Below are 120216 nucleotides of genomic sequence, written 5' to 3' on the forward strand. Positions count from 1 at the left end.
CAACAGGAAAGGCACTCACCGCCCCCAGAACCTGCGTGACGACTTCAGAGCCACCAAGCGTGTCATCAGGGAGTCACGTCCGAGTCCCAGGCAAGAAGGATGCGGCGGGCACCTCTCCCTTGGCCACAGTGGGAGCCCCTTCCTGGGACCAAAGGGACACTCGGCTGCCACCCCGGGCTGGCACCTGCCACTGCTGAGCCATCACAGCCCAGCCCGGGGCTACCTGGCATGGTCACTGAGGACAAGGGGCTCGCCAGCCTGCACCCTCACAATGGGGCCCACCCCTCTCTGCTCCCTGCCCCTACCCACTTCCCAGCTGCATGGTGGGAGGCTGGCGGGGTGGGGAGGGGAGCGGGGAGAGGAGGGCCTGCACCTATGGGCACAGAGAGGCCACCCCAGCAAGGTAGCTGCCCCCACCCCCACCCCACTGAGAAGGAGAAGGGGTGGGGACCTTGGAGGTCGGAGAGCACTGGGGCCCAGGCCTGGGTGAGCACTTGCATGGCCCTGGCAGTGGATGGGCTGCTGTGATGAGAAAGCGCTTCCGGCCCCCGTGCCTACGGCAGCGCAACTAGCCGGGACTCCCACCAGGGCTGCAAACTGCTGGGCAGAGGGCACGCACTGCTGGCTTTGTGGGCCACGCTGGGGTCCTGTCACATGTTCTTTCTTTCCTCTGGCTTTTTTTAAAAATTTTTTTAAAAATTTTATTTATTTTTGGCTGTGGTGGGTCTACGTCGCTGTGCGTGGGCTTTCTCTACTTGCGGTGCGCGGGCTTCCGATTGCGGTGGCTTCTCTCGTTGCAGAACACGGGCTCTAGGTGCGCAGGCTTCACTAGTTCAGGCTCGCGGGCTCAGTAGTTGTGGGTCCTGGGCTCAGTAGTTGTGGGTCGTGGACTCAAGAGCGCAGGCTCAGTAGTTGTGGCGCATGGGATTCGCTGCTCCGCGGCACGTGGGATCTTCCTGGACCAGGCTCGAACCCGTGTCCCCTGCATTGGCAGGCAGATTCTTAACCACTGCGCCACCAGGGAAGTCCCTCTTTCTCTGGCTTTTTGTGTGTTTTGTCTGCAACTGTTTAAAGGTGAAAAGCCACTCTGCCCTTACAAACACAGCCCTGCCTATCTCGGTCCTGGGCAGGAGCCTGTCACCCCCCGCTCAGACAAAGGACGCATTCCCAAGGGGCCTGTGCGGACCAGGAGTCCCGCCCCCAGATTCAGGAGTGAGGACACTCCTTGGAGCCTTCCCATCCACCATGAATGCGAACAAGCTACGCCCTAGCGGGTACCGTCCCCTCCTCCACTGTTCCTGGGTTGACCCGTGTGAGCCATAAAAATACAGCAGAGGTGAGGGTTGTCACTTCGAGGTGAAGTTCTTAGAGAAACACTGCGGCCTTGATCTCGGGGCTGCTCTGTCCTAGGTCATGGGCTCTGGTGAAGCCCCTCCCTGAGCGGCCCTAGGGACAGGCCTGGTGGGGAGGCCCGAGGCCCCACCACAGCCAGGAGCCATGTTGGAAGCAGAGCTGCCCCCGCCCATCCCCACACCCTAGGCAGACCAGGGGGCTGTGGCCCCAGCGGAGGCCTCGACTGCAGCCTGTGATGGACCCCAACCCAGAAGCCCCCAGACAAGCCTTCTAGAATCCTGTCCTTCACACATGCAGGAGATTACGACGGTTGGCTGCGTTAAGGTGCTACGATTGGGGTAATCTGTTATGCAGCAACGGGTAACTAAATACACGATGATTTTAAATGGAGAACACCACTCCAAGTCAGTCTGAAGCAAACAAACCGGCGAGCATCCCCAGAAGCCATTAGGAGAAGCCTGGAAAGTCTGATGACACAAACCTTAAAATTGTATGCCTGGCCAAACACAAAGCCCAAACCACAAAGTCAAGACACAAGTGACAAAGCGGGGCAAAAAAACAGTAGCAAGACGTGAGTGACCCAGGGCTCATACCGTTAACGCATAGAGAGCTTGAACCTGTCAACAAGGAAAAAAGCCCAACGACGCAAGGGAAAAGGGGGTGCAGGAGGGGACCGCGGAAAATGCAGGCCAAAGGTTACCACCCCCCCCCATCTGATCCCACAGCCAGAACGTGCTCGGGTGTTGGGGTCCCAGAGCTGCTGGTTCCGGGCACACATGGTGGCTGGTGACTGGCACTGCATTTGCTCTGCGGCTCCAACTAGAAGGCGGGCCGTCCTGGAGCCGAACCAAGACCAGCCACCGCAAAGACTGGCCAAAACGGTGGGTGGTGGCGCTGGGAGTTGAGCCGGTCTGGGCAGCATCACCCAGGAACTGGGAGACCCTCTTGGTGAGGAACGTTTGGCAGGAAAGGCGGCGGCGGCGGCTGGAGAGGGCTGGCCACGCCCACAGACCAGACAACTGTCAGGGCAGTTCCCCGGGCAGACAACCCCCTTTCTGGCCTCCACGCTCCCCCAAATCCACACTCTTGGTCTCAGGGCCCGTGCTCCTTTCCCACCTCTGAGCTCGGCGGTCAGGTCTTTTTCCTCTGCCTCATCAGAGAGTTCTTCCCATCCCCACGCCCAGGCCTCCGCCCCTCCCTCCTAAGTGTCCAGATGTTATCAGCCCCAGTCGGGGAACTGCTGAGCACCTGTACAAACCTGACAGCTGATCCTGCCGGGGGCGCGGGGGGCGCGGGGCGGGGCGCTGTGGACTACATCCTCAGGCAGGGAAGGGTGAAGGCTGCTCAACGGGAAGCCCCAGATCTCGCGAGAGACAGCACCCTCCGGGCGCTTCCCAGGCCCGTGGGGACCCTGCAGAGGAGCCAGTCTGGGGTAGGGCAGGGGGCACACACCTAGGAGTCTCAGCCCTCTAGAGCAGTGCTTCTCACAGTGGGGTCCCTGGCCAGCAGCGGCATCGCCCAGGATTGCCGGACTAGCAAATTCGCAGGCCCCGCCCCAGGTGTGCAAGATCAGAGCCTCTGGGGTGGGGCCCTGCAACCCAGGTTTGAACGCGCCCTCCAGGTGTTCTTACGCGCCTCTCAGCGTGAGAACCACCACCGGGATGGACGGTTCCTGATCGCACCCTCTTCTAGAGAAGCCGTGTGCTTTCTCTCTCTGCGGGGCTCACCTTGACCTCCCAGGTGAGAGGCAGGCAGGCAGGCACCCACAGGTTGTCCTGTTGAACAGCCATGCTTGGGCAGGACTCCTTCCCAGCAGGCAACACGTGTCAAGTGACATGGGGAAGACTTTGTTACTTCGTGCCGTCCCCCGCCTCCAGCAGCATGGACAGACACCCCTGGCCGACACCAAGTTTCCGCACACGGCCGCAGCTCTGCCCACCTCTCCCTGGATACCACGTGTGTGTGGAGGGGGGCGGATCCGTGCTTCACAGGGAACCGTCCGAATCACACTCAGGGGCGCTGCAACACAGTGGGCCAGGCAAGGGGTGGGGTGGCGGGAGGGTGGAAGTTCCCAGGATCGCGGAGCCAAGGCCGCCCTCAGAGGCCAGGACTGGGGGGAGGGGCCGCAGACGGAGTGACCGTGCCCTTTGCCATCCCGGTGGGGTCACCGCCCTCCCTTCCCCCCCACCAGGCCCCTGGGGACCCCCAATACACTGTCCCTGGCCATCTCGAGCGCCAGACGCCCTCAGGACAGTGCGGGGAATCCTGGCGGGAGGGGCGCCCGACGGAGCCCCCGAGGTCTCCAGGGGCCTGGACTCGGTGGAGGCCTCTCCTCGGCCTCTCCCCGGGAGAGGGCGTAGGTCCCCGGGGACTGTGGGAACGGGGACTCTGGCCAGGCCCAGGACCCAGAGGGGCGGGGGACGGAGTCCGGGGAAGGTGGGCGGTGACCACAGGCCGGGGCGTTGTCCCGGCGCGTCGAGCCCCGCCCTGACCGCCCCCGCACCGGTCTCCTCACTTCTCCTCAGCGCGCCCACCGTAAGCCGCGGAGCACCGCCTCTCTGCCCACCCCTTCCAGCTGGCTCCGCCAGTCACCAAGCTTGACTCGTGACGAGACCCGCCCCCAGGATGCCCGGTCCGTCTTGTGTGACGGGCACCTCCGTTGCCCAATCAAAACAAGCCGAACCCCTGCGCGCCCCTCTCGGATCTGCCCCGCAGCGGTGTTTCCTCAGGCGCCGATCGTGTCGGCTGCGGGTCTCTAGGTGTCCCTGCCGGGAGAGTAGGGACTCTCCGTGCAGAGTCGCGCGAGTGGTCCGATGTGTACACGCTAAGCCCTGCTTGTGTGCTTTTGGTGTGAACTTGTATTCTGAAGGAATTAAGTTCACAGGAAGTTACACGGAAACGTCCAAGAAGCCGGAGCACCTCCCGCAGTTCCCCCAGCGTCAGCCTGTTGCACAGCTAGTGGGACCGCACACCAGGAAAGGGCATTGGTGCCAGCGGAGAGCTGCTCCGGGTTTTATCCCCGTGTGTGTGTGTGGACTCAGGTGACCACCACTGCCATCAGTATCCAGCCCGTCCCCTCACAAGGACCCCTCCTGTAGACCTTTCGTAGCCACAGCCCCTTCCCTCCTGCTCCCAACCCATGGCAACCGGATTGTATTCTCAGCTCTGTAATTTTGTCATTTGAAGACATTACATAAGGACTTCCCTGGCGGTCCAGTGGTTAGGAGTCCCCACTCTCACTGCCAAGGGCGGAGGTTCCATCCCTGCTCCGGGCCGGAGCTAGGATCCCGCGAGCCACCCAGGGCTTTTTTTCACTCACACACTGCTCTGGAGATCCATCCATCGGAATGGTTGCAGGTATCAATAGTTAGTTCTTCCTTTGTATTGCCAGCTGTCGTCCTTGGTGTGGATCAGCCACAGTTTGTTCAGGCCTTCACCCACTGAGGGACATGTTGCCGATTCCCACTTTTAGGCTTCCACAAATAAATCTGCTATGAATATTCGTGTACAGGCTTTCCTGTGGTCAGAAGTTTCCATTTCTTTGGCATGCCTGCCCAACAGTGCAACTGCTGGGTTCTAAGGAGGTGGAAGTTTAGCCTTGGAAGGAACTGCCAATTTGCATTCCACGGTGGCTGGACCATTTTACACGTTAGCAACCCACATATATTTAAAGCACATAACTGAAAATGTTTACAAAACATTATCTTAAGCAAGACTGTTAACAGTTCTGTTTCTCACTTCTAACTATGTTCTTGTATGCAATCACCAACATGGTTATACTCACACAGTTTTAAAAAACACAAACCCTGTACATTCAATTGTGAGTTTCTTTTAACTAGCAATAATATAGCTTCGAAATTCTTCCATGTCAGTACAGAAACATCTAGCTCATTTCTTCTCTGGCCACTCGGTATTTGATAGAGTACACGTCCTATAATTTACATAACAAATCCCCAACTGATAAACTTTTACCTTTTCCCTTCTTCTTCTTCTTCTTCTCCTTTTTCTTTGTTTTTGCTACCTGCTCTGAACATGTGTCAATGTCACCCTAGAATAATTACCTCTAGGTGGACCTGCCAGGTCAAAGCCTATGGGCATTTACAGTTTTAATGGACACTACATAATTGCCTCCCCAAAAGACCCTGCTTGTCATACACTAGGGCTGTTAGTCCTTTGTTCCATGTGTTGTAAATATTTTCCCTCAGTCTGTCTCTTGTCCTGAAAGACTAGGCTGGCTGGTTTGGGCTGTCAAGAAGTGATACAATTTTATATGACCAAATTTATTAAACTCTCAGTTGATGATTTCTGGGTTATGTATCTTGGGCACAAAGGCCTCCTCCCATGTGTGAGGAGAGTGATGCGACTGCCGGGGGTTGGGGGGGGATTTCTGAGTCCCTACGGCAAATTCCTCATTGACCCTGGCTGGCAGGTCGGCCTGCTGGCCAATCACTCTGGGGGGGGGTGGGGTATGCGCGCGCGCGCGCGGGGACAAATTGGGGGGAGGTGGTGTTTGTCACATGACCCCACGCTGTGTAGACCGGGATTGGGGACAGTGCCTCTCAGACACCCAGCCCCTGCCCTCCAGGGGTGCCATTCCACTTGGGGAGAAGACAAGGAAATGTGTAACAAGAAGAGTTTAGCTGTATTATTTAAATGCATAGGTGGCCCGCAGGGGAGCGAGGGAGATCCGTGGGGGAAACCGCAAATGGAACCAGTGGGGTGGCTGGGGCCGAGGCTGGGGCTGCAAGAGGAGCTGCGGGCGGGCTTTCCGAGGGACTCAGAGTTAATGGGCCTCAGAAGGTGAGACAGCAGAACTGAGAATCCGCCTGAAACCAGCGCTCCTGAAAGGTCACCTGCGCAGTGACAAGGAAGGACAGGGCTGTAAGACGCAGTGGGTCCATCCCAGCACGGGTCTGAGTGAGCAGGAGAGGAGCCCCCTGCCCCCATCATCCACAAGCTGGGGCTGCCTCCCCTTCCCCCGCCGCAGACAGAGGGGCTTCAGAGAACCGCAGGCTGAGAGAGAGGACGCCCACCGCCCCCCATCGTGGTAGTACTGCTGGGCTCCCCGAAGAGCAGCCGCTCCCTGGAAGGGGACACCTCACCCCCGGCTTCCCCCTCGGGACTCCCAGAGGCCCAGCCGAAGATGGGTCTGCCATCTCAAATTGAAGACACCGCCCACCCTCATGAAACATCGGACGACTGGCCCTGTCAACGTCCTGTCCCCAGGGCATCCCTGTCAGAGGCCAGGTAATATAGTTTTCGGTGAGGGCTGCGAGTGTCGGCTCCGTGCCTGGACTCGTCCATCCCACCCTCGCGGTGGCCCTAGGAAGTTGGGAGCGTGTCATCCCCATTCTCCAGATGAGCAAATGAGGACAACACGACACAGAAGGGTTGAGTAGCTCGTTCTGAATCACTAGCTAGCAGGTGGCCGAGGCGAGGTGTGGATCAAGGACACTGGCCTCTAAGCCTGACCTCCTTTTGCGGGCTAGGTGCTACATCTGGATCGCTCCCTCGCAGGGAGGCTCCTGGGCCCTGGTGCGTGTGGCACATCAGCTTGTCCTGAAGGCATCAGAGGTGAGTCCTGGTGACTATCCCCGCCCTGGCCTTGGGCCAGCCCATAAAGGGAGGAGGGTGGGAAAGAGAAACCCCTTCTACTCTTGTGCTTAATGCGGGGGGGGGGGGGCTTTGAAACACAGACTGACATTAGCTTTGGATTCTCCTGAGATCAGAGAGCAGTTCTCATGGGTATTTACAAGTCGTTTGCATTATTGTGCTAGAAGGCTACTCCAACTCCCCAAATCTTCAGCAGCCTCCAAGACACAAAACAAAGATACCAAGGAAGGAATCACAAAGATAAGACTAATTTTAAAAGCCCAGGCCGATTTGAAAAAGAACTTTAGAAGTTAAAAACAAAGCCACAGTCCTTGAAATAAAAATCTCAACAGATGAATCAAACCACAGATCGGATGCCACCGAAGAAGGAACCAGTGACCTGGGAGATAGGTGGTGCCTCGGAAATCACCTCCTGCCCCTCCTGCCCCGTTCCCCCTCTTAGCCGATGCTGTTGCTTTCTCCTTCCCTGAGAAACTGCAGCAGCCCCTCCTCAGAGATCCAGCCTCTGTTCTTCAAGGCCCCTTATCCTGGCTTCTAGGCTTCAGATGACGTCAACGCCCTCCCTTTTTCCCAGGCTCTGGGGGTGGGGGGCAGCTTCTTCCTGTACCATCTCTGTTCCTCCAGCCCTCCGATCCCTCAGTAACCAAGTGGGGCTCGAGGCACCCGTGACCTGCGGGGGCCTCACTACTCATCAAGCTCTCCCCTGCGGTTGACTGGGATGAAGGGCCAAGTGCAGCAAGTGCCCGGGGGAGCCGCAGCGGCTGCTGCCCTGAACTGTCATGGAGGGGACGCTGGGGATCAAGGCTGTGCTGTGGGGTGACTCCAGAGTGTCCCCGGGAGTGCACAGAGAAAAAACTGACAAGGTCAGATTCCTTACCTCTCAGCTCAAGGCACAGTACACAGCCAGAGCACTTCCATGGCAGCCCTAAAAATTCTCTTCCTCCTGTACCTGCAGGGCTGACGGTGCTGGAAATCAAACACTACAAACACAAACAAAACCTGCATCATTGTGCGGGTTGCAGAATCCCAAAGTCACCTGAATTCCCAGCCTCTCCATGTTTCTCGTGTGAAAGGTACGGCACTGGCTGGAGGGGCGGGACCCTGAAGCCTAGAATCGGGGCATCTGGCTGCCCTCGGTAGAGGCTGACAATGGGGAAGCCCCGGTCCCCTAGAACCTCCCTTGCGGGTGGAGGTAGCCTGCCCTCCCATCTCTGGCAGGCAGCTGTTCTCTCCCTTGAGGACTGTGTCATCACCTCACCTGGCACAGATGCCTTGCAAGGGGACACCCACTGTCCTCCACACCCTCTGCCACCACACCCTGTTGCCATCAGACCCATAACTGAGGCCCAATCACAGCATGATCCGGGGGGACAGACCAAAGCCTGACCCTATAGGAAACAGCTCATACGTCAATAAATATTTTCCATAAGGATATTAAAAAAATATTTTCCAGACTTCACTGATATCTACCAAGTGAACTGTATTTGAACATTTGTGGTAGTAGGTTCTCAGGGTGTGCGACTCAGTAGGTGAGGTGGGCCACTCGATGGGGTGGATTAACTGATAGTGTATTTACTAGAGGTTCCAGATTAAAAGTATTAGGACAGGGACTTCCCTGGTGGCACAGTGGTTAAGAATCTGCCTGCCTAGGGACTTCCCTGGTGGCGCAGTGGTTAAGAGTCCACCTGCCAATGCAGGGGACACGGGTTCGAGCCCCGGTCCGGGAAGATCCCACAGGCCACGGAGCAACTAAGCCCGTGCGCCACAACTACTGAGCCTGAACTCTAGAGCCCGCGAGCCTGCGCTCTAGAGCCCGCAAACCACAACTACTGAAGCCCGCATGCCTAGAGCCCGTGCTGCGCAACAAGAGAAGCCACCGCAATGAGAGGCCCGTGCACCGCAATGAAGAGTAGCCCCCGCTCGCCGCAACTAGAGAAAGGCCGCGCGCAGCAACGAAGACCCAATGCAGCCAAAAATAAATAAATAAATAAATTTAAAAATAAAAAAGTATTAGGACATACAGCTGGTGTGTAGTCTAGCACCTCACATGCTTGGCTTGGACCTACTACTGACCTGCATTTCACGGGTTTTGATGCCAGAAATGCCCTGACAGGAGGTGCAGGACAGAATCCATAAGCTTAGGGAGAGAGGAATTTGAGAGTAGATTCATCATATCTAGCCTGAACACTCCATCCCCCAACTGTGTTCCAGGGATCGGTCCAGAAGCAGCTCTTTTCAGCGAGGCGCTGAGAGAGCCATTAGAGCAGGAACACTAGCGTAAGGACTAAGGACCAGCAAAAGCGAAGGCCCCGACCCAAGGAGCAGTCTGGCACGTTCCAGGAAAAGCAAGAATGGTGGGCTGGAGCCAAGTGAGCAAGGCGCAGAAAACGAGCCTCTAGGAGGGAAATCGTTGGGCAGCCTGCTACAGGACTGCTTCATGCGTATAACCCTAAATCCTCTAGTTCTGGGAGCAAAAACCTGACTTGAGTTGCCCCCGTGGAGAGTCACACCTTCTCACCCAGTTTGCAGACCCAGAGCCCCCTGATGGAAGGGGAGGCCGTGTTCCCTGGGAAGGACCTTGTTGCAGCATTGCTGGAAGTGCACACCGCAGATCTTCCCAAGCCTTCCTAAAGGACCCATTCACTAAAGTGAAAGGTCGTCCTGGAGAAGAACAGGTGTGTCACACCTGTCAAGTGACATGGGGAAGACTTTGTTACCTTCTTGCTCTCCCCACCTCTAGAAGCGTGGGCACCTCGGGCGGATACGTAGATCCCTGGTGGTATGGGTACTAGCTCTGGACACTTCTCTGGATGCTATTCTCGGGCGGGCAGGGGAAGGATCCGTGCTTTATCTTAGAACATCTCAGAGACACACTCAGGAGGCCTGGAATTGAGTGGGCGGGGAAAGAACTGTGTGCGGGGGTGGGTGCCACACTCTGGGCCCTGGGAGGGTGGAAGCTCCCAGGAGTACAGATCAAGGCAGCTCTCAGAGGCCAGGACTGGGGCCCAGCCGGACAAGGAGTGACAGTGCTCGTTTGCCCTCTGGGTGGGGTCGCCACCTTCCTCTTCCCCTTCTCCAAGTCACCCTGGGGAGCACAACGTCTCTTTTCTCTGCCGGGTCAGGGTGGGCCCAACGGTGCTCACGGGATCTCCTGAGCCCTGGATCTTGGGGGCGGCTTTTTCTTGGCCTTTCTTGCGGGAGGGCGCAGACCGCCTGGGGCCGATGCAGGCCCCAGGTCTCCAGGAAAGGAGGACTTCGCGTACAGCTCGCAAACAAGAGGGCTCAGGACTCTAAAGTTACGGCCGGGGGGCTGCGGAGGCGGGACGAGGGCGGGCCTCCCGCTGTGGCCTCCCCGTCGACAAATGAACGCGGGCGGAGCCTCCAGCAGGGCGCTTCCCTGCAGGGCTCTGGAGCGCAGGGGAAGGTACAGAGGGCTTGTCCCGGGCTCCGCCATGCCCAGGAACACGCGCGCGGCCGCCGTAAGCCCCATTCGGCATTTTCCTTCTTTCAACTCTAGGAACATACGTCTTTCATAGTTACGGCAAAGCCTCGGGCAAGAGTTCTACGCCCAAAATGGCCAGCCGGAAACCGGCTTCTCTCGCCGATGTGGCGAAGCCCCATTCGCCAGCTGGCCGCCTGCGGTAGGGGACCCAGCCGCCTCCCCACTCTGCGCTTGTGCCCAGCCACTCTTGTACGCAGACACAGAGCGTCGCTGCTACTACGGTCCGGAAGTGTGACTATCTGCCCTCACCCGGACTCTATGGTTCCTACGCATGAAGATAGATGGCCTATATAAGGTCTGTGCAGGCGTAAGAGCATCTCTTTCCCTTCGGCGCGGTGAGTAGTCGGTGCTTGCGGCTCCTGCGGTGCCCTTGCCATTTCTGTCTCCTAGTTCGAGGCCTGTCTTCGATTGCTCTTCCGATCTTGTATGTTTTGTTGCAGCCACTGAAGATCTTGGTGTCGCCATGGGCCGCCGCCCCGCCCGCTGGTGAGTGTCTGTTTCGCTGCTGGGGAAAGGGGGGGGAGAATTGCATTTGGCTGCTAAAAGCAATCGTGGGGTGGGGTCTCCCCAGTGCGGCTTTCCTGTCTTGGGAGCGGACCCCGCGTATTCCCCAAGAACTTGCAGATCGCTTTAGGTCTTTGTTTGTACCATTTGGTTTTATAAATTCATGCTGGTGTTTACCGCTTCCCCCTTTTTGTTGGAGTGGCCGGTTGACCCAGGTCTGCATCTGTTAGCCCCAGTTTAGGGCTACAAGCGACGTCCGCCTTGCATCCTGCCTTCAGAGCTGAAAAGTCTTGCTTTTTAGGTTCGGCGCCCTCAGGGCCTTTGTGTGCCATCCCCGTCTTATTTCCAGGCGATGTGCCGTGTGGGCTGCTTGGACACCAAGGGCAGTCCCAGAAAAGCGTGTTCAGCCGCCTCGTGTGCCCCGCAGGGGGCGCCCTTCACGAGACTTGGAGGCCAACTTAATGCCACGTGCCCAAAGGACTTTAGGTGGATGGCTTGAAGTGTGTTACTCTTCACGGTATTTAAATTGAGAAAGTCCGTTTCAGGATGTTAGCCTTATAGGAAGTTGAAAACACAACAGGGCATATAGGGTGGTATTTTTTTTTTTACTTTTATAATCTAGCATAGGTGTCCTAATTTCTGGCCACATCTTGCTTTAGCACCAATTTCCAGGAATGAAGACCAAGCTTAGAGATGACATGTGTCATCTCCCCCTCTCCCAACGCCCCTTTGGTTGTAGATTGAGGAAGCACTCAAAGTGCCTATTGTGGAGTTCACCTGTGAATCCCTGCTAACTTGGGTTCCTCCCCTTCCCCGCAGTTACCGGTATTGTAAGAACAAGCCATACCCAAAGTCTCGCTTCTGCCGAGGTGTCCCTGGTAAGTGGTGCGAAAGCTCCCAAACTGGTTTGGCTGCACTGACCCAGTTGCTATGGCACAGCCACACAATAACCAGATTTTTTTTAGATGCTAAGATCCGCATCTTTGACCTGGGGCGGAAGAAGGCAAAAGTGGATGAGTTCCCACTCTGTGGCCACATGGTGTCGGATGAGTATGAGCAGCTCTCCTCTGAAGGTGAGGCAGGTTTCCTTGTTCACCATTCCTGGTCCCTTGTATGTGCTCCCCCAGCCAGACCTAGAGCTCACTGCACTGGAATTATCAGGTCATTAATCACGAGCACCCAATCATGAGCCTCTTTACTAAGCTCACCCAGCCAATACAGATGTTCCCAGAGAGCCATGGTAAGTGCTGCTGTGCCATTTTGTCTCACTCTGCTGCCTCCCCCACCCCAATAGCCCTGGAGGCTGCCCGTATTTGTGCCAACAAGTACATGGTGAAAAGCTGTGGCAAAGATGGTTTTCACATCCGAGTGCGGCTCCACCCCTTCCACGTCATCCGCATCAACAAGATGTTGTCCTGTGCTGGAGCTGATAGGTGAGCTGGGTCCTGAGACTCCTGGCCTTTTCAGATGTTCTCCCATATCTTAAAGCCTGGGCTTGATTAGTTTTTTCATCAGTTAGGGCAAAGAGGTGGCCTCACAAAGACTCAACCACCCATAGCAAAGCCACACCAAAGGGCTAGCAAGTGGACTTCAGTGGACAACCCAGAGTCCCAGAGACAAACACAAAAGGCACCATGGCTCTGGGAACAGGTACAGGGAGGGGCTTCTGTCGGAGTAGCTCCGCTTTGAGCCTAATGACATAACCTGCAGGCAGGCAGGTTGCTGGCGTGGTCACAGGTTGGATAGCTTTCAGATGAGCCCAATAGCGCCTTGCAGGGATTCTAGCTAGTCTGTTTTGGGGTTCTCTGTTCTTTGCAGCCAGTTAAGCCGACTGTGCTCTTTTCCCCATGGGGGCCCAGTGTGCAATGGCTGCAAACAGCAGCCTCCTCGGTAGTGTATGCAGCCTGTTGCCTGTATGGGTTGCCCTAAGGGACCTTGGAGACAGCCCTTTCCAGTGGATATTAATGACTGGCATGCTGTCCCCAATCTAGGCTCCAGACAGGTATGCGTGGTGCCTTTGGAAAGCCCCAGGGCACAGTGGCCAGGGTCCACATTGGCCAGGTCATAATGTCCATCCGCACCAAGCTGCAGAACAAGGAGCATGTGATTGAGGCCCTCCGCAGGGCCAAGTTCAAGTTCCCTGGCCGCCAGAAGGTATGTAGTGCTGCAGCCTTGGTCTCACCTTTCCCTGCTCTTGTCCCCAGGCCTCCTGACTCAGCTGTTTGTCTCTCTCTAGATCCATATCTCCAAGAAGTGGGGATTTACTAAGTTTAATGCAGATGAATTTGAAAACATGGTGGCAGAAAAGCGGCTCATTCCAGATGGCTGTGGGGTCAAGTACATCCCTAATCGTGGCCCCCTGGACAAGTGGCGGGCCCTGCACTCGTGAGAGCCTTGGCGCTGCCCCCTCCCTGCCCACGCCCACCAATAAACTCTACTTTCTTTTCCCTGTCTTTGCATCTGGATTCATGGGGGTGGGGAGCCTCTGGGAGTCCTAGGGTTGCTGTCCCTTCTCTTCAGAAAAAGGCTGACAACTAAGGTGGCCAGTTGGCACTTAGCAGGGCCAGCACTAGGACTAGCACTTGGACCTGCCTTAGATCCCAGGCGGTAAACAGTAAAAGTAAACATTTGTCCTGGGCCTGACCACATTTCCCTGTCTACAGAGTTGAGAAATGTCATCACCCCACCCCATCCTAAGCCTAACCCACTACCCCTTACAGGGCCTCACTCCCAGGGCCCTTTACTCCTGATATCAAGCTCCTATGGCTGAGATAGGGCTTGGAGACAAGAGACCTTTGGGCAAATAGTGTGCAGTGCCCTCTTTGGCCCAGGGGATCCTGGTGTGCTATCTGACACCAACTGCCAGGGCCACCCTGCTGTAAGACCAGCTGAGTCCCAGAGCTCTGCTAGGTGGGGTGGCCTGAGGCTGCGAGCCCAGGAGAAGAGGACCCTAAAGGGATTCGGTTCCAGAGCCCAGCATAGTAGCCGGAGAGCCTTGCTGCAGTCTGGCTGTGACTGCATGCAGCACTCGGCCCCTGAGAGGCCTCTGGCATTTTGTAATCCTTAGCAACTGCCATTTCTAAAGTTTAAAACTACCTTTTAACCTAAAGTTGATGCTTCTAAATCATAAAAACATAACTTGCACTTAAACGGCTCTGATGTCCTAGCCGTCTGACGGCATCCTGGGCGGTGGGGGCCAGACTGCATGGTGGTTCTGTACATGGACTTGACCAGAGGTGCCAGGGCAGCTAGCTGGGTTACAATGAACTTAAAACATTTCCTGTTGACGTGTGTGTGTGTGTGTGTGTGTGTGTGTGTGTGTGTGTGTGTGTGTGTGTGTGTGTGTGTGAACTGCTTATCTCCGTCCTTGTATCTAGTGGGGTCTTGGTTCATATGAGTCCCACATATGATAAAGACCCTTTGCCATGTCTGCTACACATGTGTAATATCCCTGCAATCTAGCTTTCTGTTCTCAGCATGTATGGTCTTGTCATACAATAAAAATTTATTTGGCTGCATCGGGGTCTTAGTTGTGACATGTGGGATCTTCCCTGTGGCATGGGGGATTCCCCGACCCCTCCCCCAGCCCCACAGCCTGCTTTTTGTCCTCACTTCTTACACTTGCTGGGGGAAGAGTGGCATGGTTCCAGCCTCAGGGCCCCTGCCTTCCTCTTCCACATTCTAACGCCAAGCACAGGCCCAACCAAAGAACACGAGCCAAAGCAAAGGCACGTAGAGGAGTGGCGGGCAGGACAGAAGGGGGGTGGGGGTTTGAGTCCAGAAAATAGCATAGTCCTCGCATCTGTGGGCAGCTGGTATGCAGTGGCTTCAGGACACCAGGCCCAGCTGGGGGGACAGGAGCAGCAGCAGTGACAGTAACAGAGTGGCCAGGCTGAGGGGCTGGGCCCCGTGCACCGCACAGCTCAGCTCCACCTCCACAGGGTAGTGATCGCTGATGTTGAGGGCCTGGGGGTGGGCAGCGGAACAAAGCATCAGTCTCGGGGCCTAGGGGCTTCCCCGTGAGCCCGTTCCTGCCTCACCCCTTTACCTCCTCCTCGGTGAGCCCAAAGCTCCGGGGGAAGTTGAAGGCTGCTGCGCCGCGCAGCAGGCTCTGGAGATGCTCCCCGTGTAGCACTATGCGGTCGTAGGCGCAGTGGGTGCTGGCCCGCACCGTGGTGTCCACGCCATCAGGGATGGCCCAGTGGAAGCCAGCCTGAGTCCGAAGGACTAGGTCATCCAGGTGCTTTTTGGTCAGCGAAGCACAGTCAGCATTGAAGTCCCCAAGCAGGATCACGTCCTGGAGAGGGAAGCAGCAGTCGGGCCTAGCCACCTGGCCGTCCTGTCGCCCTCCCTCCCATACAATTGGCCCGGCCCTACCTCGCTCTGCCAGCGCTGGGAGGCGTCCAGAAACACATGGTACAGGGCGTTCAGCTCCATCTCTACGGCCTTCGGCGTGGTGTGCAGTGGGACCAGCGCCAGGCTGGGAAGGACTGCAAGGCCCCAGGGACAGAGGGCTCCCAGCCACTCCTGGCCCTCCTCTGCCCAGTCCCCCCCAAGGCCCCGCAGAACCCACCAGACCCCATTCCTGCTCCCTCATAGCGGGCCACCCTTCATCCCTACCTACCCTTGCTGGGCAGAGAGAACCGGCACACAAAGGGCTCCCGGGCAAAGAGGTCATCCTGATCGTCGTACACGTAGGAATCCAGGACCTGCGTCTTGTGTGACCTGGTGGACCACTGGTTTCGGTTTGCAAGTGCCCACATTAGACCTGGCACTCAGGGAGGGGGCCCTCCACCAGCAGCTCCATTTCATGTAAGCACAGCCTGCCTAGCCTTTCTTTCTAGAACTTCTTTTAGATTGAGATATAATTTGCACATCGTAAAACTCACCTGTTTAAAATGCACAATTCAGTGGCGTTCAGTACATTCACAAGGTTGTGCAACCATCACCACAATCCATTTTAGAACATTCTTATAGCCCCAGAGAAACCTCGCCCATGAGCAGTTCCCGTTCCCCTCCCCGCCAGCCCCTGGCAGCCCCTGATCTGTCTTCTGTCTCTGTACATTCGCCTCTGCTGGACATTTCATGTGAATGGAATCCAATAATACAGTCTTCTGTGTCTGGTTCTTTCCCTTAGCACATGTTTCAGGTTCATCCAGGCTGCAGCCTGGCTCAGACTTCCTTCCTTCTTAGGCTGAATGATATTCCACTACGTGGAGAGACGGCCTTTTGTTTATCTGTTCATCAGCTGACGGACACTCGGATCATTTCCACTTTGAGATTGTTATGAGCGGTACTGCTGTATGGGCGTGTCTCTGTTCCCCCATCATTTTGGAGTGAATTCTAGACATTATGTAATTTCATCTATATATAGGAACAGGTCTCCTTCCCTGACTGCCACCCTTGCCCTCTCAATCCTGACCCCCGCCCCCCAGGCTATCCTCCCAGGGACTTAGGGCTGTTTCTGGAAACTGGGTCTGCCCAGGACCCACGACAGGCCCCTGGTGAGCCTCTTCCCAGAAGCTGCAACCAGTCACTCCCAAAGAGGGAGCCAGCCTCACCCCGAGCCCCTGTGGCTTCCACAGGAGAGAGGCGGGGGCCCCCACATCTGTACTTGCAGAAGGAAGGCCACCTGCTGGAGGGACATATGGGCAGTAAAGCTGTCCGGGGTAGAGGACAAGAAGACCCCAGGGTAAAACCACTGACAAGAAAAAGTGTGATGCGGAGGTGAGGGCCACCCTTGGGGCTATTGTGCCACCGCACACGGGGCCAAGTGTCCAGACCGCCCTGGTCACCATCTGCACTCACCGGTAGATATACACGTATTTCTCCTTGTACGTGCCACGCCCCAGCAGGAGGCTGCTCAGGAAGCTGTAGGGCCCAGAGTCATCAAATCTGCCAGGAAAGGGGAACCTCGGGTCAGCAGCCCTGAGGCTCTGTGGGGCCCCCAGTTTAGACCCACAGAGCCCTCCTCACCGATTGAGTTCTCGAAGCAGGAGCGGGATGGCACTGCCAGTAGAGTCCACTACCTCCTGCAGCACTGTGATGTCACAGCGAGCCAGGATCTGCAGGACACCAGGAAGGCCAGCCCCACTCAGTGCCAGCCACCCTGGGAGAGGGGTGGTATCCCTGGGGACCTGGCACCAGCGCGGCCAAGAGTGGCATGACACGCTGGCTGCAGGCCCAACAGAGCAGCGAGGCTAGAAGGGACCCGGGAGAAGACTGAACGCCATCTCCACCACCACCACACCCACTTTACGGAGGAGGAGACTGAGGCCAGCGACAGGGAAGGAAGGTGCTCCATGTCTCCACACCGTGTCTCCTGATGTCCCCTCTTCTCTGGCACATGCCCCTGGTCAGGTAGGGCTAGGGGCTTTGGGCCATGGTCCTTGGGGGCACAGCTTCTCTGCAGTGATGAACCTACCCGAACTAAGGTGTCCAGCACAGGCTCCCTGGCCACCTTGTTGAGTGTCAGCCGCTGGGTGTTAAAAGCACAGATGTGAAAGGTCTCAGCCCCACCAGCCAGGAGGAGGAGCAGGAGCAGTGCATGGCCGTGTATGGGCTTCTGGAACCCTCCAGAGGAATCCAGGTTGCTCCAGGTTCAGGTCCCAGTTGGGCTCAATTCTGGTTCCAGAAGGACATGGTAATATGCGACAGAGAAAGTGATGCCATCCTGCTGCTGCCCAGCACCAGCCTCCCAGAGCTGCCAGCATCACACATTTCCTGCCTTTCTTCCTTGTGGACACCTTCCAACATCAGCATGTATGGTTCAATCTCGTTCTTTTTAATTGCGGTCAAATACACATAGCATCACATTCACCATCTTAACCATCTTTAAGTTCAGTGGCATGAAGCCCCTTCACATTGTTGTGCAACCATCCCCACCATCCATCCCCAGAACTTTTCCATCTTCCCAGACTGAAACTCTGCCCCCATTAGACACTAATCCCCACCCCTCCTCCCCCAGCCCGTGCCCCCCCCACCCTACTTTCTGTCTCTAGGAATCTGACTGACTCTAAGCAGCTCATACAAGTGGAGTCACACGGTATCTGTCTGTCTGTGACCGTTTGATTTCACTGATCATAATGTGCTCATTTCATCCATGTCAGAATGTCCTTCCCTTTAAATTCTAAATAACATTCCACTGTATGGATGGACCACATTTTGTTCATCTATTCACCTATCCATGGACACTGGGTTGCTTCCACTTTTTGGCTACTGTCAATAGTGCTACTGTGAACATGAGTGTACAAATATCTCTTCAAGTTCCTGCTTTCAATCCTTTTGGTTAGATACCTAGAAGTGAAATTGCTGGAACATATGGTAATCCTAAATTTAATTTCTTTGAGGAATTGCCATACTATTTTCCACAGTGGCTGCCCCATCTTACATTCCCACCAGCAGTTCACAAGGGTTCAACCTTAGAGTGAATTCCAACTTTTCACCGCCATTAGCAACTAGAAGGACCATCTTCGTACATCTCTGTCTCCTCATTTGGTAGACATTATGCTTAAGACAAACTCCCAGTAGTATAATTGTTGGATTCAAGGGCGTATGCATTTAGAATGATCTCGGATACACCAACTCACCACACTGCAGTGTGTGATGGAGCCCCTCTCCCCATCCCCTCCACTACTGGTGAGCCCTACTTGTTCATCTTACCAGCTGGAGCCCCCCTCTTCCTGAGTGTCTTTCTCAGTTTATCTTTCTCTCAGGCTCCCAGGCTTTGCCCTGTCTTTTGGGCTCAGGCCTTTGCTCAACTCCCTGTTGGTGTTGCCCTCATACAGCGACGTAAGTCCCTCTACTTCTGTCTGCCTGCTTTTCTCTGTTGCCTTGTCACCTTCCCCCTTGGTTTCACTTTCTGCCTGCCTGGGCTCCATGCCTGTTTCTCCCTAGCCACCTGCTCTGTCATTCATGCTACTTTGGGTCCCCTGCCCTGGTATCTATTCTGGGATGTATGTAGGCCTTTAGGCAGCCCTGGGCTGGCAAGGGCAGGCTTGGAGGCTCTGGGGCCAGGGGCTCCCAGGTGGGCGGAGGAAAAGAACTAGAGACTTCCTGGCCTCAGCCCAAAGTCGGTCCGGGCTCCCAACACCAGCCCTTAGCCCCAGCCCTGGGATTCCCTTCCCCTCTCGCCTTCCCTCACAGGCTGGGGGCAACTTCCTCCTTCCCTCTGGCCAGAGGGCTCCCATACCTGCGCAGACCGGGTCGTCTCCACACCACCTTCCTGTGCTGTGAGCGGATCGCGACTCCCCACGGAATCACAGGGTCTGCCTAGGCAGAGACCACAGACGAAAAAAGAGGAACAGGCTCTCAACTCTCCCCACCCGTCCAGGCTGGTTTGGCAGCCCCACCCTTCCAGGTGGGCGGGTCCGGCCCTGGCTCCGCCCCGGAGGCCGCAGGGAGGTTGGACAGCTGGCCTGGCGCGGACCTGGCCGCCCACTTTCCCGCCAGACCCCGCCTTCCCCGCCCGGGTGGGACAGGGCGATAGCGGAGGCGAAGGCGGGGGAGGGTTTGAGCAGATGACCGAGCTGTGAGTCAGAGTTTTTCCAGTGCCCAGGGCGCGCGGCGAGGAGCTGCGGGCGCCCGAGCGCAGACTCTGTTCTGCGCTCTCCCAGGCCCGGCGCTCAGCCCCTGTCCCCGGCCGCCTGCAGGAAGGATACGGTGGGGAAGACTCCAGAGCTGGAGCGCGTGCCCGAAAAAGGGAAGCCCCACGGCGAGCCTGGGCACCCCCGAGGACAAGAGCCTTCTCTCCAAGTCCTCGGGCCGGGCCCGGTGTGGCTGCGCACTCCTGAGCGTTCTGAATACCCAAAGCGAGCGACAGTCGGCGCAGGAACTGGCCACGGCGGTGGAAGCCGAGGGCGGACTAAAAAACTGTACCTGAGAGATTAGAGCGCTGGCAGCTCAGTGCCCCGTGGGGGTCCTGCACTGTCGCTGCTGGGACAAGTGGGGGACTCAGGCGGTGTCTGCGGGCGGGCGATGGGTCCTTACTGGATGGTTGTAGTGCGGTCTTCGGGGCATTGTCCCCATTGGCAGGACCTACGTGCTAATGGATTGGGGGTGGTGATGAGCCGAAGATTGGGAATTTTTTTTTTCCGCGTCTTGCTGGATCTTAGTTCCGGACCAGGGATTGAACCCAGGCCCTCGGCAGTGAGAGCACCGAGTCCTAACCACTGGACCGCCGGGGAATTCCCGGGAAAAATATTTTTAATCAATAAAATTATACTTTGCTTTAAAAATAAAAAATAGACTGCTTAACGACTACAGGGCTTTCTTTTTGGGGTGATGAACATGTTTGGACCTAGTTAGAGGTGGTGGTTGACAACACTGCGGGTGTACTAAACGATATAAAATACTGTAATATATATAGTATTTCCTATTGTATGTTATATGCTGCTATATATTACATATTGCATCACATGTTACATTATATTACATACATACATTCGTATAGTACAATTCTGTAATATTGTGATTATATAAAGTTGTAGGGCTTCCCTGATGGTACAGCGGTTAAGAATCGCCTGCCAATGCAGGGGACATGGGTCCGAGCCCTGTTCCGGGAAGATCTCACATGCCGCGGAGCAACTAAGCCCGTGCTGCACAACTACTGAGCCTGCGCTCTAGAGCCCGCGAGCCACAACTACTGAAGCTTGCGTGCCACAATTACTGAAGCCCTAGTGCCTAGAGCCCGCGCTCCGCAACGAAAGAAGCCACCGCAGTGAGAAGCCCGCGCACTGCAACGGAAGAGTAACTCCCGCTCCATGCAACTAGAGAAAGCCCACGCGCAGCAACGAAGATCCAATGCAGCCAAAAATAAATTAATTAATTTTAAAAATTAAATAAGGGCTTCCCTGGTGGCGCAGTGGTTGAGAGTCCGCCTGCCGATGCAGGGGACACGGGCTCGTGCCCCGGTCTGGGAAGATCCCACGTGCTGCGGAGCGGCTAGGCCCGTGAGCCATGGCCGCTGAGTCTGCGCGTCCGGAGCCTGTGCTCCGCAACGGGAGAGGCCGCAACAGTGAGAGGCCCGCGTACTGCAAAATAAATAAATAAATAAATAAATAAATAAATAAATAAATAAATAAAATTGCATGTAGCTAATTATGTAAAATTACATAATGTAACATATACAATGCATAACATATAACATTACATATGTTACATACATAAAATAATGTATGTAATATAAAATGCTATAAAATACTGTAAAATGGTTAATTCCATGTTATATGAAATTAATGAAAACAAAGGGGGAAAAAACTAAAGTAAAAGTGCTCCGCCAGCCCCGATCTTTCTTAAAAAATAAATTTATTTTATTTATTTATTTTTGGCTGCATTGGGTCTTCGTTGCTGCGCGCAGTGCACGGTTCTCTCATTGCAGTGGCTTCTGTTGTTGCGGAGCCCGGGCTCTAGGCACGCGGGCTTCAATAGTTGTAGCACGTGGGCTTAGCTGCTCCGCGGCGTGTGGGGTCTTCCCTGACCAGGGCTAAAACCCGTATCCCCTGCATTGGCAAGCAGACTCTTAACCACTGCACCACCAGGGAAGCCAGCCCCGATTTCGCGTGGTGTCAGGTAATCGTGCTGCGCAGCCCATGTTACTCACGGAGACTTCACCGGGGAGGAACTAATGAGACAAAACGTACCTGCAGCCGGCGGGCGGCCTCAAATCCGGGCTGCTCCGCGGTGCTTTGTGACCACCTAGAGGGGTGGGATAGGCAGGGTGGGAGGGAGGAAGACGCAAGAGGGAAGAGATATGGGAACATATGTATATGTATAACTGATTCACTTTGTTATAAAGCAGAAACTAACACACCATTGTAAAGCAATTATATGCCAATAAAGATGTTAAAAAAAAAAAAATCCAGGCTGCTCCGGAGCGGGGCGGGGCCGTGCGGCCCGCGGGCCCGCCCCCGCTGCCGTCAAGCGGCCCGAGCGCGTTTTGCGACAGACGGCCGTAGAGCCCGGCGCCGTCGCAGGCTCGCTTTCCGGCGGGTGCGGGGGCCTCGCGGCTGCTTCCCCCGTCCGCGCTAGTTCCTCAGTGCGCACCCCGTCTCCTGGGTCCAGGGCGGCTAGTGTGTGGCCAGAGATCGGGGACGGGCCCGGTTCTGGCCTGACCCACTAGGTGACCTTGGTCGAGTCCCCTGTCGCGGCGAGCCGCGGCGCCCGTCTGTGGCGCCGGCCTGTTAGGGACCCATCCCCCGAGCGGTTGAGGATACAGACCTAGATTAGCCCCACAGCCTGCCCCAGGGCAGGGGGAGCGCCGGGCCGCCGGGGGGCGGTGGGGGAAGCTCGGTCGGGGGGGAGATGCCCCTACATGTGAAATGGCCGTTCCCCGCCGTGCCGCCGCTCACCTGGACCCTGGCCAGCAGCGTCGTCATGGGCTTGGTGGGCACCTACAGCTGCTTCTGGACCAGTGAGTGGACCCAAAGCCGAGGCAGGGTTGGCCACGGGTCTCCACGCCCAACCAGAGTTGGGGTTCGGGGTTGGGGGTGCTGGCAGGGGCTGGCTTGGCCGGGGGGCGGAGCCCTGGGCTCCCCGGAAAGGAGGCCAAGATCCCGACCCTTCCGCTCTCCCGCCAGAGTATATGAACCACCTCACCGTCCACAACAAGGAGGTGCTGTACGAGCTCATCGAGAACCGAGGCCCAGCCACGCCCCTCATCACGGTGTCCAATCACCAGTCCTGCATGGATGACCCTCACCTCTGGGGTACACGGGCCAGTGTGCTGGGTTTGGGGAAGCAAGGAGGGAACCTGGGACAGGGCCAAACACAAGCAGAACAAACTCACTCCTCACGGGCTGCTTTGCATAGCTCTGGCACTCCTGCCTCTGGGATGTCCTGCTCCAGGGGTGAAAGTTTGATTTGCAGCCCCTTCAGCATCCTCCTAGGGAGTGTAATTTTGGAGAGGGCCTCAGATATTTGGACGGAGTGGCCGCAGGGCAAGGTCTGACAGCTTCTTTACTCTGATGTATCAGGCCCAATGTGTCAGACCCTCCATTCTCTAAACTGTTGACGGTTCCAAAGAGCCTTGGGAACAAATCTGAGGACCACAGAGTGTCCTGTCAAGGAAACTCTGGGCTAGGGGCTGGAAGACCTGTGTCCTGTTTCCAGGTTTGCCCCAGGCTGGGTTTGTAGCCTTCCACCAGCCTCGTTTGGGAGCCCGCTTCTCCACCTAGAAGTTCCTGCTCTGCTGACTTCACAGGGAGTGGCTTGGCTCCAGTAACCCAGATGGCTGGGTACAGGGGTGCCCGGGGCTCCCACTGTTGAGCTCAGGAGGTTATAGACTAGGAGGTAGAGCTCGTGGGGAGCCATTTGGTCAAATCAGAGCCTTTCTTAGGTCACCCTTGCTGCCGGGCAGAGCACGGCCTGCAGGGTGCCACAGGCAGATTCCAGGAGACCAGAAAGGAGGCTCTAGAGCCATCCAGTAACCTGGACCAGGGTGGTGGCCGTGACAGTGGGGGAATGGGTAGAAGAATAGGCAGCGTCAGAATGTATCGGGGAGGTAGGCAGACCAGCTGTGGTGACTAATAAGACACAGGGGGTGGGAGAGAGGGAGGGGCCAGGGAGAACTTGGGGGTCCAGCCCAAGCATCGGGAAGATGCCACTTTGGGCCATAGGGAAATGGTAGTGCTGCTGTCCATGCCCCTCATTCCCCGAAACAGGATGACAGAAATCGGCGCCCCCTAGGCACAGGGTAAGTTGGGGCATGGAGTCTTTCCTCTCCTTCTCCAGGGATCCTGAAACTCCGCCACATCTGGAACCTGAAGCTGATGCGCTGGTGAGGAGCAGTGGGCCCTGTGGGGGCCGCAGGCTTCACCCACCTCTGCCCAGGTCTGCCCTCCCCCTACTGTGGCCAGGAGGAGCCTCCAGCAGTTCAGGCGGGGCACGGGGTGGGGCCCCGCAGGCCCTCCTGTGCCTCCATTCTGCACTGCCCACGATGTCAGGCCTCATGCTGGGGGCAGGGCAGAGAAGCAGGGTGCAGGGGAGGCCGCAGTGACCGTGTCTGTCCCCGCTCCAGGACCCCCGCGGCCGCAGACATCTGCTTCACCAAGGAGCTGCACTCCCACTTCTTCAGCTTGGGCAAGTGCGTGCCCGTGTGCCGAGGTGAGGTGCTTCTGGGGACTTCTCTGGCCTCCCTTGGGGCTGGGAGACTGGTGGCCCATGCCTCTGGCTTGGCAGTGCTGGGAGTAGAGAGGGACCCTGGTGGGACAGGCAGCCAGGGAGCCGGGGGCCGCTGCCTCACCTGCGTGAGGCCCAGCTTCATCCTGCGGCAGGAGGGGTGGCGGTGGCTTCCTGCAGAACACTCCATTCCTTGCGACTGCCTGAGAATTGTGTGCCTCCGGCTCCGCTGTTAGAAGTGGCCGAGGCCTTATCCACGGTTCCTTCCCTTGAGGACGTTGCTGAGAGAGACTCAGTGACGGCAGTGTGGTGTCATCAGCGTGTGATGGTGGTGGCCTGTGCTGTAGGGCGAGGGGTGTGACGTTGAGTGATGACTCAGCACCTCTCGAGAGCCTCCGGAGGTGGGGCCCATGTTCATCCCCCTTCTCCAGAGAAAGGGGCTCAGAGGGATAAAGGTGCTGGCCCAAGGTCACAGGGCAAGAGGTGGCAAAGCCAGGATGCAAATCCAGGTTGCTTTTTCCTCTGGGGAAGCAGGATTTTTCCAGGGAGAGTATGAAAGGAAAGGCATCCTAGACACGGGAAGCATGTAGCAGACACTGGAGAGGTACGTGATGAAGGTAGAAAATGTGCATTGCAGGCTGAAAGTGAAGGTTCTGGAACAATCATGTGAAGAATTTGGGCTCTGCTTTCTCATCTGGGTAGTGACGGGGCTTTCGAGTGTGGTTAGAGAGAGAGCCCCTGGCTGCAGTGTGCCTGGAGGGCAGAAGCGGGGTCGAGGATTGTAGCTGGGCCTCTGGGGGTCACCACGGAGGGCAGAGACGAGACGGCTTTGGGATACGCTCTGGAGGCGGAGTGGACAGGACTTGATAGGTTGGGTTTAGGAGGGGGCGAGGAAAAGAAAGCGCCAAGATGCCACTAGGTGATGTCTGGTAACGATGAGCCACTGGGAGGATGGGACTAGGGGGAGGCAGCATGGTGGTTGAGGGGAGCCTGTCACCTGAGGGGGGAACGGTCCAGAGACAGTGAGATGCTCAGCTCTGGAACTCAAAAGAACGCTTGGGAATAAAGATACCGGGAACTCAACCGCAAACAAAGTCACAAACACAGAAGTGAGGTGGTAGACGGGGAGAACACGGAGAGAGCGGGGGCAGCACCTCAGCACAGAGGGAGACACGAGCCACCAAGACAGCAGAGGGCAGTGGCCAGAGAGGAGAGAAGCAAAGCAGGGCCCCTCGGTACTGTGGAAGCCTCCAGGGACCCTGGAGAAGCCATTTCTCTGGCCTGACAGCCACAGGAGCTTCGGGGCAGGGCATGGGGTAGACAGCGGGGTGGCCACTCCCCCCAGAGGTTGGGTTGTGAAGAGGAAGTAACCAAAGGGCGTTGGAGCTCAGGGAAATCTTATTTCTAGTAGATGGAAGTAAAACATGGTAAAATCCAATAGAGTAACCTCAAATAACAAACTACATTCTTTAATGAAAAGCTGCAGCGCCCACCCTCCAGATCCGCAGACCTAGTTACTCCCCAGAGATAGCCACCTGGAACACTTTCTCTTTTTGCTGCTTTTGGAGGTGGCTTCCTTTCACTAAAACACAAGCAGAGGCTACAGTGTCATGGCAGGTGACCGTGGCATTGTCTATCATGCACTGCTCTGAGAGATGGCGACTCTGCTCATGTACCCCATCCCTGAGTCTCAGTTCTTCCTTTCTGCAACCTCAGAGGCCTTCCATGTCCACTTCTAGTCTCAGTCTTCTTTTTGACCCGCATCTAAGTTTTATTGCACAATAAAAGCAGCAAGTGAAATCTTAATCCTAAGCACCTTCTGGTGAGAGAAAGTGGGCAGGGACAAGCTGTTTCTCAAATGCATTTGATGTGCAGCAAAGATCTAACAACACGTATCAAAGCAAAGGAAGTATCTGGCATATGTTGCTTCTGTGTTCCAGAAAATCCCCCTTTCCCCCCAAGCATAGGCCTTGTGATAGGACGTGAAGTGTCAGAGTGATCTTGCACAAGCTATACAAGTGAGTAGAAGTAGCATTTGCAAAAGCTAAACATTAGGAAGTGTTGCTCCCAAAGCACGGTATTTGTAAATTTTGATTCCAAGCTGGACGGCTCGGTTGCACCAGTGGGTTTTTGTAGAGCAGGAGCCTGCGCCCCTGCAGCCCACCCCTACCGGCTAATGCGAGCCCAGGTAGGGAAACTGCTGCTCTCAGCCGCGACGCCCTGAGAAACTGCAGTGGGTGACTGCTCCCCAGCTCCAGCCCCTAAGGGAGCTGCCGGGCCGGGTTCCCATTTGGGTTGGGTTGAGACTCCTGGATCCCTATCTAGCACCTTCCAAAGACTCCACCTTGCAGAGAACAGGTTGAAAGTCCATTTCTTTTGTTTTTTGCGGTACGCGGGCCTCTCACTGTTGTGGCCTCTCCCGTTGCGGAGCATAGGCTCCGACGCGCAGGCTCAGCAGCCATGGCTCACGGGCCCAGCCGCTCCGCGGCATGTGGGATCTTCCCGGATTGGGGCACGAACCCGTGTCCCCTGCATTGGCAGGCGGATGAAAGTCCATTTCTTAGTGCATTGGCCCAGATAGTCCTGGTGTCCATCTGTCTGTATCTCTCCCTCTTTGTGATGCAGCTCTCTATTCCTTACTTGATAACATAAGGATATTTACCCCGCTTCTTCAACCTCCCCCCCTTCTCTGTCTCTGTCCACTCTACGGACAAGGTTGACGAGTGAGGCTCTTAACTGCGCTTGGGTACAGATTGCCCCCATGTGCCTCCAAGTCAAGAGCCAGCACGCGGCATTAGGCATTCATGTCTGTGTTGTTGCTGACCGCTGGGCCACCTGGGTCCAGTGTCGTGGTCTCAGGGCAACTCCAAGGCGAGTGTTGCTCGCATTGGGGGCAGTTCAACCCTGCTGTTTTCCATGTAGCAGGTTTGAGTTTTCCCCAACTCTCAGTGACACTGTGTTCCGTCAAATGTTCTCCCGTTCCCCAGAGGCCTAGCCGAGGGTGAGTCTAGTTTTCACGGGGAGCCCTTCAAGGAAGGGGCCAGCAGGAGGCAGGGCCAGCAGAGGCTGAGGGCTCAGGAAGGGCTGGGGGGCCTGTGAGGAGTGGCTGCGGGAACTGGCCTGGCAGAGACCCCGGGGAAGGGCCGCTGTCCAGAATCTGGGGCCCAAGTGAGGCTGGAAATCACGAACAGACTGGGCCAGAGGCAGCAAATGGTAGGCTCGCCCCAGGGTGGCTCATCCTAAAGCTCCAAGAGCCCAATCAGGGAGGCAGCTGAGCAGGCCCGAGAGGGACCGGCCTTGGAAGGTGATCGTGTGGGACGCCCGCGGGGGGCTGGGGAGCTGCTGCTTCGCGCCCAGGGACGGTGGAGGAGGGGCCCTGGAGGATGGAGACTGAAGGGAGGGACTGTCTCTTGGCAGGAGATGGCGTCTACCAGAAGGGAATGGATTTCATTTTGGAGAAGCTCAACCACGGGGACTGGGTGCACATCTTCCCAGAAGGTCAGTGGGGCTGGCAGGGTCGTGACCCTCTCAAGAATATGGGTGGGACTGCGCCCCTGCCGCCGCCCGGCAGCCCCCAAGCCTCACCTCCGTCCTGCCTCTCAACAGGGAAAGTGAACATGAGCTCCGAGTTCCTGCGCTTCAAGTGGGGTAAGAGCCACTGGCCATCTCCGTTTGGGTTGGACTGTGGCAGGCGGGGCAGAGGAGCGTGTTGGGAGCAGCAGGAAGGGCAGGTGCCGGCCCAGGGCAGCTGCTCTTGACTGGGGGCGGGCAAGAGTGGCCCTGGCCGTAGGCTGGCACCGAAGCTCCACTCATGCCACCATTTCTGCCTCTCCCTGGGGTAGGAATCGGACGCCTGATCGCCGAATGTCATCTCAATCCTGTCATTCTGCCGCTGTGGCATGTCGGTGAGTCAAGGCTGCGGCCCAGGGAAAGGGGCTTCGCTCGGTGGTATTGGTGGGTGGGTCTCCTCTGGGTGGCAGAGAGGGGGTGCCCGGGCTGCCCTGCTCCACCCCACACCTGCTTCCCAGCCTTCTGTCTGCTGTGCTACAGGAATGAACGACGTCCTTCCTAACAGCCCGCCGTACTTCCCCCGCTTTGGACAGGTGGGTAAGGCTGCTGACCTTGTCTGTCTGTCTGTCTGTCTGCCATCTGCCCCGTGGCTCCCACTCAGCACCACTGAGGCCAGATTCAGGAGGCTGCAGCAGGGGGAACGGAGTGAAGCGGGGCGGGGGGGGCCTCCTGGCACCAAGGCCGGGGCAGGGGCAGGGGCAGGCCTTGGGATTGGGACAGGACAGGATGGGATGACTAGGGCATGGACCCCGGGACTGGGATGGACCTTGGATGTCACTGAGCCCAACCACCTCGTTTTAAAGAGGTTAGAGTGGACCCGAGGGAGTACTCAGCAAGGTGGGGACAGGATTTGGCCTCTGGCTCCCCAGGGTGCTGGGGCTGTGGGCATCCCCCGCTCCTGTCACCCACCGGTGGCCCGTCTCCACACAGAAAATCACCGTGCTGATTGGGAAGCCCTTCAGTGCCCTGCCTGTGCTCCAGCGGCTCCGGGCAGAGAACAAGTCAGCTGTGAGTTTCTCCCCCAGGCCATCCCAGCGCTGTCCTAGCCCATCCCAGCGCCCTTGGCCTCCCAGGGACCCTGGGCGAAGCTCCCTGAGGGCTGCAGGCCAGCCCCAGTCCTTCCCCTCAGGTGGAGATTCGCAAAGCCCTGACAGACTTCATCCAGGAGGAATTCCAGCGCCTGAAGAGCCAGGCCGAGCAGCTCCACAACCACCTGCAGGCCGGGAGATAGGCGCCACCCCGCCCAGACCCCGCCCAGACCCTGTCCCGGCTTCCTCTTGGACTGGGGCGGGGGCGGGGAGGGGCTGCGAGGCCTGGGACAGAGGCAGCTCTGGGACCCGAGTCCCAGCTGCCAGGCGATCGGTGCCGCCTTTGGGTTCTGGCCCTGCACAGAGCTGGGCTGGGGAATAGACTGATGCTTTGAGCTCAGATACGGTTTTTTAGACAGATTTGTTCAGAACCCTTAACGGGTGCCCTCTCCTAGTTGGTGAACGTTCCAGCTCCTCTGTGGTTTTTCAGCTGAAAGAAGGGTCTCAGCTGCTCCTCCCATTTAGGCAGGGGCCTCCTTCCTGCTTGCCTTCAAGGTGTTCTCTCCCAGGGCCGGGCACTGGAGGGAGGGTAGTTGAAGCGGGGCGTGGCCAGGCCTGGCTTCTACCCGCCTGCCCTGATCCAGGAGCTGCTCACCACTTCCTCAGGGATGGCCGTCAGCCACGTCTTCCTTCTGCCCGTGCTCCCCACAGGCGTGGGACCCTCGGGCAGGGCCCAGCCCTGGGCTGCAGGTGGAAGAGCTGCCCTTTTCCAGAAGTGGAGCCCAGCCAAATGGAGCCTGCAGCAAGGGCCCAAGACCCGGCCCCTTTGCCCTCATGCTGGGGCCTACCGACTTCTCCGTCCTTTCCGCCTCCCTGGCATCACTTGAATCCCCTGGGGCCTGGGTTTTCATGTTTTATAAACAATAAAGCATATGTGTTGTGCTCTTTTATATCTGGCCTCTCTGTAGGGGTGGGGGTGGGGGTGGGAGGTGACCCTCTGGACAGGAAGGCTGGACCTTAGAGCTCTGGGCACATCAAGAGTACTTGACCAGATGGGCTCTCAGTCTGTACCAGTCACCTAAGACTTCCGTCATTGTCTATAATCCCCATACAACCTTGCAAAAATAGGGATTAATCTCATTCTGCAAAGGACGCAGAGCAAGGTTAATGGACTTGCTTCAAAACCCAAAGATTCGTAATACACGTAACTAACGCACGGCTCACACCCAGAATAAATAAAGAACTCCTATAAATCAGTAAAAGGATAAACAATCGGATAGAAAAATGGGAAGACTGATGTGAGCAGGCATTTCATACAAGAGGAAACACAATGGCAGAGCTGAAAATACATGTACTGTATGAGTTTGCTGTAACTGCAGTAACGAAGCACCCTAAACTGATAGGGTTAAAACAACAAAAGATTTATTCTCTCACAATTCTGGAGGTCAGAAGTCCAAGGTCAAGGTAACTGGGCAGCAGAGTTGGCTCCCTCTGGGGACTCTGAGGAGGGATCTGCCCCTCTCCTAGCTTCCAGTGGTGGCCAGCAGTCCTTGGTGTTCCTTGGCTTGAAGACACAAGTTCACTCCAATCTCTGCTTCCAGCTTCGTATGGCCTCTTCTCTGTGTCTGTGTGTCTCTTTTTCTCTTATAAGGACACCATTCGCTGGATTAGGGCTCGCTACTCCACTATGACCTCATCTTAACTAATTATACTCACAAAGATCCTTTTTCCAAATAAAGTCACATTCGGAGGTTCCAGGTGGACATGAATTTGCGGGGACACTATTCAACCCAGTACATATACTCTATGACCTGATATATATACCCATTGAAATGCACGTATACGTGCACCACATACACAAGTATTGGCAGCACCACTAGCCGTGCTGGCTAAAGTGGGAAACCACTCAAATGTCTCTCAACACTAGAAGGGCTCAATGACTGGCAGAATATCTATCTAGGGGAATAGCAGTCATGTCACTGTTATGCAATGACTCACATTAACCTCCCAATTTTTTTTTAATGTTTATTTTGGCCGTGCCGGGTCTTAGTTGCAGCACGCAGGATCTTCGTTGCGGCATGCGGACTTCTTAGTTGTTGCTTGTGGGATCTAGTTTCCCGACCAGGGATCAAACCCGGGCCCCCTGCACTGGGAACGCAGAGTCTTACCCACTGGGCCGCCAGGGAAGTCCCTAACCTCCCAATTTTGAGCACAGAATCTAGACACAAAATGTAATACTGGATAATTCCATTTATATAAAGTCCGAAAACAGACAAAACAAAATCCTCATATTGAGGGATGCCTGCTTATCTCATGCGATGGCCTGGATGTTTGTGTCCCCCCACAAATTCACTGAAACCTAATCCCCTAATGGTATTAGGAGATGGGGCCTGTGGGAGGTGCTTAGGTCATGAGGTCATGGGGGTGAGGTCCTCATGATGGGATTAGTGCCCTTATAAAAGAAGCTCCAGAGAGTTCCCTCACCCCTTCCACCAGTGAGGATACAATAAGTCTGCAACCTGGAAGAGGGCCTTCCCCCACCCTGATGGTACCCTAATTTCTGACTTCCAGCCTTGGGAACTGTGAGCAATAAATTTCTGCTGTTTATAAACGCCACAGTCTGTGGTACTTTGTCATAGCATCCTGGACAGACTGACACAATTGGTAAAATTATAAAAACCAAAGAGATTACCACAAAAGTCAGGTTTGTGGTCACTTTGGTGGAAGGGAGAAGGAAGTGATGGGAGGGGGATGAGGGGGTTTGGGGAGGTAGACATTTGAGTTCTTGACTTCGATGATGCCAAGGGAGTGTTTGCTCTGTTAAGTCATTGCGCTGTACACCTGGATTTTGCAACTTTTCTTTTTTTGGCCAGCGTAGGGGTGGGGGGCAAGGAGTGTGGGGGGAAGGCAAGCCTGGGAGGGCTGAGCGGTGGTCTGGGTGAGCAGGCTCAGGGTGTGGACTCCACCTTGCCTGGGGACACACTTCAGATGATGTGGGATGCAGGGGTGAGGCGGTGGCGCCCTTCCCACCCCTTCACCTGTCTCACACCCAGCACAGTATGGAGTTCAGTGTTTCAGCAGCAACGTTCCAGTGCCTAGTCACTTGCTGTGCGGGTGTTGTAACACTCCCACAGGGCCCCTGTTGGTCTCCTGATCCCCGGATCCCAGCTACGGTGGGGTGCCCTGGAACCTGTCTCTTCCAGTGTGTCTCCTGCCTGGCAACGGGCAAGGAGGGGTGCTCCTAAGGGAAGGGGGAGACTGAATCACTGTGAACGACGGTGCCGTCTGCCACGGCCCCTGAGACATCTTGCGTTCGTAGGTCATGAAAAGCCTCCCGGCAAACAGGGATGGTAGGGAGCACTGGCATCTGCCAAGGGGAGAGTGAAACCAGGGGTCGCGGAAGGCTCACCACCAGACTGGCAAGGATGGCACGATGCTACCCGCGTCCCCTGCGTAGGACTACGAGCAGGACGATGCCATTTCGTCAAGCTCAAGTACGAGCAGACTGAGCAGTAGACTGTTTAGGGGGACATACTGAAGTGGTCAACCTGTAAGAGAAAAAAAGGGAGAATGATAAACAGCAAATTCAGGGTAGCCATTACTTCTGGGTGTGGGGCAGGAAAAAGGGATTGGGGGAGACAGATTCTTGCCCAGGAACTGGCAGCGCTCTGTGAAGTCCGGGGTGGGTGATGAGGGCTCCTTTTATTGTATATTTCACATACAATAACGTATCATGTGTAACGTGTGTAAGACACAGGCCACACGTGTCTACGTAACATATGTAATCTATGTAGCACACAGATATTACACATATTTTTGGATGTGTCCAATATTATATTAAAACAATTTAAGAAGACATGGAGGTGATGAGGGCCCAGAAGGGTTTTAATGAAGAAATGCTTTTACCCTAAAAATGAAGCACCGGACAGAAGGTGCTTGTGGGTGCTATCAACATTTAGTGAGTGACTCAGCTTAGATGTCACCTTGTGGTCAAAGCAGACTCAGGTGGTGCCCCTCTTTGCGCCTCCCTCCCAGCCCTGTGTCTCCCCCTTTTGAACATCCATCACCCTGGGTTGTGACCCACTATTCTGCATCTCCTCCAGATCAGATTGTGAACTTGAGGGGCAGGGTCCGAGTCTGACTCAGTGCCTGGCCCATAGCAACCGCTTCAGGAAGCCTTGAGGGTCACCACTCCAGGGACCTCCGGGAACTGAGGGAAGAAGAAAAGTAGCCACGGGACTTTCTCCCTTAAGGATCGTGAGCAAGAGACTGCTGGCCAGCAAGGTCACACTTTTGAGAAAGTCTTTGCCTTGAAACTTTATTTAAATGGTGCCCTTTGTGTTTCTAAGTCTGCCCATGGCCACTGGCTCTTCTTTTTTTAAAAAAGACTTATTTATTTGGCTGCATCAGGTCTTAGCTGTGGCATGTGGGATCTTTAGTTGCAGCATGTGGGGTCTTTAGTTGTGACCTGTGGGATCAAGTTCCCTGACCGGGGTCGAACCTGGGCCCCCTGCATTGGGAGCACAGAGCCTTAGCTACTGGACCACCACAGAAGTCCCATCGGCTCCTCTTGTCACCCTGTGTCACTGTTCTGATCCCTGGGGCCTCTGTCCCTTCCCTCGACAGCTTTCACTCCTGTGGCATCATTATAGAACTTTCCTCTCAAAACGTGTCCCTTGCCGGGTCTGTCCTGGGCCTGGAGGACTTTGACTTTACTGTGATGCCCCAATTGGGGGTCCTCATTTTTTCGCCCCCAGGCGCTGGGCTGAGCAAGATTTCTAGGACTTTGGTGAGTGATGGAATGACAGACCGAGGGGATGCAACTGACCCCCAGGGCAGCGAGTGAGAGCAAGAGCAAGCAAGGCCAGGGAAGAACTTGAGCACGAGGGGAGCTGGTTTCCCCACCCCCCGCTGGCTGCCCTGCCTTCGACCGCTCGCTGCAGATGCTCCTGGGGTCCTTGCCCCACCATCACGCCACCTGGTCGAACCTCAGTCCCGCACCAACACTGAGGCAGTGACCTCTGCATCTCTTGCCTTCCCTCTCTGCCCCTCCATTACCCTGGCCAGGCCCCCATCATCTTTCTCCCAGATGATGGCAACAGCCTCCTCCTGGTTTCTGCTGGCACTCCCATCCCTATCATCTGCTCTGCTCACACAGCCAGATCCGCCTTTTCAAATACAAATCAGATCGGGGCACTAGGACCTCCAACCTCTCCCAGGGCTCTGGGGACACAGCAAGCTCCAGCACAAACCTCTCCCCTCAGCTGGCCCAGACATGGCCAGTTGGGGGCCCCACAAACAACCCAAACTTAACTGTCCCCAACTGATCTCATCTCCCAGTCCCCAACTCAGAGACATCCAAGAGGCACCTTCAGCCACTATCCTCCCTGACCATGGCAAGCCCACCTCCTGTCTTCAGCTCAACTGCCACTGCCTTAGTCCAAGCCACATGTGTGACAAGCATGACTACAATCTCATAAGCGGTTTCTCAGACAAGTGCAGGTGATCAATGGTCTGTCAGCTCCGCGGGGCTGGGTGGGAGTCACTGTGTACACAGTGCGGTGGCTCCCAGCATCTAGTCCCCCTTCTCGTGTGCTTTCCTGTGCTGCGTTGAGGGTTCTGCACGCAGACTGAATCCTGCCAAGGAGATGGTGTTTGAGGGGCAGGGGCGGCAGCAGCAGTGGCGGGGCACAGTGTCCCAGTGTCTAGTCACAAGTGCCCACATCTTTGCAACTACAAATGGTGCTGCAATGGATCTCTTTGTATGCGCATCTTGTGCTTGGCTGAGTATTTCTGCTGAATGGATCCCTAAGAGGGAAACTGCTTGGTTAAAGGTCATACACATTTTAGTTTGTTAGATGCTGCCAAATTATCCTCCAAAAAAGTTCTACCAATTGATACTCTCACCACTGTGTAGGTAAGATTCTATTTCCTAACATCCTTGCCAGCAATGGGCCTGATCAAACTTTCATCTCTCTCTCTAATATATATATCTATTTAAATACATTTATTTATTTATTTATTTATTTATCTTTGGCTGCGTTGGGCCTTTGTTGCTGCATGCGGGCTTTCTCTAGTTGTGGTGAGCGGGGGCTACTCTTCGTTGCGGTGCGTGGGCTTCTCATTGCAGTGGTTTCTCTTGTTGTGGAGCACGGGCTCTAGGCGCATGGGCTTCAGTAGCTGTGGCACGTGGGCTCGGCAGTTGTGGCTTGTGGGCTCTAGAGCGCAGGCTCAGTAGTTGTGGCACACGGGCTTAGTTGCTCCGCGGCATGTAGGATCTTCCCGGACCAGGGCTCGAACCCGTGTCCCCTGCATTGGCAGGCGGATTCTTAACCACTGCGCCACCAGGGAAGTCCTTCCCTATATGTTTTATTATGAAAAATATCAAACATATAGTGTGTTAGTTTCTCAGGGCTGCCATAACAGATTACCACAAACTGGTAGGCTTAAACCAACAGAAATTTATTCTCTCCCAGTTCTGGAAGCTAGAAGTCCAAAGTCAACAGGGCTGTGCTCCCTCTGAAAGCTCTAGGGAAGAATCTTTCCTTGCCTCTTCCAGCTTCTGGTGGTTCCAGGAGTTCCTCAGTTGGCAGCTGCCAAAACTCTGTCTCCATCATCAATTGGCCTTCTTCCCTGTGTGTCTGTGTCTAAATTTCTCTCTTCTTATGAGGACAGTAGTCACTGGATTTAGGGCCCACCCTAATCCAGCATGACCTTATTTTGATCACATCTGCAAAGATCCTGTTTCCAAATAAAGTGATATTTACAAGTTCTGGATACACATGAATTTTAGGGGGATACTCTTCAACCCAGTACATGTACCAAGGTCAAAAAAAGCTTACAGTGAACGCCCATATACTCACCTGCTAGATTTCAATGGTCACTAATATGAGAAATAAAAAATGGCACAGATGGGGACTTCCCTGGTGGTGCAGTGGGTAAGACTCCTTGCTCCCAATGCAGGGGGCTGGGTTTCGATCCCTGGTCAGGGAACTAGATCCCACATGCATGCCGCAACTAAGAGTTCACATGCCACAGCTAAGGAGCACGCCTGCTGCAACTAAGGCCTGGCACAACTAAATAACTAAATAAATATATTTTTTTAATGGCACAGAAAAAGATGAAAGTCTCCCAATTTATTTGAGGTGGTGTCTCTCATCTTCTGACTCTAGCTGTCACTCTGTCTCTTTCCTCTCTTTAAGGCAAACTCCGAGAAAGGACAATCTATACCGTGTCTCCACTTCCTCACACTGACATCGCTCTCACCAAACTGGTGTTGCTAAGTACAAGAAAGTTTTCTGTCCTCATCTTACCTGCTTCCTGGCAGCAGTCGAGAATGACGTTGTTAACCATGGTGTGCTTGAAACTTCCCTGGGTTCTCCCCTCCTCTTTGATGCTCCTTCTCCGATCTCTCTTCTGGATCCTCCTCCTCCCTGCCTACAGTAAGTGCTGGTGTTCCTCTGGACGCTATCCTGGGCGTCCTCTTCTCTCCCTACCTGTATAAAGGAGGGTCCATCTGCAGGAAAAAGAAACCACTCTTGCTACTTTAAGCATTAAGAAGATTAAAACAGGGAAAGGGAAAGCTGTGCGTGTGGGAACAAGCGGAGCCCGCTCCGCCCTGTTCCTTCTGCAGGGTTGGAACCCGCGGCGTCCGCAGAGGGGCAGGAGGCTGTGGGAGCCGGCGGAGCTCGGTTCCGCCCCCTTTCCTACTTGGAGCGTGCGCGCCTGGAGACACGTACAGCCAACCAGTGAAAAGGAGAGGCTGTGAGTGGCATCCACTTCGTCCAATCACCTGAGGGTCTGGAAAGCGGTCTTGCTCCTGGGCCAATGGCGGCTCGAGGCGGAGCTCGGGCGGGGGCGACGGTCACCTGATCTGCGGCGGCCGCGGTGGGTCCAGGCAGTGGAGGCCGAGAGGTTTTCATGGCGGCGACCGCGGTGGATCGAGTGCGGGCGGGGATGCGGCGGGCCCCGGCGCTCTGGCAGATGCCATGGCTGCCGCTGGTGATGGTGGCGGCGGCGGCGGTGGCGTCGGAGCAGCAGGTGCCGCTGGTGCTGTGGTCGAGTGACCGGTGAGCGGGGCGGGCCGGGGCGGGCTGCGCTGCGCGCCGCGTCGGCTGAGGTGCCCTCGCCCGACTCCGGGGCTGTCCTTGGCGAGGGGCGGCGGGGCCCAGAGGGGTACTGTCCCTTGCTCGGCGGCTTCGTAGCGAGTGGGCTGGGCCTGAGTTCTGGGCCCCACGCATCAAGCTGGGAGCCCGTGGGTTTCCGATCTCAAGCCATGAGCCTCCGCTTGACAGCACCTTTTCTGTCCGCTGCCAGAGACCTCTGGGGTCCTGCGACCGACACCCACGAGGGCCATATCACCAGCGACATGCAGCTCTCTACCTACTTAGACCCCGCCCTGGAGCTGGGCCCCCGCAACGTGCTGCTTTTCCTTCAGGACAAGGTGCGCCTGCCACAGCCCTCTCTTCCTTGGTCATCAGGAGGCAGGCAGGCCCCCTCCCCCCCCCAGGACACTGAGGCCCATTCCTCAAGGGAAGCTTCAGTGACCTTGTCCCAACTCTAGGGAGGTGTGGTTCCTCCATTGGGAAGGCACGTAGGAGAACGTTCAGTGGGAATGGTGAGGGCCTTGAAATGGCACCCACCTGACTGGGGGAAATAAAGGGTCAGAGGCCAGATGCCCAGTGAGTGCCAGACCCTTATCTGATCTACTCTACATGGTGGGGATGATGAACCCTGTTTACAGATCAGAAGAGTGATGCCCATGGATGGCAAATGACTTGCCCAAGGTCACACAGCTAATGGGTGGCAGAGTCGTGATTCTAACTGTAATCATCGTAAGAGAGAGAATCGAAGAATGATCACTTACTGAGTGCTTCATTTGCACTATGCTGAGCTGATGTCATTATCTCAGTTTTACTGCCAAAGAAGGATTGGCTGAAGTTGTGTGGCTTGTGCAAGCCACAGCTGGTTCCAGCCTGAGTCTGTTGGACACCCCTCCACCCCAGGTTTGTGCTCATATCCAGCACACTGTTTACCCTCCCATCTGGGTCTTTCTGCTCCCAAAGCAGGCATGTAGACCACAAGAAGGTTCTAGGGCACTGTAGGATTGTCGTTTGGGAGGTTATCTAACTTCTGCTTGTCTGTTCCTCATTGGTGGCCTGTATGGCTCATTCCCCTTTTGGTCTTGCTCTGTTGTTCTATGGGCAGGTGGTGGTGGCTGTGCTGGCCTGTAGTCTTTCCAGGAGGTGGTAAATAATGTAGTCAGACTGGAACTCAGTTCTAGTTCTACTACTTACTGGCCTTTGGACACGTGAAATACTCTGCAAATGCCCCTTCCCGCATCTGTAAAATGAAGACACCACTGACATCAGAGGGCTGTGAGGAACATTTCTCACAGTCCATGTAAAACATGTAGCTGGCATCCCCACCCTGTCTTATGGCATTCCTTCAATTCATTCATTTGTCAAATATGGACTACCTACTGTGTACCAGGTATTAAGTGTTGGGGACACAGCAGTGAGCAGAATAACCCGAGCCCCTACCCTGGAGAAGCTGACATTCTCGTGAGGGTGACAGGTAAATGCTAAGTTGGTGTATGATATAATGTCAGTTCTGTAGTCCTTAGAGAAGAAGGAAGCAGACTAAGGGGACAGAGCGACTGGCAATGCTGTTTAAGATAAGGGTGACCAGGCAAGCGCTCGCTGTGGAAGTGATATATCTGAGCAGAGACCTAAGTGGAGGGAGGGATGGAGCTGTGTGGCTGGAGGGGAAGGGCATTCCTGACAGAGGTAACAGCAGGTGCAAAGGCCCTGGGCAAGGAGCGCTCCTGGTGAGCCCGTAGAAGAGCTGGTGTGGCTGGAGTATAGTGAGCGAGACAAAGGGGTAGGAGATGGTCAGCCAAGGAACCAGGAGACAAGGGGGGAAGACATTGGTTGCAGTTCTAAATGTGGCAGGAAGCCTTTGGTGATTTCGAGCAGGGAGTGCCATGAGGACACAGCGGTGGTTCCTGGGCTTTCAGAATGAGAGCTTAGGTGGCCAGACAGGGTCAACATTCCTGCCCAGAAGGGAGAGGAGGCCGGGCAAGTATGTATACTAAACAGAATGAGGTTAGGGAAGCTGATTGTGATCTCCTCTGGGCCTAACTGGGAAAAGCCAGAGGAAGCTGGGAGTTGGGATGGAGGGGCAGAAGTTGAAGGACATCTCTACGTTGCAGAGGAAAAGGGAGGGGGTTGGGGTTACTGTGGTCCAGAGAGCTCAGAAGACTTTAGTGCTTTCCCCAGCATGTTCTGAGATCCTCACCTCTCTCTCCCCTTCCACCAAAGCCAGGCAGGGAGGGCCACTTCTCCCCCTCCTTTGCAAATGGTTCCATCCAAACCAGACGGACGCGGCTCTACCTGTGGCAGCTGGCGCGCAGGCTCTCCTTGTCTCTGACTTCTGCCATGGGGGGCGTGCAGTCAGTGCTCCTGGCCACCCCCTGGCTCCTCCCACAGCTCCCCTCTTCCCTCCGCGGCTCCTCCCATCTGCTTGCGGGGGGCGGCTGACTCTTACTCCCGAGGTTACTGTGAATCAGCTGCCCACAGACTTCCTTCCAACCCCGTGACCACCTTCCTTGTTCCCTCACCCTGCCGAGAGGGTGCTGGAGAAAAGAGAACCTTCCACCGCCCCACCCCGCCCCTAAAATGCACCGTTGCTCACTCCTTGGACCAGATCAAATTTGACTCTAAGTGAGATTCTGCTGGCCGTGCCAATGCACAGGGAAGGTGTCTGCCCCCTGCCCTGGCCCTGGCCCAGCGTTCTGAGGCCGTCTCCCTGCTTCCCTACTAGCTGAGCGTCGAGGACTTCACAGCGTATGGTGGCGTGTTTGGAAACAAGCAGGACAGTGCCTTCTCTAACCTGGAGGTAAGGGTCCTCTCCCAGCTGCAGGCCCTGGAGGCCATCCTGCGCCCCCTCTCCCAGCACAGCAAGAACTGCCCTCAGGAGCCAGAGATGCTGGCTGAAGGTAGAAAGGCCTTAGTGTCGGGGCTAGGGGTGTGGGGTGTTTTCTTTGTCACCTGGAATGAGAGCCGGTGTGGGTGTGGGCATGGCTTTCCAGAGAGGTCTGGGAGGCTGGCCCGGGTCCACTGGCCCCTTGCTAACTCATCCTCTCGCCTGCCCCTCCGTCTCCAGAATGCCCTGGACCTGGCCCCCTCCTCTCTGGTGCTTCCTGCCGTCGACTGGTACGCGGTCAGCACTCTGACCACTTACCTGCAGGAGAAGCTCGGGGCCAGCCCCCTGAACGTGGACTTGGCCACCCTTCGGGAGCTGAAGCTCAACGCCAGCCTCCCGGCCCTGCTGCTCATCCGCCTGCCCTACACAGCCAGGTACGGCCCGGCCTCTAGCCTCAGGGCCTAGGCTCCGGTGGCGCAGCTCAGCCAAGGAGAACGGTCCTCCCGTTAGCACCTTGAGGCCCTCCCAGAAGGTGCCTGTGTGGCCAGAAGAGGCGGGAAGGACCTCAGCCTGTCGGGCCTCCTGAGACAAGGCAGACGTGGGCCTTGCTGGCGGGGAGCCGGCCCACCTAGCAGGGACCATATATGGAGCAGGTGGCAGGGACTTGAGCCGGACTCCGAAGCTGGGGGAGGAGGGCCGGGGGATTCCAGGCAGGGCTGTGAGGTGAGCAAAGGTACCGGTGGTGGGAGTGAGCCCCCAGCTCGAGCGTGCTAGGTGGCAGGGCTACCAGGCAAGGACGGCGGCCCAGGGCCGCGGAGGCCATTTGGATTTGGGCGTCTCTAATGTTCTGTCTCTTCCCCAGCTCGGGTCTGATGGCGCCGAAGGAAGTGCTCACAGGCAATGGTGAGTGGGGTCGGGGCGGTGCACGGTTTCTGTCCTCATCCCACCCTTGGCCGCAAGGAGCTGGCCCGCACTCCTCAGCCCCTCTGCCCTCCCAGGGTGGCCCCCCTGCTTCCTGGCAGCAACTGGCCAGCTGAGCAGGGCCCCGCCGGTCCCCAGACCTCGGCCCTCTCTGGCTGGGCCCAGCCTGGCAGAGCTGTTGGATGTCCAGGGGCCTTCTGCATGCAGCCTGGAGCCAGTTTCCACTCAGGCGGCCTGAATCCTAGGGTTTGGGCTTGAATATACCAGCAACATTTCAAAAAACAGTTCCAAGGACTGGTCTTCCTTTGGCTGTAAAGGAAAGTCATTCCTCCTGACAAGGTCACTGGACACTTTCCGGGGGTAGAGTTGGAGTTTTCTGTGTCTGTCTTTCCCTCTTCCACTGAGTTAGGATGTGGCATTAGGGACTCAGTGACTGGGGCCACGGTGGCCGGGGGGAGGCCAGGGCTGGGGGGGTGATGAGAAGCGTCTGCTGGAAACAGCGAACACTAGTGAAGGTTGCTGGGACCCGGCTCTGCGAGGGTGTCAGCGTTCCACCAGAGGACGTGCCGGTTGCTGGCGTATGCAGACTGCACAGGGCAGACATGCGGTGCTCCCCACCTCAGCACGGTGATCCCACTGAGCACCACCCAGAGAAGGCTCCAGGAGGGGGCATGGAAGGGCTCAGCCTTGCCCCTGCCGTGCGACAGTCAGACGGGTTCTCGGGCAGTGGGAAGCGTGGCCGTGAGTGGCTGCCTGTGACTTGCTTCTCTGCTCTCCGCGTTGCTCCTCAGATGAGGTCATCGGGCAGGTGCTGAGCATGCTCAAGTCAGAGGACGTTCCGTACACGGCGGCCCTCACGGCAGTCTACCCTCCTAGGGTACGTGCCCTTGCCCGGGGCTCCGGGAGGTGTGGCTGGGGGCCTGGAGGGGGGCCGGCTTCTCCTCTGGGCAGATGTCGGGGTGGGGGGCGTGGATGAGCCGTGAAGTCCTGCTTCCTCCTTCCAGGCGGCCGCTGCCCATCTCACCCCGACAGCCTTACTGGCTGGCGTATTCGGACAATAAGTCCAAGTGTTCCTAAGGTGCAGAGACGAGAAACATCACAGAGGCTTAGGGGCCACCAGGGGAAGGCTTCGCAAAGGAAGCTTGGAGTATGAGCGTGACTGGTGGGACTCGAGATGGTGGAGAGAGTGTGCAGCGGGGACCGCGAGGCAGGCCGCTTGGTTCGGGGCCTGCTGAGAGAGCCAGGGCTGTTGAGAGAAGGCTTGTGGGCTCTTTCTGCAGGTGGCCCGCGATGTAGCCTTGGTGGCTGGGGGTCTGGGTCGCCAGCTGCTGCAAAGACAGTCGGCATCGCCTATGAGCTTTTCCCCTGTGAGTTACAACGACACTGCCCCCCGGATCCTCTTCTGGGCCCAAAACTTCTCGGTGGCATATAGGGACCACTGGAAGGACCTGACCTCCCTCACCTTTGGGGATCAAGACCACCTCAACCTGACCGGCTCCTTCTGGAACGACTCCGTTGCCAGGTAAGGGCGAAGTACATGCCACTGAGGGGGTATGTGTTGGGGGCTGTTCGCTGTGGGGATGCAGGTGGCATTGTGGCGGGGGGAGGCTGGCGGAGGGCTCCTGAGTGGGCGTTGTTCAGAGTTCTGCCTCCTCACGCCTTCTCGTCCTTGGCCCGACCTCGGTGGTTAACACCTTGGATCCTGCTGCTTCCCCCTTGGGCAGCCTCAGCAATCCCAAGGGGGAGCTGAAGGGAGTGGCCGTGGGTTCAGGGGAACCAGAGGGAGGAGCTCTCAGCTGGAGGTGGGGAACCTGTGTGCTGGCTGGTTCCTGACTTAGGGTGTGATGGGGCCTCAGTTTTCCTATCTGTCAAGTGGGGGCACTGCCTCTTCAGGTGGCTGTGAGGACCCCGTACAGCTTAGGTAGAAGGATACCTGAGGAACTTGCTCTAAGATGTTCAAGGCCATCCCAGAACCTGAAAACTCACCTCTTCCTCTGACTCCGCAGGCTTGCGCTGACCTACGAACAGCTCTTTGGTACCACAGTGACATTCAGGTGAGTCCGAGAGGCAGGTGCAGGTGGGCTCGTGCGGCTCCGGCCTCTCCAGATGCCTGACACCTCCACGGCCTCCCCCAGGTTCATCCTGGCTAACCGCTTCTACCCGGTGTCCGCCCGACACTGGTTTACCCTGGAGCGCCTTGAAATCCACAGCAACGGCTCCGTCGCCTACTTCAATGCCTCCCAGGTCACGGGGCCCAGCATCTATTCCTTCCACTGTGAGTACGTCAGCAGTCTGAACAAGAATGGCAATCTCCTCGTGCCCGGCACACAGCCCTCTCTCTGGCAGATGACTTTTCAGGACTTCCAGGTAGGAAGGGGGAGGGACCGCGCCTGGAGGTGGGGAGCCCAGGTTGGAGGTAGCCCAGTACTGGGAGGGGCTGGGGGAGCAGAGGCCTGAAGAGTCTCAGTGTCCTTTGGGTTAGGGTTAGGGCTTGGGAATGTAGTTGAGAGTCCTGTCCCCTTGGTGCTCCCACACCCTTACTGGGCCTCCCTGTGTGGGGCCACTCCGTGCTTTCTGTCCCCCAGATCCAGGCCTTCAACGTGACGGGGGAGCAGTTCTCCTATGCCAGTGACTGTGCAGGCTTCTTCTCCCCGGGCATCTGGATGGGGCTGCTCACCTCCCTGTTCATGCTCTTCATTTTCACCTACGGCCTGCACATGATCCTCAGCCTCAAGACCATGGACCGCTTTGACGACCACAAGGGCCCCACCATAGCTTTGACCCAGATCGTGTGACCCTGCGTCTGTGGGGGGTTGAGGGCGTGCTGGTGTCCAGGTCGTCGCGTTCCCACCAGAGGCATGCTGGACAGGAGGGCTTCCCCTCTTCCTACGGTAGCATGACTCCTGGCTCCCCTTAGCCTGTCTGGCTCTCTGTTCAACCTGCTGAGGGTCTTCCCTGGGCTGCCCACTCCCCATCTCTGTCACCAAGGTGTATGTATTCTGCGTAGATAGTAGGCAAATTTCCCAGGCTTGGTCATTGTGGAGGAAGGGGCCCTGAGTTCTCGGGCCCGTCCTCCTCCCCCTTTCTCCTTATTTATTCTGATTTCTCCACCTTCGCCCCTTGCTGTTTATAAGTGCTTTAGTGTAGCCAGTGCTCCCTCCCCAGGCTCTATGGGGCTCCTTGTAGCAGCCAGGAGCTGGAAGTTCCCTGAGTTTGGGGAGTGTGGAATTACTACTTAACTGTCTGTCCTGCTTGGCTGGTGTTATTGTTTTTTGGTGATGTTGTGCTAGGGATAAGCAGTGCACTGGGTTTTTTTTTTTTTTGGCCTGAGAAGGAAGGGACCTCCATGGCAGGGGGGCTGGGTGTGATCACTGGGTGCCTGGCAGGAGCCTGGGGTGCTCGTGGTTTCCTTCCTAATAAAATAAAGACGGGTCGCCATGCTTGGGCCTCTTGTTACTCATTTCTGCGCTGGGCACAAGGGAGGATGCGCTTGGCTGAAGGCTGCCGGAAGAGGCGTGCGAATGTACCCGTAGCCTAGCGCGACCAAGAGGGAAGCGGGAAGGTCTCGCACGGGTCCGTCCTGCGGGCTGCTTTTCCGGGGGCCAGGGGAGGCCGGGAGGGTTGTTAGCAAGCTGCATCCCTAACCAACTAAAGGAGGGCGGGGACGGTCAGCGCCCGGGAAGGGGGTGGAGACGGCCGCGACAATGGCCGCCCCCACGTCCCTAGGGGGCCGCCTCGGGCTGCCGCAGCGGCGCGCACCCAACCCGCGGGGCCGCGCTGAGCTTCCCGGGGGGCGGGGCGCGTGCGGCTCCCGCGCACGGATCCCTCGCGGACCTCAGCACCGGCTGCCGAGTCGCGCCGCCCGCCCCGCCTGCCCCACCCGCCCCGCCCCGCCCCGCCGCTCTCCCCTCAGGGCCGTTGGCGAGCGGGCGCTGCCCGCAGAGCCGCGCTGGTGCTGGGGCCCGGGCCCCAGCAACCCTCACGGGAGACAACCCGGGGAGGCGGTGGCCCCGTTCGGCGCGGCGGGGGCGGGGAGGGGCCGGGACTCTTTGACGCGGCGGAGGGGTCGGGCTACGGCCGAAGCGCCGCCATCTTTGGTCCAGTGCGGCGGCGGCGGCGGCGGCGGTGGCGGCGACGACGGCGCCGGCGGCGGTGGTGAAGGAGGAGGAGGAGGAGGAGCCGACGGGCGCTGACACCGAGGCCTGACCATGGACGAGGAATATGATGTGATCGTGCTGGGGACCGGCCTCACAGTAAGTGCGGCCTCTGGTGTCCGGGGCCCCGCATCACCCTCTCCTCCCCGGGATGCTGCAGCCCTCGGCCCCATCCTTCCATCATTGCCATCGCGGCGCTGCCGCCCCCGGCGTTCGTGTCCCCGAAAAGACAGCCCCATGCCCATCCCCCCTCGACGTTGCTTCTACCCACTGCCATGGCCCATCTCCAAGAAGCGGCCCCTCTTCTGGCCGCCCCCCCCCAACTCCCCGGGCCCCGACCCCTGGCCCCTCCCATCCTCCCTATTCCGGCCGGCAGGGCCGGAAAGCGCACCCCCGCTCGCCCCGATGTCTCCCGTTGCTCCCTGACCCCGCCCACCCGGCCCCCACCCAAGGCCAGCCCAGCATCACCTACCATCTTGCGCTAATTCTGGTGGGGATGTAGTAGTACTAGGACCGCCGGTGAGGTCGGGGGACCTCCCCAGGATGGGCCCTCATCCCGCCTCCCCGGGTTCTTATGGGGCCCGGGGACCCATGGAATGTTCCAGAAGGAGCAGCAGTGGGGGCAGTGATCACATTCCCGTTACCCCACCCCGGTTTCCCGTGGAGACCTCAGGCTGAGTCGTATTTGCAGCCTTTGTCCTTGGGCTGGTGACAGTGACTGGTGAGGGTGTTTACCCTCCCCCAAACCCCCTCGGACTGCTGCCTTGAGAGATACATCCCCTTCAGCCGGGTGCAGAAGCCCCTCCCGTGGCTGGGAAGGCTCACGGTCAGGGGCTCCTCTTTGAGGAAAGAGCAGCCCAGGGTGGGGCCTGGGATTTCAGTACCACGCTAATTAAGCCTTTCTTCGCTTCCCTTTTGGGTCCCTTTGGCTGTGCAGCTAGGCCTTCCCTGTGGTTCATTGTGTTTTATCTGGTTTTCTGTGGGGCTCTACGTAGGTAGATGATTTTCTTGGTATCTGGGTTGCTGGAAGACCGTGCGTGTGTCTGCTGGATACTCTCTTCCTTGTTCACCTTTTTGCCTAGCAAGGTTATGAAAGGAAACCGTGGTCAAATGAAGCACCACCCCCAATTTTAGGCCAGGCGACCAGCCACGGATGGAAGGAGCTGTCCGTGGGGCACAGTCCTTCCAGCTTTGCTCTCCTCTCAGGGTTGGGGTGGGGAATACATCAGGGCTGCTGGTGGGAATGTGGGCAGGTAGGAGTGCAGTGAACGTCGCCCCTCACCCAGGAATGTATCCTGTCGGGTATCATGTCCGTGAACGGGAAGAAGGTGCTGCATATGGACCGGAACCCCTACTATGGGGGCGAGAGCTCCTCCATCACCCCCCTGGAGGAGGTAGGGTGCTTGGGCCCCAGGCCCATCCTTGTTAACCTCTCGCGTGGGGTGCAGAACGAAGCAGCTCCCCAGGTTTTCTGGGTGGGGGGTGGGGGCGGGAGGGGGGGTCCTTGTGGTGCATCTCTGTCTCTGTCTCCTGCCTGCAGCTGTATAAGCGTTTTCAGTTGCTGGAGGGGCCCCCTGAGACGATGGGCCGGGGCCGAGACTGGAACGTTGACTTGATCCCCAAATTCCTCATGGCCAATGGTGAGGGAGATGAAGGAGGTATTATGGGGGGGTGATTGGGATGACCAGAGGAGGGTCAGGCTCCAGAGAAGGGCAGCCAGACCAGCTAGAGCTTCTGGAGTGAGCCACGCTGACTCTGTTGCCTTGCCCACACCACCTCGCAGGACAGCTGGTGAAGATGCTACTGTATACAGAGGTGACACGCTATCTGGACTTCAAGGTGGTGGAGGGCAGCTTTGTCTACAAGGGGGGCAAGATCTACAAAGTACCGTCCACCGAGACCGAAGCCTTGGCTTCTAGTGAGTGTGGGTCCCCTGAGCCAGGGAATCGGGTTGGGGGGGCAGCTGTCCAGAGCAGGGCGCCCCTTGCCCAAGGTCACATTCCTCACGCCGTACCAGAAGCCCCTTGCTCTGTCATCCCTCTGTGCCCTGGGCCACGCCTCCCGCTGGTCGCCAGGAGGGGAGTCCGTGTGCGCAAGGGGCTCCACCTCGTTAGTGGAACGTCCCCAAGTGTCGGAGCCGGGAGGCCCTCAGAGCCTGTCCAGCTCGACTCGCTCTTCGTACATATGGGGAAACTGAGGCCAAGAAGCACAGAGGGGTTAATCTGAGGTTACGTGGGGGTCAGCAAGAGAACTCAGCTGGGAGCTAGGGTGCCCGCTTGCTCCGCCTGCTTGGTGGGATGGAGAGTTTCATTGTCTGTGGTGCAATGATTGTTTTCACGTTGCTCGCGCAGACCTGATGGGCATGTTTGAGAAACGGCGCTTCCGCAAGTTCCTGGTGTTTGTGGCAAACTTTGATGAGAATGACGCCAAGACCTTCGAGGGCGTTGACCCCCAGAACACCAGCATGCGTGACGTCTACCGGAAGTTTGACTTGGGCCAGGATGTCATCGACTTCACTGGCCACGCCCTGGCGCTCTACCGTACCGATGAGTGAGGGGAAACTGGCATGGCAGACCCCCCCTCACCCAGCCCTCACCCTGCCCTCCCTGCCCCTGCCTGCTGTTCTCTTGGCCCACGCCTCTCGTACTCAGCCTCGTGCTCGCTCGCCTGTCGCCTTTTCTGTCCCTTCCCTACATTTGACCCGTGGTCTTCCCCAGGCCATTGAGGGTGGTGGGAAGGCTGGCCTGGTGCCTGGGTGGGCCGAACTGCAGGTCCTGCTGTTGGAGCCTCTTCTGACCCCATCCCCCCAGCTACCTGGACCAGCCCTGTCTTGAGACCATCAACCGCATCAAGTTGTACAGCGAGTCCCTGGCCCGGTATGGCAAGAGCCCGTATCTGTACCCACTCTATGGCCTTGGCGAGCTGCCCCAGGGCTTTGCAAGGTAAGGGTGTGGCTTCGGTCGGTTGGCGGTCCCAAGAAGGACTGAGGCCAGCGATGGAAACGGCCCCCTTGGGTATCTCCACAGCCTTTTGTACTTTCCCACTGTGGTCCTAGTTCATCTCACAGCATCCTTGGGCGATGGCACCACAGCGGGGTGTTGACGTGCAGAGTTGAAGAACCACAAATGGGGCCTGCTTGGCGCCTGGCCTGAGTCAGGCAGCGCTAGGACTGGGCACGGGGCCTGGAAACCTCGAGTCGGCTTCTCCAGAGCCCTTCGTTCTGTTTCCCAGAACGTTTCCGTGCGGAGCTCCCCTCACGCCAGCCCTTCGCAGAACATTCTGGCGTTAAGCTCCAGAGAAGAAGGAGCACTCCAGGTTCAGTCCTGAGTTTGTGGCAGTGACAGAGTTGGGAAGGACCACCAGGTCTCCTGAGCTCTGCCTGCCTGGGGCCGCCTTCCCTGCAGCCTCGTGCTGGTCGGGGCAGGTGGTGCAATGTCACTGGTGCCCGTTTGTCCTGGGAGGGCACCCTCACCGTCACTCTCCCCACCACAGGTTGAGTGCCATCTACGGGGGGACCTACATGCTGAACAAACCCGTGGATGACATCATCATGGAGAACGGCAAGGTGGTGGGCGTGAAGTCCGAGGGAGAGGTGAGCCGTCCCCGCCGCGCAGGCACGCTGGTCTGGGCGGGATTCGCCCCCTCCTTAGAGGCGCTCTTCCCAGTGACCCTGGCTCTGCTGGGTCTGCTGCTGCTCGGCTCTGAGGGTCTCAGGCTGGGGACCGGGGCTCCAGAAGAAGACTATGTAGCCGATCCTGTTGGCAGACATCTGCGTATCAGGGCCCCCCTCCCCGAGGTGCAGGAGGAAGCTGCACGTTGTGGGAGTGTCCTGCCTGCTGGAGCTGCCAGCCCTCATTGTGAGTCTAGGCCCTGAAACCCCGAGGGGTGTGATTGGATAGGGACAAGGCCTTTTGGTGCTTTCATAGGTGGCCCGCTGCAAGCAGCTGATCTGTGACCCCAGCTACGTTCCAGACCGCGTGCGGAAGGCTGGCCAGGTTATCCGTATCATCTGTATCCTCAGCCACCCCATCAAGAACACCAACGATGCCAACTCCTGCCAAATCATCATCCCCCAGAACCAGGTCAACAGGAAGTCAGGTAGGCCAAGCCCCACGTGACTTCCTCCAGCGTGTTCTCCTTGGTGTGGCTTGTGCCCCTCCCCCTCAGCCTGGGGGCTGGCTCTCTGCCAGATCTCTCCATGGAAGAGCAGGGACCCACACTGCAGTCCCCGTGACCTGATGTTCTAGGGATTGGCTGGCTTGGCCTCTTCTCCTCTGTGAGGGTGGCAGCTTGGATGCTGCCTGCTCTGCAGGGCTGGGGAGGGCGGGCGGGCCAAAATTGAGCTCGGCCCCCCACATGCCTGCGTTAATGGAGCCCTTCCTGTGGGCAGACATCTACGTGTGCATGATCTCCTACGCACACAACGTGGCCGCGCAGGGCAAGTACATTGCCATCGCCAGCACCACGGTGGAGACCGCAGAGCCCGAAAAGGAGGTTGAGCCGGCCCTGGAGCTGCTGGAGCCCATTGACCAGAAGTGAGGGGCTGGGGGGCTGGGGCTGAAGCCTGGGGGGAGAAAGGAAGCCAAGGAGCCGGAGGGTGGGTGTCAGGGAGGGCAAGGCTGGTTGTGAGACCTGTCTCGTCCCTTCCATCTGCCCGTCAGGTTTGTGGCCATCAGTGACTTGTACGAGCCCATTGACGATGGTTCCGAGAGCCAGGTAAGCCACCTGTCGCGGCCCCGGCTCATGGCTGCCCGCCCAGGGCCCCTGCCCAACTCACCTCAGGCCCCGGGCGCTGGCTGTTTCCAGGTGTTCTGTTCCTGCTCCTATGATGCCACCACACACTTTGAGACAACCTGCAACGACATCAAAGACATCTACAAGCGCATGGCAGGCTCCGCTTTTGACTTTGAGAACATGAAGCGCAAACAGAACGATGTCTTTGGGGAAGCTGACCAGTGATTGCCGACCCCCGCCGCAGCCCCTGGTGCCCTCTGCCCCAACCTGAGCCTGTCTTCCTCAAGGGCTGGGGAGATGGGCGTGGCTGGGCACCCTGTTTCCAGCATCTTCTGCTTCCCCCACCACATTCCTGTCATCCACCTCATTGATTCACTGACCAAATCCTTAACCTTAGTGATGGTTTGGGAGACGGGGGCGGGGTTGGTTAGTATCCTCTTTCTTGGCCCTTCCTTATCCTGGGAGAAGGGGGTTCCTCTCCTTGTGTGCGTCTCTCCCCCCACCCCTAATTCTTCTGCTCTGTTCGGGAGGAACGTGGAGGAAAAGCTGACTTCTGCCCCCACCGCTCTTACCCCTGCTCTAGTGGCCTTTGGAGATGCCCCCTGCCTCCCCCCACCAGCTCTTGTGTGTTGGAGAGAAGGGGCCCTCCCAGCACAAAGTTGCAGTCCTTTCCCTACCCCACCCCCGTAATTTATTCTAATTTATTAACTTTGGCCCACCCTGTGTGAGAAGGGAGCACTGTGCCCCACAGCCTCACGGTGCTGCCTGGGGCTGTGGAGCAGCTACCCTGGCCTGGCCTTCCTAACCCTGGAGACCCTGGTGCAGCCTGGGAAGGAAGAGGGCTTGGGTGTGGCCCCATTGGAGGTTGATTTGGTTTTTGTTTCTTGTCTTTGTGTCTGCTGGTACTTGCTGAGAGAGAAAAGACATGTGAGCAAAGCAGAAGGAGGTGGGAAAATGGATCCAAACCCCATGTGCCCTGCCCTATTCCTTCCCCTTAGTGGTGGGAAACCCTTATCTTGCAAAGTGAATGTGTCCCCTTCCCCAATCTCTAGTGTATTTCACAGAAAACAAAACCTCCCAATAAAACTGTGTTGAAACCTGAGCCCAGATCGTTAGTTTTATTTCCCCAAACCTGCATCTGGGGCGGGGCCTTGGCTCCCTGGGCTGTCCTGCTCTCCTACCCAGGCTTGGGACTGCGTGTGGCTTAGCTTTGCTCCTGATGGCTATAAGAGGTGACTTTCTTCATCAGGAAATTGCAGAGCCCCTGAACTGAAAGGGCCTATACAGAGGAAACAGGTCACATCACCCTGCCCAAGGGGTCAATGTGAGAGGAATCCAGGGAGAGGGGTCTGGCCTGGGGTGGGGGCTGAAGTGGAGGAAGCAGAAGCGCAGGCCCAGCCTCATGGCCTGGGGAAACGCGGGGCTGGGGCCCAGTCTTGGGAGGGGAGTCAAAGCCAAGGAAGCAGGGGGAACCGGGACGCCCTCAGGCAGGGAGGCAGCGGGGGGACTGGGATCTGCCCTTAGACTGAGATCAACATCGAGGAAGTGAATGGCCCGGGGGCCCAGCCTTGGGGTCAGCAGAGGGAAGCAGGACTGCGGACCCAGCCTCGTACCGGCGGTTATTGTCGAGGAACTGACGGGGAACCTATAAAGAAAGGGACCGGCGTCCAGCTTCCGGCGGCCGGCGGGGCGGGGCCGCTAGCGGGGCGGGGCTGGGCGGCGCGCAGTCATGTGCCGGGGCGGGGCGCGGTGGCAGCGAGTCGCCCGGTAGCCGACGTCACGGCGCTGGAGTCAGTTTACTGCACGGCCGCTTCCACAGCCGCCGCAGCCCGTGAGACTCGGCCGGACCGCTGTCGCTGTCGCTGTCGCCGCCGCCATGGCTCAGTACAAGGGTGCCGCGAGCGAGGCGGGCCGCGCCATGCACCTGATGAAGAAGCGGGAGAAGCAGCGTGAGCAGATGGAGCAGATGAAGCAGAGGATCGCGGAGGTGCGGGCCGGGCCGGGGCGCCTCGGGGCGTGCGCGCGGCCCGCCCCCCGCGCTCTGCTCCCGCCGCCCGGGGTCGCGCGGGGCCCCGGGGAGCCCCGGGGAGCGGGAGCAGAGCGCGGGCGGCGAGTGGGGGTGGGACCCTTGCTCGCTGATCTCTAGCAAGGGGCGGAAATGAGCCGGCGACAGTCTGTTCATCTGTAAAATGGGCGCAGAAGGCTGAGAGGAGGTGGGTTGTGACAAGCCTCCAGCAGGAAGGAGCCACACTCAGTGGTTACATTTTTCGCATTGGGGCGACTCTCGAGGGCACAGAGTATTCTTTGGCCCTTCAGCCCTGAGAGTCAGGCTCAGAGCCAATGGATATCAGGAAGGGTGGGCCCCAGCCAATCCACCGGACTCATTCTGGAGCCCTTTTCACGGGACAAAGGCAGGCAGGAAGGTCTGGGGTGCTTGCGGTTCACTAAGGGCTTCAGTGAGTGGCCAGTGGCAGTGGGCCGTCAGGAAGGAAGGAGCCCTCCACTTAGGCCTTTGGGGGAGAGTCGGTGGAAGAGCAGGGACTCGGTGCAAGGGGAGGGCAGGCCTTAGGTACTGTGGCAGCCGGGCCCAAGGAAGTGGCTGCATGCTGAGGCCCAGTGCTGCCTCGGTTTACACCTGTGCCCCAGCCCCACTGTCTCAGTGCGAACTCAGTGGCGGGACGGAGGTACATTTCTCTGCTGGCCACCTCCTGTGGAGGCTGCTGGCCAGAGAGGGACCTACTTGGTACCAAGTGGGATGGGACTGGGCTGGAGTGAGGAGGCCTCGTGGGACGCTGTTGGCAACATCTGGGGCCAGGAGGGAGCAGCATTGCTTGGTGAGGGACCAGGCCGCCAGCCACTCTCTGCTCCCTCCTGGCACTCCTTGCCTTGGGTCTCCAGAGCTTCAGCTTAAGAGCTGGGCGTGAAGAACACCAACGGCAGGGAGGACCCACGGCTCCAGACCGCTGAGTGAGCTCTGGTTCCCAGCGGGACCTGTGGAGGGGCCGGAGCAGCGCAGATGGCGCGGGGAAGCAACCCCACTTGGTTCCCGTGGCACCGGAAGAGCCTCTCACAGCCCCGTGGAACCTTCCATCAGTCAAGGGAAGGGGACATGTCTTTCCCAAGGTCACATCATAGTGAGACTAGGGACACACCTGGGACTAGAACCCAGGTCCCCACTTGCATGGTGGGGTGGCAGGTGGCCCTCACTGCTGCTTTCCCTCCCGGACAGGAGAACATAATGAAATCCAACATTGACAAGAAGTTCTCTGCGCACTACGATGCCGTGGAGGCGGAGCTCAAGTCCAGCACCGTGGGTGAGCAAAGCGCTCGTGTCCCCACTGCCGGGCTGAGGCCGGCTGCACGGCTGACTCTGGGTGACCGCCTCTTGCCCCTGCGTCTCCTCACCTCGCAGGTCTTGTGACCCTGAACGACATGAAGGCTAAACAGGAGGCCCTGGTGAAGGAGCGGGAGAAGCAGCTGGCCAAGAAGGAGCAGTCGAAGGAGCTGCAGCTGTGGGTCATCTCCTCCCAGCCAGCGGCCTTCCCCTCCGGATGGAGCTCGTGCTTGGGGGCGGGTCTGGCTGGTCCTGCACGTGGAAGGGGAGGGGGACCCTTTTTCATCATCAGAGCCCTGCCCATGAACCTGAAGTGCCCCGGGCCAGTAGGACTCCTCTGGGCCTGCGCTGAGTGGGACCCGCACTGAGCACACAGTTGGCTCTGGGTCGGGGAAGGGGCCTCGGGGGTGGGGACATGTGTGACAGCCACCCATGCCTTGGCAGGAAGCTGGAGAAGCTGCGAGAGAAGGAGCGCAAGAAGGAGGCCAAGCGGAAGATCTCCAGCCTGTCCTTCATCCTGGAGGAAGAGGACGAGGCAGGCGACGAGGAGGAGGAGGCGACCATGGACTACGAGGAGCTGGAGAGGGAAGGTGGGGGCGGGCTGGGGGCGGGGACGGGTCCCGCCGGCAGAGCTGTGTCCTGGCATCTGGCTCTTAAGTGAAGAAGCACCTCTGCCAACAGCCTTGACTACCCGCCGTATTCGGGGTCCCGGACCTCACAAGTTGGGGCAGGAGGGAAAGGGCCAAGCCTTCACCATGGCAAAGTTGAGTGGGGGGCTCGCTTTCGGTGGCCGACTGAGTGGGAACCAGCTGTGCGGTCCCTGGGCAGGTGTGTGGGGCTCGTGTGGCTGGGCACCAAACTTAATTCTGTTTGAATAATTTCAGTGTAAATTGACCCAACCTCAGAAAGTAAGCGGCTGCTCACTGGACAGTGCAGGCCTTGCCCAAGGGAACAAGGGGCCACAGGAACGACTCGGGAAGGCTGAGGCCACCGTGGGGCCCCTGCGTGCTGGGCACCCGCTCACGGCCGGGCCAGGGCCAAGGCAGACGGACAGGAGCTGGGCGCCGTCCCTGTCCTGGTAGGAGACACACAGGGAAGCATGTGTCTTCGCCTGGGCCAAGGGAGGGGGGAAAATTGAGTTGGGCCTTCAGGGTGAGGGGAATCTCATTAGCACCCAGAGAGAGGTGGGTGCGGAAGCATGTAGAGTCAAGAGATGAGCGTGCCCAGAAGCAGAGCGGGCAGAAGTGGACACATGTGAGGACCGGGGAGGATGCAGTGCGGGCCTGGGCTGGGTTAGAAGGCGTGATGGCCAGGATGTGGTGGCCTGGGATCGGTGTTGGGGAACCAAGGCAGGGGATGGCACTGGGACCGCTCTGAGGGGAGCGGCCGGTGCTGTCAGGAGGAAGAGGCTGCCAGCCCCCCGGGGGAGACCCCTGGGGTAGTCTCACTACTATTTAGTCACAGTAACTGTCTAGTCATATTGGGTATCTAAAATATTCCCACGGGCAGGTCAGTTGCGTTTGGTGTGAGCTGCGCATCTGTATGGCAGAGGCCACCTTTGGGACAGCACGGGTCTGGGGGGAGGCTTTCAACCTCTCTGTGTGTCACTGGGGCTTTGTGGGTGCTTCCCTCCCCCTGGATGTTTGGTTTCCGGGGCCCGGCCATGGGTAGCTGGCGTGGAATTTTTGTAACTTGTCCAGGCGCTGGAACCCTTGCCCTGGAGTATGGGCTTGTCTTCTGGGTCGGTGGCTCTCAAAGAGTGCTCCAGGGACCCCTGGGGTCTCCAAGACCCTTTCGAGAGGTCCGCGAGGTCAAAGCCGTTTTCATAATTGTGCTAAGACGTTCTTGGCCTTTTGCACTCTTGTTCTCTCATGAGCGTGCAGTGGATTTTTCCAGAGGTCACGTGACATGGCATGCCGTCCTCCCTCCGACAGCTGATAGAATGCATGCTTTCATGTTCTCGAGTCTTTGGCAGTTCCCAGACTTAATTTCCAATTTGGTGACTGTCAGTGGTTACAACCCCCGGGGACAAGAGCTCTCTGGGGTCCTTGGTGACTTGTAAGAGTGTCCAGCGTGCCGAGACCAGCAAGTTGAAGAATCACTGTTCTCGTTCATTTGTGCCCTAATTGGGGAAAGTGAGTCGCAGAGTCCAAAATGGCAGGCCTGGCCTGAGCCCAAGTGGGGCCTCTCCTTCCCTCCTCCCTGTGGGTTCTGATAGTAGCAGCCATGGGACTTTGGGCTTCAGCTTCGTCTCCTGGTAAAAAGGAATGTTGTAACCTTTTGAGGCTGTCGTGAAGAGTGGATGAGACGTCAGATGTGGATGTCCTACCCCGCTGGTGCAAAGGACCTTCGCTCCCTCTGGTGCTGGAACCGAGGCCTTAAGTCCCCTGAGGCGCTCCGGGTCACAGCTGACGGGGCAACAATTAGGTACCAGCCTCCTGTTCAGCTGCTGGCAGCAGAGACCGAGGTGAAGGCCCTTGGCAAGGGTGCCTTTCATAAAGGTTTCCATAGGTGCCGTGAAGAGGGCCGTGCGTCCCGGCCAGGACAGTCCAAGAAGGCTCCAAGGAGGTTGCGTTTGAGCTGAGGCCTGGGTGACAAAGGTCTGGGGTGCCCCGCAGGCAAGGGCTGTCGTGCCGCTGACCCCTGTGTTTCCTTTTGCTCCAGAGATCACCACAAAGAAGAGGAAACTGGGGAAGAACCCAGATGTGGACACGAGCTTCTTGCCTGACCGAGACCGGGAGGTAAAGGCGGCCTGCCCCCGACCCTGGCAGAGGCTTTTGCTCAGGAAGTGGGGCCCTGCGTGCCCCCTGGGCGGCCCTGGGCCTCCCTCCTTGGCCTCTTTCTCTTCCAGGAGGAGGAGAATCGCCTGCGGGAGGAGCTGCGGCAGGAGTGGGAAGCCAAGCAGGAGAAGATCAAGAGTGAGCACTCGTGGGGCGGGACGCACGCGGCCGGGGCTGGCAGCCACAGCCGCTCTCCTGCCGGCGCTGCTCCGGGCAGTGCCCCGAGCCCCGGGGAGCTGGCAGGGAGTGTGGACACCGGGGTCTGGAGGCCAAGCGGCAATTCTGTTTTGTAGGCGAGGAGATCGAGATCACCTTCAGTTACTGGGATGGCTCTGGGCACCGGCGTACAGTCAAGGTGACGCTGCGGGGCCTGCACCCCGCGCCCCAAGCCCCTCGCCCCTCGGGCCCAGCCTCCTTTGGCCTCGGTGGGAAGGAGCTGTCAATCCCTTGGTATGGGTGGCCCCTGGGGGTTCGGGGGGAGCAGGGAGGAGGGTTCCGGGCTTCCGTCCTCCCTTCCCAACTCCTCGGTTGGTTTCCCCGCACGGTTTCCCTCTCGCCTCTTCTCGGGTCACTCACACAGATGAAGAAGGGCAACACGATGCAGCAGTTCCTGCAGAAGGCCCTCGAGATCCTGCGCAAAGACTTCAGCGAGCTCAGGTGGGGCTGCGCGGGCGTGCGACGGGGTGCGCCGGAGTCTGCAGCCTCAGCCCTGGCGCTCGGGACCCCAGGTGGCAGCTGCTGCTCATGGCACGCTGGGCGCCGCGCTCCTGAGAAGGGGGCCGGGCCCCCTTTCCCATCCCCCTCCCAGCATCGCGGGCCTCCGCCTCCTGGCTCTGGTGCCTCGGTGTCCTTGGCCACCTGCTTCCTGGTCCTTTCTCCCTCAGGTCGGCAGGGGTGGAGCAGCTCATGTACATCAAGGAGGACCTAATCATACCCCACGTGAGTCCCTTCTCTGTCCCCGCAGCCCCACCTGGGGCTGCGGGGAGGGTCTCGGTCCGTGGCATGCCCGGGGGCTTCGAGGGGGGCCCTGCCTGCTCTGGGTCTTCGGCTCAGGTGGGCAGGGCTGGAGCCCAGCTTGCAGGCGGCCGAGATGGCTCACCTGCCGTCGCTTTCCTGCCCTCTGCTCCTAGCACCACAGCTTCTATGACTTCATCGTCACCAAGGCGCGAGGGAAGAGCGGTGAGTGCGCCTGGCCCCGCCCCCCGGCCACTTGCCCATGTCACAGGGCGGCAGCTGAGGGGGCCTGGCCTCTTGTCTCCTTGTCCCTGCAGGCCCCCTCTTCAATTTCGACGTTCACGATGATGTGCGGCTGCTCAGCGACGCCACCGTGGAGAAGGACGAGGTACGGTGGGCAGGGGCGCCGCGCGGGTAGGAGGGGTCCAGCCACGTGGCCCTGAGCCCTGAGCCGCAGCGCCCGGCCCTCCTCCCGTCCTCAGTCACACGCGGGCAAGGTGGTGCTGCGGAGCTGGTACGAGAAGAACAAGCACATCTTCCCCGCCAGCCGCTGGGAGCCCTACGACCCTGAGAAGAAGTGGGACAAGTACACGGTACAGAAGCCCTCGAGCGCTGGGTGGGAGCTGGCCTGCCTGCCTGGCGGGAGGCCCGCCCGGCCCTGCTCAGCTCGCCTTTCCTTCTCTGTCCCCTCGCCCTGCACCAGATCCGGTGATGTGGCAGCAGCGCGGCCCCCGCCCCTTCGGCTCCCTGCGGCCCCAGGATTCCGGGCGCCCAGCTCCCCGCTCCCGAGACGTGACGGGGCCTGCTCAGCCCCTGCCCCTGGCGCTGTTGTTTACCGCCTTTTTCTTTTACGACAGAGATATACGCGTCAGAGCTGGAGCACCTGTTGTGCGTTTTTTTTTTTAATTGGAGTATAATTGCTTAACAATGGTGTGTTAATTTCTGCTTTATAACAAAATGAATCAGTTATACATATACACATGTTCCCATATCCCCTCCCTCTTGCGTCTCCCTCCCACCCTCCCTATCCCACCCCTCCAGGCGGTCACAAAGCACCGAGCTGATCTCCCTGTGCTATGCGGCTGCTTCCCACTAGCTAGCTACCTTATGTTTGGTAGTGTATATATGTCCATGCCTCTCTCTCGCTTTGTCACAGCTTACCCTTCCCCCTCCCCGTGTCCTCAAGTCCATTCTCTAGTAGGTTTGTGTCTTTATTCCTGTCTTACCCCTATGTTCTTCATGACATTTTTTCCCTTAAATTCCATATATATGTGTCAGCATACAGTATTTGTCTTTCTCATTCTGACTTACTTCACTCTGTATGACAGACTCTAGGTCCATCCACCTCATTACAAATAGCTCAATTTTGTTTCATTTTATGGCTGAGTAGTAATATTCCATTGTATATATGTGCCACATCTTCTTTACCCATTCATCCGATGATGGACACTTAGGTTGTTTCCATCTCTGGGCTATTGTAAATAGGGCTGCTATGAACATTTTGGTACATGACTCTTTTTGAATTATGGTTTTCTCAGGGTATATGCCCAGTAGTGGGATTGCTGGGTCATATGGTAGTTCTATTTGTAGTTTTTTAAGGAACCTCCATACTGTTCTCCATAGTGGCTGTACCAATTCACATTCCCACCAGCAGTGCAAGAGTGTTCCCTTTTTTCCACACCCTCTCCAGCATTTATTGTTTCTAGATTTTTTTTTAATTAGTTTCTGCTTTATAACAAAGTGAATCAGTCATACATATACATCTGTTCCCACATCCCTTCCCTCATGCATCTCCCTCCCTCCCACCCTCCCCATCCCACCCCTCCCGGCGGTCACAAAGCACCGAGCTGATCTCCCTGTGCTCTGCGGCTGCTTCCCACTATCTATCTACCTTACGTTTGGTAGCGTATATATGTCCATGCCTCTCTTTCCCTTTGTCACAGCTTACCCTTCCCCCTCCCCATATCCTCAAGTCCATTCTCAAGTAGGTCTGTGTCTTTATTCCCGTTTTACCCCTAGGTTCTTCATGACATTTTTTTTTTCTTAAATTCCATATATATGTGTTAGCATACGGTATTTGTCTTTCTCTTTCTGACTTACTTCACTCTGTATGACAGACTCTAGGTCTATCCACCTCATTACAAATAGCTCAGTTTCGTTTCTTTCTATGGCTGAGTAATATTCCATTGTATATATGTGCCACATCTTCTTTATCCATTCATCCGATGATGGACACTTAGGTTGTTTCCAGCTCCGGGCTATTGTGAATAGAGCTGCAATGAACGTTTTGGTACATGTCTCTTTTTGAATTATGGTTTTCTCAGGGTATATGCCTAGTAGTGGGATTGCTGGGTCATATGGTAGTTCTATTTTTAGTTTTTTAAGGAACCTCCATACTGTTCTCCATAGTGGCTGTACCAATTCACATTCCCACCAGCAGTGCAAGAGTGTTCCCTTTTCTCCACACCCTCTCCAGCATTTATTGTTTCTAGATTTCTTGATGATGGCCATTCTGACTGGTGTGAGATGATATCTCATTGTAGTTTTGATTTGCATTTCTCTAATGATTAAAGATGTTGAGCATCCTTTCATGTGTTTGTTGGCAGTCTGTATATCTTCTGGGGAGAAATGTCTATTTAGGTCTTCTGCCCATTTTTGGATTGGGTTGTTTGTTTTTTTGTTATTGAGCTGCATGAGCTGCTTATAAATTTTGGAGATTAATCCTTTGTCAGTTGCTTCATTTGCAAATATTTTCTCCCATTCTGAGGGTTGTCTTTTGGTCTTCTTTATGGTTTCCTTTGCTGTGCAAAAGCTTTGAAGTTTCATTAGGTCCCATTTGTTTATCTTTGTTTTTATTTCCATTTCTCTAGGAGGTGGGTCCAAAAGGATCTTGCTGTGATTTATGTCATAGAGTGTTCTGCCTATGTTTTCCTCTAAGAGTTTGATAGTGTCTGGTCTTACATTTAGGTCTTTAATCCTTTTTGAGCTTATTTTTGTGTATGGTGTTAGGGAGTGATCTAATCTCATACTTTTACATGTTCCTGTCCAGTTTTCCCAGCACCACTTATTGAAGAGACTGTCCTTTCTCCACTGTACATTCCTGCCTCCTCTATCAAAGATAAGGTGACCATATGTGCGTGGGTTTATCTCTGGGCTTTCTATCCTGTTCCATTGATCTATCTTTCTGTTTTTGTGCCAGTACCATACTGTCTTGATTACTGTAGCTTTGTAGTATAGTCTGAAGTCAGGGAGCCTGATTCCTCCAGCGCCATTTTTCATTCTCAAGATTGCTTTGGTTATTCGGGGTCTTTTGTGTTTCCATACAAATTGTGAAATTTTTTGTTCTAGTTCTGTGAAAAATGCCAGTGGTAGTTTGATAGGGATTGCATTGAATCTGTAGATTGCTTTGGGTAGTAGAGTCATTTTCATAATGTTGATTCTTCCAATCCAAGAACATGGTATATCTCTCCATCTATTTGTATCATCTTTAATTTCGTTCATCAGTGTCTTATAATTTTCTGCATACAGGTCTTTTGTCTCCTTAGGTAGGTTTATTCCTAGATATTTTATTCTTTTTGTTGCAATGGTAAATGGGAGTGTTTTCTTGATTTCACTTTCAGATTTTTCATCATTAGTGTATAGGAATGCCAGAGATTTCTGTGCATTAATTTTGTATCCTGCTACTTTACCAAATTCATTGATTAGCTCTAGTAGTTTTCTGGTAGCATCTTTAGGATTCTCTATGTATAGTATCCTGTCATCTGCAAACAGTGACAGCTTCACTTCTTTTCCAATTTGGATTCCTTTTATTTCCTTTTCTTCTCTGATTACTGTGGCTAAAACTTCCAAAGCTATGTTGAATAAGAGTGGTGAGAGTGGGCAACCTTGTCTTGTTCCTGATCTTAGTGGAAATGGTTTCAGTTTTTCACCATTGAGGACGATGTTGGCTGTGGGTTTGTCATATATGGCCTTTATTATGTTGAGGAAAGTTCCCTCTGTGCCTACTTTCTGCAGGGTTTTTATCATAAATGGGTGTTGAATTTTGTCAAAAGCTTTCTCTGCATCTATTGAGATGATCATATGGTTTTTTTCCTTCAATTTGTCAATATGGTGTATCACATTGATTGATTTGCGTATATTGAAGAATCCTTGCATTCCTGGAATAAACCCCACTTGATCATGGTGTATGATCCTTTTAATGTGCTGTTGGATTCTGTTTGCTAGTATTTTGTTGAGGATTTTTGCATCTATGTTCATCAGTGATATTGGCCTGTAGTTTTCTTTCTTTGTGACATCCTTGTCTGGTTTTGGTATCATGGTGATGGTGGCCTCGTAGAATGAGTTTGGGAGTGTTCCTCCCTCTGCTATATTTTGGAAGAGTTTGAGAAGGATAGGTGTTAGCTCTTCTCTAAATGTTTGATAGAATTCGCCTGTGAAGCCATCTGGTCCTGGGCTTTTGTTTGTTGGAAGATTTTTTATCACAGTTTCAATTTCAGTGCTTGTGACTGGTCTGTTCATATTTTCTATTTCTTCCTGATTCAGTCTTGGAAGGTTATGCATTTCTAAGAATTTGTCCATTTCTTCCAGGTTGTCCATTTTTTTGGCATAGAGTTGCTTGTAGTAATCTCTCATGATCTTTTGTATTTCTGCAGTGTCAGTTGTTACTTCTCCTTTTTCATTTCTAATTCTATTGATTTGAGTCTTCTCCCTTTTTTTCTTGATGAGTCTGGCTAATGGTTTGTCAATTTTGTTTATCTTCTCAAAGAACCAGCTTTTACTTTTATTGATCTTTGCTATCATTTCCTTCATTTCTTTTTCATTTATTTCTGATCTGATTTTTATGATTTCCTTCCTTCTGCTAACTTTGGGGTGTTTTTGTTCTTCTTTCTCTAATTGCTTTAGGTGCAAGGTTAGGTTTTTTTTTTTTTTTTTTTTTTTTTTTTTTGCGGTACATGGGCCTCTCACTGTTGTGGCCTCTCCCGTTGCGGAGCACAGGCTCCGGACGCGCAGGCTCAGCAGCCATGGCTCACGGGCCCAGCCGCTCCGCGGCATGTGGGATCCTCCCAGACCGGGGCACGAACCCGTGTCCCCTGCATCGGCAGGCAGACCCTCAACCACTGCGCCACCAGGGAAGCCCAAGGTTAGGTTTATTCGAGATGTTTCCTGTTTCTTAAGGTGGGATTGTATTGCTATAAACTTCCCTCTTAGAACTGCTTTTGCTGCATCCCATAGGTTTTGGGTCGTCCTGTCTCCATTGTCATTTGTTTCTAGGTATTTTTAAATTTCCTCTTTGATTGCTTCAGTGATCACTTCGTTATTAAGTAGTGTATTGTTTAGCCTCCATGTGTTTGTATTTTTTACAGATCTTTTCCTGTAATTGATATCTAGTCTCATAGCATTGTGGTCAGAAAAGATACTTGATACAGTTTCAATCTTCTTAAATTTACCAAGGCTTGATTTGTGACCCAAGATATGATCTATCCTGGAGAATGTTCCATGAGCACTTGAGAAAAATGTGTATTCTGTTGTTTTTGGATGGAATGTCCTATAAATATCAATTAAGTCCATCTTGTTTAATGTATCATTTAAAGCTTGTGTTTCCTTATTTATTTTCATTTTGGATGATCTGTCCATTGGTGAAAGTGGGGTGTTAAAGTCCCCTACTATGAATGTGTTACTGTCGATTTCCCTTTTTTTTTTTTTTTTTTTGTGCGGTACGCGGGCCTCTCACTGTTGTGGCCTCTCCCATTGCGGAGCACAGGCTCCAGACACGCAGGCTCAGCGGCCATGGCTCATGGTCCCAGCCGCTCCGCGGCATGTGGGATCTTCCCAGACCGGGGCACAAACCCATGTCCCCTGCATCGGCAGGCGGACTCTCAACCACTGTGCCACCAGGGAAGCCCCGTTTTCCCCTTTTATGGCTGTTAGTATTTGCCTTATGTATTGAGGTGCTCCTATGTTGGGTGCATAAATATTTACAATTGTTATATCTTCTTCTTGGATCGATCCCTTGATCATTATGTAGTGTCCTTCTTTGTCTCTTCTCATATTCTCTAAAGTCTATTTTGTCTGATATGAGAATTGCTACTCCAGCTTTCTTTTGGTTTCCATTTGCATGGAATATCTTTTCCCATCCCCTTACTTTCAGTCTGTATGTGTCTCTAGGTCTGAAGTGGGTCTCTTGTAGACAGCATATATATGGGTCTTGTTTTTGTATCCATTCAGCCAATCTGTGTCTTTTGGTGGGAGCATTTAGTCCATTTACATTTAAGGTAATTATCGATATGTATGTTCCTATTCCCATTTTCTTAATTGTTTTGGGTTCGTTATTGTAGGTCTTTTCCTTCTGTTGTGTTTCTTGCCTAGAGAAGTTCCTTTAGCATTTGTTGTAAAGCTGGTTTGGTGGTGCTGAACTCTCTCAGCTTTTGCTTGTCTGTAAAGGTTTTAATTTCTCTATCAAATCTGAATGAGATCCTTGCTGGGTAGAGTAATCTTGGTTGCAGGTTTTTCTCCTTCATCACTTTAAATATGTCCTGCCAGTCCCTTCTGGCTTGCAGAGTTTCTGCTGAAAGATCAGCTGTTAACCTTATGGGGATTCCCTTGTGTGTTATTTGTTGCTGCTTTTAATGTTTTCTTTGTATTTAATTTTTGACAGTTTGATTAATATGTGTCTTGGCATATTTCTCCTTGGATTTATCCTGTATGGGACTCTGTGCCTCCTGGACTTGACTGACTATTTCCTTTCCCATATTAGGGAAGTTTTCAACTATAATCTCTTCAAATATTTTCTCAGTGCCTTTCTTTTTCTCTTCTTCTTCTGGAACCCCTATAATTCGAATTTTGGTGCGTTTAATGTCCCAGAGGTCTCTGAGACTGTCCTCAGTTCTTTTCATTCTTTTTTCTTTCTTCTGCTCTGCAGTAGTTATTTCCACTATTTTATCTTCCACGTCACTTATCCGTTCTTCTGCCTCAGTTATTCTGCTATTGATCCCATCTAGAGTATTTTTCATTTCATTTATTGTGTTTTTAATCATTGCTTGATTCATCTTTAGTTCTTCTAGGTCCTTGTTAACTGTTTCTTGCATTTTGTCTATTCTATTTCCAAGATTTTGGATCATCTTTACTATCATTATTCTGAATTCTTTTTCAGGTAGACTGCCTATTTCCTCTTCATTTGTTTGGTCTGGTGGGTTTTTATCTTGCTCCTTCTCCTGCTGTGTGTTTTTCTGTCTTCTCATTTTGCTTATCTTACTGTGTTTGGGGTCTCCATTTTGCAGGCTGCAGGTTCGTAGTTCCCGTTGTTTTTGGTGTCTGTCCCCAGTGGCTAAGGTTGGTTCAGTGGGTTGTGTAGGCTTCCTGGTGGAGGGGACTAGTGCCTGTGTTCTGGTGGTTGAGGCTGGATCTTGTCTTTCTGGTGGGCAGGTCCACGTCTGGTGGTGTGTTTTGGGGTGTCTATGGACTTTTTATGATTTTAGACAGCCTTTCTGCTAATGGGTGGCGTTGTGTTCCTGTCTTGCTAGTTGTTTGGCATAGGGTGGCCAGCACTGTAGCTTGCTGGCCGTTGAGTGAAGCTGGGTGTTGGTGTTGAGATGGAGATCTCTGGAAGATTTTCGCCATTTGATATTATGTGGTGCTGGGAGGTCTCTTGTGGACCAGTGTCCTGTAGTTGGCTCTCCCACCTCAGAGGCACAGCACTGACTCCTGGCTCCTCAATTTGGGATGATTCGTTGTCTATTCATGTATTCCACAGATGCAGGGTACATCAAGTTGATTGTGGAGCTTTAATCCGCTGCTTCTGAGGCTGCTGGGAGAGATTTCCCTTTCTCTTCTTTGTTCTCACAGCTCCCGGGTCTCAGCTTTGGATTTGACCCCGCCTCTGCGTGTAGGTCTCCTGAGGGCATCTGTTCTTCGCTCAGACAGGACAGGGTTAAAGGAGCAGCCGCTTGGGGACTCTGGCTCACTCAGGCTGGTAGGGAGGGAGGGGCACGGAGTGCGGGGTGAGCCTGCAGCGGCAGAGGCCGGCGTGACGTTGCACCAGCCCGAGGCGCGCCGTGCGTTCTCCCAGGGAAGCCGTCCCTGGGTCCCGGGACCCCGGCAGTGACGGGGTGCACAGGCTCCCCGGAAGGGGGGTGTGGACGGTGACCTGTGCTTGCACACAGGCCTCTTGGAGGCGGCAGCAGCAGCCCCAGCGTCCCACGCCCGTCTCTGGGATCCACGCTTTTAGCCGCGGCTTGCGCCCGTCTCTGGATCTCCTTTAAGCAGCGCTCTTAATCCCCTCTCCTCGCGCACCAGGAAACAAAGAGGGAAGAAAAAGTCTCTTGCCTCTTCGGCAGGTCCAGACTTTTTCCCGGACTCCCTCCCGGCTAGCTGTGGCACATTAGCCCCTTCAGGCTGTGTTCACGCCGCCAGCCCCAGTCCTCTCCCTGCGCTCTGACTGAAGCCCGAGCCTCAGCTCCCAGCACCGCCCACCCCGGTGGGCGAGCAGACAAGCCTCTCGGGTTGGTGAGTGCCGGTTGGCACCGATCTTCTGTGTGGTAATCTCTCCGCTTTGCCCTACCCAGGTACGTGGGGAGTTTCTTGCCTTTTGGGAGGTCTGAGGTCTTCTGCCAGCGTTCAGTAGGTGTTCTGTAGGAGTTGTTCCACGTGTAGCTGTATTTCTGGTGTATCTGTGGGGAGGAAGGTGATCTCCGCGTCTTACTCTTCCGCCATCTTCCTGTGCGTTTTATTTTAAAGATTTTTTTTTTTATTGAGCTAAAATTCACATAACATAAAATTCACCGTTGTGACCATTTGAAAGTGTACCATCCAGGGGTACTTAGTACATTCATAGTGTTGTGAATCACCCTGAAAGGAGACCCCACGTCCATTAGCAGTCGCCCCCCAGCCCCTTGCACCCCCTAGTTTACTTTCTGTCTGTATGAAGTTGCCTGTTCTGGAAGTTTCACATAAACGGAATTATACAATATCTCTGCTCTCTGTCTTGCAAGAAAGTGTGTGTTTGGCAGGTGGAAGGGTGGAAGGGGTATTTGGGGTGCATGGGGGCCTCAGCAGGCCCAGCTCGTCCCCACCGCGGCACCTACGTGGGTAGGAAGGGCATTCCTCCCCGTGCTTCCTGCCCAGGGCTTTGGGCTCCTTTGTGTCTCCTAGCTGCCCGTTCCATAAGGGACATGGCTGTCCTGTGGCTCCCAGCCACCCTGTATCCCTGTCACAGCATCTCTCCCCAGTCTGGACACGGGAAGGCCGCTGTGGATGCCCTGTACTCACTGCTTGCCCACCCCACCCACGGCCAGCTCTGCTCAGGCTGCCCTGGGGCTGGTCGCTGTCATGGCCCCAAGGGGGGAACTTGTCTTGGGGGTGTACGCTCCTGCCTCCTGCCCTGCCTTGGCGGCCAGCTCCCCTGGTTCCCCTGGGCCCAGCCCCGGGAGGCTGAGGAAGGTAAGCTCACCACCCCTGCTCCCCCCTTATTCCTCTTGCCTGAGACCCGGCAGAGGGGACAGGGGACGGACCCCAGTCGGCAGGGAGCGTCTCAGCTCTGGGTCTGCCCCCACTTCCCTGGCCAGTGTGCAGATCTGACGGTGGTGGTGGGCTTTGCCGGGTGCACAGGCTCTTGTGCCTTCTTCCTCTGTGGCAGGGCCCTCTGTCCTGCTCAGCCGTGGCCTGGGGAGGCCCATCTGGCAGCTAGGAGCTGTCACTTGAGCTTCCTTACCCTGTGTCTGGGGCGGGGCCATCCAGGGTCACTTGGAGGAGGGAGGAGGGTAGAATAGGCCTGGGCACCTGGGGCACAGCACGGAGGGGTGGCCAGGCCTGACCCTAAGTCCTGGATGTGGGGAACAACTCTGAGCAAGTCGATGGGGCTTTCTGTTGGGTTCCGGGAACCCTGGGGAGGGGATCCTCTGGCCTGCGCCAACCCCCTCCTGCCCCCTTTGAGAAGTCACCAGAAGAGCAGGCTCCCTCTCCCTCAGCCAGCTCACCCAGGACTGCATTATTTGAGGGAGCTGCCTTTGGCCTGGCAGCTTCTGGAAAACAAGCCCCTTGAGGCCCAATCTTGGGTCCTGTCAGGGAAGGAGCTGGTTTTTAGAAACAGCCCTAAGTTGCTGGGAAGTCAGGCTGGGAAGAAGGGAGATGTCTGGGGTCAGGGTCAAGGGGGCAGGGAGACTGTCAGGGGAGGACACCCCCTTCCCTGTGGCCAGTGGAGGGATGGAAAAGACACCATGGTTGGCGGGGCCCAAGGGAGGAGCCCCTTATCCTAAGAAAGGGCTGCGGCAGGGCCAGCTTTCTGCTTGGCAGTCTTGGGCTCCCTACTTCCAGCCTGGAGGCCAGCGCAGGCCAGCACTCCTGCCAGGAGGGGCACTGTAGTGCTGGGGGCTCTCTCCTCGGGACCTTGAACTCATGTGAGTGTGGAGTGTAGGGGAGAGGTCCGGGAGCCGCAGAGGAAAGTTGGGGGCTGCTGGGACAGGTATTATCTGATGCTCTAGAACTACACGAGGTCACCGAGGCCAGTGAGTGGTCACCAAGGCTTCTGGGGAGTAGTGTTTGCGGGGGGTGGGCTAGGCGGTGAGAAGGGCAGGTGTGGTGACACAGGCAGGCAGGCTGGAGGTGAGTGGGGTGGAAGGGAGGGAAGGAGAGAGGGGAAGGCAAGGAAGGGAGGAAAGGTCAGAGAGGCAGTGCCGGGAATGAGCGGGAGGGGCAGGGGCAAGCTCTTCACCCTCAGGGTCCAGTTGCCCCAACAAAGCATCTGCGTTCGTCGCTTAACAATACATCCCCCGGTAGCCTACATGTCTCTCCAGATCTGTGCATACAGAGCCTCCTCTGTTTTAAATCTTTTTAAAACTTTTTGGCCGAGCCATGTGGCCTGGGGGATCTTAGTTCCCCAGCCAGGGATGGAACCCGTGCCCCTGCAGTGGAAGTGCCAAGTCCTAACCACTGGACTGCCAGGGAAGGCATAATTAATTTTCCAGACAGTGGCAGACTCCCCTCCCCCCCGGCCCCTCCCATTTTGCAGTGCTACCACCAGGTGAGAGTCCTGGCTCCCAGGCTTCACGCACAGTGCACTGTCACTCCTCAAGGGGGTGGGGGACATATGCAACCTGAAATGGCACATGTGGTCTCTCACTGTGGGATTTTGTTTTTTATTTTCAATTTTTTTTAGCTGAGGAAAAATTCATATAACATAAAAATAACCATTAACCATTTAAAAATGCACATTTCAGGGGCATTGAGTATATTTGCAGTGTTGTGCAACCATCACCTCTATCCACTCCCAGAATATTTTTATCGTCTTAAAAGGTGAGAAGAAATGTCCATTGTTTTAGCTACTCAGTTTGTGGAACTTTGTTACAGCAGCCACAGGAAACTTCTACGCCTTACTTAGACCACACAGAAAAATGAACTTGACATGGGTTGTAGACCTAAAAGTAAAAGCTAAAACTATATATAAATAAAACATGGGGGAAAACCTTTGTGACCTTGGTCTATGTAAAGTTTTCTTAGGAGACAAAAAACAATCATAAAAGGAAAAATTGATAAATTAGACTTCATCAAAAATCCAAACTTTTGCTCTTTAAAAGATACCATTATGAAAATGAAAAGACAAGCCACTGGCTTGGAGGAAAGAAAATATTTTTATGACAGAGGGCTTGTATCCAGAATATGTTTTGCATGCACGTGTGTGTGCGCGCACACACACACACACACACACACACATGTAAACTGCAAATCAATAAAAATGAGATAAACATCCTAATTTTAAAAAACGGGCAAAAGGGACTTCCTTGGTGGTCCAGTGGTTAGGACTCTGCGCTTCCACTGCCAGGGGGCGCAGGTTCGATCCCTGGTCAGGGAACTAAGATCCTGCATGCCCTGTGCATGTGGCCGAATGAGAAACAAAAAAACAGGCAAAAGATTTGAATACACAATGTCACAAAATATGAAAAAGAATGGCAATAGCAACACAACACTGTAAATCAATTATACTCCAATAAATTTTTTTTTAAAAAAGGAAAAAAATAACAGCAATAGCAAGTGAAAAGATGCTCACCATCTTCATGGTGACAGCAAGCAGATGGGCAGCCACCTGGGGCTGGGCGGAGGGGCACTGGCTGCAGAGGGAACCCAGAGGGGCCTCTGGGATGATGGAAATGGCCTGTATCTTGACTGGAGAGTGGTTAAAAGGGGTATGCATTTGTCAAAACTCATTGAACTGTACCCTTAAAGTGGGGTCATTTATTGTCTGTAAATTATACCCCAATAAAGCTCATTTTAAAAGAAAAAAGGAAAAGAAGGCAACTAATGAAACTGGTTACCTAAAGGGGTAGGAGGGAACTGGGTGATAGGGATACGAGAGGGAGTGATGCTCCTCTGGATGTCTCTTCTGTTGTAGTTTTGATTTCTGGACACATGTTGCTATTCTACATACTAAAAAAAAAAAAATCAACAGGATGGGGGAAAAGCTAAAACTGAATACAAACAAATTCTCCCAAGTGTATTTCAAATGAATAACATAGCTATATTAAAAGGAAAGATTTTTCTTTTTTGGCCGCGCTCTGCTTGGCTTGTGGGATCTCAGTTCCCCGACCAGGGATTGAACCCGGGCCACGGCAGTGAAAGCCTAACCACTAGGCCACCAGGGAACTCCCATAAAGGGAATTTTTTTTAAAAAAGCTACCCAAGGGACTTCCCTGGTGGTTCAGTGGTTAAGAATCCATCTTCCAATGCAGGGGATGTGGGTTCGATCCCTGGTCTGGGAACTAAGATCCCATGCGTGGCGCGGCCAAAAAAACAAAAACAAAACAAAAAAACAATAATGGATTACAGTCCATCGAATAAAATCCACATCCCCGAGTCCACACGGATAATGAATATATAGATAGATGAACAGAGGAGCTCTTCCTGACAGGAGAATGCCAATGAATGAATGTAGGAGGGGTCATGGAGGGAAAAGAATCACTGTTTTTTTTTTTTTTTTTTTTTTGTGGTATGCGGGCCTCTCACTGTTGTGGCCTCTCCCGTTGTGGAGCACAGGCTCCAGACGCGCAGGCTCAACGGCCATGGCTCATGGGCCCAGCCGCTCTGCGGCATGTGGGATCTTCCTGGACCGGGGCACGAACCCGTGTCCCCTGCATCAGCAGGCGGACTCTCAACCACTGCGCCACCAGGGAAGCCCAGAATCAGTGTTTTGTAACCATCAGAGTAATCACTGATTTAGGCAAGAATTATCAATGACTGGTAACATTTTTCTTCCTGCGGTACGCGGGCCTCTCACTGTTGTGGCCTCTCCCGTTGCAGAGCACAGGCTCCAGGCGCGCAGGCTCAGTGGCCATGGCTCACGGGTCCAGCCGCTCCGCAGCATGTGGGATCTTCCCGGACCGGGGCACGAACCCCTGTCCCCTGCCTCGGCAGGCGGACTCTTAACCACTGCGCCACCAGGGAAGCCCAATGACTGGTAACATTTTGATAAAGAACAGAATATTCACCTAGTTTCAAAGTATCTTCCTACAACCTACTTTTTAGTTACAAAGGGAAAAATAATAACTGTCCACTTGAGAAGCTGGCAGTAGCCACCTTAACCAAATGCTTAAAGTTAACATGACAGTGAAGGGACAAAACAATAACACTTGCCTCCTGAAAAGAAGCACAGAAAGGGCCTGGTAGCCACCCAATACCACACAAGCCAAATCGCACCCTGAGAAAACATCGGACAAATCCAACCTGAGGATGTTCCGCCAAACACCTGGCCTGCACTCTTCAAAAATGTCCATGTCATGAAAGGCCAAGAAAAGCAGGGGAATGTTCCAGATGAAAGGGAACCAAAGAGACATGAGAACGAATGCCACTTGGGATCCTAGACTGGATCCTGGATCAGAAAAAAACATCATGAGGACAATTGGTGAAATTCGAATAAGACCTTAGATAAAATAATATTATCGTATTAACATGAACATTTCTGATGTTGACAGTTATACTTTGGTTATGTAAGAGTCTATAATAATTATACAGTAATTATGCTGTGGTTATGAAATACAGAGTGAAGTATTTAGGGGTAAAGGGGTAAGCTGTATGCAACTTACTTACACATAGTTGATAAAAATATTATTTTCATATATAATAAATACATATGCACCCACAAGTGAGAGGAAGAGAGAGAATGAGAAAGCAAGTGGAACAAAATATGAACTCTTGGTGAATGTGGGTTAAGGGTACATGGGCGCTTTCTGTACTATTCTTACAGCTTTTTTGTAAGTCTGAAATAATTTCAAATTATAAAGTTAAAAAGAAAGCTACCGCTTCTATCCAACATTGACTGGAGGGTGTAGCCAGGGCAATTAGGCAACACAATGAAATAAAAGGCATCCAGATTGGAAAGGAAGAAGTAAAACTATCTCTATTCTCAGATGACATAATCTTGTATATGCAAAATCCTAATAAATCTTCTAAAAAATATATTAGAGCTAATAAATGAGTCCAGCAAAGTTGCAGGAACAAAGACCATTACACAAAAAAGTCAATTGTAGGGCTTCCCTGGTGGCGCAGTGGTTGAGAGTCCGCCTGCTGATGCAGGGGACGTGGGTTCGTGCCCCGGTCCGGGAAGATCCCACATGCCGTGGAGCGGCTGGGCCTGTGAGCCGTGGCCGCTGAGCCTGCGTGTCCGGAGCCTGTGCTCCGCAACGGGAGAGGCTACATCAGTGAGAGGCCCGCGTACCACAAAAAAAAAAATCAATTGTACTTCTATACCGTAGCAATAAACAATTTTGTTTACAATAGCATTATAAAGAATAAAATACTTAGAAATGAATTTAACAGTAGGAATGCAAGACTTGTACACTGTAAACTAGACAATGTCATTGAAAGACAATAAAGAAAACCTGAATAAATGGAAAAATATTTATTTAGTTAGGGTTCTCCAGAGTAACAGAACAGGATACACACACACACACACGCACACACACACGATTTATTTTGAGGAATTAGCTCATGAGATTGTTGAGGGCTGGCAAGGTGGCAAGTCTAAAATTTGTAGGGCAGGTCGGCAAGCTGCAACCTCAGGCAGGACTTGTACATTACAGTCTTGAGGCAGAATATCTATTTCTCCTGGAAAGCTCAGTTTTTGCTTTTAAGGCCTTCAACTGAGTGGATGAGACTCACCCACATTATGGAGGGTAATCTTTCCTTAAAGTCAACCGATTGTCGATGTTGGCCACACCTACAAAATTCCTTCACAGCAACACTTAGATGAGAGTTTGATGAAACAACTGCAGACTACAGCCTAGCCAAGTTGAAGTTAACACACATAAAGTTAATCGTCACATCCCATGCTCATGGATGGGAAGAATCTTGTTAAGATGGCGACGCTCTCCCATTGATTTACAGCTTCAATTCAATCCCTATCAAACTCTTGCTGGCTTTTTTGCAGAAACTGACAAGCGCATCCTAAAATTCATATGGGGCAGACTGAGAGGACTGCTAAGGGGTATATGGGGGCTTGCTTCAGGGCTGATGAGAGCGTTTTGGAATCTGGTAGTGGGGATGGTTGCACAACTTTGTGAATATACTAAAAGTCATTGAATGTTACACTTTACATGAGTGACTTACATGACAGATGAATTATAGGTCAATAAAGCTGTTTAAAAAGAAAAGGAAAAGGAAACCAAGGGAATGAAAACCTCCGATTCAGGGCCGCGGTGGCTGGCTGGGGAAGGGGCCAGGTGTAAATGGCCGACAGCCTCAAGTCCTCATGCTGGGCATCTGCATGTTATTAGCCGCGGGCCCTCTGGATTAAGGACCGTCACGGGGAGAGTGTCCTGAGCCAGGACCGCGAGTCCCCGGCTGGTGTGCGCCCTAAGGGCTGGGACACGGGAGGCCGCGCACCGGCGGCAGGTGGCCCCGGGCGCGCCTCCGAGCGCCGGGGCGGGGTCTGCGCGCGCCCCGGGCCCTAGGGGGTGTGTGGCGCGGGCGCGCGCGGGTCCCAGGGTTGCGGGAGGCGGCGGGCCGGGGCGGGGGTGGCGGGGGAGAGGCGCGCGCCGAGGACGCGGCCATTGCGCGAGGGGGGTCGGCTCGCTGTGCGGGGACCCGGGCCGCTCACGGGGGCCCGGGCTAAGCACTGGGCCTCTCCCGGCCCCAGGGAGGGGCGGCCCCCGCCCGCGAGCCCTGCCGCTCGGCCCTCCCTGGGCGCCCCCGCCCGGCGCGGTGGTACGGTCCGGGTTTAAAAGGCCCTGGCGGCCGCGGGCCGGCCCAGTGTGTGGGCGGCGGCGGCGGCGGCGGCGGCGGCGGCGGCGGCGGCGGCGGCGGCGGCGGCGGCGGCGGCGGCGGCGGCGGCGGCGGCGGCGGCGGCGGCGGCGGCGGCGGCGGCGGCGGCGGCGGCGGCGGCGGCGCGGGCGCGCGAGGTGTAAGGCGAGGAGTGCGGCGGCGGGGGCGCGCGAGCGGGGCGGTGTGGGGCTCGAGGGCGCGTCCACGTGGCCGGCGGGCGGCCACCCGGAGCCAGCGGCGGCGGAGGGACAGGTAGGTGGCCTCCATCCCCCGCCGCCTGTGCGGGGCCGGCCTGCTCGGCGGCCCTGGGCTCCGGCAGCGCGGGGATTCGGCTCGGCCTTTAAGGGGTCGGGCCCAGCCCCTGTCTCTCGGGCGCCGGCCTGACTGGTCCTTCGTGCCCGGCGCCGGTAGGGACGGTCCGTCCGCGGCTAGCCCCCGACCCGATGGGGACCCTTTGTGGCGGAGGAGCGGCCCCTGCAAGGACTGCTGCGGCGCCTCCATCAACTAGGGTCCTCGTGGATCTGCCGGGGTGGGAGGGGTGTCCCTGGTGGGGGCAGGGCGAGCCGGGCCGGCAGCACCGCGCGGGGCGTTGGGGAGGGGGCGCCAGAGCCGGGTCTCTGCGAGGGTCTGTCCCCACCCTCGGGCTCTGCTGGCAAGGCCGTAGCAGAGAGGCTGGGTGTGCCCGTGATGCCCGAGGCTCCCGGTTACAGGCTGAGGTTTCGGATGGGCACTTGGGCTGCAAATTCTGCCTTTCCAGGTCTCCCTCCCGACGTGTCCCATCCCCATTCTTAGGCCTGTATTCGTGTGTGGTGTGGAGGAGGTGAGGGTGGCATGAGGCCTCCCTTCTCCGTCTTCCTTTCTTCTCTGGGTCTTGCATTAAGGATCCAGGATGCGGACCTGATGAAAGAGCCCCAGAGAGATGATCAGCCTGAGCTGAAACTTTGCAGTTCCAAGCTGGGTCTTCTCCTTGTTTTAGCAAATGCATTTTCCCCCCCTTTCCTTGGTTGCTGCCTTGGTTTGGTTCCCCGCACCCTCCCCAAGCTGGGTAACTTGTGTCTCCCTTGGGGCTTGGGCACTGAGAGGGTATCGCTGAGCCCTGCCCCCTTGGCTGCCACAACACTTCTCTGCTGTCTTTGCTGCCTGGAGCTGGCCGAGGGCTGGGTGTGGCCTAGGGGTGAAGACCCAGCCACTGCTCCTGTGGTCCTCCACCCCATCTCCCCAAGTCTCAGCTGTATTTCAGAAGGTTGCTCCTCTTCCATAGGGCTCCTTGGGCCCCCCTGCATCTCCCCTTCCCCAGCTAACTGTGGATTTGGAGGGAGAGCCGCGCAGGGCTGCCTGGGCATCCGTCTGGCTGTGCCTGAGCAGAGCCTGACTTATGTCTGTCTCTGTGCTTTGCTCTGGGGGCAGGCGACTCGGCTTTGTGTTGCAGCCGGTAGGCTGGATGGCAGGCTCCTCCTGGACAGCCAGCAGACGGAGGCCCCTGGGGCGAGGAGGCAGCCGGGGCCAGGAAGGTGGAAGTGGCAGCCCTGGTTCCCATCTGGTCTCAGGCTTTGATGCCTCAGACCTCTGTCCTGGGGTGGTGTCCTGACACCAATTTGCTATTGTTCTCTCCCTACCTTTTCTCCTTTCCCTGGCTAGGGTGTGAGGCACGCCTGTGGCCTTGGCTTGCCCACGGTTGGGTTGGTCTTGTGTGCGGCTGGCCACCCTCAGCTCTGGGATCTGGTGTTTGGCTTCTCCTTTCCTAGCATCTGGCTCTGCTGCCCCCTTGGGTGTGGCCCAGCTGAGGCGAGGCCTCCTGGCTCCTTTCCAGCAGTGGGTGGGGGATGATTGATGGCCCCCAAGCCTGCCTGCGCTCGCTGCTCACTCGTGCGCCCTGGCGGAGGCCCCTCCTCTCTCCCAGCCGTGGTCGCCATCTGGGGCTCTGGCATGGTGGTGGGCGACTGGCCTGCATCCTCCGTGGCGTGGCTCTTGGCCTGCTGGGGGCCCGAGGCCAGGCAGGGCCGGAGGTGGCTGGGCGCCCTGGGCCGGGGGCCTCTGACCGGCACTCCCTGTCTCTCCTCAGGCCCACCCCCAGGGCAGCCGCCGGCCATGCCCGCCGTCGGCCTCCTCATGCTGTTCCTCCTCGCCGTGGGGCGGGCCCTGGGTGGCAGCATGCCCTTCCCTGCCTTCTCAGTGACGGACACCTCGCTCACCCACCTGGCCGTGCACCGGGTGACTGGGGAGGTGTTTGTGGGTGCGGTGAATCGCGTCTTCAAGCTGGCCCCCAACCTGACCGAGCTGCGGGTCCACGTCACGGGGCCCGTCGAGGACAACGCTCGCTGCTACCCACCCCCCAGCATGCGTGTCTGTGCCCACCGCCTGGCGCCTGTAGACAACGTGAACAAGCTGCTGCTCATAGACTATGCAGCCCGCCGCCTGGTGGCCTGCGGCAGCATCTGGCAGGGCATCTGCCAGTTCCTGCGGCTGGACGACCTCTTCAAGCTGGGCGAGCCGCACCGCCGCAAGGAGCACTACCTGTCGGGCGCCCAAGAGCCTGACTCCATGGCAGGCGTCATCGTGGAGCAGGGCCAGGGGCCCAGCAAGCTGTTCGTGGGCACCGCTGTGGATGGCAAGTCTGAGTACTTCCCCACCCTGAGCTCCCGAAAGCTCATCGGCGACGAGGACGGTGCCGACATGTTCAGTCTGGTGGGTGACCCGCCCACCTGCTCGGCCTCCCGTGCGGGCTGTCCGGCCCCCGACCCCTCCCCTCCCCTCCCCTCCCTTCTCGCCCCTCTGAAGAACCAGCTCCTGTGCCCTCCTACCTTCACTCTGTCCTGCCTCTGCCTCTGGAAGAGCCCTGGTCCCAGAGGGGACAGGCTGCTGACGACGGGAGGGCGGGCCGGGTCCTGGGACGGGGCTGCTCAGCCTGCCCTCTGGAGCCTTTCTGGCCTGGGGTCCTGTGACCACGTGGGTCGGGGGCACGGAGGTTGTGAGGGAAGCCCCCCAGGGGCCTTGTTGTGGGCGCAGGGCCAGGCTGGGTGGCGGGGGCCCAGGGGCCAAGGTTGGGGAGGTCGAGGGTGGACCTAGGCCTCGTCCCAGGCTGTGTCCTCCACCTGCTCCCCAGGTGTACCAGGACGAGTTCGTCTCCTCTCAGATCAAGATCCCCTCAGACACGCTATCCTTGTACCCGGCCTTCGACATCTACTACGTGTACGGCTTCGTGAGCGCTTCCTTCGTGTACTTCCTGACGCTGCAGCTGGATACCCAGCAGACGCTGCTGGACACAGCGGGCGAGAAGTTCTTCACGTCCAAGATCGTGCGCATGTGCTCGGGGGACTCGGAGTTCTACTCGTACGTGGAGTTCCCCATCGGCTGCTCCTGGCGCGGCGTGGAGTACCGCCTGGTGCAGAGCGCCCACCTGGCCAAGCCCGGCCTGCTGCTGGCCCAGGCCCTGGGTGTGCCGGCCGACGAGGACGTCCTCTTCACCATCTTCTCTCAGGGCCAGAAGAACCGGGCCAGCCCGCCGCGGCAGACCATCCTCTGCCTCTTTACCCTCAGCAGCATCAACGCCCACATCCGGCGCCGCATCCAGTCCTGCTACCGTGGGGAGGGCACACTGGCCCTGCCTTGGCTGCTGAACAAGGAGCTGCCCTGTATCAACACCGTGAGCCCTCACCCGCCCCCACCCCTGCCCCCGGGCTGGGCCCTCTGCCCCTTCCTGGGTCTGCGGGGCCAGCCCAGGCGGTCGTACGGCAGCCGTTGGGCCGCCGCGTGTGCCAGCCTGGGCTCGGTCTTGGGAACGACAGCTTAGCCTGGGGTCCGCCGCCCCCATCCTCCCCTCCCTGCCTCTGCTGCTTGTCTTTCCTCCCCGGCCTGCCTTCCCACCACCTCTCTGTGTGGACCAGCCCCTCCCCAGCCCAGCCTGCTCGCCCTGCTGCCGCCTGCTCGCCTTCCTCCGCCTCCCTCCTCAGCCCCCGATTTTCTGTGGGGTCCCGGGGCAAACGGTTGGTCTTGGCTGGTAAGGAGCGAGGTGCAGATTCTGCTCCCTCCTAGAACATGGGCTCTCATTGCCTTGGTCCATCTGGTGCCCCCAAGCTCTGACTCATGCGTCCTCCTCCTGTTTCACCAGCCCATGCAGATAAATGGAAACTTCTGCGGGCTGGTGTTGAACCAGCCGCTGGGTGGCCTGCACGTGATCGAGGGGCTGCCCCTGCTCGCCGACAGCACTGATGGCATGGCCAGTGTGGCTGCCTACACCTACCAGCAGCATTCTGTGGTCTTCATCGGCACCCGCAGCGGCAGTCTGAAGAAGGTGAGCCCCGGCACGCTCAGCATGTGGGCATCGGGCAGACTGAGATGCAGGCGAGGGCTGCGTTCAAGAACGTGCGGATGAGCCCTTGCAGCACCTTGGACGGGGCCCGACCCCTGGGGGAAGGGGGACTTCCCAGGCTGGGTCCCAGGAGCCCAGCTGTGCTCCACAGGTGGCCTCTCAGCCACCCATGCTTGCACTGCCACCGCCCCCTGTGGCCTGAATCGCTGGCTTCCTGTGGCTCTGGGGGCCTACTGGGCCTATCTCCGGGCCTCCCTGCCGGGAGAGCAGGAGCTGTCGTTGCTGGGTCCTCAGTCGAATGAACGAGGAGACAAATGTGGACCTAACCCTCTTTGCCCTCTTGTCCCCTCATGGGCACGGGGGCTGCAGTGCCGGCAGGGCCGCAGCTGCTTCTGTTCCAGGGTGTTCTGAAGGGACAGGAGTCAGGACAACTGCCACGTTCCCCTGCTGCTCACCTGGGGGATGCGGGGCTATCCCTGGGGGAGGTCTGGGGTGGCCGGGGGAAGGTTTGTGAAGGGAGCCACTGAGCTCTTGGGGCCTGGTCTACTTCCCTCCTGGTCCCCGTTTTGCATTTGTCACAGCTTTATTGGGGTGTAACTGCCGTGTCACACACCCCCCGTTTAAAGCACACACCTGAGTGATTGCAGTAAGTCTGCGGAGCTACTCAAGCATAACCGCTGTCTCATTCCAGGATGTTGCCATCATCCTAAAAATCCCTTCCCTTTTAGCTCTCACGCTTTCCCTGTCCCCCAACTCTAGGCAACGCTCATCTCTGTCTCTATGTCCTGGGAGCCTTTTTGGATTGGCTGTGTCACCCCCAAGGGCCTCCAGGGGGCAGCCTTGGTGTCCTCCTTCCCTGGTCTGTGGGACAAGGGAGCGGCGGGCAGGCTGGGTCCCTGGCTCGAGAATAGGATGCCCGGGTACGTGGGGTGCTGCTGTGGCGTCAGGTGGCTGGTCTCGTGGCCCAGGTACGGGTCGACGGCTCTCAGGAGGCCCACCTGTATGAGACGGTGCCTGTGGTGGACGGCAGCCCCATACTCCGCGACCTGCTCTTCAGCCCCGACCACCGGCACGTCTACCTCCTGAGCGAGAAGCAGGTGGGCCTGGCAGGCAGTGGGGCGGGGGTGGGATGGGGGTGGGGCGGGTGCTGACACGGCTGCCCCCAGGTGAGCCAGCTCCCGGTGGAGACCTGTGAGCAGTACCCGAGCTGCGCAGCCTGCCTGGGCTCGGGGGACCCGCACTGCGGGTGGTGCGTGCTGCAGCGCAGGTGAGGAATCGCCCACTCCCCCGAGCTGCGCCCTGTGGCCCCCCCGCCCCGCCCTTCTACTTTCTCCAGCTAGCGAGTGGAACCTCTATCCCGAGTGACATCCCTTGGACCCCAGGGGATGAGGCCGAGGCATGCGGTTGCCTGGTGCCGTGGGCTGGGCCGCTGTCCCCTTTGTCCCCCCCAGGGCCCCGCTGCACTCCCGCTCCGGGCCTTGCTGGGGCAGCTGTGGGACGGGACTGGCCTGACCTTGCGCAGATGCTGCCGCCATGGGGCCTGTCCAGGTGCCTCGGCCCCGCGTGGCTTCGCCAAGGAGCTGAGGAAGTGTGTCCAGGTGCGGGTCCGGCCCAACAACGTGTCGGTGACATCGCCTGGGGTGCAGGTGAGTGGTGCGGGGCGTGCGGGTGCGGAGGCCCGTGCACACGTGTTGGGTGCGCCCGGCTCTGAGCCCTCTGCTTCCCCCAGCTGACCGTGGCCATAAGCAACGTGCCAGACCTCAGTGCGGGCGTGAGCTGTGCCTTCGAGGAGGTGACCGAGAGCGAGGCCGTCCTGCTGCCCTCCGGAGAGTTACACTGTCCCTCGCCTTCCCTGCAGGAGCTCCGGGCTCTCACCCGGGGGCACGGTCAGTGGCTGGGCTGCTGGGGGCAGGGGTGCTCTCCGTCCGCGGCTCACGTGTGGCTCCCCTGGGCTCGCTGCAGGGGCCACGCGCACCGTGCAGCTGCAGCTGCGCTCCAAGGAGAGTGGCGTGAGGTTTGCCGGGGCTGACTTTGTCTTCTACAACTGCAGCGTCCTCCAGTCGTGAGTACTGGCCCCCCCGATCCCCGTCCCCATGTCTCTGTTGCTCGTGTTGTTGTGTGGGCCTCAGGCGGGCCCCAGCGCCTTTTGCCTTTGGTTCCCCGTGTGTCCCGCAGGTGGGACGGTGAGGGGCCAGGCCCGGTCTTCTCCGTGATCTCTGAAGCCTCTCCCCTCTAGGTGCATGTCCTGCGTCGGCAGCCCTTACCCCTGCCACTGGTGTAAGTACCGCCACGTGTGTACCAGCCACCCCCACGAGTGCTCCTTCCAGGAGGGCAGGGTCCACAGCCCCGAGGTGAGGCGGGCGCCACACGCGAGGGGGCTGGGCTCCGCGCGGGCTGGCCCCTGGCTTTTCTGCCTTCGGTCTTGGGGTTTTCTTGGAGCGCCCTTAACCGGGGGCCAGCCCAGCTGGCTGATAGCCGTTCTCCCCTCAGGGCTGCCCTGAGATCCTGCCCAGTGGGGACCTCCTGATCCCAGCAGGCGTCATGCAGCCTCTTACCCTACGGGCCAAGAACCTGCCGCAGCCCCAGTCGGGCCAGAAGAACTACGAGTGTTTGGTCCGGGTGCAGGGGCGGCAGCAGCGGGTGCCTGCCGTCCGCTTCAACAGCAGCAGCGTGCAATGCCAGAACGCCTCGGTGAGGCCCATCTGCCCTGCCTCCTTCAGGGGTCTAGGCTGTGCAGGGCTGGGCATGGTGCAGATCTGTGCCCAGCAGACTGTTCTAGAAGCCTCAGCTGACCGTGGCAAGGGACCTTCTGAGTCTCCTGCTGGGGATTTCTGAGCTGGGGGAGGGGCAGTCTGTGCACCTTCACTGTGGTCACGTGGGTCCCTCTCCCCCAGTACTCCTATGAAGGTGATGAGTATGGTGACACTGAGCTGGACTTCTCTGTGGTCTGGGATGGAGATTTCCCCATCGACAAGCCCGCTACCTTCCGAGGTGAGCGGCGGGATGGGGCTGAGGAGCTCACCTCCTGGGGCGGAGAAGGCATGTGCTGGGGCCGGGCCTACAGGGAGACCCTTCGTTAGGGCCCGTAGCTGCTCCCCAGCGGTGCCCTCTATGCCCACAGCCCTCCTGTACAAGTGCTGGGCGCAGCGGCCCAGCTGTGGCCTCTGCCTCAAGGCTGACCCTCGCTTCAACTGTGGCTGGTGCATCTCGGAGCATAGGTGCCAGCTGCGGGCCCACTGCCCGGCCCCCAAGACCAACTGGATGCACCCGAACCAGAAGGGCGCTCGCTGCAGCCACCCCCGCATTGCCCAGGTCGGCCTCCCCACCACCCGCTGCCCTTTGGGTACTCACTGCCTCGGCTCACCCTCCCGCCTCCCCTCCTGCTCCGCAGATCCACCCGCTCATGGGGCCCAAGGAGGGAGGCACCCGGATCACCATCGTGGGTGAGAACCTGGGCCTCACCTCCCGAGACGTGGGCCTGCGGGTGGCCGGCGTGCGCTGCAACTCCATCCCCGCCGAGTACGTCAGTGCCGAGAGGTGAGTGCGGCTGTGCGGGCGCTGGGCCTCCCCCCAGCCTGCGGCCAGGCGCCTGGGCCTGACTTCTGACCCGACCCGACCCCTAGGATCGTGTGTGAGATGGAGGAGTCGCTGGTGCCCAGCCCGCCACCGGGGCCCGCAGAGCTCTGCGTCAGCGACTGCTCGGCTGACTTCCGCACGCAGTCTGAGCAGCTCTACAGTTTCGTGGTACGTGGGCTGCCCGCCCCCTTCCCTCTCCCGCTCCTTCCTCGCGGGGTCTGTGGCCCGGCCCTGCTGGGTGCCCGCTGTCTCCTCGCTCCCCTCAGGGCTGCTTCTCCCATAGACGCCCACGTTCGACCGCGTGAGTCCCAGTCGGGGCCCAGCCTCGGGGGGCACGCGAATCACCATTTCCGGTCATTCTCTGGACGCCGGCAGCAGAGTCACAGTGACCATGAGAGACAGCGAGTGCCAGTTCGTGAGGTGAGTGTTGCAGGTGGGGCCACGGGGTCGGCAGGTGGCGGCCCTGGGCGGCCTGCTCCAAGTCCCTGCTTGCTGACATAGGAGGGATGCTGAAGCGATCGTGTGCATTTCGCCTGTCTCCACGCTGGGCCCGAGCCAGGCCCCCATCATCCTGGCCATCGACCGCGCCAACATCTCCAGTCCCAGTGTCCTCTACACCTACACCCAGGACCCCACCGTCACTCGCCTCGAGCCCACCTGGAGCATCATCAAGTAAGGCCCTCGGGAGAATGGGGCCTGGCTGGCAGAGGGGAGGCTGGGGGCCAGGTCCTTGAGTGCCTGGCCTGGGCCTCGCCTGGTGCCCAGGTGACCCAGGGTCGGGGAGGCCTTGGGCTCCCATGGCAGCCTCGATAACGCTCCAGGGCTGGGCTCAGGGTGGTGGCGAGGAAGCCTGAGGCCCCTCACCCCCATACCTAGTGGAAGCACCTCCATCACCGTGAGTGGGACCCACCTGCTGACGGTCCAGGAGCCCCGGGTCCGGGCCAAGTACCGAGGCATCGAGACCACCAACGTGAGTGCCAGCTGCTGCCATCCCACCCCTGACCCCCTGCCTGCTGTGGCCTCACATGCTGGGCTGCCCACCTTTGTCCCCACAGACGTGCCAGGTGATCAACGACACCGCCATGCTGTGTAAGGCCCCCGGCATCTTCCTGGGGCGGCCCCAGCCGCAGGCGCAGGGTGAGCACCCTGACGAGTTCGGCTTCCTGCTGGACCACGTGCAGACAGCCCGTTCCCTCAACCGGTCCTCCTTCACCTACTACCCCGACCCCAGCTTCGAGCCACTTGGGCCCTCCGGGGTCCTGGATGTCAAGCCTGGCTCCCACGTGGTGCTGAAGGTGCCGGTGTGGTGGGCGCCTAGGGCGGGAGGGGCGGGGTGGTGGGGAGCCCTGGCCAGCAGCGCTCTCCTTCTGCAGGGCAAGAATCTGATCCCTGCGGCAGCCGGCAGCTCCCGCCTCAACTACACGGTGCTGATCGGGGGCCAGCCGTGCACGCTCACCGTCTCGGACACGCAACTCCTGTGTGACTCCCCCAGCCAGACGGGCCGGCAGCCGGTCATGGTGGGTAGGGGGCAGGGAGGCCGCCAGAGCAGCCTGGCGTGGGGTCGGGGTCAGCTTACGGCGCCTGTCCCTGCAGGTGCTGGTGGGCGGCCTGGAGTTCTGGCTGGGCACCCTGCACATCACGGCCGATCGGGCGCTGAGCCTGCCGGCTGTGGTGGGGCTGGCGGTGGGGGGCGGCCTCCTGCTGCTGGCCATCAGCGCTGTGCTGGTCGCCTACAAACGCAAGACTCAGGACGCCGACCGCACGCTCAAGCGCCTCCAGCTGCAGATGGACAACTTGGAGTCCCGGGTGGCCCTGGAATGCAAGGAAGGTGCCTGCATGGGGGTGGGGGGTGGGGCAGGCGGCGGGGGCTCCCTCCTCCCTCGCTGCTCACTCTCCCCTCACTCTCCCTCACCGGCCCTCCCCAGCCTTCGCTGAGCTGCAGACAGACATCAATGAGCTGACAAACCACATGGATGGCGTGCAGATCCCCTTCCTGGACTACCGGACCTACGCCGTGCGTGTGCTCTTCCCGGGCATCGAGGCCCACCCAGTGCTCAAGGAGCTGGATGTGAGTGCCCCCTGTTGCCTGCCCATGCCCTCCACCCCAGGGCCACCTCCACCCTCTGAGATGCCCTGTCCCCCCCCGGCCCCCAGACACCGCCCAACGTCGAGAAGGCCCTGCGTCTCTTTGGGCAGCTGCTGCACAGCCGCGCCTTCGTGCTCACCTTTATCCACACTCTGGAGGCTCAGAGCAGCTTCTCCATGCGCGACCGTGGCACTGTGGCCTCGCTCACTATGGTGGCCCTGCAGAGCCGCCTCGATTATGCCACGGGGCTGCTCAAGCAACTGCTGGCGGACCTCATCGAGAAGAACCTCGAGAGCAAGAACCACCCGAAGCTGCTCCTGCGCAGGTACTGGGGTCCCCCTGCGCCAGTCCTGCCCCTCCCCCGGGAGGCCCAGCCCTGCCCGGCCAGGGCCCCAGCACCCCTTTCACCCTAGGACCGAGTCAGTGGCTGAGAAGATGCTCACCAACTGGTTCACCTTCCTGCTGCATAAGTTTCTGAAGGTGCGTGCGCTCAGAGGGCAAGTGGGGGGCGAGGGGATGTGAGGAAGCGTCGGCCGCAGGCGGGCGGCAAGCTGTGTCCCGGCCTGGCTGCAGGAGTGCGCCGGGGAGCCACTCTTCCTGCTCTACTGCGCCATCAAGCAGCAGATGGAGAAGGGCCCCATTGACGCCATCACAGGCGAGGCCCGCTACTCCCTGAGCGAGGACAAGCTCATCCGGCAGCAGATCGACTACAAGACGCTGGTGAGCGGGGGGCCAGGTGGGGAGGGCACCGGGCCTGAGGGGACGCCTCACCCAGGACCCACCCTGCGGTCCCCCTCGCCCTCAGACCCTGCACTGTGTGTGCCCGGAGAGCGAGGGCAGCGCTCAGGTCCCGGTGAAGGTTCTCAACTGTGACAGCGTCACCCAGGCCAAAGACAAGCTGCTAGATGCTGTGTACAAGGGCATCCCCTACTCCCAGCGTCCCAGAGCTGAGGACATGGACCTAGGTGAGGCCCCGGCCCTCTCCTCCTGGCTCCCCACCTCCCGTGGCCACGTTACCTTAGCTGGCGTTCACTCTCCCCACCTGAGCTCTGTCCTCTGAGGGCAGTGGGCCCAGGGTCCCAGGGGACGCGGAGCGGGACCTCAGAGCTGCCTGTGGCCCGCAGAATGGCGCCAGGGCCGCATGGCCCGCATCATTCTCCAGGACGAGGATGTCACCACCAAAATCGAGTGTGACTGGAAGAGGGTCAACTCATTGGCCCACTACCAGGTGAGCATCCGGAGGTCCACTCAGGCCCAGGGCCCTTGGGAGCCATGGCCCTGCCCCGAGGCCACAGGAGTAGGGGTCCCGGCCCCTCCCCTCTCTGGCCCCTGCACCACAGGCCCCCCTCGGGGAGCCGTGGGAGCTGCCCCACACGTGCCCTGCTGGGCCGGGGTAGGCGGTGGCTCAGGCCCCTTGGCTTCTCGGCCTCCCACATTGCCCCCCTCTCTGTCTCTGGGATTTGCAGGTGACAGACGGTTCCTTGGTGGCACTGGTGCCCAAACAACTGTCAGCCTACAACATGGCCAACTCGTTCACCTTCACCCGCTCTCTCAGCCGTTATGGTAGGCGTCCTCGGTGTGGGGTCTCTGCTGGCCCCGTGCCCTGCGAGGCTGTGTCGGCCATCGTGGGGAACCCCCAGCCCCACCCCGTCTGAGCAGCCAGCTTGGTTCTGGCGGCCCCCCGGACCCTGCTCTCAGGAGGTCTCTAGTTCCTTCGAGCCTAGAAGTGCGGTGGGCCCGTGAGAGCAGACGGGCCCCCTCAGCCTGCAGGGCTCCCGGGATGGAGGGGAGCGAGAGCCATGGCGCTGGCTGGTGCGGCCCCGCTGGCCTAAGGGGCACACCACCCTCTGCCCCAGAGAGCTTGCTCCGCACGGCCAGCAGCCCTGACAGCCTCCGCTCGCGGGCACCCATGATCACGCCCGACCAGGAGACGGGCACCAAGCTGTGGCACCTGGTGAAGAACCACGACCACGGCGACCACCGGGAGGGAGACCGAGGCAGCAAGATGGTCTCGGAGATCTACCTGACGCGGCTGCTGGCCACCAAGGTGTGGGCCTGCCCCGCGCCACCCTGGCGTTAGTGCACGTGCCTTGTAGCCCGGCCTTGGCCCTGGGGTTGGCCTGAGCTGCCTGGGGAAGGGGCCACTGGATTGTTCCAATCCCAGGGGACTTGCTCAACGCCTTTGCTATGGGAACTGCCACCCTGAGGTCGAGGCCAAGCTTGTCTGAGGGGTGCTGGCCAAGCACAGAAGCCCTGCTCGTTGTCACGCCTCTCTGTCCCCATCTGTCCTGCCGTGGGGACGTCCCGCCCTGGCTCCCCGTCAGCTGGTGTCCTTGCTGCGCCCCTGCAGGGCACGCTGCAGAAGTTCGTGGACGACCTCTTCGAGAGTGTCTTCAGCACGGCGCACCGGGGCTCGGCACTGCCCCTGGCCATCAAGTACATGTTCGACTTCCTGGACGAGCAGGCCGACCAGCGGCAGATCAGCGATCCTGACGTGCGCCACACCTGGAAGAGCAACTGGTACTGCCGTGCACCGGCCCGCGTGAGGAGGCTTGGCTGGGGCTCGGGGACCACGGTCAGGACGCCCTTGGGGGCTTGGCTGGTCACCCTGGCAGGAGACCTGGCACTGATGGTGCCGCCAAGCACAGAGAGCTCTGCCAGGGCTTTGGGCGGGTGGGGTGTGGGTAGTGTGGCCAGTGCCCAGAGGTGCCCTTGGCCCTCAGGGCCTTGCTGCTCACCTGGTGATACCGCTGACACAGGGCAGAGATAACCGGAAGCCCGGTGCAGGGGTTAGCCGTGCGAGGGGGGCGCGTTGAAACTGACTGAGGACGGAAGGCCGTGCACTCTGACTTCTCGCTGCTTGAAGTCAGGCTGCTGCCTGTCAGCGCGACAGTCTTGCCGGCTGTGTGCCCGCAGAGGTGAGCACGGACGGGAGGGTGTACGGGGGAGACCGGGAGCTGCGGACCTCTGTCCCTCTGTCCAGCCTGCCCCTGCGCTTCTGGGTGAACGTGATCAAGAACCCGCAGTTCGTCTTCGACATCCACAAGAACAGCATCACGGACGCCTGCCTGTCGGTGGTGGCCCAGACCTTCATGGACTCCTGCTCGACGTCCGAGCACCGCCTGGGCAAGGACTCGCCCTCCAACAAGCTGCTCTACGCCAAGGACATCCCCAGCTACAAGAGCTGGGTGGAGAGGTGGGCCCCAGTGTGTGGGGAGGCGGGGCCGGGACCCCAGGGGACACGGCTGCTGGGCGAGGGGGCAAGAGCTGCGCCGCCACGGGCTGGCTCCTCTTCAGGAAGGAGGCCCGGAGGCTGGCCTGGCAGCCGGGGCAGGGACTTTGGCTTTTGTGGCGCCTGCTGGCATGACCTCCTCGGGGCCCCAACAGGTACTACCGGGACATATCCAAGATGGCGTCCATCAGCGACCAGGACATGGACGCGTACCTGGTGGAGCAGTCCCGTCTCCATGCCAGTGACTTCAACGTCCTGAGCGCGCTCAGTGAGCTCTACTTCTACGTTACCAAGTACCGCCAGGAGGTGCGTGCCACCCCCTCAGGCCCCTGCTCTTTGGCTCTGAGGGTACAGCTGGTGGCAAAGGCAGGGGCGTGGTGGGGGTCAGCGAGCCCAGCTCTTGGATTCCTCACAGTTCCTCCCCCAACCAGGCTCTTAAGGTGGCACAGGTGACACTCTCTGTAGATGCTGGGATTTGAGGGACCCCGTAGAGAAGCCACTGGCTGGAGCGCAAAGTTCTGGTCCGGCAGAAGTTAGGGGCCGGGAGCACATGGAGGGCTGGGTTGATGACGGGCTGGGGCCAAAGGTGGGCGGGGTCAGCCCACCTGCCTGGTTTGTGGCTGGAGAGTCAGGGAAGACAGGTGCGCTGGCTCCAGGGTTGGATTCCTGGCTGGAGATGAGAATGGGTGGGCCCGGACGGGGCCCCGAACCTGGATGAGCTCCCCAAGGGGGGGCCACGGGCAGCTGGAGAGGGAGACGTGGCCCAAGCACTTGAGTGGCCCTGGGACACTCAAGAGGTGGCAGAGAAGAGGGGGGACCGGCTGCAGAGTCTGAGGAGGCTCGGGAGGGGCCCCCGAGTGCCAGACGGGTCCTGGAACACGTGTGAGGGCCCCCCCACCCCCGCCCTGGGCGTCAGGGAAGGGGGGCAGTGGGGGTGGGGCTTGGCCAGGAGGAGCCTGCCCCTCAAGAGCCCGGCTCGGGGCCTCTTCCCGCAGGTTCTCACCGCTCTGGACCGAGATGCCTCTTGCCGGAAGCAGAAGCTGCGCCAGAAGCTGGAACAGATCATCGGCCTTGCGTCCAGCAACAGCTAAGGGAGGCGGACCCCGTGAGGAGGGGGCTTCTCAGTCCTGAGCCGTCCTCCCGTGCAGAGGGGCGTCTCCTGCCTGGGTCCCGGGGCTGAGCCCTGGATCGGGTGGCATGAGGTCACCGGGCCAAGATGCCCCTGGCACAGCCGGGCCCCCGTCATTAGTGCCTTGCTTTGGGCCCTGCGTGGGGAGGGGGTGACCGGACCAAGCCCCCCACCCCGGCAGCAGCAATACCCCCGCCCTCCTGCCCTCGTGCCGGGGGTTGTGGTCGCCCCTGCCCTCCTTGCTATTTATACCCCAACCACCTATTTATTTAATTTATCTCCACCTCACCGTCGTCTCCATCTGTAAATACGCGCCCCCTCCTCCCCCGCCCCCCGGAGGTTGCCAGCCTCACTCACCTTCTCTCTTTGAGTCCTCCCGGCTCCCTTGTGACATGGTCAGCCTTGGCCTAGCCTCTGGCCACGCCCCCTTGCCCTGGCTGGCCCCACCCATGCTGAGGATGGGGCCTCGGCACCAGCAGCCCTTGGGGCGGGTGAGGCACCGAAGTTGCCCTCGGACGGTGGCTCGGCCAAGGGGTCCCCCTGCGGCCACTGCAGCAGCCCCTCCAGACTTCTCGGGCCGGGACTGTACCCCCTCCCGGGGCCCCGTTCTCTCTGAGCGCCTGGAGAGCTCGAACCAGGCTCCTGCCAGGGCGTGAGCTGGGCCTGGGAGCACCGAACCCCCCTTCTCCGGGCCCTGCTGCCAAACCCTCTCAGTGTGGTCTGTGCGTCCGGACCCCTCATCTTCCGCTGCCCTGTCCTGCGCCCGCCCCGAGGGGCAGAGGCAGCAGTGCCTTACTCCTTTGTCCTTCTGCCTCCTCAGAGGAATCCGGCCCCAGCCCGCGCTCCTGGAAACCCCACTTGGCCCCTTTTTCTCTTTTTTGCATGAGATTTTCTTTGTCCCTGTAATTTTTTTTTCCTAATTAAATGTTGAGAAATGGACGCAGTGTGTGGCTTTGTCCTCGGGGCAGGTGGCTGCTCCCCGGAACGTGGAAGCAGGTGGGGAGGCTGTCAGACTCTGCATGAGCTGCTCGCCCTTGATGGGGGGAAGGGCGACTCGTTGCAGGGTTTCTGAGGACTTGAGGCGCTCCAGGGCGACGTCCAATCCATCAGTGAGTCCTGGTGGCTCCGCCTTCAAGACACATGCAGAACCCGCCCCCTTCTCCCCACCTCCACTGCCCCCGACTGGTCCAAGCCACCCTTGTCGCTTGCCTGGATGCCAGGGTACCCATTTCTGCCTCTTCTCAACGTGGGAGGCACTGGGACCCTCTTAACATACACGGTGGACCTTGTCCCCACTCTGTTCAAAACCATCCAGGGCTTCATGGCCCCCAAACGCCTTCATATCTGACAACTCTTTACTGTCCCAAGTGCACTGCAGTCACTGTGCTCCTACCTACCTCCTACCTCTTACCCTCTTACCCTCTTACCCTCTTACGCCACACACCTGTTCAAGTAAGCCGGGTGGGGAGAAAGCAGGATGCGATTTTAAATAGAGCAGCCAGGAATGATTTTCGGGTGAGCCAGGGGGATCCCCAGAGGAAGAGGGTTCCAGACTGAAGAGAACCAGTGCAAAGGCCTTGAGGCAGGAGCCAGCCTGGCATGTTATTTTTTTAAATAAACTTACTTATATTTTTGGCTGCGTTGGGTCTTCGTTGCTGCGCACGGCCTTTCTCTAGTTGCGGCGAGTGGGGGCTACTCTTCCTTGCGGTGCGCGGGCTTCTCATTGCGGTGGCTTCTCTGGTCGCGGAGCACAGGCTCTAGGCATGCGGTCTTCAGTAGTTGTGGCTCGCGGGCTCTAGAGCGCAGGCTCAGTAGCTGTGGTGCACGGGCTTAGTTGCTCCGCGGCACGTGCGATCTTCCTGGACTAGGGCTCGAACCCATGTCCCCGGCATTGGCAGGCAGATTCTTAACCACTGAGCCACCAGGGAAGCCCCCGGCCTGGCATTTTTGAACGGCCAAGGAAGCCAGTGAGGCTGAATCAGGATGAGCAAGCGAAAGGGTGGGAATGGAGAAGATTGGAGAGGAAACGGGCTGGATCACATCTGGCTTTTTTTTTTTTTTTTGGCTGCACTGGGTCCTCGTTGTTGGGTCTTCGTTGCTGCATGCAGGCTTTCTCTAGTTGTGGCGAGTGGAGGCTATTCTTCGTTGCAGTGCACGGGCTTTTCATTGCGGTGGTTTCTCTTGCAGAGTTCGGGCTCTAGGTGCGCAGACTTCAGTAGTTGTGGCGCGTGGGCTCAGTAGTTGTGGCACACGGGCTTAGCTGCTCTGTGGCATGTGGGATGTTTGCGCACCAGGGATCGAACCCGTGTCCCCTGCATTGGCAGGTGGATTCTCAACCACTGCGCCACCAGGGAAGTCTCTCACGTCTGGTTTTTCAGGCCATTGTAAGTTCTTTGGCTTTGTCCCTAAGAGTCCATTTTGGAGATTCTTTTTAACGGAAGAGTGACGCAATCTGACATGTTTTAAAGCAACCTGGCAGCTTCACCAGTTCATCTGTCAGGTCAAGGCAGTAGGCTGATTCTGGGCTTTGCTGGGTGAGGGAGGGAGAATCAGATTGACGTCGAGCCCTAGAGCCTGGGGTACTGTAGCTCGGGAGCTGCCGGCAGAGAGGATCCTGGGGGTCTGCAGAGGGTCCCCCTGGAGTATCGGGGGTGCTGATCAGCACAAGTGTGTGAGGAAACCGCCCCGGGCCTGGGAAAGGGCTGCCAAGAAGGATTAAAGGTAACTATGCTCAGGGCTCAAGCAGGACCTGGATGAGCACCTGTCCCCACTGGCCAGAATGGAAACCTCAGAATTCAAGAGGCCTGAGGGAGGGCACTCAGAAGGGTCTTGCCTCAGTAGCAGGAAAATAATTAATTCTATACTAGAAGCTGCTCTAGTGCCATGTAGCAAATCTTAGAAGCAAGATTCTAAAGAATCAAATTGTCTCCAAGTAACCGCAGCACCTGACAACAAAGTTCAAGTATGTTTACGGATACAAAAATAGCCAGCACCCAAGGTAAAACATACAAGGTCTGCTATCCAAGCAAAAACACTTGACATGAAAATAGTAAGTAAAGACCAGCCCATTAGAAGGAGATAGATAGAGCAATCAATAAAAGGCAACCAGATTGCAAAGGAAGAAGTAAAACTTCCAAGATCGCAGGATATTTCAGAGGGAGCTAACTCCCCCTGCCCAGACCCTGAGCCAGGTGTGCCAGCAGTTTTCTTCACTGATCTGAAACAAAGCCAGTAAACTACAAAATTCCTAGCCTAGTGTTTCTGGGTTGTTTGCTCTTCTCACACACACTGAGGTTTTTATTTTTGCGGGACACTAACCTAATGGTGACATAGATGTGGGGAAACCAGAATTGTGGTGGGAGGGCACAGTTTCTGGAGTGAGTAGAGGAGAACCATTTGGGGAGGAGGCAGAGGGACAGTGGCGTGAAAGTGCTCGATTCTCAGCTCCCCATCGATAATTAAAGTCCTAAAAATGGTTTTTAAAAAGGAAAGAAAGAAAAAGACCCTTTCTGTAGCCACCAGAGCTGCTGCGTGCTGGCGGGGGAGATGCTCCATCATCACCGTCGTCGCCATGCCCACCGCCACCATCCCCAGCACCAGCATCGCCCTCCCTCCAGCCCACGCTGTCAGAGCTCTCTGGGCTCTGTGCCGGCGGACTCCGTTCACGCACATGCAGGAACAGGGACCGGATCTCCCCCGCACTGGCTTGAAAGAATCCCCTGAATGCAGCCAAAATTTATGAAACACGGGCTGTGAAGAAACTGGGCCTCAGGTGAGGGAGGACCGTCAGTGACCTCTGGGAGCTGAGACCCCGAAGAGGTGAGCTGTGCAGCTGCCCCAGCTTGCTGTCTACACGGACCGTCCGGACCGAGTCCAGCCGCCTCCCCGGGTCTCGGGGGTGGATCGCAGAGCGCACGCAGCCGGAGTTGGCGGGTGGAGGACCGGAGAGGACACAGCGGCACAGGGAGAGAACCGTGCCCAAGGGCGGAGGGTCCACTGAAGCGCGCCGAGGACCACTGAGCAGCACCAGCGTGGAAGGAAACTCTGCGAGGCGGGGGACAGGGCCACCCAAAGGATGGAAGGTAACTCTGCCCAGCGCTCGAGCAGGACAGGGACTGGGGGCTGTCCCCACCGGCCAGAATGCAAACCTCATGATTGGGAAGGCATCCGGAAGGGGGCTCAGAAGGCTCCCGCTTCAGTAGTGGGGGAAAAAAAATGAATCCTATGGGACTTCCCCGGCGGTCCAGTGGTTAGGACTCCGCACTTCCAATGCAGGAGGTGCGGGTTTGATCCCTGGTCGGGGAACTGAGATGTCACATGCCACGGGGTGCGGCCAAAAACCAAAAAAAAAAAAAAAAAAAAAAGTGAACCCTACACTGAAAGCTGCTCTGGTGCCACACAGCAAATCTTCAAAGCAAGACTCAAAAGGATCTGTCCCCAGTAATCTAACAGCATCCCAGAACAAAGCTCAAAAAATATGTCTAGGAATACAAAGATACCCAGCACCCAGGGGAAAAGGCTCAAGGTCTGACACGGAAGAAAAAACTACCAGGGATACAAAGCAGCCAAATCCAATCCTTAACCAGGAGAAAAATTCATCACTGAAAGGCACGCAGATTGGAAAGGAAGAAGCAAAACTGCATTTTTTCTGAAAACGTGATCAATGATGAAAATCCAATGGCATCTACCAAAGAGCTACTAGAATATAAGTGAGTTGAGAAAGGCTGCAGGATACAACACCTTTTACAGGAAACTAACTCCTTCTAACTAAAGGCTTAAATGACTGTCCTAGCACTTTTTCTTCACTGATCTGAGACAAGACAGTAAGCCACAAAGCTCCTATTCGAGTGTTTCTCGGTTGTTTGCTCTTGTCATACAAACCCAGTTTTTAAAAAAAATTTTACCAAGGAGACCCAGTAGTGACAAGGATGTGGGAAACCAGCATTCTGGTGGGAGGGTACATTTTCTGTACAATTTGGAGAGCAATTTCACACACTGCAGCGTGAGAGCTTTACATATTTAACCAATTCTACCTCTTGTAGTCTATCTTAAGAGAACAATCATTCAGGCAAAGCTCCACATACAAGCATTCCACTGAATCATTACCTATAATATGGCAAAAATTGAAAATAATGTAAACATTCAATAATGTATCTTTTATGTATCCATTCAATAATGCTTTTGAAGAATTTGTAGAAAAAGGTTCATGTTAGATGAAAAATATCAGGAAAAATGCTAAACTTGCAAAATATTATTGCTGTTACACATTTACTACATAAATACCACTATAAAACTAAGAAAATATTCCAAAATGTGGACAGTAGTTAATACTGAATGACAGACAGGACCTATCCTCTTCCATTTCTTAAACTGTCTTCAGTTACGTTGTACTACTTGAATATCTGAATCACAGAACCTCCCCTCCAATTTAAGGACAAAGGAAAGAATATTTAAAGGTGCTCTAGTTGAAAATAAAGTCAGACACAGCATCGTAGCTCAGTTATTTTTTTTTTTAGAAGATGCTGTGGGTAGGAGTTTTATTAATTAATTAACTTATTTTTGCTTTGTTGGGTCTTCGTTTCTGTGTGAGGGGTTTCTCTAGTTGTGGCGAGCAGGGGCCACTCTTCATCGCGGTGCGCGGGCCTCTCACTATCGTGGCCTCTCTTGTTGCGGAGCACAGGCTCCAGACGCGCAGGCTCAGTAGTTGTGGCTCACGGGCCTAGTTGCTCCACGGCATGTGGGATCCTCCCAGACCAGGGCTCGAACCCATGTCCCCTGCATTAGCAGGCAGATTCTCAACCACTGCGCCACCAGGGAAGCCCCGTAGCTCAGTTTTATTTTCAGTACTTAAGAAACATTTAAGCACCAAACAAAGCAAGTGAACCCTCAGCACCCAAGGGCCAGTAGAGGCAAAAGATGAGGCCCCCATAATAAAGTGGCAACTACTACAGGAATCACTGCCCTGGGAGGGATGCACTGTCTAGGAAGGGACACAAGTTTAGACCTTAATCCCTTTCTCTAGCCCTGGCTTAGCGTGCAACAGGGGGCCCAAAGCGCTGCATGGTCCGTATCACCAGAGAAAGCTGGTCAAGAAAGTTGACGATGGAAATTTGGAGGAGGTGGGAATCTTCAGCTCTCCAGTGGCTAAAAGTGATGGAAAAAGAAAATCAAGGTGATGGTAGCAACCCCTCCAGTCCCTGGCTCTGCCCCTCTATGACACCGAAGCCGCTGCCATCTCCATTGGAGTGCCCGCTGGGGCGGAGATGGGTCCAGTGCACCGTGTCACCTCCCTAGATCCAACCCTGCAGTATCTCCGAGTCTCCAATAGAGCGCCCTTGGGGGAGACTGGCCCGGCCACCTGCTGCCACTCCCAAGCAGCCCTTTCTAGAACTTACACTGCCAGGACGCTGCCGCTTACTGTGAGCTCCTTCCCAACAGCCCCATGGTGCAGTTCGGCATCTGGGGCCAGGGACCCACGGGCGATCTCCGCCTCCAAGGTGGACGGGAAAGGCACACTTAGGGCGCTGATGGAGATTCGGTTAAGGCACCATCCACACCGATCTGGTGCTTTGGGCCCTGTCTCAGGGCATCCTGACCAGCCTCACCCCTTTCAGGACTGCTTCCGGCCCCCCAGACCACGCCTGGCCCTAATCCACCCCAGCCGCCCCGCTGCCCCGTGCTCTCATTTCTTCGCCCCCAGGCGCCCCGGGTTTCCTTCTGCTCTTATTTCTCCCCCTCAAGACCACCCCGCAGCAGCCCCTGACTCCCCCTTCTCCCCTTCGCTCCCAGGCTGCCCCTGACTCGTGCGCCCCTCTGTCCCACCTCCCACCGCAGGCAGCCTGCAGTCCATTCCCCACTCTGCCCTCGGGTAGGATACAATACGTGTGGCCGGCTTCCCGGCCTTCTGACCGTGGACGCGGGGTGTCCGCCCGGCCCCGGAGAGTGCTGTGCCGGCGTGACACACAGAGCTCCGTCGTTTGCAGCGGCAGCAGCACCCCCGCTGCGAGGGCCGCCCCTACCCCCCTGGCTGTCCAGGCCTTCAGCGCCGCCCGCCATCCTGCCTGCGCCTGTGTCCGCCTCTGCCGCCTGCATGGCTGCAGCGCTCCGCCTCCGACTCTGTCTTCAGGCCGCTGGTCTCCCCATCCGCTCTCTCCGCTGTCGGCTGAGAGACAACGGCTCCTTCCTGAAGCTCCGCCCCCTCGCGCTGACTCCGCCCCGTGCGCCTGCGCAAACAGGCCCCTCTGAGGCCGAGGGGGTGCGAGGTGGGTTCCCGCGGAACCGGCCCGGCTGGGCGTTCTCCAAGACTCCCTTGGCCGCAGAGAAACTGAGGCTCCCTCCCAAAGCCCTGGCCCTTCGCAAACTGTGTGACGCGATTTTAACTTCCCTGAGGCCCTCGTTAAAATGCAGGATCTGCTTGAGCAGGTCCAGGGTCGGGCCTGGGATTCTGCATTACTCACAACCTCCCGGGGGATGTCCATGCTGCTGGTCCTCAGACTACACTTTGAGTAGCTAGGACCTCGCTCAGGACTTGGGATAAATCAGTGAAGCCCCGAATTATGTCAATATCACCTAGGAAGTGAGTTTATTACAAATAAGAGGGGGGAGGCCTCACCTCACACCTATCAAATCAATTTCCAGGGATAATTGACCAGGTGGGGCCCCAAGGGACATAATCTGTTCTTCCAGGCTACGTGCAACTAACCGAGCCTCTTCCCATCACACACATCCTTACCAACCTACAGGCAGCTCACGTGGGTACGCAGACACACACACCAGCCCCAAACTACTAAAAAGTCCTTTGAGATGAAGGCTTCCTGTGCTTCTTCCTTCTCTCGCTCCTGCCCCTGGGCAGAAAGAGTGGGCACAGAGTTCTGGGGGTGGACGGTATGGCTTGTCCAGGCAGCCTCAACTGGGGGCATGCCATTCACTGGGCCAGTCACATGTTGGCATGTAGTGCCGTGTCCCTGCTAGAATTCTAACAAATTAAGGCATTTTGCAGCCACCAATGCAATTCATCCGGTTGGGGATCATCCTTGCATGGTAAAACCGTTAGATAAAGGTTGTTGGGGAAAAGATAGTCACTGGGTCTCAAGGTGTCATCCAGATTACTTGTGCATTAGGGAGGGAAAATGCAACTTTACAAGGGAGACACCAGGTGATCAAACCGAGCCTCCCTAACGGTGGGCAGCCCGGCCCCCTGCTCCTCCTCTCCCTGTGCGGGGAGGGAGAAAGACATGGCCTGCGCTGGGCGGTGCTGTCCTCAAAACACCTAAGCTGAATCTAACCAGGAAGGAAGCGGGCAAATCCACACTGGGACTTTCTACAAGGCGAGTGCCCTGAACTCTTCAAAAAATACTGTTGCCTGATTGCCCGTGGAGAAGGGAGGGTTGGGAGAAGCAAAGTCGGTCTCCCACTTCCTGTCGTTAAAAGCCCGGCCGGCGGTGCTGCCCTTCAGGGCCGGGCACACGTGCAGATGCAGGTGCCAGGCGGGAGGGAACTGTGTCTTCCAGTACCCGTGCCGCCATCAACTGGGACATGCACTAAAAGAATGACAGGAAGGCTTGTGCAGGGGAGCCGGGCATGGCCTCAGAGTCACAGCCCAGAGCTGTGGCCTGAAGCTCAGAGACAGGGCTGGGATGAGCCACAGGCACAGGTGCAAAACACAGAAATGGAGATGAAGGTGGACAGGCTCCCCAGGGAGTGACATGGAGAAGGGGTCCGGGGACGGAGTCTTGGGGCCCCCCGACAGTAAGAGATGGGGGTGTGGGGGGAGAACCAGCAAAGGAGACAGAGGAGTGAGCCACCAAGAGGAAGGGAAAGCGGACAGGGCGGCAGCAGAGGTGGCCAGGGGCAGGTCCCCAGGAACTCGGGGAGGCTGCTCCGGCTGGGCCCTGGAGGGGGACAGGGGCGACTGTCTCTCCTGCAGGCTTTTCAAGGCCTGGAGGGCTGAGGCCGCCACGGCTGTCGCATCTGCTGCTGGCAGGGCCTGGCGCGGCTGAGCAGCACCTGTCCCACCTACTGGAGCTGGTCTCGTCCAGGCCTGCGGGGAAAGCCTGCGAGGCGCCAGCAAATCGTGGGCACAGCTGATCTGTCGCCTGAGCGCTTCCAACTCCATGAGCCCCACCCCAAAGAAACACCGCTTTCCTCTGCGTCTGTCCCTCCTCCTGTGTGCCCGTGGGAAATGGCACCACAGGCATCTCATTCCAGGTGCCAGACCATTTCTGTCTGAGAGGCCACTTCAGCTGGGCCCTTCACTCATCCTGCCGTCTCCTAGCGGCACTGTGACCCCCACAGGGGCTGTGAGCTGCACCACAGGGATCAGCGACTGTCTCGAGGCCCCTCCGCCAGGAGCGGACAGCGGGTCTCGGGGCCCTACAGCGGCCAGGGGCCAGGGGGTAACAGGTGGGTCAGCACCCACCTCCGGGGCGGACACTTGGCCCAAGGGGTACAGTGCCCGCGATAAACATTCCGGCCCCTGTGGAAGGATCTCAGCATTTGGAGCCTGTGGTGTACATGGGGCCACTCTGAGAATCTAAGGGCAAAGGCGGGGTGCAGCCTGCGGCCATTCCGTCTTCACGTGCGGTCGCCCATCTCCTCTCACGACGGCATGGGCCTTCCCAGCTGGGCCTCCCATCTCTCATGCCGGCAGCATCTCCTCCCTCTCCATGTTCCCTCCCCGGCCCTGCCCCTCCACAGCTACACCCTGCTGCGCAGACAAGCTTCCGGAAGCAGGGGTCCGCAGTCACCGTCACGGAAGCAGGGGTCCGCAGTCACCGTCACGGCCCCTTCCGCACGGCGCTGCCGACGACCTTCTTGCTACCGAGGCGAGAGGAGGCTCTGCCGTGCCCTCCCTGTGCTTCTCGGCACCACTAGCCACCCACCCCACCTTCCTGGAGGGGCGTTCTTGGCCTCTGACACCGAGCTCTCCCTGCGGCCTCCACAGCGTCTCCAGTTGGTGAAGTCCCTCACGGCCCAGTCCTCTCCCCTCTTTTTACACCATGCTCCCAGGGAAGCCGTCTCATCCGTCCTCACGGCATCTAGGACATCCCGAACATCATGGAAGGCTGCACGGGGCTGTGGAAATCAGACCGGGTCCGGATCCCAGTCAGTCCTGTCAGCGAGGCGCCTACCATACACCCTGAAGACGCCACTCCTGTCTCCCTGTCCAGCCTGATCTACCCGCCGCCGACTTCCTGACCCCCCTGTCCAACTGCCCAGCAGATGGCTTTGTCACCCCCAAGCCGGGAGGCACTGGCACAAGGGACTCAACAACCGCCTCTAGGGTCTGTCTGCAGCATGCGTTTGTGTGTGTCACTCCCTTGCACTGCACCGGTCAGCCCTCCCGGAGGACCTGGCTTTCGCTGAGAATCTCCCTCTCCCGCCCAAGCCCACCCCACCCCCGGCCAAAATGATGGAGGCACCACCCGGTTCTGACCAACGAAAGGACAGCATTTATTTGCTGGGGGCATCTGAGAAAGAAGCTACGCTACAGGTCGGGAAGGTGCTCCTTGCTGGCTGTGATCAAGGGATTTGGTGGAAGCTGCAGGCAACCATCTTCTGATCCTGAGGCAGAGGCCTGGGATGAAGCAGACGCTGCAGAGTGCAGAGGGGAGGTAGGAAGAAACTGGGTATTTGGTGAAACTGTTTATCTGCTGCCAATACCCCTGGACTTCTCAGTTTCGTAAACCAATGCATTTCCTTTATTGCTTAAACCAACTTCCTCTACGGTTAAATCAATTACTGGAAACCAAAAGCCGCCCAGCTAATACAGTTCCTTTCGGATCAAAGTCTCACATTCACCTCTAGTGCGACTGGCAGTGTCAGTATAAACCTTCCTGACGGAAGAGAGATGAGAGTGTAGGCAAGTCTATCATCACACGGGCCCTGCTGCTGGGCGGGGCCAGGGCCTTCCATCTGTTCTTCACAGCCTTTGCCCGTCAGGCCTCTGTCCGTCCTCCCAGCCCGGGGACCCGGCGCTTACCCCACGAGGCCCAGGCAGGAGGGCAGCCCAGGCGCCCTGCTCCGAGGAGCAGGTGCCTCGATGATCTCTAGGGCCCACCTGCCAGCGGCTTCTGCCCCTCCCTGGCCCCCCCCGACGTTCCTTGTCAGGCAGTGAGTGGCGTGCACAGTGAAAGGCCCTGTACACGCGCGGCAGGGGAAGGGTCTACTTTCAGGCCGTGGGTGAGCGCAGGGTGTAGGGGCCTGGCTGAGTAAACTCGAGCCCACCACCTGTCATCTCTAAGGGTCGAGGACCGCCCGTGTCCAGGAGGAGACAAGCAGAGGGGGTGCCCAGAGAAAAGCTGTGACACTGAGGGCCATCACTCAGCTTTTGGCCTCACTTTGTATCTGGGAGACAAGGGGGAGGATGGCTGCAGACTCCCGACCCCGGGGGGTTGGGGGTAAAGGAAACTGACTGAGGTCTAAGGAGTGACTGTGCAGAGTCAATGGCTGGGGACCAACATGACACAGGGACTTGCCTAAAGTAACACCGCAGAGCTGGGTGACGTCCCAGACCCCCCGACATGCTTTCCCTTCATCGAGTGCACACTGGTGGCAGCAGCTTGAGGGGGCCCAAGGCTGGCTGTCACTTGACCTGCCAATGTCAGACCTGCCAGAGGCGAGGTGACAGGACTGGGCAGCAGGGGCCAGCTGCTTCCCCTTTCAGGCCTGGAAAGGTATTGCTCGAGGGTTTATCCTCAGTGGGCTGAACATGGAAAGCCAAAGCCCACCCCTCAGAACCCTTCTAAACAACCCTCTCACCCTGAGGCACTTCTAGAAGCTGCTGGACTCAGGTCGTGGCTCTCCCACTTCAGCACTATCGCCAAACATGGGAGCAAACCCAGGTCAAGAGCCAGATACAGGTACCCGCGTACCCGCCAGCTAGCATTATGAGCCGAATTGCAACATGAGAACACATTTAATGCTACATGCAGCTTGTGGCTTGGCCCGGCTCCTCCCCACGCTCCGGGAATCCTACTTGGAGAACCCCTTCTCCATAGCTTCAGTCACTTCAGGGTGCAGGAAGCGGCCAGCCAAGCGTTCCATGTCATCCAGCGTCAGGCGGCTCAGGGACCTCTCATAATCCTGAGGAGAGAAGGCCAGGCGGATTCAGTGGTGCGGGTCGGGGGGACACTGGGATAGGGGCAGGGGCTGCAAGCGGCTGGGTGGGACGTGGGAGTTCCGGGCGACGCTGCTCACCCTCTGGAGTTGGTCCAGGACCCTGCTGGCATCTGCGGCGCTGAAATGACGGGCCAGGACTTTGGAGATTAGAGGCCAGGAGGCCGGGGGTGGGGCCGGGGCCGGGGCCGGGGCCTCGGCCGCTGTCCGCGCGCTGCTTTCTTCCAGTAACACCTTCTCCAGAGGTTTGACCACTAGGTTGAGCTTGGAATTGGGCCCAATGCTGTAATCCGAGAGTCTTTTCCCATCTGCCCGAGAGAGATTGATGGAGCTGTGGCCCACGGTGGTGGGAAAGGCCTCGGGGAAGCCAGGCGGAGCGCCTCGGCATCCGGCTGAGGATACAGCCTCCCCGGGGGTCAAGTGGCCAGAGCCCCCTCCAGTCCACTGCTGCCCGGGCTCGGCCCGGACTCCCCGTCCCCTGACTTCCCGCGGGGCTCCCCGGGCGTCTCCTCTCCCCAGTTACCTGCCAGGGCCTTGCCCTTGAACAGCAGCCGCTGCTGGCGGACGGGGACGTTCAGCCTCTCGGAGACCAGATGTTTCAGCGTGGACACCAGCTCGTCCTCCGACACCTGGCCGGGCCGAGGGTGAGAGGCAGGCGGTGAGGCCGCAGCCCCCGCGGAGGGCGGCTCTCCTGGCTTCCCCTGCGAGGCCAGCCCGCCCGGTCCGTCCCCGCCCTCGGCCCGGCCCTGCGCCCAGGGGCCAACCGCGTGAGCCGGCACGGCGGCGGGGCCCGGCGACGCTACCTGCAGGTTGCACTCGCGGCCCTGGAGCGCCTTCACTGTTAGCTGCATGGCGACCGCGGCGGCGTCCACTCCAACCGGCGCGAAGCCCTACAGCCCCCCGGCGCGCGCCGCCGCTCCGGGCACGCGCCACGAGCTGCCGTTGCCGGAAGTCGCGCGAGGGGCGCGCCCGGCGTCGCGGCCCCGCCCCCCGTGTCGCGTTCCCCCTCCCCCCGCCCCCCACTCCCCCCCCCCCCCCCCCCCGAGCACAGGGACCGTCCGGACCCGGGCCCCGCGGCGACTGAGCCGGGAAGCCCGCGGGGATGAGAAGGGGTGGAGGAACTAGTCGGGCCCGGCCGGCGGAGTCGGGGAGCTGGGACTCGGGGGAGAAGGCGGGCCAGGGGTTCGCTCGCCCCCGCTCACCGCCCGCGGGCGGAACATGTCAGGGCCGAGGCCGATTCCCTGCCTCTCAGGAGTGCGCTGATGACCCGGCCCTGCAGAGCTCACCCCGCGGCCCGCGGGCCTCCTGCTGCCTCCTTCCTAGTCGGCCTGCGGAAAATCAGCTGAGCTTGGGAGCGGGCGGGGGAGCCAGTCCTCCGCTCTCATCTTCCCACCGCTCCTTCTAGAACAGAGAGACCCAACTCTCAGAGGGGATGCATGGGGAAGGAAGGCTGAGAGAGAGTCTGGGCAGAGGTCACCGTGTCACCCAAGCCAGCCCTCCACCCTGGCCCACACTTACCCAGCCACACCCTTCCTTCCCCCCACCCGCAGGCCTCAGAGGGCAAAGACTGGAAGGGACCCAAGCTTGCTTCTCTCTTTTATTGAAATATATTTTCTAGGCAGTGCCCACCTACTGAACTCAGCATGGCCTCTTTGGCACTGAAAGCTGGAGAATAAAAAACGAGTAAAAAAAATAAGCCTGGATTTTTCTGAGTGCATAGTGCATGAGAACTAAAGGCCTTTGGTACACAAGAACTGTGGGGACCGTGGGTGGAGGCTGGGGGCTAGGGGTGGCGAAAGCTTGACCCGGGGGGCCTCAGGGAACTGCACACACACTGCTATAGATGAAGTGGCCAGTAACTAAGGCCAGCATCTCTGAGGTGCCACTCAGTGCCACAAGGAAGGGGGCCTGGGAGGCATAGTCAGCCTGAAGGCGGCGGAGGGACAGCTGCAGCATGGCCAAGGCCAGCAGGCTGTTCTGCACCCCGACCTCGATGCTGACAGTCCGACGCTGGGCCACTGGCAGCTTCAGGCACGTGGCCAGGCAGTAACCCACCAGGAGGCCAACTGGGGGCACTGTGAGGCCCACCAGCACAATGGGCAGCCTGACGCCCGCCAGGATGAAGACCCCCATGTGGTAGGCCAGGAAGAGGCCACCCAGGAGCAGCACGAAGCTGAAGGGCTTGATGACCTGCAGCAGCAGCTGCGAGAACTTGGGGAGCTTGGACTTGATCACCACACCTGCTGCTATGGGGATGGCGATGAACAGCAGGGTCCCCAGGATCTTGGAAATGGGCACGTGGAGTGTTTCGTGGATGCTGAGCAGGCGGCTGTAGATGGCCGAGGACAGCGGCAGGAAACCGGTGGCAGCCACTGTTGAGATGAAAGTCATGGAGATGGCCAGGGTGACATCCCCCCCAAGGAGGAGGCTGAAGAGGTAGCTCCCCCCGCCGCCGGGCGACGAGCAAGTGATGATGAGGCCCAGAGCCAGGGCCTTGGGCAGCATGAAGACCTTAGCCATCAGAAAAGCATAGAAGGGCATAACCAGAAACTGGCCCAGGAGGCCCAGCAGCATGGGCTGGGGGCTCTGCAGGAGCCCCTTCAGAACCTCGAGCTCTACTTTGCACCCAAACGAACACTTGTTGACAAAGATAAGAGGCAGAAGCAAGTAGAGTACTGGGCTCTCCGAGAAGTGGGCCAAGTCGGTGCCAAGGGGGGCAGGCGTGTCTTCAGCAGCTGAGACCCTGATGCAGAAATCTCTCCGCTCCTCAACCAGCGTGGATGGGGCCTCACGGGGGTCCAGGAGCTGGAGGTGGAGTGGCGCTAGCCCAGGCAGGCCCGAGTGGATGCTCACCACGAAGCCGCCCCCACCAGCCCAGGCTATGGCACTCACGTTCTTGATGGTCAGCACCTCTGTGTCCAGGGAGGTGACCCTCAGCACGGGGCTAGGCCCTGTCCCGTTGCCCTGGCCCGGGTACTGGCTTGAGACCACGATGATGCCCTCGCTCTCCTCTGGGAACTCAAACTCTGTCACGGAGCCATCCCCAATGCTCAAGTAGCAGCGCCCTGTCAGGGGCACGGTACGGCCCACAGCCGTGCTAAGACTGGCGCTGGCTGTGCCCCGTGCCCCCCAGAGCAGGCTGACAAGCAGCAGGCTGGCCCTGAGCATGCCTAGGGGGCCTGTGCAGACACTGCCCCCTCCCGGGCCCGGCCACCTCAGGGAGCTGCACCCGCCCCTCCTAAACACCATGGCTCCTCCCAAAAGATGGGGAGCCCGGGCCCCCTGCAGCTTAGGAGAGCGGCTCTGCGGGTGCCGTCGGGTTGTCCTGAGAAGGGTCCATGGGCAAGGCCTGGCCCTGTGCTGCCTTTCTTGATGGCAGAGGTCTTCCTGAGGAGTGAAGGGACACAGAGTGGTAGGTGGCTGGTGAGGGTGAGCGGCTGTGAGCCCAGGAGCGCAGGATCTGGAAGCCCACTGTTCAGAGACTCGGCAGGGCCCCTTGCCGCAAGCCTGGGGATGGAAACGCGAGGCCTAGTGCTGGCCCTTGACTGCCATTCGGCTGCCCCCTCCGCAGTCACAACTGCCTCAAGCTTCCCATCCCTCACCCAGAGGGGCCACCTATAGGTCGGAGTTCGCCTTCAGCCCGCTGATAAGCGCTGATTCCCCTGGGTTTGCCCACCACAGTGACCATCTGGAGATGTCCCAATACCAGAGGATCTGGGAGAGCCACCCTCAATCCTGTCACCACTAGCCTGTGCCCCACCTGCTTTGAGACGCAGCTGCAGCAGTACCACAACTGGGACGAAATCTCTGAAGGACTGCCCAGGGATGCCAAGGAAGCAGGCCCGCTGAGAGCAGGTTAGGGCATTTGAGTGTCATCTGCCAGGCAGAGAGCAGCCAGCAAAGGGTGGGGCAGTGTGTGACCACCAGGCCAAAGGCCCCAGGGGCTGATGTTCACCACTGACACGTGAACGGCGTTGCCGTGCATGGCCACCTGGCCTACCCTTCCTGCTGACAGGGGTGAGATGGGGGTTCTGGGAGGGAACAGGTCCCCTCTCCCCAGGGGAGTTGCCGGAAGGGGCAGCAGGAAGGGATCAGATAGGGCCACGTGTCCACTGGGGGTTCTCCTCCTTCTGTCAGAGCTCCCACTCCCCTGGCAGTCCCAGAATTTGAGCTCCTAGAGCCACTGTGCCACATATGAGGGGCTCTGCTCAAAGTCCAGGGATTCCTCCCCTGCCCACATGTGCCCCTAGCAGAGCCTGGAACTACCAGTGAGAGGAGGAGTGTTTCTAGGAGGGCAGGGCGCCTCAGGGGGAAAGGAGGACGTTTGTCTCCTTCCACTTCTCAATTTGGGCAGCCAGCAGCCTACTGCCACATCACCTGCAGGAACTGGAGCAACCGGGATGAGGACACAGTGATTTTTCATCATAACTGTTGATTGACTCACATCCTGCGCTGTCCCAGTCTTGGAAGAGGCCCCTGCTTCTCCAGATCCTATCAGGGTTGGGTCCTGGCCGCCCCCCTCACCGATGCCGGGGGAGCAGGGGAAGTAGGTGGTGAAGTTCCGCTGTGCCACCCTGGGATGCTATGGCCTCTCCTGCCTGGGGTTTGCGTCACTTACCCTGGAGGCCTTGGTCCAGCCTTGAGTCCCACCACTGAAGAGGGAGGCAGGAAAACCAGAGGGAGTCACAGGGAAAAGATGAAGGCACCCGCTACTGAAGCCACCGGGGTGCTGTGAACCAGTTCAGAAGGGAGCGGAGGCGATGGGCCATCCACCCCGTCCTTCCAGTACCGCTGGCGGCTTTGAGTCACTGAGTCACTGCGTGAGGGGTCTGGCCCGGATCCCCACTATTTCTGCTTGAGGTACCGCTACAGTTTGGGCAGATGCGCCCCTAGGCAGGCGAGGGAACCCCGGGCCGGCGGCTTTTTCCACACGGGCCAAGCGTTCGGTGTCGGGGCAGTTGGCAGTGCTGACCCGGGTCTCCTCCCTATCTGGGAGTCCAGAAGTTGTCGGATGGGGCACAATCAGAGCTCGGGCAGGAATCGGGGAGGGAGGGGAGGAGGAGCGCGCCGCCGCCGAGTTCGCGCTGCAGCCCCGCAGCCGGCAGGCCGGCGACCCGCCCGGGCGGTCCCGGGGTCTCTCACGCCATTCCCGGTCCCCGCGGCCGCGCCAGGCCTCACGAACGCGCGGTGGTGGCCCTTCCCCGGCCGGGGCCAGAAGCCGCCTTCCAACCGCCCTTCCCGGACCGAGGCTCTCACCTGCCTCCGCGGCCGCGAAGCTCGGCGCGAGCGCCAGCGCCTGCCGGGCGGGCGGACGCCTGCGAGCTCGGCCCGCCGGGGCCCCGCCCCGAGCCGACGAGGCCCCGCCCCGCCTACCCCGCGGCGGCCTCCTCACCTCTCGCGGCCGGGGCGGGTCCCGACCGGATGTGGCGTATCTGGGAGCGACGAGGTGGCGCGCGCGCGCGCGCGCCGGCTTGGCAGCCTTCCGGGTGGTGGTTGGTCGGCGCTGGGTGCGGACTCGAGTGGCCACCGAGCCGCGGGTCCCAGCCTCCTGTGGTCGCCGCCGGGGCGACTCGCTCCGGGTAGGCACCCCAGTCGTTCCCAAACACGCTGCGACCTCTGGGGGCACTGGGACACAGGCTTAGACGTTAGCCGAGCTAGGACGCCCGAGGGCTGCTGCTAGTGGCGGGAGACCGGGGTCAGGGTAAAGGCCACGTTCCTGCTCAGGGCGCCCAGCCCTGTAGCTCGAGAGCCAAGTCCGACCGACCCAGATTTCGGGTCCCAGGCTCGGCCTTGTTCCACCTTCGCTTCGTTCAAGCTTCGACCGAGCGCCTATTTCCACACCGTGTAATATCAGTGAACTTTTCAACCTCTCAAAACTATTTGGGGCCACCAGCCAGGTCCGGAGGCTTCACGGAAAAGGCATGCACACACATGGCATAGGAAGGGCAAAAAGGTGGTGAGGATGTAGAATGTGGACATGGGCAGACAGTAAGCAAGCAAGTGTAGAATCACGGGGATTTGCACGTTCCCAGAGGCTGCTGGGCAACTGCAGTCAGGCAGCGGGACGATGGCTACCCACTGGTCTGGAAGACCTCTTGAAGGGCTGTGATGGAGGCCAGTGGTGCCCAAACTTGCAGGTTCTTGCCCCCAGGAGGTGCATAAGACACATCGTAGAGAATGTCCAAAAAGACCTGTAGCATCTCTTCTATTTAATTTTTCCAATAAATAATTGTAATCATTTAAATAAAAACCTATTAATTTTCATCTAGCCTTATTTAAAAATTCTACTTGTGTATGTGTGCTATAAAGTTCAGATTAGTACATGGGTGTGACATGTAAGCAGACACAAACATGGTGAGGGTACACACTCAGGGTTTGATTTATGTCAATGATGCAGAAACATTCAGAGGCTATAGCTCTAGGCTGTTCTTTAGCCTCAGTTCATAAGCCATTTGTGCGTGGACTTGGTGTCCCAGAAAGTCTGTACTGTCCCTCTCAAATGGGTTGAGCTGTCCTGATGGAAGCAGGCTGGCACAGGTGAGAGGGCTGAGCTTGGCACATGCTGTGTTGAAGACTGCAGTTTGCAAAAGAGCAGTGGTGCTGTCGCTGCCTGAGGATGGGGTAAAACTGGCCAGAGGGAGAAGGGGGATGGGTCAGCTGGAAGAACGGGGGATGGAAAACCTAAAAGATGTGTTCGCTCTTGAGGAAACCTGTGTTTTTATATTCCAGCTGGACGGGAATTGGTGCCAGGGGTCAAGGGGAGCAAATGTAGTTAGAAGGCTGCTCCCCACTACCGTCAGTCCTTTCAGTCTCCCCTGAAAAGCCAGAGTGGGCTGCTGGGCTGTCCGACATGAGGGAATTTAGAGGCCTTCCCTGCAGGAAAAAAGGTGTGGCTAAATTAAAGACAAGAGAATGTTTGTAGTTAGTTTAGGGGATTAATAATTTACCCCAGAAGAGAAGGAAGGTCTCTACGAATCAGTCAAGGATATCTAGTTCCAAAAGAGAAGTCATCTGGACCGACAGAATAGATGGCACAAACGACAGTGACAGCTAAAACATCCGTGCACTTCAGATGGGAGACCTGCCACCGTCCTGCTAACAGGGTCACAGTGATGACCCTGAAAAGTGTGCCTACCTCCTGCTCTCCGGGCACGGGGCTCCAAGTAAACCGTGTGATAAATCAGCACGCATGGAAGGCGTATTCTATACAAGCACAAGTACGGGATGCATTTGGTATTTACCGGGAAATGTAGTGACAACTGGCGTTTTTGCATGCCCAGCAACAGGTCACGGCCCCCGAGTTTTCTTTCGGGGGCCATCCCTCCTCCATTCTCGGTACACAAGGTTTGCATGAGGATGACCCCAACACTGGCCTCTGGGGTGGGCACAGGCCCAGGGGTAGCCAATCAGAGCCACACAGATTGAGACAAGGATAAACCCATAATCCAATCTGGACCCATGAGAGGTAGTGCCCGGGGACTTGGGCTGGAAGGTGGGAGCTCTTTTCTTGCTGGGGTTGCTAACCTGGGACATCTACTGTCACTCCCCCTGCCTGGGGAAGACAGCATGTTTGAAAAGGATGCAAACACAAAGAAAAGCGGAGCCAAGAGATGGAGAGCCCGTATCCCAAGGACGTTACTGGAGCTGGAATCACCCATGGGCGTTGGGGTCTGTTACAGGAACATTAAGCCTCCCTCCCGTCATTATGTATTTATCTTTGCATATGCCAGTTGCGTTGGGACCCTGTCACTTGTAACTGATGACGTCTTAACTCCTGAGGGTAGGCCTGGGGGACAATACCCTGGCGGAAGAGGACCGTAGGATGTAGAAAGACGTACCTCCGCTTTGGAAGGTCGGGCGGGCTGCATCCCACACCACTGTCAGCATCCTACCTGCGTTGGGCCACATGGGGGATAAAGCTGGCCTGCCATTTCCATCTGTGTGACTCTGGCACACGCAGTGAAGGTCTGGGGCAGGTCAGCTGGCTCAGCAGTTGTATAAGAGGCACCTCCCAGCCTTGCGGTGCGGCCCTTCGCTGAGACGCGTTTCATTTGGGGCAAGCGACTAACCTTGTGGGGCCCTATTCATCTGGCTTCTAACCTCCCAGCTCCAGGGAAACTTTCCTGAGCACACCAGGGACCATTTATCTTCCGTAAACGGGGCTCACCAGCAACCAGCAGCACTTGCTCGCTGGGGTGTGTAAATGAAACACTGGCCACACGATGATCACTGTGGCAGCCCCACTGGGTACATCTAGATTCATCAGACTAGTCTCTCTACTTTGGAGGATGTTGAAAATGTCCATAATAGAAGGTTTAAAAAATGAATACATGTATATGATACTATAGTGGTAAGTATTCGTCATTATAAACACCGTCAAACGCACAGACCGTACGACACCAAGAGGGAACCCTGATGTCACCCTGGGCTTTGGGTGGTGATGACGTGTCAGTAGAGGCTGGGTATGTGGGAACTCTGGACTTTCTGCTCAACTTTGCTGGGAACGTAAAACTGCTCTAAAACAGGAAGTCTATTTAAAAATGAAGACACATAAAGCTCTCGGCACAGGGTCAGGCTGCGTTTCAGCTTCTGTGAACACCGTCTCCCAGGTAAGCAACCCGGGCCGTCCTCACGTCTCCACTTCCTGATGCTTCGCAGCCGTGGCCATGGCCTCACGACCACAGCTTCTCCTCCCGGGCCGTCCCTCGCCTCTCTCTCCTCTTCTGCCACCTCCTTAAATACTTTCATTTCCTGATGCCGTGTTCACTCTCTCGCAGCACCTAACCCCTAGAGGGGGGACTCGCAAGTCCACTGCCCCCGCCATGGCCCCCTTGAGCCTACCTGGCTGGCGCCCCGATTCCTCCATCTGGGAAGTCCCAACCGCCTTCTCTCCTTTTTGTGACCCCAGGCCATTTCTGCACCCTCATGTACTTTTCCAGAAAACTCCTTATAGTTTCTTGCTGGTTCTCACCCCTTGCAGGGAAATATAACTGCAGTCTGTGAGAAATGCCAAATAGCCCATGTGACTCGGCCTCTTGCTGGCCTGATTTCAAAGGCATATAACACTGAGCACTGCTGGGGAGACACACTAGCTCTTGCAGGAGGCTGGGGGGAGGGGGGAAGCTCCTGGGTTGGTTTTAATCCCCACCCCTGTCCCTATAGGCCTGTGCCGTGTCTAAGGGCAAGGCTACAGGGATGCCCGCAGGGGAGCCCCTCTGCTCACCACCTGAATCACATCTCAAGGACAAGACCACCCGACTCCCCTCTGAATGCACCTCATTCCATCGGGGGCCACCAGTTTATTAAGACATCATTTAGAAAGCGGGCCCTCTGACAGACAAACCGCAGGAGCTGCCACCCACCGTGCTAGGAACTGCCATCGGGCTGGCGACCTCACTGCCCGGCCGGCCTGGCTCCTAGGCGGTCACCCCTTCCCGTGAGAGCAAGGCAGGAGGCAGCCAGGCGCCGGGAGTGGCCACCACGTTCGGCTCAGCAGAACGAACCACACTGGAAACAGGACTGGCCTGCAGAGCAGCGAGCCACTCTGGGACGGATAGCTTCCGGAAGATGCCCCGACCTGCCAGGCAGCTGCTACCAGACTTGGGGCCGCAGGCGCTTGGGACTTGGGTGGGTGTCGGCCAGCAGAGCAGCTTTAGGGAAAGGAGACGGGTACCTGGGGTCCCCGGACAAAGCGCCATGGGGCCGCAACGCAGCCCCACCACTGGGCATGATCTGGTCACTGGCCACCGCCTCGGAGCCCTGACGTGCTGGGGCAGGAGTGCTCCTGGCTGGGCGTGGGGTCGGGCCTCAGCGCTGTGCCGGCGCCTCCTCCTGGCTGGGTACATGCAACCTCGCTTAGTCTGGTCCTCGAGCTTGGCCGCTAGCTGGCTGTGGTCCTCCTGGGGATGCAGCCTTCCATCTCCAGTGCCTCGGGCCACCCTTCGTACTTATTGGTGTGCTTACTGTTCTTCACGTGCTGCGGGTCAGTGGGGGCAGGAAGGCACGGGCTCAGCCCTCGGGCACCAGGGCCAGACAGAATTCTCTGTCCCCCTGTGCTGGGGTCAACCAAGCGTGCAGCCTCGGGCACCCGCCACCTGTCTGTCCCAGCGCCTCAGCGTTCTCCTCTAAAGATGGCAGCAGCTGCCCTGGCTTGCCCCCTCGCAGGTGGGGGGGGTCACCTTCTTTGAACTTAGGTGGTCCTGGCACACGCTGGGAAGGGAAGGAGGGGGAGTGTGTCCCTGCCCTCACCCAGCCCTCAGGGAGCCGCTGGAAGCTGCGGGAAGAGCGAGGCCAGAGGGGGCATTTCTTCTCTGGGGGCTGAGCTGCTCTTTTGGCAGCCGGAGCCTTCCAGAAACTGGCGGAACAGCCTGTTTGCCTTGTTCTGCTGTGGGGAGCAGGGTGTGCAGTGTGAACTGGGGTGCTGGGTTTTGTGGGGATGGGACAGGACTGAGCATCCTGGCATGCAGGATCTTAGTTCCCCGACCAGGGATTCAACCTGTGCCCCTTGCAGTGGAAGCGCAAAGTCCCAAACACTGGACTGCCGGGGAAGTCCCAGGAGCATCTTAAAGATGTGTGGGCCGCTGTGTGTGTGGGTGCTGGGCGTGAACAGAGGGGACCTCAGAGGATGCAGGCAGGAGGGGAGGGCAGACTGGCCTGCGCCGTGCAGTGGGGGTCCCAGGGCCTGCGCCCCATACCTGCTCAAAGGGGCTCTTGTTCTGCACACCCTTGGCCCCTACAAACACCCAGCTGTCCCGGAAGGCCAGGTCCTTGACATTCTTGCTGCCCAGATCGCTGAAAAGCTTCCTGGTCTCTTCATTCATCCTGCCCCACAGAAGGAAGAGATATGAGCCGTGACCACAGAAGGGTGAGGCCTCGGCCAGCCTCCGCCATTACTTACTTGGTGGCTGGGTCATCGTAGGAAGCCACGAACACCAGGGTGCCTTCATGCAGCGGCCGGATAAACTTCAGTAGATCATTGACATCTGGGGGGACAGTTCCCATGGAGCATCAGGCACCACTGAGCACCCCTCCCTCACCAACCCGTTCTCCAGATGAGGAAACTAAAGTAGTGATCAGGCCACGGACACACCCCGGCCAGGGTTGCTGAGTGAGTGCAGGGACCAAATGGTATAAGAAACCAGGGCTGAAGCCCTGACCGTACACCTGTCCTTCTCCCTGGCTTTTCTGAACCCAAGGAAGTGCTCAAGACGCCCCAGCGAGCGGACAGAGGGAGCAGCTTTCAGGGGGAAGATGCTGTCATTCCGCCCACAGTCAGAAGGCGGAGGCCGCGGCTTGACTCACCTCCCGCCCACATGTCGAAGGCGCGGGCCTCGATGAGCTCTCCGCTTACCCCTGGTCGGAGGGAAGGATGGGTGCTGCTGGAAGCTTTTCACCTCCCCCCATATTCACGCCCACCGTGCCCCTCGTTCAGACCGCTGGGACCCACCCGAGGCTGTGGAGCTTCTGCTCAGCATTGGGGGCTCTCCAGGGACCCCCCGTGAAGCAGCCTCCCACTTCCTGGAAACTTCCAGTTCTTCACTGCTGCCACGCTCTCGTCCATTGGGTCACCTCTTCTGTGGAGCCTTCAGCTCGCACAGACCCTTTCCCAAGCCCCCCCGCGAATCCCTGGTGACGGGGTGGAAGGAGGGCGGCAGGTCACGGCTCAGCTTTGCCTCTCTGCTCCGTGGGCAACTCACCGTTCACCAGGGCGATGTTCAGTCCCCGGCCCACGTTGTCCTTGACACTGCTCATGAGCCTAGCAGGGGGACAGAGCCTTCCAGTGGCACGTCTACCCTGCTCGAGCCCAGTCCTCGCAGACCCAGCTCCCCTCCCCACCCCCGCCGGCCTGAGGGGCTCACATCCTGTCCTCCAGGCAGATCTTGGGTCCAATGACGTTGGCAGCCCCGCTGACCATGCGGAAGGCCAGGTGCTCCTCGGGACACGGCTGAGGCAGGCCGCATTTGTACTTCCTGGCCCTCGGCTCTGGGTAGGGACAACAGGGGTGACCCATGGGCCTGGCCCTGGGGGCACCCGAGATCTGAGAGGGGGAGGTCAGGACCAGCCCATAGGGAGGAATGAGTGACCACAGACCAGGGGACTGGCGTGGGGTGGGGATGTGGCTCAGGCCAAGGAAGGGACACTTCCACGGACACTCTGTATCCCACTGGGGCTGGCCTCAGGGCAAGGTGACAGGGACCCCAGGGAGGCTCCTCGGCCACTGGTGGGAGAAGAGAAAGGAGGCAGGAGGGCTGGCCTGGGCTGTGGCCCCACCGGGAACAGAGGATAGGAGGGAAGGAAAGCTGCTGGGAGGGCAGGTGCAAGGACCCCGTGGAGAGGGCACGAGGAGGTTGGTCTCTATTACGAGGTGACCTGTGTCCCCACAGAAGATGTTCTCAAGCCCCAACTCCCAGGACCTCAGAACGTGACCCTCTGTGGAAATAGGGTCATTGAAGTTATAATTCATTAAGATGAGATCATCCTGGAATAGGGTGGGACCTAAATCTAATGACACGTGTTCTTACAAAAGACAGAAGAGAAGACACACACACGGAGAAGTCCTTGTGAAGACGGAGGTGGAGATGGGAGGGAGGCGGCCACAAGTCCAGGGACACCTGAGGCCACCAGAAGCTGGCAGAGGTGAGTAAGGGTTCTCCCTGGAGCCTCTGGGGGGAGTGTAGCCTTCCAACACCTAGATTTCAGACTTCTACCTTCCGGAACTGTGAGAGAATACACTTCTGTTGTTTAAGCCACCTGGTTTGTGCTATTTTGTTATGGCAGCCGCAGGAAACTGATACAGATTCTGATACCAAGAAGTGGGGTGCTGCCATAATAAATCCCTAAAAATGTGGAAGTGGCTTTGCAATTGGGTAATGGGTAGAGGCTGTAGAATTTTGAGGTGCATATTAGGAAAGGCCTAGATTGCCTTGAAGAGACTGTTGGTAGAAATATGGACAGTATAGGTGATTCTGGTGAGGGCTCAGAAAGAAGAGAGAAGGGTAGTAGAGAGAGCTCCTACGGTCCGGGGTAACGCACATATCATCATGACCAGACTGTCAATAGAAATGTGAATGCTACAGGTGCTTCTGGTGAGCTCTCAGACAGAAATGAGGAACATGCTATGGGACACTGGAGGAAAGGCCATCCTTGTCATAAAGTGGCAAAGAACTTGGCCAAATTGTTTTCCACTGTTTTGTGGAAGGCAGAACTTGTAAATGCTGAACTTGGAGGTTGATGAATTGAGGATGTAATTGTTAAGTATGAAGGAACCAGAATGTGGAGATCTAGAAGATTCTCAGGCTAATCATATTGCAAACAATGAGAAAGCAGGCTCGGGAGAGAACACCAAGGGTGTGGCTGGACAAGTGTCCATGAAGAGCTGGGCCGCGTGACCTGTGGACCCACTCAAGCATGTCAGTGGAAGCCAGGAACAGAGAGATGCGGTTATCCAGGAACGATTTGGAGGACTCCCTTGTCTTACAGCTTAGACCCTCATGAATTGCACAGGAGATCAACAAAGTTTTTGAGAATTTTATACCAGTAGAAACACTGCCAGCCTGGACGGAAAGGGACAGAGAAAGGACAGAAGGGAGGGAGGATGATTCCAAGGGCAGAGCAATGGCTGCAGAGGCCAGAGTTGGCTCAGGCCCAGAGGGAGGGTAGGATCGTCCCCTACGTTCCAGATCCCCCCTACCCCCACCAAAGGCCCAGGGATTCTTCTTATGTTTTGAAATCGAATGGATTGGCCCTGCTGGGTTTGGGACTTGCTTGAGACTGATGACCCCTTTATTCCTTCCAATTTCTCCCTTTTGGAATGGAAATGTCTATCCTATGCCTGTCCCCCTAGTGTATTCTGGAAGCATGTAACTTGTTGTCTAGGCTCACAGCATGCAAGCAGCTCCAGTGGGCTGTGACGGCTAGTTTGGGGAGGGATGAATGGAGAAGAGAAACCCTGGAGGGCTGGGGACAGGCACGGGTGTCACTAAAGTGGTAAGAGGGGTGGGCACAGGGCAGGAGCAGGGAGGTGACAGGAGCCTTACCTGCAGTCACTGAGTTCTCTGGGCCTGTGGGTACAGAGAGTTGTTTCTGTTAGTGTGGACCTTTCCCAGGGCCTGCAGCAGGGCAGCCTGCTCCTACACTGTGAAGTCAAGGTGGAGGAGCAGTCAGGTTCAGGGGCCAAGGGCTTAGCCAGGCTGACCTTGGCACGTGCGTTCCTGCTCGAGTCTAAATGACGTTCGGATGCAGAGCTCTCTGCTCCAGGAAAAGGGGAGATGGGAATTGCAAAAAGTACTTAGGTGATGTGTCACCAGTAACGAGGTGTCGAGTCCCCTCCCCATCTCAGAACCCAGCGGAAAGCCTGCAGGGAACAACTCGGGAGTCATCCCCAGTGTTCAGCAGAAGCCCCCCTGCCCCTCACGCGGGCCCCAGCGAACAAAGAATTCTAATTAGCGGGGATTGGCGTTTCCAGCCGAAGCAACTGGGAGGTAGGGGGAAGGCTGTGCCGGATGCCAGGAGGCGGACCGAGGGCAGCTATAGGTGCCCTGCCAGGAAGAGACAGCAAACCCAGGCCACCGCCACCTCCACCGCGAGCCTCAGGCTGCAGGCCCAGGCGGCCGCGCCGGGGACCTCGTAGCGGGGCGAGGGAGAGTCCCATACTCACTGGCGAAGAGTTGCTGGATGCGAGGAAAGCCACCGCCAGGCCCACCGAGGAGGATGCTGGCTACGAGCCAGGTGAGGCCCACGGTGATGACCAGGGCCACGATGCGGAGGGGACCTAGAGGCATGACAGACACGGGCAAGGCCTCCTCAGATGCCAGTGAGCTCCCGAACGACCCCAGGGCCTCTCATGATCGGATCTCCCCAGGCACTTGGGAAGAAGCGAGTGGAGAACAGGAAGGTGGGAGCTCCTGGTGGGTGAAGGAGGAAGCTGAGCTCCAACTCCAAGGCTCAGCTTGGCTCTCCCTGGCGGTGTGGAGGGGCCGCCTAACCTCCTGCTTCTGAGGCTACCAGTGTGTCTTTGAGTCCCTGCCATCCTGCGCTCCTTTCTCCTGTGATGGTGACGGAGGAAGTTCCTACTCCTTTGGAAGGCCAGGCAGTCCTCCCTTCCCCTGCTGTGAGCTGGGCGCCGAGCTCTCCACCCTGCTCGGCTTTCTTAGCATAGCGGTCACTTTGTCTCCCTCTTTCCCCTCTATTTTCAACACCTCCCGTCCTCAGAAAACGCGGGAGGAAAGGCCTCCTTCGGAATCACCTCCACAGCCAGCGGCGGGGCTCTGCGCCCTCCCTTCCTCTCCCTGCCGGCTCCTCCAAAGTCCTGTGCGCTGGCTTCTTCCACAGACTTCCTTCCCCATCTCGCAACCTGCTCCACTCTGCCCTTGCCTCCATTACCCCTGCAGGACGGCTTGTGGCCAAGGCCGCCTGGGACCTTCTTGATGCCAGCGCCCCAGGTTACCTCTTGGCCCTAATGTCCCTTGACCCCTCGGGTGGCCGCGCAGGCTGAAGCCCTCCCACGGAAACCCTTCTCGGCTGGCTTCTGGGACGGCACCCTTGAGCCCCACCTGGATGCTCCTCATCCTTCTTGCTTAGATCGTCCTCCTTGACCCTCCCCTGAAAAGCTGGACTTTGCCCAGCTCCTGTCCCACAGCGTCCTCTCTGCCTTTATCCTACTCTCCGTCTCCTCTCCTGCCTCGACTCTACCTGTAGGTAGAGCCCTGCTCTGCTCCCAGCCTTGAACTAACCCTCACGAGCACTGACTGTATTTCACCACTCCAGCCCTGACCACTCTTGAGGCCCCACTCTCCCAGCCAGTTCCTCATGGGTCAGCTTCCCCGGGATACATTCATAATGCTTCAATTTCAGCAGGTATGAAGTCCACCCCCCAACCTATCCATCCCCAAGCCCCCTTCATCGTAGCTGTCCAAGCGACAGCAGGGCTGGCACTAGGTTCACATCCAACCGCAGGGCCACTATGGTCAGCTTCTCATCTAAGACCACTGCCTCTCCCTGTCCACCCAGCCGCTGTGCTCCCTGGAGCTCTCTCCCACAACTTTTTCCAAACAGCGGCCAGTTATGTCATTTGGGAGAAATCTATTATGATCCTCATCTCACAGCTGAAAAGAGAGAGCTAGGAGCTGAAGTCCTCAGAGGTGAAAGGATTTGCTCAAGGTCATAGAATGAGTGTTTCTGCAGAGTCCTCTGTTTCAAAAACCAAACCCAGGGACTTCCCTGGTGGCACCGTGGTTAAAAATCCGCCTGCCAATGCAGGGGACACAGGTTCGAGCCCTGGTCCGGGGAGATCCCACATGCCGCGGAGCGACTAAGCCCATGCAGCACAGCTACTAAGCCTGTGCTCTAGAGCCTGTGAGCCACAACTACTGAGCCCACGTGCTACAACTCCTGAAGCCCGCGCGCCTAGAGCCCGTGCTCTGCAACAAGAGAAGCCACCGCAATGAGAAGCTCGCACACTGCAAGGAAGACCCAACATAGCCAAAAATAAATAATAAAAAAACCAACCCCCAAACCCAGTGGTCCCACCACCCCTGGCCCTTCCAGACAGACCTCTGGACACCTGGGCCTCCAGACAAGTCTCCTTTCCAACTCTCTCCGGTTCACTGTGGAAGCCACCCACCTGCCAACCTCATGGCCACTTCTCCCGCTGGGGTGGGGCAGCCGTCAGGTGCAGCGTTTGTGGACCGTGCGCTCTGGGGGGCAACAAAGCAGAAGAGCAGGTTTGGGTGGGGGTCAGGGATGATGAGCCCGTGCTGGGTCCCAGCTGTGGGGCGGGCGCGATCGGTGCACCGACTTGCTCGTCCAACTACCTGGCCAGGCTCCTCGGGAAGGCGGAGAGAAGCCCGGCTGGGACCGGAGGGGCCTCGGGAACCTGGAGGCTCACGATCGTGCCCACGGGAGCCTCTGGGCCTGGGAAGTGGAAGTGGTTCTCCCGGACGCGGGAGTGGGAGGCCCCAGCTCAGCCCCCCCACCCCGGCCCCCCGGGCCTGGAGGTCGGCGACGCGGGCCGGGCAGGCCAGAGACTTGCCTGGCGGTTGGGGAGATGTGAGCTCGGTCAGGGGCAGCCCCGTCAGGCTGGCCGCCCCGCTCTGCTCGGCGAGGCGAGGGAGCTCCGCGGCGCGGAGCTAGAGGCCCGGCAATGGCGGCCCAGGGCGGTAGCACGGCCCGCAGGCGCCACCCCGCCATCGGTTGGGGCTGGGCGACCGGCCACCGCGTGGGAGGGGCCCGAGCCTGCCCCGCCCCTGACGCACGCTCCGGCGGAGCCGCGGGGCCGGACTGACAGGCCGCCAAGGGGAGGGGCCCTACTCAGCCCCGCCCCCGAGGTCTCCTCTGAGACTTCATTCAGGAGGGAGAGCCCAGCGTTCCCAGGCTTTGAGGGCGGGGCTATGCTCGTGCCCTGCGCTCAGATTTCTGAAGTTTAGGAAGGGGCGGATGGATCTGGGGGCGTAATTAGATATTGTTTCAAAGTTCAAGTGTGTGCCTTTTGTAAGGCTGGCAGTTGTGGTGCCCAGTAGACGAACCTCCTGCCAGGCACAGGGCAGCGGCCAGACGGCTAGTTCTTAGAGGACAGTGTTTACATCTTGCTCAGAGCAGGCATTTTGGAAAGGCTGGTTTAATGAGCGCCCCCTGTGGGCCCAGAGGCACATTCACCAACCCCAGGGGCACCACCCTCGAGAGGGCCAGAGGCCTGGGACTCATCCCAAGCCTTCTGTGCCTCAAGGGGCAGCTTTGTTTCTCCAGAAATGTTTTCCAGTGGGGACTTGGAGAGCATGAGACCCTCTTGTCATGGCCCTACCCCAGTGCGGGCACCCAGCGGGAGATGGCAGAGAATGAAGTTCCCACAGCTGCGGCGCCAGTTCAGTGTGCTTCCTTGGCTCTGTGTCCCTGCCTGAGTGTAGGCACCAGAGCCCGCGTGCTCAGCTGACCCCTCGCTCCCCTCTCAGTGTAGACACCGAGCACGGAGTTGTCACTTGACAGTGCTCACGTGGGCCTGCATGCTCATGCCCCTGTGCCAGCACCTCCCGCCTCTACCCCTGAGTAGGCACCCAGAGCTGAGGTGACGGGCGACCGTCTTACCGCGGGACCTCTTGCCTATACCCTAGGTTAGGCAATCGGATCTCCGGTGACAGTTGAATGCCCTCACCTGAGGCCACCTCTGCCACAGTGTAGGAATCCAGAGCCGAGGTGACAGTTAAATGACCTCCATGGTCCCTCACTGTCCGTTCCAACGTAGCTACCAAGATTTGTGCTTGTAGTCGACTCACCTCACCTGGGCCCTCACGTCTCTGCGGTGTGGAGCTGTATGGAGGTGAAGTGGCATTTGAGTGCCCCCTGCTGGGCCTCATGTCTCTGCCCCAGGGTGGCTGCCATCGCTGAAGTGCTACCTGTCTGCCCTCACCTGCCCCTCATGCCTTTACCTGAGGTTGGGCCTTTAAGCCTCGCCCTGGTGCAGGCATCCCACAGTTAAATGTGAGTTGAACGTCGAAACCTGGGCCCAACGCCTCTCACCCAGTGTAGGCACCCAGAGCTGAGGGGACTGTTGGCTGTCCTTGCCCGGGCACTCCTGCTCTATCCCACTGTAGAGGTTCAGTGCCAGTTGAAAGCCCTCAGCGCCAATGTTGCCACCCAGAGCTTAGGTGACAGGTGTCTTTCCTCACCAGTCCGTTGTGTCTGTTCCCCATCCTAGGGCCCCAGAGCTGTGACATTTGTCTCAATTCAGCGAGGCCCTAAGGGCTATGTCAGAGATGAGGTGACCAGTGACTGTCCTCACAGGGTCCCTCATGCTTGTGGCTCCAGAATGGAGGTGACAGCTGAACGTCCTTACCTGGGACCTCATGCTTCTTCCTCATTTCAGGCTCCTAGGGCTGAGATCACAGCTACTGTCCCTCTCAGGTCTCTCATCTCTGTCACTCACAGGCACCTGGTGTCAGGTGATAGTGGAGCATCCTCACTAGAGCCCTCTCATCACTGCCACAGGGTAGCACCCAGATCGGAGGTGTCCGTTGATTGCCCTGGCCTGGGCCCTCTGTCATGGTGGGGACACTCAGACAGATGGGGAGGGTCCCCCCTCCCTCCCTTCTCACAGGCGGTTATCACATTTTGGGGGCCCAGGAGGAGCTGGGTCCCTCCTCCACTTCAGGCTCCTGCCCCTACATGGATCTTCTGTGCTGCTAAGAGTCCCCCTCGGTGACGCCATGCCAGAAGGGTCCCCAAGGGTCCTGGGTCCTGGGAGGACTATCCCCAGCACACAGCTCTACTGGGTCCCCCAAAAGTCTGTAGGCGTCTGTGGGGCTCTGTGAGGGGGCTCTGAGCACCAAGACCCCAGCGGGGTCAGGGAGGGCCCCCTGCACCTCCGTTTTATTTGGTTTTTATCCCGAAGGTTTGAGGTCATCCTCAGTCCCGGATTTTGAGGGTTTGAGGTCCCAGGACTGGGCCAGGGACTCAGCTGTCCCTTCCCTGGGAGCAGCACAGTGCCCCTGGCAGCGAGCAAAAGGCCCGGCTGCGGCTCCGAGGACCCGCTCCATCGAATTCCGGGCCACCATCTCGGGGTCTGGCGCTCTCGTGCCATCCTGGGCCTTTTGCAAAGCCTCATTTGCCCCTCACGGGCACGTGGCTGCACCACAGCGAGTCAAGGGCAGGACCCTCTATAGCCACGCTGGAGCCAAAGCGTTACAGGGGGCGCGTGAGTCCCTAGGCCCACACCATCAGCTCCCGGCGAACCTGGGCGACTTCCGGCCCCTTCTCCAGGCCACAGGCATCAGGAGGACCAAGGCCACTGCCCCCCCCGCCCCCAGACTGACGTCTGGCCTGTAGTCCTGTCCATGTGGGGCCTTCTCAGCTGCTCTGCGTGGACCTGGGCCAGGAGGCACCGCAGGATCCAGATTCCAGCCGCCCCTGTCCCAGAAAGCCCCTCCCTTCCATGTGAACTCTGTGGTCTCCCTCCTGCACAAGCTGGAAGCGGCACGTCCTCTGGTTACAGGAGGGGTCGGGGAAAGCGGGGATGGCACCTGAGGATGCAGCCGTGTGCAGGGTGTGACTCACCACCCTAGCTTACGGGACAGGAGGCAGCCAGCCCCCACTCGAGTTCCTTCTCGTCTACTTACCGCTCCTGCAGAGTCCTGGGTGGGAGCCTCAGCTCTGCCCCCAGCCCCGGGGGCCGTGCGGGGTTACGGAGAGCTGGTTGTCAGCGTCAGGCTGAGGAGAGGCCTCCGTGATGGGAGCGAAAAGCCCTGGACAGTTGCCTTCAACAGTGGGGGTGGGGACAGACGGGCCACAGGCCCAGCTGAAGGGAGGAGCCACTGGCCAGGTTCTTGCCAATGGCCTGAGGGCCTGGCCCCGCTGCCCCCGCCCGACCTGGGAGCCCTGAGTCCCGCCAGCTGTGAGGCCCTGGGGCGTGGAGTCTGCCTGCCTGGGGCACGCATCGGGCTGCTGGCTCGTTCCCTCCGTAAGACGTACCAGCAACAGTCTTTTGTCTGTTCGTTTGGTTTGGGTCAGCCGCACCTACCAGAACCCAGGCGGAGGGCAGGGACTCCACAGCCTGCCGCTGCGCTCCCCGGAGCTCAGTGAAGAGCTGAGCCGGGGGGAGGGCAGGACAGACGCCCAGGGAGTGCGCTCTTATTCAGTAGTGGGGTGTGTGCAGACATAATCAGGTTAAGGTGAGGTCATCCTGGAGGAGACTGGGCCCCAAATCTAATATGACTTGTGTTCTTGTAAAGGGAAAACAGAGCGAGACAGACACACGGAGGAGAATGTCATATGAAGACACAGAGAGACCGGAGTGATGGGTCTACGTGGCCAGCTGAGCCCATGGAGGGCGCTGGTCCTGGAGCTCAGCCTTCCGGCCTCTGGCACGGGGAGAGGATACCTTTCTGTTGCCTTAAAGCTTCCCTGCGTGTGGCACTTTGTTACGGGCGCCCGAGGAAACACACGCGAGGGAGGCTGGTGAGGCCAGCTGTGCACCTCTCCGCGGTGCCCAGGGTGCGCCCTGGACTTGCCCCTCCCCCTTGGCATCTGTTCCCAAATCCCTTAGCCACT

At 57.7% G+C, this 120216-nt stretch overlaps 11 protein-coding genes across 16 annotated transcripts; 6 read left to right on the top strand and 5 right to left on the bottom strand.

Moving 5' to 3' along the window:
- Positions 1 to 10800: 10800 nt before the first annotated feature.
- RPL10 (ribosomal protein L10) lies at positions 10801 to 13425 on the top strand (the record flags this gene model as incomplete). 2 transcript variants are annotated; one of them, XM_079728338.1, is made up of 6 exons in its annotated part: positions 10915 to 10954; positions 11792 to 11850; positions 11938 to 12045; positions 12267 to 12405; positions 12964 to 13126; positions 13209 to 13425. In XM_079728338.1, the coding sequence occupies exons 1-6, from the start codon at positions 10932 to 10934 to the stop codon at positions 13359 to 13361; spliced, it is 645 nt and encodes a 214-aa protein (XP_079584464.1). In that variant the 5' UTR covers positions 10915 to 10931. The 2 variants fall into 2 exon arrangements, with proteins under 2 accessions (XP_079584465.1, XP_079584464.1); XM_079728339.1 differs by lacking the exon at positions 13209 to 13425 and having other exon boundaries at positions 10801 to 10954; positions 12975 to 13083.
- A 580-nt stretch (positions 13426 to 14005) lies between these two features.
- DNASE1L1 (deoxyribonuclease 1 like 1) lies at positions 14006 to 19990 on the bottom strand (the record flags this gene model as incomplete). The annotated part of the gene is made up of 11 exons (XM_079728155.1): positions 14006 to 14938; positions 15021 to 15269; positions 15350 to 15462; positions 15597 to 15697; positions 16781 to 16867; positions 16949 to 17037; positions 17397 to 17565; positions 19164 to 19243; positions 19401 to 19617; positions 19710 to 19849; positions 19961 to 19990. The coding sequence occupies 11 exons, from the start codon at positions 19988 to 19990 to the stop codon at positions 14801 to 14803; spliced, it is 1413 nt and encodes a 470-aa protein (XP_079584281.1). The 3' UTR covers positions 14006 to 14800.
- Positions 19991 to 22273: 2283 nt separating this feature from the next.
- TAFAZZIN (tafazzin, phospholipid-lysophospholipid transacylase) lies at positions 22274 to 29525 on the top strand (the record flags this gene model as incomplete). Of its 2 annotated transcripts, XM_079727926.1 has the most annotated exons (10): positions 22274 to 22382; positions 22549 to 22677; positions 23702 to 23747; positions 23988 to 24073; positions 27506 to 27586; positions 27695 to 27736; positions 27931 to 27993; positions 28139 to 28191; positions 28589 to 28666; positions 28788 to 29525. In XM_079727926.1, 10 exons carry the CDS (start codon positions 22274 to 22276, stop codon positions 28887 to 28889), a joined length of 789 nt encoding a protein of 262 aa, XP_079584052.1. In that variant the 3' UTR covers positions 28890 to 29525. The 2 variants fall into 2 exon arrangements, with proteins under 2 accessions (XP_079584052.1, XP_079584053.1); XM_079727927.1 differs by lacking the exon at positions 27695 to 27736.
- A 7081-nt stretch (positions 29526 to 36606) lies between these two features.
- On the top strand, positions 36607 to 43973 carry ATP6AP1 (ATPase H+ transporting accessory protein 1; the record flags this gene model as incomplete). The annotated part of the gene is made up of 10 exons (XM_079727301.1): positions 36607 to 36755; positions 37003 to 37129; positions 39511 to 39585; positions 39853 to 40046; positions 40475 to 40515; positions 41325 to 41410; positions 41814 to 42055; positions 42540 to 42587; positions 42669 to 42900; positions 43119 to 43973. The coding sequence occupies 10 exons, from the start codon at positions 36607 to 36609 to the stop codon at positions 43326 to 43328; spliced, it is 1404 nt and encodes a 467-aa protein (XP_079583427.1). The 3' UTR covers positions 43329 to 43973.
- Positions 43974 to 44741: 768 nt separating this feature from the next.
- GDI1 (GDP dissociation inhibitor 1) lies at positions 44742 to 49646 on the top strand (the record flags this gene model as incomplete). Its single annotated transcript, XM_079727770.1, has 11 exons — positions 44742 to 44786; positions 45974 to 46081; positions 46228 to 46327; positions 46471 to 46605; positions 47039 to 47237; positions 47498 to 47629; positions 48180 to 48279; positions 48614 to 48785; positions 49078 to 49222; positions 49349 to 49403; positions 49494 to 49646. The coding sequence occupies 11 exons, from the start codon at positions 44742 to 44744 to the stop codon at positions 49644 to 49646; spliced, it is 1344 nt and encodes a 447-aa protein (XP_079583896.1).
- A 1651-nt stretch (positions 49647 to 51297) lies between these two features.
- FAM50A (family with sequence similarity 50 member A) lies at positions 51298 to 57368 on the top strand (the record flags this gene model as incomplete). Its single annotated transcript, XM_079727615.1, has 13 exons — positions 51298 to 51408; positions 52651 to 52735; positions 52834 to 52933; positions 53200 to 53345; positions 55420 to 55496; positions 55607 to 55673; positions 55829 to 55890; positions 56116 to 56192; positions 56420 to 56474; positions 56666 to 56714; positions 56807 to 56877; positions 56972 to 57082; positions 57193 to 57368. The coding sequence occupies 13 exons, from the start codon at positions 51298 to 51300 to the stop codon at positions 57199 to 57201; spliced, it is 1020 nt and encodes a 339-aa protein (XP_079583741.1). The 3' UTR covers positions 57202 to 57368.
- Positions 57369 to 74819: 17451 nt separating this feature from the next.
- PLXNA3 (plexin A3) lies at positions 74820 to 87025 on the top strand (the record flags this gene model as incomplete). The annotated part of the gene is made up of 32 exons (XM_079726864.1): positions 74820 to 75416; positions 75835 to 76374; positions 76840 to 77022; positions 78009 to 78137; positions 78207 to 78307; positions 78563 to 78686; positions 78770 to 78926; positions 79003 to 79102; positions 79277 to 79391; positions 79531 to 79731; positions 79935 to 80031; positions 80162 to 80352; positions 80432 to 80577; positions 80664 to 80784; positions 80900 to 81036; positions 81118 to 81288; positions 81493 to 81586; positions 81672 to 81911; positions 81990 to 82133; positions 82210 to 82444; positions 82542 to 82684; positions 82771 to 83027; positions 83116 to 83182; positions 83276 to 83422; positions 83508 to 83667; positions 83827 to 83930; positions 84169 to 84265; positions 84559 to 84749; positions 85053 to 85222; positions 85686 to 85898; positions 86090 to 86240; positions 86930 to 87025. The coding sequence occupies 32 exons, from the start codon at positions 74820 to 74822 to the stop codon at positions 87023 to 87025; spliced, it is 5619 nt and encodes a 1872-aa protein (XP_079582990.1).
- Positions 87026 to 93092: 6067 nt separating this feature from the next.
- Positions 93093 to 94155, bottom strand: LAGE3 (L antigen family member 3; the record flags this gene model as incomplete). The annotated part of the gene is made up of 3 exons (XM_079726886.1): positions 93093 to 93207; positions 93459 to 93587; positions 93941 to 94155. 3 exons carry the CDS (start codon positions 94153 to 94155, stop codon positions 93093 to 93095), a joined length of 459 nt encoding a protein of 152 aa, XP_079583012.1.
- Positions 94156 to 98961: 4806 nt separating this feature from the next.
- On the bottom strand, positions 98962 to 100173 carry UBL4A (ubiquitin like 4A). The gene is made up of 4 exons (XM_079726885.1): positions 99984 to 100173; positions 99704 to 99809; positions 99262 to 99488; positions 98962 to 99147 (listed from the first exon to the last, which is right to left on the bottom strand). Exons 1-4 carry the CDS (start codon positions 100029 to 100031, stop codon positions 99037 to 99039), a joined length of 492 nt encoding a protein of 163 aa, XP_079583011.1. The 5' UTR covers positions 100032 to 100173; the 3' UTR covers positions 98962 to 99036.
- A 591-nt stretch (positions 100174 to 100764) lies between these two features.
- SLC10A3 (solute carrier family 10 member 3) lies at positions 100765 to 102444 on the bottom strand. The gene has a single exon (XM_079726879.1). It carries the CDS (start codon positions 102427 to 102429, stop codon positions 100996 to 100998), a length of 1434 nt encoding a protein of 477 aa, XP_079583005.1. The 5' UTR covers positions 102430 to 102444; the 3' UTR covers positions 100765 to 100995.
- Positions 102445 to 108464: 6020 nt separating this feature from the next.
- FAM3A (FAM3 metabolism regulating signaling molecule A) lies at positions 108465 to 115900 on the bottom strand. Of its 4 annotated transcripts, none has more exons than XM_079726880.1 (9): positions 115802 to 115900; positions 113837 to 113950; positions 113217 to 113240; positions 111039 to 111162; positions 110877 to 110953; positions 110482 to 110532; positions 110078 to 110162; positions 109875 to 110001; positions 108465 to 109156 (listed from the first exon to the last, which is right to left on the bottom strand). In XM_079726880.1, the coding sequence occupies exons 1-9, from the start codon at positions 115812 to 115814 to the stop codon at positions 109061 to 109063; spliced, it is 711 nt and encodes a 236-aa protein (XP_079583006.1). In that variant the 5' UTR covers positions 115815 to 115900; the 3' UTR covers positions 108465 to 109060. The 4 variants fall into 4 exon arrangements, with proteins under 4 accessions (XP_079583006.1, XP_079583007.1, XP_079583008.1 ...); XM_079726881.1 differs by having other exon boundaries at positions 110877 to 110935; positions 115802 to 115899; XM_079726882.1 differs by lacking the exon at positions 110482 to 110532 and having other exon boundaries at positions 110877 to 110935.
- Positions 115901 to 120216: the final 4316 nt, after the last annotated feature.

This window comes from Hyperoodon ampullatus, assembly GCF_949752795.1.
Source record: "Hyperoodon ampullatus genome assembly, chromosome: X".
In the NCBI taxonomy this organism is placed as follows: domain Eukaryota; kingdom Metazoa; phylum Chordata; class Mammalia; order Artiodactyla; family Ziphiidae; genus Hyperoodon; species Hyperoodon ampullatus.

Coding starts and splice junctions, on each gene's coding strand:
- FAM3A (XM_079726880.1), bottom strand. Junction 113,241..113,836: donor CATCCAGCAACTCTTCGCCA/GTGAGTATGGGA, acceptor CTGTACCCACAG/GCCCAGAGAACTCAGTGACT. Junction 110,533..110,876: donor GAACATCGCCCTGGTGAACG/GTGAGTTGCCCA, acceptor CCCTCCGACCAG/GGGTAAGCGGAGAGCTCATC.
- UBL4A (XM_079726885.1), bottom strand. CDS start 100,031: ATGCAGCTAACAGTGAAGGCGCTCCAGGGCCGCGAGTGCAACCTGCAG. Junction 99,489..99,703: donor CAAGGGCAAGGCCCTGGCAG/GTAACTGGGGAG, acceptor TCTCTCGGGCAG/ATGGGAAAAGACTCTCGGAT. Junction 99,148..99,261: donor TCCTGGACCAACTCCAGAGG/GTGAGCAGCGTC, acceptor TTCTCTCCTCAG/GATTATGAGAGGTCCCTGAG.
- SLC10A3 (XM_079726879.1), bottom strand. CDS start 102,429: ATGGTGTTTAGGAGGGGCGGGTGCAGCTCCCTGAGGTGGCCGGGCCCG.